The sequence below is a fragment of the Equus quagga genome, chromosome 11 (assembly GCF_021613505.1).
Source record: "Equus quagga isolate Etosha38 chromosome 11, UCLA_HA_Equagga_1.0, whole genome shotgun sequence".
NCBI classification, from domain to species: Eukaryota; Metazoa; Chordata; class Mammalia; order Perissodactyla; family Equidae; genus Equus; species Equus quagga.
The window spans coordinates 25,841,127-25,985,305 of NC_060277.1; the positions used below are offsets into that span (position 1 = coordinate 25,841,127).

The 144,179-nt window shown below is 40.5% G+C and overlaps 1 protein-coding gene and 1 non-coding gene across 2 annotated transcripts; one reads left to right on the forward strand and one right to left on the reverse strand.

Annotated features, from left to right (window-relative positions):
• Nucleotides 1-45,572: 45,572 nt before the first annotated feature.
• SEC63 (SEC63 homolog, protein translocation regulator) lies at nt 45,573-114,300 on the forward strand. The gene is made up of 21 exons (XM_046675569.1): nt 45,573-45,847; nt 72,033-72,132; nt 76,483-76,597; nt 77,991-78,103; nt 83,412-83,473; nt 84,063-84,121; nt 85,390-85,440; nt 86,430-86,538; nt 89,161-89,255; nt 89,356-89,488; nt 90,831-90,923; nt 91,923-92,077; nt 93,354-93,501; nt 96,315-96,397; nt 98,623-98,682; nt 98,879-99,052; nt 102,414-102,572; nt 104,288-104,389; nt 108,044-108,142; nt 112,155-112,259; nt 113,200-114,300. The coding sequence occupies exons 1-21, from the start codon at nt 45,724-45,726 to the stop codon at nt 113,341-113,343; spliced, it is 2,283 nt and encodes a 760-aa protein (XP_046531525.1). The 5' UTR covers nt 45,573-45,723; the 3' UTR covers nt 113,344-114,300.
• LOC124248039 (U6 spliceosomal RNA) lies at nt 68,896-69,002 on the reverse strand. The gene has a single exon (XR_006890921.1). It is a non-coding gene; the product is annotated as a U6 spliceosomal RNA (small nuclear RNA).
• Nucleotides 114,301-144,179: the final 29,879 nt, after the last annotated feature.

A 144,179-nucleotide genomic window follows, 5' to 3' on the forward strand; every position in this document is an offset into this window, starting at 1 on the left:
ACTGCTTTTGCTGTATACCGTAAATTTTGGCATGTTGTATTTTCATTTTCATTTGTCTCCAGGTATTTTTTGATTTCTTCATTGACCCAACTGTTGTTCAATAGCATTTTGTTCAATCTCCACATATTTGTGGCTTTTCTGATTTTCTTCCTGTAGTTGATTTCTAGTTTCATACCGTTGTGGTCAGAAATAATGCTTGGTATTATTTCAGTTTTCTTAAATCTATGTATTAGGTAAATCAGCTACATTTCCTGATCTTGGAGAAGTGGCCTTATGTAAGAGAGGCCTTATGAGGCCCAGCAATGTGCTTCCCTCTTCTCAACAGTTCCAAATGTTCTAGGAGTGTCCCCTTTGTGGGCTACATGTGCCCTTCTGTTGTAGTGGGGTTGCTCTTACTTCAGGTGCCCAGGGAGTCTAGGCTGTCCCCCTGGCCAGCTCGTTGTAAGGCTCAGCTGTGTGCAGCTGCTCTGGTCCCTTTAGTTATTTTATTGGGTGGTGGGATCCCCAGCACAGTTGGCTGCAAAGTTTAATAGCATATTCCTGCTACGGTTTTTCTGTTAAGTGAGCAGGCCCCCAGCATGGCTGGTTACTAGGCTCAGGGGCTCATAATTGCTGTAGACCGCTGGCCTGCAAAGCTGTTGTCAGCTCTCTCAGTAGTGCAGCTGGGGGGGGGGGCAACCCCAGGCATGGCAGCACACAATTGTTTCAGGTGTTGGAAGGTGGGCCAGATCCCCTATGTGGCTGTTTGAGAAGCACAAGTCTGCTGCAGCTGACAAGCCCCACCACGCGCAGGCCCACACACTGTGTCCAGGCAGTCCTGACCTGTGCACATGCCCTGCCCCACTGAAGTGGACCCACTCACTCTGTGCAGAGGCCCCAAACACTCTGCCAATGCAGGCCCACCCCTTGTGCATGCCCTGCCCCACAAAAGTGGACCAGTTGCCCTGTTGCAGAGGTCCCACACACCCTGCCTATGCAGGCCCACAAGCTGCCCAAGGGCTTGCTGGTGGCTAGGGCCCATCCCTAGTGCAGGCTGACTGCCCTGGCTGTGCTGGATTAAATTGGAGCTCTGGAGTCCAGCCCAGTGGCGTAGCAGTTAAGTTGGTGTGTTGCTGTTCAGTGGCCTGGGGTTTGCTGGTTCAGATCCTGGGCACAAACCTCCATGCTGCTCATCAAGCCATGCTGTGGCAGGCATCCCACATATAAAATAGAGGAGATGGGCCCAGATGTTAACTCAGGTCTAATCTTCCTCAGCAAAAAAAGGAGGATTGGTGGCCGATGTTAGCTTAGGGCTAATCTTCCTCAAAACAAACAAACAAACAAATCAATCAATCAATGCTCTGGTGTGTGGGGCAAACCCCTGGGCTAATAGGCCAGGAGAAGAACTCCAGTGACATCTGCCAGTGTCTGTGTCAGCATGCCTGTACTAGGTTACAATAATGGCTGCCGCCAATGTCTTAGTCCCTGAGGAGGTGGTCCCAGATGCCTCCTACCTCCCTGAGATGCACCCGGAGCCTACCAAGTGTGTCTCTTTTCACCAAAGCACTGTGTACCTTTCTTTCTGGTGATTTTGTATTGCTTTCCAAAACAGGTGAATTTGTGCAAAAGCCCTTTAAGAGCAGGCTTTTCTTTCTCTTATGTTTAATAGCTTTTGGGGGGGGGATTCCCCACTGTTGTTAATAGCCAGCAAAGCCAGATATTATGACAGTCATCTTGATTGTGCTGAGTTCAAAAGCTGCTGATTGTGGCATAGCTCTCCCACTCCTCCAAGGAAGGCTTCGTACCTTAACATTGCTCCTGGCCGTGATGCACCACAGCTAGAATGGGCTTTTTACCTCTCCAGAAAGATATTTTTCCTCTTCCTTCTCAAGCAGCACTGTCCCTTGTTGTGGGGGTTCTTTTTATCCAGTTTCTGGTTCTCTCTCAGGGGTAATTGTTCCAAGGGTGGTTGTAAATTTGTTGTGTCCATGGGAGGAGGTGAGTTCAGAGGCTGCTTATGCTGCCATCTTCCCAGCAATCCCCCTGGCTGCTCCTGCCATTAACACAAACACACACACATACACACACACACACCCTTCTGTGTTCAAAGGACAGAGTCAGAGGAGCAGTTCTCTACAAAAAGAAACTCTGAAAAGACAAAATTGGTAGATTACTACTTTAAACCCCTTCCCACTGTCTCCCCTGAAAACACTCTACTTCTGAGTCCTTTGGAGTAGATCTCTATCTGTAACCTTTCCATTCCCATTAATTATATACCTCACTTGTCATTAACACTGACAGGGACCATTGCTCCCTGGTGTCAACTCCATTCTCTCTCACTGATGTCATTTCCATTCCCTCTCTTTCCCATCCACTTTCACCTTACCAGGTTAATATTCTTGGACTATAGTTCTAATCTTATTTGTTCATCTACTCAAAAACCTTTATAAGACTCTAGTCCTATGAATTATGGAGGTGGCCACAGGGCAACAGAATGGACTTTCCAGGTAACTGCCATGGCTGCTAGCTGAATCCATGCCTCAGTGGTTAAAGGAAAACATTAGACCTTTAAACTAGGCTGTCTCCATCACTCAGATGGGAAATGCACTCTATAATTCCAGTTACGGTCAATGTTATATTTATCCAGATTTGTGCTCTGGCTGCTTGGTGTGTTTGCATTGTGACAACAGTTTAAGACAGTCTGCTGTTTGCTCATGGTTGGAAATTGTGCTCTGAGCAGCGTTTGAGGTGGAGCAGTACAGCTTTCTGATTTTCTTTTAATTTCACACCATACCACTTCTGAGAGGCTGAAAAACACTTTAAAATGCCCTTTTCTATTGTCCAGATGGCATCGGTTTTTAAAAAAATCTCCTTGCCTCTCTTTTTCCCGTTAACTGTGATGAGGAAGAAGGAGAGTGGTGGGAAGGAAGATGTCTGTGTCAGAGCCTGCTAGATGCCCCCAATATGCACTCTACATTTCCTCCATTGTTATAGAAGTTTTAGCTGGACACATGACCTCCCAGGATAAAGATGACATTTCCCAGATTCCCTGATAGCTAAGGTGGCCATATGACTGAGTTGTGGCCCATGGACTCACAGAAGTGTCAAATGGCATCTTCTAGAATCTTTGTTTTTAGAGAGAGCTAGTGTAGGCCAATGTAAAAGAGAAATTTCCCTGTGTTTCTCCTTTACTTTCACACTACTACCACGCTTCACTTCACATCTGACACCAGATGTGTGGGTTTCCCACACCTTGAGCAATTCTCAGGTACCAGCCGGGTGTCCTACAACTTAAACAGTTCTGACTCTATCTACCCAGAGATAGCATCAGATCTCCAGGTTGAGGGCTCAGTCCCACAGGACTACCCCTTTCCCCAACTTCATATGCCAATCACCAGTCCCAGGTTGTTACCTGTGCTTCTGACTGACTGGCTATAAATCAGGGTTTCCATGACCCTGTCCTTGGGTTTGACAATTTGCTGGAATAGCTCACAGAACTCAGGGAACCACATATATTGACTGGTTTATTATATAATTAAGGATATGATAAAGGATATAGATGAACAGCCAGATGAAGAGATACATAGGACAAAGTCCTGAAGGATCCTGAGCACAGGAGCTTCTGTCCCCCTGGAGTTGGGGGTCTGTCACCCTCCTGACATGTGAATGTGTTTGCCAACCCAGAAAGTCTCTGAACTGCATACTTTTGGGATTTTTATGAAGGCTTCATCATGTAGGTATGATCAATTGTTAACTCAATCTCCAGCCCCTTTCGGAACCTTCCCAGAGGATGGAGGCTGAGATCGAAAGTTCCAACCTTCTAACCATGGCTTGGTCTTTCTGGTGACCAGCCCCCATCCTGAAGCTATTCAGGAGCCCAACAAGAGTTATCTCATTGGAACAAAAGACACTCTTATCACCCGGGAAATTCCATGGGATTTAGAAGCTGTGTGTCAGGAACTGAGGTCAAAGACCAAATATTAGAACAAAAGATGCTCCTAGTGCTCTTATCACTTGGGAAATTACAAGGGTTTTAGGAGCTCTATGCCAGGAACTGGCAGGCAGAGACCAGTATATGTATTTTCCATAATCTCACTAGGCCTTTATCTTTCTCCCCTCCTTCCATCCTGCTGCTTAGAATATGGCTGTGATGGCAGGAGCTCCATCTTGAAAGAAAGGACGAAGGTCATGCACAGCAAAGCAACAAGCCTGAGTCCTTGCCATGTGGAGCCCCCTACCAGCCCAGGACTACCCAGTCAGATTTTATATGAGGGAGGGTTAAATTTCCATCTTGTTCTTGATCATTCATGATTAAGCCTAATACCAATTGATTCAATATATTTCAGGTGGGACAAATGAGAAGAGGAATTCGGTTTGCACTAAGGGACAAGAAAATGTATTATATTACCCAGGATGGGGGTGATGCGCTGGCTGGCAGGGAGAGGGTGAAAAGCTAGACGTGGGTTTTTGGAGGGTTGGTAGGAGCAATGCCACTTCCTAGAAGTAACCGAGCCCAAGGCTCTTGAAGTCACTTCTTTCTCTGCTGTTGGTCATCAATTACCAGGGCAAATCCCTTGAGTATTCCATGTCCATCTCGGTAAAACAGAATAATGTTCTAGGCTTTTGGTTTCACAAATAAGAAACATCGAACAATTAATAGAGATATAAATATGCATTCTGAGGTAGTTTGAAAATTGAAATGTACTTAAACCTAGTAAAAAGAAGAGCTCCAACTTATTGACAGTCTTCTACGTTTGAAGCACAGTGCTCGTGTTTTACAAACATTATCGCATTGAATCCTAACAACAATCTCACGTGTTAAATATGTTTTAGCTCCATTTTCTGGATGAGAAAAGTGATGCTTAGAGAGAAAGTTTAAGTGTCCTTAGAATCTTTAGTAAGGACAGATTTGTATCACCCCAAAGTCCATACTCCTCAGCAATATTCCCATTAAAGTTGAGAAGAAAATATATTCTATGAACTCAAGATCTTTTTTAATAGCTTCATTTTGAAAATGAGTGTCAGTTGGTGTATCAGTCGGATTTGCCACAGGAAACAGAGTTCACCCCAGATAGTTGGGTGAAGAGACTTGATAAAGGGACCACCTCCAGAGATGTGGACAGGGTTGGGGAAATGAAGAAGGGATTTGGGGGCACTCTGAATCCCGCACCAGCAGGAAGCTGTTATTCCCCCTAGGGCTGAAGGGACAAGAGAGGAAAGAGTGGTACTGAAGCCTGGTGAGAGCTGGAGCATGAAAACGGGCCACCTGAGGGGAGCTGTAGGGTGGAACATCACAGCTACCAACAGAGACATAGCTTCTAAGCAAGGAGGGCGGAAAACAAAGCCTGTCGCCTCTCCCCTTCCACCCTCTCATCTGAAGGAGTCGGTCTCCTTGGGCACAGAGCAGCACTGGGAAGGATGGAGAATAAGTCTGGCAAGCAGAGGAATTCTAACAAGTACACGCCATCTCTGAGCTACAACAGATCTGTAATCTAGCCACCATTCAGACTTTTCTCGAAGATAGACATTTTGGGGAGTTCTTCGAGGGAAAAAGCCTGTAGGATTGAGGGCAGCTCTCAGAGCTCAGGACCTACTCACTTTCTTCCTCTGCTTTGCGAGGATAACTCTGCCGAGTGGAATCTGCGGCACAGCGTAGGCAGTTCTGTCCTTCAGTCCCAGTGTTTTCTTTACCTCCATGTCACCTCGCCAGCCGTCCTTTAGGACAGTCTCAGCTTTTATTGCTGTATTCTTTCATGCCACAGGGAGAAGAAGCACCTGTCAGAATACAGAAGTATGTGATGGCCAGACAAGAAGCTGCTTACTTGGGCCTAGTGTAGTCATTTATTTTTTGAAAATTAATGAGTACCATATCCGTAGGAACCAAAAATTTGCTTCACGCCGCAGTAGACACCTCTTAAATGACAAGCGATGATGGGCCAAGGGCCATGCCACTACTATCAGTTGAGTTTATCTCATATTATTCACAAATTTTCTGTTAAAAGACAGTAAGAGGGGCCGGCCCAGTGGTGCAGTGGTTAACTGGCACATTCCGCTTCGGCAGCCCAGGGTTCGCTGGTTCAGATCCCGGGTGCGGACGTAGCACCACTTGGCAAGCCATGCTGCAGCAGGTGTCCCACATATAAAGTATAGGAAGATGGGCACAGATGTTAGTTCGGGGCCAGGCTTCCTCAGCAAAAGGAGGAGGATTGGCAGCAGATGTTAGCTCAGGGCTAATCTTCCTCAAAAAAAAAAAAAAAAAAAAAGAGGCAGTAAGAGAGGTGCAGGGAATTTGTGAGAAAATATTTGCAGTGAAATGAAGCATAAATAAATTGACAATCTACTGTCTTTTGACTTCTTAAGAAGGAAACATTCCAAAATTTGTGGCTTCCTGTCAGATAATTTTTTACCCTCATTAACCATAAAAAAGATTGTTATCACAAAGAAAAAGAAAAGATAAATTCTGATCGTATAGGCCTCTGGGAAGCACAAGTGATTAAGTGACACTGCTGACCAAGAGTGCAATCTTGTTTTAATGATAAAAAGTCTGAAACAACCTTCAGCAGCCTACACAGCCCAAATCAAGGCTTTTATAAGCAGTTTTGCCACCCTTAGCCAGCCCTGGTGGTCTAGTGGTTAAGATTCGTTGCTCTCACCGCCCAGGTTTGTTACCTGGTCAGAGAACCACACTACCCATCTGGCGGTTGTCGTACTATAGTGGCTGCATGCTGCTATGATGCTGAAGGCTATGCCACCAGTATTTCTAATACCAGCAGGTCACCCAAGGTGGACAGGTTTCCAGAGAGCTTCCAGACTAAGGCAGACTAGGAAGAAGGACCTGGCCACCCACTTCCAAAAAAATTGGCCATGAAAACGCTATGAATAGCAGTGGAGCATCATGTGATACAGCGCCAGAAGGTGAGAGGATGGCGCAAAAGACCAGGCAGGGATTGGCTGTGCTGTGCACAGGGTCTCAAGGAGTTGGAATCAACTCAACGGCACCAATAACAAATTGCCATCTTTGGGCCCCCTGGAAAGTCAAACCAAACCCCTGGGCAAATTATAAAATGGTGCTCTTAGGAATTAGGAAAATAGTGAGTCATTCTACTTTTCAAATATATGGTGATGAAATCACATTATATCTGTTTTTGCAGTTAAGTTTTATTTAAAAGTACTTTTAAAAGCAGTATTTTGGAAAATCGCTTTTCTAACTTCGTGTTCTTTCACCAAGAAGTTTTGTTATATTTTTCTGTTTGTGTTGGTCACTAAAGGACTATTTTATACATAAAAAAAGGAATAATACCAGTTCTGGCTTCAACAGGCAAAACAACAAAACTTAGGAGAAAAATGTATTTCTTTCTTACTGAAAAGATATATTTCAAGTCTTTAAGCTTTCATTTTGGCTTTTGCCATGCCACACAAAAAGAAAATCAAGACCTCTGAAGAGAAAAGTGTTAATATTGATGGGGAATTTCTTTTAGTGAAAGAATGTGTAAGAGGAAGGTGGAATTACTAAGTCAGTATTTTCCAAAAAGCTTTCTGCAGAATTCTAGTCTTGAGAGATGCTACACACGTGTACAGATAGGTACTCTCTTGGAGATTCATAATGTACACTAATATATTAAAGTCTCTGAGAATTACTACGAGAAAGAAATCTGCTTAACATTTGTTTTACTCACCCTTTTTTTTCTTTCCACAAAACTCTATTCATCCACACGTAAGTTATTAAGAAAAAATAAAAGATATGCTTTGGGGAATGCGGCCTCAAGCTGAAGTTCCTAACTACAGTGTAACTCATTGTAAGCATTTTTGTTGTCAAATTGTTCTGAAAATTTTAAGCCGTCCCAGGAAGAGTTTGATTTCAAGAAAGGTTCTCTGGGACCAAGTCTAATCTTGCCCGTATGTCACATGACCAGCATCAGCAAGAATGACGCCTGGGACGCTTGCTTTGTTCTGAGCCTATGAATCATTTCACTTGCCCTGAGTTCCTGAGAAGTTCCTGACCTCCTCTGCCTGAACTTTCCCCTTATCTCTTATTTTTGGCCTCATAAAAATCCCTGAGGGGAAAAACCCCAAACAAAGCACATTCGATACTCCTCTGCTGTTGGCTCCCTTCCTCTGCTTTGATTCACATTTATCCCTTAAATTCTATCTCCTTCCAGCCACCAGACATAATCCCACCAGATTCAGTTTATCCTAAAGCCCCAGTGCTGGATTGTGTCCACTCATTCATCCACTGAAGAAATGTTTCTGGTCCCCTAAGACGAGGCAGGCAGTGTGCCAGGCACTGGGCTCCAGCAGTGACCCGGATGGAGGTGGACCTGACCTCACAGTGCTTTGGATCTAATCACAACGCCAGTGGGGTGCTCTGGTGCCCAGGCCAGAAACCGGGCAGGTCCTGGGTAAGAAAGCCAGGGATTACTAACTATTAAAGATCAGAGAGACTGGAACTTAACTGTACATGGGCAACTCTATTTTATCAAAATTTAAAATTATGTATCCTTTTAAATAGAGTGGTTATTGTTTCTTTGGCTGTTTTAATTTTATATGAAAAACAAAATTGACTATAAAAGCATGACGATTTCCCTTTAGATTAACTGATCTTACAGATAATATAACCTCCCCCAAGTTTACTTGCTGGCTGCATGTTCTAATTTCAGTAAAATAAGCGACGAATAAAAAGTTTCTTCAGGGATGGCATTGAAACTCAAAACTTTTTAAACGCTAGGTGAATGGTAGGTATTCATATATAAAGAGACAAAGCTTTTTTATGAAGAACATTTTTAGGTACAAATTCTTTTGAACTGAGGATTGTGGTTTTTCAAGGTGCCCTTCAGGGTGGGTTTGGGAGGAACCACTGGGCTTGGATAACTTTGGAGAAGAGCGAGATTTCTGAGCATTGGAAATCAGAAAACCTGGCTCCAGACAGACAGTAGTCTCTTTCTCTTCCTTCTTCACAAAGCTCTCTCTTCGTGACTGTGAAATTCTACCAATTCCAGCGTCTCCTCCTACTTCGCACTGATTTAAGGTGAATCGAGCTCCTTTTCCAGAGACAGAGGCCAGCAGCTTTGGGGAAGCTTCATCTATACTCTCCCTCAAGAGGGGGGCTTGGGGGCTGGAGGTGCGGTGCTGCTCGGGGAGGAGAACAGTGTCACTTCCTCACAAAGCGCTGCGGGCAAGACACATTTTACCCAAGATGTCATCAGGAGCGACTCGGGAAATTCACCACAGCTCAGGTTCCTAGCACCCGAACAAACCTTAAAAAGTGGGGGGAGGTCTAGATTAGAGGAAGTGGAGGAGGAAGTGGCTCGGGCTTTCTCCTAGAGACTGTGCCCACCTCTATAAAAGGTGGCCATTGTGCCCCAACGAGCCTTATCCCACAGCAGAGTGGGTCATCCCTGATTCAAAACTGACAACTTGACGGCTTGCCAATCCGCCACTCTAGTTTCACCTGTTTTGATTCTTGAGCTCTTTCTTCTTTAAAATGCACATATCCCTCAGAGGAGTTACAGCTTATCTTAGGAGTTATAGCTTATCAGATAACAGGTGCAAAACTGAATTCCTGATTTTCCATCTCAGTAGATGGGTACCAATGCCCACACAGTTGCTCAAACTAGAAACACATCCTTTCCGCTATGTTCCTTTTGCGGTTCGTTGCCTTTTCTTGTGAAGTTTTCCTCCAACATATATCTCGAGTCCATCTACTTCTCTCCCTTTCCACTGCCACCATCCTGGTCCAAGCCACCCTTGGAGCTCGTGTGTGATGTTCTTCTGTGAGCTCCCTTGGCATCCTATACCACCCACCAGTGCTGTGCGTTGTAATTGCTGTTTACTAGCCTACCTCCTCCCACATGAGCCAGGGGCCTGGTTTGTTGCATCCCACACAGAGTAAATATCCCTTTTAACTTTTGGGACTTCAGGGTCAAGTTGTCAGGTGAGGAGGGAAAGACACCTTCGCATCTAGATGACTTGGAGGGCTAACTATGCAATGTCTGAATCCTTTCACTCCTCATCCTTATTCCTCCAGCTCCCTGCCTTTCTCCAGTGTAGTGCCCATTCACACTTCTAGCAGCAGATGCACAGGAGAAGAGAGACGATAAAAGGGTAAAAATCTTGTGGACTCAGGCAGCCTTCTTTACAAAGAGGGTGCAATCCAATGGCATGTCATATTGATAGAACCGTTAAATAAGCTTGTAGGAGCTCTAAGAATAACCAGAAGACTTGGGGCAAAAATAACACTAAACACTCAATCAGGGACAGTCATAGCTGACAGAAGACCCTTAATGGGCTCAGCTTCTGTTTCCTCATTTATAACCTCGGAGGTTTATCTCATCTCTTGCCTTAGCATAGGTATTTTCAGCCCCTAATGGTCACCTCAAAAGTATTCATTGATGAAAAGTGGCTGTGTCTGCCAAGTGCTGTGGCTTCCCCCGTGGATGGGCGGCAGCGAGCGCTGGTTTCCCGCTGGAGTCGACCACTTCCTCCACCTCAGGAAACCGGCTCTGCTCCTCCTAGCCCCCGAGGATATGACTTTCATATTTTTTTCTTTCCGATATTACTACTTGGAAAATCGTGGTGTTACTCCTGCTTATTAAGTCTTATAAGCATGATTTGACACGTCACATCCCCCAATGAATTTTCTCTTCATAGACTCTGGGCTGTTTGGACAGTTGCAAAAACTAGGCAAGGAGGCTGGAGTGGGCGGGAATGAAGACAATCACCCCCTCCCTTCCCACACACACCATCCAGCCAACGGCAGGGCACTGCTGGAGAAGTAGACGTATGACAGAGAAAAAGTTTAAGAGCAATTATTACTCTGCTGAGAGAATAAAACTGACTTTCCTTAAAACCACTTCCTTGGAGTATCAGGCAAATGTCAAATATCCTTCAACCTCTTGACTTTGAAATGGTTTTATAGGTCTGTGTGACAAGTGACTTCAAAACAAAGGCTTTTGGAGGAGACAGGTCTCTAACTAGCTGCTCTCCTCTCTAAACAGGTTTTATAAGCAGGCAGATGCCCATGGGAGGAGGAGGGGATGAGGAACCAGGGAAATAGTGGAAGAGAAAAGGAGGAGATGGGGAAGGCTAGGAGAGAGGGAGGCACAGAAAAGACACCTGGTGTCTAAGAGTTCGGCTTCCTTTTCCCTTTCATTAGCACAAATGATGGGGCTACCCATGGCTTTCAAATCTACCTCAACACTTCTTGGGAGCTAGTTGTGGCCTGAGGCACAAGCTCACTCTCAAAGGACTCTCAGAGCTCAGAGTAACAGAGGCACAAGTCAGACAGAAAGACACGTGAGCTGTCGTGTGATGTCAACAACAGCTGACCTGTCGTGAGACCTTAGGAAGAAAACCAGTGGGAATCTTGTTTCAGAGCGTGTAGTGCCCAGCTAGCTTCCTGCTAGGTGCTTGGAAACAGATCCACTAACACAATGGAGTGATTTTGTAATCAGTCATAATACCATAAGCCACAGATCCGCAGACTTTGACCCCTCGCAGGTATAACAAGCTCCTTGATTCAGCGGCACATGCTCTCCCTATGGGAGGGGCGTGCTTCTTCTTCTGATTACATATCCAAAGCAGATGTTTTGCTGGAGAACAAAGCGTTATATTCATTAGCAACAATCTTATAAACCAGGTTCTTTTTACTTGCCGGTTAACTAATTGACAGTTAAGAATTTGTATTAATAATAACCTGCAGCCAGGCATTGTTGAATCTGACAGTTTTATTAAAAACGTAAGCAAGCTCTGCAAGCCAGCATGACCGTCAGCCTTTATGCAGGAATCCTGCTCGCCTAGGGTCTTAACTTGCCTGTAAAACAATATCACACTGGCAGGAAATTGTTCTCCCAGGTTGAAATCAGGAGTCGGCCGAGTTCCTTGCTTGGATGATTTTGTGGTTGTTGTTCCCTTTGTGACACATCTGAACAAGGAAGTGATTTTGTCCGTGTTTTCTTAAAATCTTATCAGCATGGTTCACTTGTTCTGGACCAAATTCTCCAGGTAGTGAATTACCTTGACGCTTCCTTTCTGCTTTTCTGTGTCCCTCACCCTCTCGTTAAAAAATTTATTTTATGGAGTATAGAAAGAACGATTTCTCAAGTCGTCAGCAGCCCCACCAAAAGCTGTGTAAGTGATGGAAGAGACGGTGAAATTCAAAATCTAATCACTGCTCTTTCCAGTCTCTGCCTTTGAAATTCTACCCATTTTTCAGGACGCAGCGTAAATACGTCCTCCTCCACGATATCCTCTCTACTTTCCCCCACTGATGGAAATTAAATAGTTCCCTCTTCCACTCACCCAGCACTTGCACCAGACTTCTCTTGCACCCTCCACTCACCTCATCACAACCCCCTTGGGGCCCAATCTGTCTCATTTATACTCTCATCCTCCCTCCCAGGATCCCTTGCCTCCAGCAAATACTTACCAAATATTCGCTAAGTCAGTTTGAATTCACTCTTTATTACTTGCTCTAATCTCAGTCAGCCAGTCTGTAAACACTCTTTTGATCTCTGTTCTTTTTATGACTATCTCTAGTCCTTTGTGGCAGAACCTTTAATACCTCTTGCCCTTCTCCCTGCTTCAGTCTCAGCCTTCTTGAGAGGGATCCAAGACATAAATATGGTCATGAGAGTCCTCTGCTTAAAATCCTTCCACTGTTCTTCATTCATTCATTCCTCAAATATTTACAGAGCACGCAGTGTGCCAGGCACTGTGTTAGGAGCTGGGAATTCAGCAGTGAACAAAACTCTCCAAAATCCTGCCCTTGTGGACTGACCTTCTGGTGGGGAGACAAATAATACATAAGCAGGTAAGTACCTATGATGTCAGAGGGTGATAAGTTCCACAGGGAAAAGAAAACAGGTGAGCAGGGTCTGGAGTGAGGGAAGGAAGGCCAGTGCTGTCCTGGTTGGTCAGGAAAAGCTTCTGTGTGAAGGCAATCTTGAGCAGGGACTGGGGGAAGTGAGGGCATGAACCTGGTGGAAACCTGGAGGAAGAGCTCACCAGGCAGGGGCAACAGCAGTGTGAGGAACGTCCTGTGGTGAGAAGGAGCGCGCCAGTGTGATTGGAACAGGGCAAGGGTAAGAGGCAGGAGGTGGAGGTGCGGGGACCATGTTGGACTCGGTGGCATTACAAGGACTTTGGGTTTTATTCTGAGTGAGACGGAGAGCTTTGAAGGATTTTCAGCAGAGGAGAGTTTTGATCTAACCCCAGTTCGTAAATGGTCCTTCTGGCTACTGTGTTGAGTAGAATGCTGGAGAGGGCTGAGGAAGGACGGAAGGTGGGAGACCAGTTCAGAGGCTGTTGCAGCAATCCAACAGGGGGATGACAGTCACCTGGGCCAAGGTGGACTGTGCAGAAGAGGCTGGACTTGATGGTTTTTGAAGGTAGAGCCAACAAGAGTTGCTATTGGAATGGACGTAAGAGGAGAGAGGGAGAGAGAGAGGAATCAAGGGTGACTGCATGTTTCAAAATATTATTATTTATTTTGAGCAGCTGGAAGAATGGCTTAGGATGAAGGCTATGGACTTTTCGTTCGAGGACTCTATTTGGCCCACCTCTCCAGTGTTGTCACCCTCCTCTCCCTTTCTATATTCTATGCTCCATTCACCCCCAGCCCCTCCGTGTTCCATGCTCATATTCTTTCACACGCCTGAGTCTTTGCTCATAATAATCCCTCCTACTGGGTTGCCAATCTGTGGCCACTTGTCCACCAGGCAAACTCCTATTCCTCCTTCAAGACTTCTAAAATGACACATCCTCTGCGAGGTCTGCTTTCTTTTACAGACACACACACCCGAGCAGGTGCATCCACACACACCTCTCTTTCCTGGGAGCCTTTATAAATGCCTGTCTTGCACTTAGCTCACTGATTTGTTCAGATTTCATGCATCTGGGGCCTCCTGGAAAAAGTGTGCTCCCCAAGGATAGGACTCAACCATATTTATCACTGTAGCCCCACCGCAATAAGTGGAGCATGGTGGGGCTTCAGCAAGTGTTTATTGAATCAGGGAATGCATGGGAACCATGGAGGCACGTGCCTCTTCCTCTAAATATCTCTTCTTCCTCTCCTGCACCTCCACAAAACATTTTTGGCTTTCCTCCCACTCTCTGTAACCACATAAGCATTCGCGCCACCTGGCAGGGCATGTGACGAAGGGACTTGATTGGATAAACACTGACTTGGTTTGGAAACTCAGGAATAAAATTTTATGTGCACCTTAAATATGTTTTAAAATATCAAATGGACTTAACACTGCTTTAATTATCCCCCAAATGAGGCTGTGTTGTAAATAATGCAGCCTCCAAGCTTAGTCCCAGGAAAGCTTTCTCAGAGGTTGTGGAACAGACCCAATTAAATTACTCGAGTTACATAATTTATTGAATCCATTTAAAACAAAGAATGAGAAGCAGGGGGACACAGACAGGGTGAGTTAACACCCTTAGGATAGGGGGCAAACAACGTGGAAGGAAGATTACCATTTTTTTTTTCTGCTGGGAAAGATTCACCTTGAGCTAACATCCATTGCCAATCTTCCTCTTTTTTTTTTCCTCCCCAGAGCCCCAGTGCATAGTTGTATATTCTAGTTGTAAATCCTTCTAATTCTTCTATGTGAGCTGCTTCCACAGCATGGCTCCTGACAGATGGCTGATGTGGTTTCGTGCCCAGGAATTGAACCCAGGTGTGCCAAGTGGTGAGAGTGCCAAACTTTAACCCACTAGGCCATCAGGGGGTTGGAAGATTACCTTTCTCTCTGCTTATGTTGTAGGGAGGAGGACCACAGTTGAGGCTGAACAAGGTGGGGTGGGGTCAGCAGAAAGAAGGTACTTGGAACTCCCCCATGCTTGCTTTGCTGGAAAGACACAGGTCAAGTACACCTGCACAGAGCTGTCACTTGCCAATTCGTTTGCTGGACGGCATGGGTTCTATCTGCATTTCTGGGGCAGAGCATGCATGAGGCTGTAAAGGATGCTCCTGAGATCACTAAAAGGGGGCCAACTCAGGATGACGTAACTATCAGCCTGGAGGTAGTATAATCCATGCTTTATGACATGTCTTTCCATTTCTTTTTGTCTGTAAGTAACCCTCTTGTTGTTCTGTCCTTTTCAACATATATTTTACAGGTTACCAATTTACTTACTACCTGATACTTAGCACATCTTATGAATTCTCTCCGTGTTTCATAGGGCATTCGCTCACTCATCTATACTTAACAGATCCCATGAGTTTTCTCTCTCAGAAACTACTCATCTACTTTCTATCTATGCTGAACCCTTCTTAGGAGTTTCATCCATCTTACGCATTTTTCTTTCTTCTATAGTAGAATTGCATACTCTTAAATAACACAGCCAAGACATACATTACAGTCTGGAAAAGAGAGACTGTAAAATGCCAGTTTAAGTATACCTGTGCCCTAATGCAACGTCTCGGGAGGTAATTATACCTGGTAATTTATGCCTCTCTCCACCCACAGTGCATTCCCTAGATTTGCTTATTGAAGAACATGTTTAAAGACTAAAGAAAAAGGAAAGTCATAAAAACCTCTGGGATCATTAATTATGTAAACTCATGCTAGCTGGTTAGTAATCATAATAGTTAATTGGAAAATTTTGTTTCCAGTACTTTAGTAGCTCAGTATCTTTTTATTTTCCTGCTTAGTCCCTAACGGTCCTAAACTATTTCCAAAATGGTATTGCTCAGCTGAAAGAAGGGAAGTCCAGGGGCAGTAACTTGTTCACTTATTTTAGATTTGCTCTGATATTTTTTATTGTGCAAATTTCTTTTAAAAAATAAACTTAGAGGTTTACTTTGCATCCAATAAGACGTACCCATTTTAAATGTGCAATGCGATGGGTTTTGACAAACGTTTGCACTCATATAAGCACCTCCACAACCAAGACGTAGGACCTTTCCATCATCCCCCCAATTTCTTCATTCCACAGCAGCAATTTGACACAAAAATGAAAAGCCTCTGAGGTATCCATTTGTAAAGGATTTTGCTTTTCTTTAAAGCCCGACTCTTGTCTCTGTGGGCAAATTGATCTCTTTGTAAAACATCACTTAATGGTTTCTGTCCAACAGGCCCAGGGCATGCTTATCCAACACATCATTTTTAGTTATTGGTGTCAGTTAGGAGTACAGGTGCTTTTAATCATTGGTGTCAGCCTTGCCTTCTGCCATCATCTCGAGAAGTGGCCCAACCGCTTTTCCAGTGTTTCTTCTTCCCGCTTCTGGACCCTCAGCCACGGTCAGACAGGGTGTGTGACTGCCCTTTAAATGCACCTCATTCAACACTCAACACAATGCAACCTCTGTGCATTTGCTCACATGAAGCCCCAACCTAGAAAGCTCTTCTCCAGGGACCAGCTCAAGCGCTCCCCCTCTGAGAAGCCTTTCCCTACACACCCAAACTTTTGGAGATCCCATTCTCTGCGGAACGTCTACCGTGCACTGCTCAGCACGCATGGGTAGCATCACCGATTTGTTTTTAATTGCAGTAACATTGGTTTATAACATTATATAAATTTCAGGTGCGCACTGTGAAATATTTCAAAGCATCATTGGTTTAGTGTCTCATGTGTATCTGTCTCCTCCACAGCTGGATAGTAAACTCCTCAAGGGCGCTCCCCTTCACCCCAGTGGGGTCCAGTGCCCAATGAATAGTCACTGCATGACTGAGCCCACGAGATGTTCCCTGGCAGAATATGTTATCTTTGAATAGGTCCCTAAACACGTCTTGATTCACAACAGATAATTGGATATTTATCCCACGCCCTAGTCAACACCCTCAAGGAACACAATGAGGATGTTGGGTCCTGCACTCTGATGTAGAAGCCATTTCACCTGAAGGAAATCTGATGTGTGACAATCCAAACTTACAGAGCATATAAATCATGCATACTTTTTGGAGAGCAGGAAAGGGTTTGCACAAAGGGGCGGCAGTGGTGAGAATAGAGAATACGCGTGATTACATCCCTTACAAAATATTGTTTCACTGTATGGAAAGCAGTCAGCACAGGGATCCTGAGCGCTTGATTCCTTCCTCCTTGGGTCTCCTGTGGGACTTCCCTCCATCATGCATCTTCTTTCTCTCCAGTTCCTTCCAACCTCTCCTTCCTACTGGGTCCTTCCCCTCATGCCATGAACAACTCCAGTTTTCTTTAATTAAAAAGAAAAATATATATATTTCTCTGAGATCCTTGATCTGTAGCTATGACTCTATCTCCCTCTTTCCCTTCTCATCCAACATTCTGAGTCACCTACGTTCTTTGTCTACGCTTTCTCTCTGCCTTTTCACTCTTAAACCTGCTCCTGCCTGGTATCATTGCAGACCACCTACTGATATTGCTCCTGCAAAGACCACTGAAGTCATAACTACCAAGGCAAATGGTCAATCTTCAATACTATCTTTGTTTTATTTGCAGAGCTGATCATTCTTTTCTTCTCCCTTCCAGGTTTTCTTCCAATTCTCCCAAAGCTCTTTCTCAGTCTCTTCCTTGCACACCTTTTTCTTTATATCTTATCCTCCAAAATGTTGCCACTGCTCAAGATTCTGCCCTTGGCCTACTTTCCTTTTTCTTTATGTAATCTCTCTTCCCAATTGCATTTATTCCCAAGCATGAAGTATCACCTGTAAAATGATAACACTGGAATCGGTTTTTCCAGCCCAACCCAGATCTCTCTCCCAAGATTTACATATCTTCCATCACATCTTCAAAGTCAACGTGCCCAAATTCTACCCATGTTGTTTTAATGGCACCACCATCTCCTCAATACCCAAGTCAGAAACTTGGACATCATCCTGACTTCTTTCTCTGCTTTCCTCCTGCCCCTCCTTCATTCAGGTCTCTCTCCAGGTAGAAAAAACATTTTTTCCCCTCAAATTTCCCATATAATCTAGACTGGAGTTGCATTTAACTTGGTGGAGATTGGATCCCAAAGACAGCAAGCACAATGACACTTGAGAGAGTTAAAATTAACCTGAAAGATTTTTGCTTCTGTTTATGAAGTATTAAACGCTACAGGAATTTCCCTTCTACCATAAACAACTAGAAAACCAGACAAGATATTTGAAACAACAGTTTCCAGACATTGGACAACAGACCATACAAGATTATAATTCCTGAGAGAAGGAAAAGAAACAAGGGAAGACTTAGTTCTCTAGCTCATTGTTTGGGGGCAATTTCAAGGCCATAGAGCAAGAAGAAGGAACGTAAATAGAACCTGATGATCTCAGTGAGTAGAAAGAGATTAGAGTTTGAGGAATCTGAGGTATAGGGTACTAGAGTGGAGGGAGGTGCACGGAGAGAGTGTTACCGAAAGTTCAGGCTCTGAACCCGGTGCCAATCTAAATAACAAGAACAGAGACTTGGGTGAAAAGGAAAAACAGCTTTACTTTCTTTACCAGCTAAAGGGAGCTCGCAGCTGGTCAGTGCCTTAGGAACTGCTAGCTCTCTGTTAAGCAATGGATAAAGGGTTTTTAAAGGTTTGCTGCTTGTAGGGAGCGGGGAGCCTGTGACCTTGCTCATCAGCACTTTCCCACCAGCCTTCAGCTGCTTGCAGGGATGGGGAACCTGTGAGATGAGGGAATCCGCAGATGGCTGTCCTTGGTTGTCAGCTTCTCTGGTGGATGGTGGATTCTGGCAACAGGAATCCAAAGAGTTGGGGTCTGGGAACCTTCAGCTTCTTGACATTCTCCGGACATCAGTTTCCCTGTAATAAATTTCAAGGGCCCATGATTAGCCAAAACTTGAGTGGGAGCCCACCATGAGGCCATCTGGGCTTTAGCAATCTGTAACTTCTGTTTGGTGGTAAAGCTCAGGAAGTCAAAATTAAAGAAACAGGTATTTACACATGAGTGTAACTAAAGAGGAGGGGAATGGGGATGAGTGCTTTTGATTTTAACCCCATATATGCTGGGTTTAACGTAAGGGAACTGATATCAGGGCTGGTATTAATTAAAAGCCTATAACAAGAGAACTCCAGAGAGCTACAGAGGAGTCCCTTTGAGTGTTGATCTGAGCATGCGTAAGAGGAAACTTCCCAAAACTTGGGAATAAACCACTATAAAAACAGTAGGATGATCAATGCTCAAAGCTCACACAGGCTGTATTTCCCCAGCCAGAATGGAGAGACTACATGTCAGATAGAGTCCTTGCTCTTGCCATGGGGCTAAATTAGTTCTAGGACAGTGGGTCCTCTGTAGTGCAGTTCTGCTGGAGATGAATTCTTGCAGCTTTTGTCTATCTGAAAAAGTTTTTTAATTGTTTTTGTTTTCTGAAAGATATTTTTGCTGGGTATAGAATTCTAGGCTACCAGTTTTGTTTGTTTGTTTTAGTACTTTGAAGTGTTTTACTGCTAATGAAAAATCTGCTGTCATCTTTATTGTTTCTCTGTATATAATGTGTATTTTTTTCCTTTCCTATTTCTAGGATTTTCTCTTTGTCACTGATTTTCAGCAATTTGATTATGATGTGGCTTGGAGTAGTTTTCTTCACAGTTCTTATGCTCAGAGTTTTTCGAGCTCCTTGGATCTGTGAGTTTGTAGTTTTCAGCAAATTTTGGAAAACTTTCAGCCATCATTTCTCCAAATATTTTCCTGCCCCTTTCCATTTCTTTGGAGGCTCTAATTATGTGTATATCAGGCTGCAAGAAGTTGTCCCACAGATAAATGATGCTCTGGGGTTTTTTGTTATTTATTTTTTTTTGCTGAGGAAGATTCGCCCTGAGCTAACTGTGCCAATCTTCCTCTTTTTGTGTGTGGGGTGCTGCTACAGCATGGCTACTGACAGACAAGCGGTGTGGTATATGCCTGGGAACTGAACCTGGGAAGCTGAAGTGGAGCACACCAAACTTAACCATTAGGCCACAGGGCTGGCCCTCTGTTCATTTTTTTTTTTAAAGATTTTATTTTTCCTTTTTCTCCCCAAAGCCCCCTGGTACATAATTGTATATTTTTAGTTGTGGGTCCTTCTAGTTGTGGCATGTGGGATGCTACCTCAGCATGGCCTGATGAGCAGTGCCATGTCTATGCCCAGGATCTGAACTGGTGAAACCCTGGGCCACCAAAGCAGAGCGCGCAAACTTAACCACTCAGTCATGGGGCCGGCCCCTCTCTCTTCATTTTTTTAAATTTCTTTTTTCTCTCTGTATTTCATTTTGAATATTTTCTTCAATCTCACTAATTTGCAATGTCTAACCTGCCATTACTCTCATTCGGTGTATATTTTATCTCAGATATTATAGCTTTAACTCCTAGATTGGCATCTTTAAAGTATATTTCATGTCTCTACCTTTTTGAACATACGGAAAATACAGTTTTAATATTGTCTTCTAATTTTAACATCTATACTAGTTATGGATTGGTTTCAATTAATTGATTTTTTTTCTTCTCATAATGGGCATATTTTCTTGCTTCTTTGTATACCTGGTAGTGTTTGATTGGATGACAGACACTGTGAATTTTACCTTGTTGGGTGCCGGATACATTTGAATTATAATAAATATTCTTCATCATTGTTCTGAAATGCAGTTAAGTTACTTGGAAATCATTTGATCTCTTTGGGTCTTACATTTAAGATATTTTAGAGTAAATTAGCACAGTATTTTGTCCAGGGCTAATAACCGTTCCCCATCATTGAGGCAAGACACTTCTGAAGACTCTACTAACGCTCCATGAATTATGAAGTTTTCTAGTTTGGCTGGTGGGAACAGACACCATTCTTAGCCCTGTGCAAGTTCCAGGTACTGTTTCCTCTGTTCCTTTTGGATAGTGCTTTCTCCAGTGTTGGGTCATTTTTTACCGCTTGTGCTGATAAATACTCTATTGAATATTTGAAGATGATTTTCTGCAGAACTCTGGGGTTCTCTCTCGGCAGCTCTCTCTTCTGTGACACTCTGTCCTGTGAACTTTAGCTGCTTGGTCTCCCCAGACTCTCAGCTCCATCTCCTCAGTTCAGAGAGTCCAACAGGATCCATCTGAGTTCCACTTTTCTTTGCTGTGGCCTGGAAATGTCTCAAGGCAGAAATCTGGGGCAGTCCTAGGACTCCTCTCATTTGTTTCCTATCTCTTAGAGATCACCGTCCTTCTTTGCCTGATGACCATTGTTTCCGACGTTTAATCAGGTTCATTGTTGTTGTTTCAGGTGGGAGGGTAAATCCAGTCCCCATTACTCTATCATGGCTGAAAGCAGAAGTCTTAAAGGCTCCTCTAGATCTGCCCTGAAAAAGCTTAAAAGAAAGCATTGAAAGGATTAAACTCAAATAACTTAAATGCATGTCAGAACAGAGTCCAAAACTCATTAAGAGCCCAGCAGAATCCAGTGTCCAACAGTGTAAAACTCACAAGGTCTGGCATCTGAGGAAAATGACCAGGCAAACGAAGAAGCAGGAAAACATGACCCACATTCAGGAGGAAAATCAACCCATAGATACAGCTCCAGAAATGACAGAAGTAATGTAACTAGTGGACAAAGAACTTAAAACATCTATTATAAATCATAGAAGTATATTTGAGGATGTGAAGGAAAACATTAGCATGACAAAGAGAGAAATGAAAGATACACATATATATTTTCTTCCTTCTCTCCAAAGCCCCTCTGCATAGTTGTATATCCTACTTGTAAGTCCTTCTGGTTCTTGTATGTGAGCTACCACCACAGCATGGCTCCTGACAGATGAGTGGTATAGTTCTGTGACTGGGAAATGAACCCAGGCTGCTGAACCAGAAAGCATGGAACTTTAACCACTGGCTCAAAACCAGGGCTGGCTCAAAAGATATATATATTTTTAAAAGAACCAGAGACTTGGATTCTGGTATTAATGCTTCCACAGGCTGGCTGTATGACCCTAGAGAATACCTCTTCCCTCTCTGGACTAATGACATCCCTGCTGATATGCTCTTCCTCTCAATCTCTTTTTCATCCCATAAGATCTCCATGCCTCCATTTCTACTTCCCAATCATCTCTCCCCTAGACTCTGGCAAGTCTCCCATCCTAACTACCACCACACCCAATCCTTTTCTCCCACAACATAGCCAGAGAGATTTTTCTAAAATGAAAATGAACCCTGCCTCTCTTCTAGCCTTTCACTGCCCTTAGGATAAAGTGCACAGTCCATATTGCAGACTCAAGCCCCTTCTTGGGCTGGTCCCACCCTGCATGCTCCCTTGAGCTTCTCTGGAAACCATTCTTCTCTCCCTCAAGGCTCCACTCTTACTCTTTCATCTTGGGACTTCCTGGCTGGAACATTTCCCCCAGTGATTTTTCACTCACTGAATTTCTGATTCTTCATTAAGTTTCCAGCTTTAACACCACTTCCTAAGAGAAGGCTTCCCTGACCACCTCTGTCCCTCCCCACGACTCAGATGGTGCTGTTCCTGCTATATGCTCTCACATTTCTCTGATTCAGTGGTCATCGCACTCATCTCACCATATTGTAATTGCTTGTCTCTCCCTGTCCTAACCTCTGTGCCTGTTCCCCGTGGTGTCCCAGCACCTAACCCAGTGTCCGGTTCTAAAAAGAATGAGTGAATGTTTATCCACTGTAATATATTCTAGTTCGGCTCCTTCCATCCCATCCCATCCCCCGTTCTAGGCCGTGCGCCTGTAACCCTGGATTCCTGAAACAGCCTCGGATTAGCCTCCCTGCCCGAGGGCCTCCTTCATTTAATCCATCCTGCTCACAGCAGCAAGGACCACTGTCCTTAAGCATCATTTTGATCATATCACTCCCCTTCTTAGAAGCCTACAATAGCTCCAATTGCCTCTTGAATTAAATTAAAACTCCTAATCACGGGTTTGAAGGGTCTCTACCAATTAGCTGCCTCCCTTCCCCCACACCTAACTGCTGTCATCTTGTCACACGTCCTCCAGCGTGGCTTCCTCTGCTGCCCTGCAGCTCTGCTGCATATCCACCTCCCTCCTAAGCCGCCCTTCTGGCAGTCTCTCCTCCCTTCTTAGCTTTCTCCCCTCCTCTTTCTTTCTCCCCAATCATATCTCTTTCCCTACTTTAAAAATACTGCTCAGTAATGATTTCCTTCATGATCATTTCCTAAACCAACTCCATGTGGCTTCATCCTTTTTATCATAACCTGTTTTCAGGTGTGTAGAGTATTTGTGCTTAGATGTATGTTGTCAGCACCCCACGCCTTGTGGCTTCTGCTAACTTATTTTTGTCACTGTCTGCCCTATTAGGGCCTGGCAATTCCAAGGACAGGGATGATATCTTTTCACCCCTTGTGACTCCCTGTGATCCTCAGGCATGTTCTGTGCCTGAGGTCCTTGCTTACCTTTGCCACAGAGTTGGCGGGGAGACTGGAAAGTGGGAATTCCTAAGGGAGACCTGTTTTCCTCCAGGTTTCCCGGACCAGCCTCCACGCAGTCTGATGGGTGGAGTGCCGGCTGAGCAGTAGAGATTTCATGCTCAGCGTCCCCATCCTGGGGACTCTTAATGTGTTGGTGAGGAAGAGGGACAAAACCAAACATTTCTGAGCGCCCACTCTGTGACAGACTCTGTGTTAGGGGCTTTCCATATGTTTTTTCACATCTGGCCTCCCAACAATCTGACCAATTAGGAATGTTTATTCCTGACTTACAAGTATGTTACGAGTCAGAGAGGTCCATATCATCCGCCTTGTCATGGATACAGGTCTTCCTGGTCCAAAAATCATGCCTCTGTTCTGTCACCACGGAAGACATGTTTCTGCATGACTGGACCTTCTGTCAGAGTGTCCTAAATCTAAACCACACTCAGGACATGTGCTCTGATAATGTGTCCATACAACATATACAATGTCGTGTCTACCACTTTAAGTCTGAAGAAGATGCTCACCAAGCCCACACCACACGGCTCTGCTCGCCCTGCTTGCTTGTCTAGCCCTTGTGAGACAAGACGCTTCCTATAAATGATTATTTTTAAAGTTTTAGTCAAAGATTCCTTTAAGAATTTGATGAGGGGCCAGCCACGTGGCCAAGTGGTTAAGTTTGCGCGCTCTGATTCGTCGGCCGGGGTTTCGCCAGTTCGGATCCTGGGTGCGGACATGGCACCGCTCATCAGGCCATGCTGAGGCAGCGTCCCACATGCCACAACTGGAAGGACCCACAACTAAAACTACACAACTGTGTACCGGGGGGCTTTGGGGAGAAAGAGGAAAAATAAAAATCTTTCAAAAAAACAAAAAAGGATTTGATGAAAGTCATGGACTCTCACCCCAGAAAGAATACATCAACATATGACATTGCTGTACAATATCAGTGTCCACAGACACTCCTCCCCTTACTGCTATCCACAGGTTTATACAGATCCCCGGTTTACAGGGAGAACTACACATTCTTTTTATACCTTTTTTATTTTACAGAATCCGGAACCTATTAAAGGTAAACCTTCAACACTCCAGGTCAATATCACTTACGTACATGTTTCAGATGATGTGCAGCATAACTCTTGAGTTATTTAACAATGCGGAGCCTAGCTTTCAAATGGAGATTTAAGAAAAAAACCTAGGGATTGAAAAGAAGTTAGAGAAGGGAATTTGGGGAAAATAAATTTCCTGCTCCTTCTTTCTGGTTGTGCCCACATTAATTTGCGGTCCCTACTGTTGGTTTTAATCAAAACACCATTATTTCCAGATGGGCTTTCGTCTTGATTATAGATAACACTATCATTCCGTTTCAGCTGAAGTTTTTGAAGCACTGCACCGGGGTCTGCTCTGTTTACAAGGAGAAGCTCATTTTCAAACAGTAAACTCATTTCCTTGGGAAATTCTTCCTTTTGTACTGAGGAGAAAGGGAAAAAAGAAAAAATTGGAGTCTTCTGGGAGGCTCTTTGAGGCTGACGAGCGACGCCTCTCAGTGGAGAGATGGAAGGACTTCTTAGGCCACCTTTACCTGGGACGTGTAGGAGACCAGGCATCCACGCCTTCTGAGTGTCCGTGAACCCCCTAAAGTTGTACACAAAATTTGGGGTGCAAATGTGATTTTTTTCTGAAAAAATGGTCCAGAGCTTTCATCAGGTTCTCAGAGGATTCTTTGCTCATAAAAGGTTAAGGTCCACTGGGTTGGGCCTGTGTTTTCTCAAAGTGTTTGAAGTCAGAAGATGACCTGCAACAGGACCACTGGGGGAGCTGGTTAAAAATTCATATTCTGGGGCCCCACCCCCAGTCTTCTGAATTAGAATCTCTAGGGGGATGGCCTGGGACTCTGAATCTTTAACTACTTCTCTGATTTGGTTATTTGGTGAAATTTCTGAATTAGCTAGGTTTCAAATGTTTAACATCACCTGTTAGAATAAGATCAACAATCACAGTGTAGGGAAGTACTTACATTTACCCAAATAGGCCAGCTCAACTACTTACTAGCTGTGTAACCTTGGCAAACTGTGAATCTCTCTGAGCCTTAGTTCCCTCATCTGCAAATAAGGGGCCACGTAATTTGTCTGTTTTGAGATGATATTGCCTAATACATTGTAGGAGTCCAAGAAATATTATTTACTATTCATAGCTTCTCTTAAACACCAAGTATTCTCCAAACTCTCCAGGTCTAATGTTTCTCTTTTTGAGTGCTTTATGAGGCTTTTTTTCATAAAGGGATTGTCAAAAAATGAAACAAAACAGATTAATCATTTTCTACAATGATCCACTAGCCATGTGTAAAGGGGTTTTGTTATGCCGTCAAATATGCCTGAACTGTAAACTATAAACTGAAATTTTGTCTCAACCTAACAGAAAAATTAGCAACATTTCTATTCTGCAGGTTCTACCATAGTGATTTTAGCAAATGGAAAGCATAAATACCGGAACTGACCAATAAGGACAAAGTCTTCCGTGCTTAATAATCACAGTATTGACAGTGTTTGATTTAATTGAAAATCTACTCACTAGTACATCTTCAGGAGCAAACAGCAAAAAGGAGAAAAAAAGAAATGCCTATTTTTGTAAAACCAGTTGTAAAATCCTGCTTGGTATGAACATGCTCCCTGACCCCACCCCCATGCACACACACTGGCTTGTTTTGAGCAAATTCCTCCCTTCTGGTGATTTTGCAACTCTATTCTACCACAGCTGTATGTTTTCTACGATTGGAAAGGCATTTGCACAAATGTTCATTCTTACATACCAAGGAATATTTACCCTGGTTCGTGATGTAAGCAGAAAATCTGAAGGAAATACGATGCCTAAATAAAAACAGCAAACTCTTCTAATTCATCTTCCCATTTCATTCACTAAAGAATCTAGGAATTTATCTCTGGTGCCTTTTTTGAGGTTAGACATTTATTTTTGTCACTGGTGGAAGACTTGTTTCGAGCATAAGAAATTGTGGTTCTGTGAAGAACTGGTATTCAAGAGGGAGAATGCAGCGGTCTGCTTACCTTAAATTTATCATCTTATTCTTAAATCTATTTATCAAAATTTTCTTGAATAGGATAAGCTCAGGTTTTGTATTCTTTGATTGCCATCTGCTGGTGGTCCTCCATACGAGGAAATAAAAATTCCCAGGAAGACTGCAACAACCTGGTTATTGCTTGATTTAGGTAGCTCTTGCAACCTCTGAAAGAACGATATTTTTAATGCCCACGATGATAGAAGAGAGTCCTGCCAAAGTTTCAGAGAACATGCCCCTTAGAAACATACCTTGTGTAATTGTTTCCTGGGAAGATGGGTGCACAGCTGGCTACTAGGCATCACTCAGAAGGGCCAGTTGCTCACTCTTCTTTAAAAAATAGACTTTACTTTTTAGAGAAAACTTTATTTTTAGGTTCACAGCAAAATTGAATGGAGAGTACAGAGAGATCCCATATATACTCCCTGTCCGCACACATGCACAGCCTTCCCCATTATCAACATCCCCCACCAGAGTGGTACATTTGTTACAATTGATGTACCTACATTGACGCATCATCATCGCCCAAAGTCCATAGTTTACATTGAGGTTCACTCTTTGTGTTGTACATTCCATGGATTTTGACGATTGTATAATGACATGTATCCACCTTTTATAGTATCATACAGAATAGTTCCACTGCTCTAAAAATCCTGTCCTCTGCCTATTCATTGCTCCCTAACCCCACGCAACCACTAATCTTTTTACTGTCTCCATAGTTTTGCCTTTTCCAGAATGTCATATAGTTGGAATCATACAGTATGCAGCCTTTTCAGATTGGCTTCCTTCACTTAGTAATATGCATTTAAGATTCCTCCATGTCTTTTCATGACTTGATAGCTCATTTCTTTTTAGCACTGGATAATATTTCCATTGTCTGGCTGTACCATAGTTTAGCCATTCACCTACTGAAGACATCTTGGATGCTTCCAAGTTTTGACAATTCTGAATAGAGCTGCTATAAACATTCATGTGCGGGTTTTTAGGTGGACGTAAGTTTTCAGCTCATTCGGGTTGTGAGTCTGTGGAATGTGATTGCTGGATGATGTGGTCTGAGTTGCTCGTTTTTAAGAGGATTACCTGGGCAGCACTGGCCGTGGATATCTATAACAAGAGCACTGAACCCCTAGTCCCTGGGTCGATGATGGGCTTCAGGTGTTCAGGAATCCCGCCAAAATCATACACAAACTGTTGTGTAACGTGCATTTTCTGGGGGGATGGTTCATTGTTTTCAACAGATTCCCAAAGATGGCTATTGTTCAGGAAACACAGCTCCCTGGAAACTTTGAAAAGAGTGTAGCTGAGGTGCTCACATGGGAAATATGACAAGTGTGCCTCAGTTCTCTTTGCCACAGGGCATCCATTATTGGAGTTAGAATTAGAAAATAAAGGAAACTAACATTTCTTAAGAACTTAAAACATGCCTGATACTCTCAGACAGCTCCCACATTAAAAAAAAGTAATACTAAAACAATAGCTGGGATTTGCTGAGACTCCACCAAGCTAAATAGTTTAATTTGATTACTGTCTCTCTAATCTCACGTGACCCTCTCACCAGAAAGTATTTCTATTTTATAAAAATGACTTGGGGCTGGCCCGGTGGTGTAGTGGTTAAGTTTGCACATTCCACTTCGGCAGCCAGGGGTCCGTGGGTTCGGATCCTGAGTGCAGACCTAGCACTGCTCCTCAAGCCGCACTGTGGCAGCATCCCACATAAAATAGAGGAAGATTGGCACAGATGTTAGCTCAGGGCCAATCTTCCTCACACACACACACAAGACCGCTAAGAATCAGAAATATTACATCGCCCAAGTTTGTACAGCTAATCATCACAGTGAAATTCAAATGCAAACCTGTGTAGACTCCACTCTCTGATAACAAAGACAAAAAAATAAAATCTCTGTCTTGGATGGCTTCCGTGAAGGGGGACAGAGCTGTACACCATCTGTGGTGAGGAATGGGCCCCTGGTTCATTCTACTGGGGGGACCTGGAGACCCCCAAAGAGGAGGAGAAAATATCTGAGCTCAGTCTTGAAGGGCACCTGGCTAGGCAGAGAAGATGGGGGCAGAGATGGAATTCCAAGTAAGGAAACAGCACGTGCCATGGCACAGAACATGAAAAAGAGCTTGATTGAAAGTTCCAGAGCTGGTGCTATGATGCTTAAGAAGAATGCATCCTTGCCAGCTGTTGGGGCAATAGGACAAAGACAAATCATCTCTGGTATTAAAAAGAAGAAATTTCAAAAGTGAATTCAAAATAGATAAACTGGACTTCATCAAAGTTATAAATGTTTGTGCTTCAAAGGACACCTTCAAAAAAGTGAAAGGACAACCTACAGAATGGGAGAAAATACTTCTAAGTCATATATCTAATATGGAACTTGTCCGCAGTATCTTAAAGAACTTTTACAACTCAGCAAATAAAAGACAAATAAACCAATTTTAAAAATGGCATAGTGGGCCGGCCCAGTGGTGCAGTGGATAAATTTGCACATTCTGCTTTGGTGGCCCTGGGTTCACCAGTTCAGATCCTGGCTGCAGACCTATAAAGTAGAGGAAGATGGGCACAGATGTTAGCTCAGGGCCAGTCTTCCTCAGCAAAAAGAGGAAGATTGGTGGCAGATGTTAGCTCAGGGGTAATCTTCCTCAAAAAAAAAAAAAGGCAAAGGATTTGGATAGATGTGTCTCTAAAGAGGACATATGAATGGCCAATAAGCATATGACAAGATGATCAACATTATTAGTCATTAGGAACATGCAAATCAAAACCACAATTAGATATCACTTCACACTCACTAGGATGGCTAAAATAAAAAAGACAGACAATACAAATGTTGATGAGGATGTGAAGAAATTGTAACGCTCACACATTGCACTTGGGATTGTAAAGGGTGCAGCCACTTTGGAAAACAGTTTGTCAAAATGTTAAACATAGAGTTTAAACTATTTGACCAAGCCCTTCCACCTCTAGGTATATACCCAAGAGAATTAAAAACACACAACCACACAAAAACTATGCACGAGTGCTCACAGCAACATTATTCAGCCGAATGGTAGAAACAACCCAAATGTCTGTCAGCTGATGATTGTATAAACAAAATGTGGAATGCCCCTGTCCTGGAATATTATTCCACCATGAAAAGGAATGAAGTACTGACACGTGCTACAACATGGAGGAAACTTGAAAACACTATCTGAATTGAGAGAAGCCAGTCACAAAAGACCACATTCTATGATTTTATTTATATGAAAAAAAAACAGAATAGGCATATCCATAGAGTCAGAAAATAGATTAATGGTTGCCAAGGCTAAGGGCAATGAGGGAGAATGAGGAGTGACTGCTCCTGGGTACAGGGTTTTTTTGGGCGTTGACGAAGTGTTCTGAAAGTAGATAGTGGTGATGGTTGCACAACTCTGTGAATCTGCTAAAAACCACTGAATTGTACGCTTTAATAGGATGAATTTTATGGTATGTGAAGTATGTCTCAATTAAGCTGTTGTCAAAAAAAAGGGGAAATCATTCCCGAAGCAGAGTTGTCCCATGCTTTACAAAGTGAGGGGAGGGACCTTTGGTGGTGACAACAATAACAATTATAACAGCTAACTTCATTCACTTAGCAAAAATATTTATTGAGCACCTATTACAGTCTAGATGCTGGAGATACGGAGAAACAAGACAGACAAAATCTTTGTCTTTCTGGAGATTCTATTCTAATGGGGGAGGTAGGCAGTGAGCAAATAAGTCAATATGATATCAGAGAGTGCTAAGTGTTACTCAGAAAAATAAAGCAGGGCAGGGGCTAGGAAGGGATGGTGGAGGGAGGCGCTATGTTATATAGAGAGGCCTGGGAAGGCCTGTAGGAGGTGACATTTGCATAAAGACCTGAACAAAGTGAATTTTATGGAGTATTTCTTCTATGCAGGCACTGAGCCAACAGTTTCAAATGCAGCATATTCTTTAATCCCTCCAAAAACCTATGAGGTAGATACTACTCTTATGCCCATTTTAGTGATGAGAAAATTGAAGTAGAGAGAGATGGAGCTGGTATTGAAACCTAGGTGCTGTCCTTCCATAGCACTTTATAACTTTTCAAAGCTCTTTCATACAAATGGAATAATTTATACAGAAGTGCTTTGTGGATGATAAAGTACTATGCAAATGTAAGTAATTATAACTATTTTAATGTAATCTGATTTGACCTCCATGGCATCCCTGTGGGGGAGATAAGGTGTATATTATTGTATCCTTCTGCAGACAAAAACAAACACACAACTGTGAAGTGCAAAGTAAAGTGACTTGCCCAAGGTCACAAAGTTCATTAACAGCATACTCAGAACGAGTACCCATGTTTTTAAAGTTTTGTACTTTTATCTCTTGAGATGATAAATTCTGCTAAGTATTTTTCTTGCCAAGCATATTTATAACTACATTAATTATTAGAGTTAAAAACAGTTTAGGGTTCATAAACAGATCTTTGAATTATCCGTTCTCCTATAGCTTTGATTCCACTCACTCCATAAGCTCCTTCCTTCTCCTCCTCATTTTTTCCCATTCTCTAACTCTCCCAGACACTGCCATACTCGCACACACACACTCCAGGAATTAGGGAAGAGCCATCCAGGCTTCAGTTAACACAGGGAAGAGGTATTTATCCTCTTAACAGAATGAGACCAGATCATCAGTCTTAAGCTAGAGAGTCAGAGGACAATTACTAGGAGAAATATGGATTTCTTAAGGTGACTACACAGGTTTGGAAATCATTCTTCAAGGTGATTAATTGTGCTTGATTTTAGATGCTCTAGGTCAGAGGAAACTACTAATATCCCCCAAAGTAAGACCCATTAAGAACCAATGAGAGCATTTATTTTTCCCTTCATTCACTGGCCACTGAGGGCCAAACCCAGAGGCTGTGAGGTTGTAAGATTTCAGAACACCACCCGCTCTCCCCTGCCATGAACGGTGCCTGAGGGCGAAGAGGCTGGTTAGGGGCCCAGGGATATTTACCTTCATCTTCCCCACCCCCAACACCCACCCCATGTAGAGCTTGGTTCTGAACTTCTTTCCTGAACCTTTGAGTAAATTACTGTGTAAACCTTCTGTAGGGATTGGAAGTAAGGTGGTGCTGAAACTGAGGAGGACCCAGGCCCCTTCCTAGTGGGCATAGGACCTTCACGGCTGGCCAGGAGGGGCCCAGCCCTGGAGGAGGGCAGCAGGGGTGATTTCTATAATGACCCACCCAGAAGAGCAGCTAGAAGCATCCTATGAGGAACAGAACACAGAGGGGCTGAGGGTATGTTATATAGGTAAACATGGCAAAGTCATTCATGTTCAAAAAGAAAAAAACTCAGCAATTGGTTCTCCCTAGATATCGCTTCCCCACCCTGGCTCTCATTCCTGTTCCTTCCCTTCCTCACAGAGCAGTCCAGATGCTGAGCACCTTCACTTGTCTCTGTCTTTCCTTTTCCCTCTAATCCCTACACACTGGCGTTTCCACATCCCAAATACTGTAGTCCCCCTTTATCTGTGGGGGATATGTAACAAGACCCCCAGTGGATGCTTGAAGCCACAGATAGTACAGAACCCTATATACACGATGTTTTTTCCTGTACATACACACCTATGATAAAGTTTAACTCATAAATTGGAGATGGTAAAAGACGAACAACAACAACTAATAATAAAATAGAAGTTATAACAATATACTGTAATAAAAGTTACTGTAGATCTTAGTAACTTCAGCATATGATAGTTTTCCTTAAGTTGAGAACTTTCACCTTTTCTCTTAAAGGAAGCACTTTATGGCTTCTCTTTGGCAAGTCCAAATGGCCAGCACCACTACTTTTGCGCTTTGGGGCCATTATTAAGTAAAATAAGGGTTACTCGAACACGAGCATGGCAATACCGTGACGGTGGATCTGATAACTGAGTCAGCTACTAAGTGCGAACGGGTGGGTAGCATATACAGCATGGAGAGGCTGGACAGATGGACAATTCACGTCCAGTGGGGGATGGCCCACAACGGCACAAAATTTCATCACCCTAATGAGAATGGTGCACAATTTAAAACTTATTAATTGTTTATTTCTGGAATTTTCCATTTAATATCTTTGGACCGTGGTTGACTGTGGGTTACTGAAACTGTGGAAAGTGAAACCGTGGGCTGGGGGAGACGACTGCGTACTCCATTGAAACTGCTCTTGATAAGGTCATCCATCAGTGGCAACCATTTTGCCAAAACTATTAGACCAGCATTTCCCAGGATGTGTTTCTGCAGACCCTTCTCGTGCTCATTCTTTTAAAGGGGGGCAATGGTCAAATAATTTGGTCACATCTTATACCTCATCTTAGAGATTTACATTCCTGTTAACATAGCAAGGATCTTCTGTGTGCTTCAATCCCCTCTTTCTCCTTATTCTCTCTCGCTGCCCGATTCCAGTTTAGGACTCCTTCGTCTGACACCTGCAGGTGGGTCACAGCAGGTATAACACTATGTACGATAGTTAATACGACAGCCCAGAGCTGCTCACTTGTTCTTATATTCATTTATTGGAGATAAACCTCTCTATTTGAAGCATCTGGGGCTGCCCTCGTTGTTAGTGTTGGAACCCATATCTGAAGGCACTGACTGCCTGAGCAAATGAACCTGAAATTAAATTTTTTTCTTTTGCTTTTTTAAAATCCTCCTCATTCCCTGTCCATTATATTCATTATGTAGTCATAGAATTTGCCTATAAAGTCCAGATTCCTTATTCTGAACTTCAAAGCCCTTTGCAAAATTGGCTCCATCAATATCATCTAAATCCTATAACTGAGTGACTTTGCTGGGCCAGAGCTGAGACTCAGATACTCTGGGACAGTGGAGCCTGGTGACCTTCTTCACCTTGTAGCTATCTGCATTCACTGACGTGCATCAGAACTAAGGAGCCCTCTGGGTAAAATCCTTGAACCATAGCCACAGTTGGGATTAAGACGTATACAAACATGTCTGATTGACTGTGGGTTCCAGATGGAAGCCAGGGTTTCCGGGAGAGCGTATTGGTAAGTAAGAGGAATCTAGTGCAGGGAGCAGCCTACCGAGCGGACGCAGAGGCACATCTCTGTCCTGGAGTCGGACTGCCTGGGTTCCAAACTCGCCTCCACTGCTTACCACCTGTGTGACCCTGGCATATTTCTTAATCTCCCTAAGCTTCCTCACGCAGAAAACGAGTGCAGTTCTAGTACCTACTTCGTAGAGCTGTTTGAGGAAGAAATGAGCTGATGTTTGTAAAGTACTCAGCAAATATTCCTGTTATTAAGAATAAGGCTTGAGCATCAAGGAGCCGGTAGTGACAAGTTCTGGACAGAGTAGAAGTCGACCCTGGAACTTCCACTTCACATGTGTGCTCTGGGGAGAAAATGCCAATGTGTGTGAACTGAAGCTTCTGTGATCCTTTGGCTCGAGAATCCTTTTTGTGAACTTCTCCACTGGCTCCAATATCTGCACCCCAACTTCAGAGAAGAGCCTACTGCCATCACCAACTCCCAGACAAACAACACAGTAATTCTAGTGTATATTCTTTTTGCGAGAGTAATGACATGGATTTCAACAATCAGATGCAAAAGCTCTAGCATTTAGGCAGTGGCAACAGTGGTGGCGAGGGCTGGGCAATGGCCTCGCTGGGTTCTGTTATAACCTAAGCCTGCAGGGTTGTAACCTAATTAGCCATGGCAGAGAGCAATGAGCAAGTCCCAAATGGGCACACATGAGAGCTCCCTGGGTTATTTGCACAACTTCTGCATGAGGCTGGATTTTCTGCAGCCTGCCAAGCAGGAATGGAGAGCCAACCAGATTGAATGAATGAACCCACATTTGGTGAAGCCCTAGAGACTTGGGCTACATTTATATAGTTTAAACATATATGATTAATTCTAATTTATTGAGGACCTACTGTTGCCAGGCCCTAGGCCGGGCCCCTTTCATTTGCTAAGCATACACACACAAAGTTATCCCCATTTTACAGATGAATTTAAGCCATTTGCCTAAGGTCACACAGGTGGTAAGTAGTACAGCCAGGTTTTGAATCTTAAGCTGATTTGGAAGCCAAGCTCTTACGTTCTCTGCTACCCTGCTTTCCTCCATCTACCCTCTAGCCATATCGCTCAGTATTGTTGTACACACTCTTTAGTTTAACTTTGATTATCTCAAATCTGTCTCATCAGTTTGGTCTACGGTTCTTTCCATTTTGGTTGCTCAAACGCTGCCTTTTATGATGTTTAATAGGCTTTACAGCGTCCTGCCTCCGTGAGAGTCACAGTCACCATTCCCTTCCCTCTGAGCGTACTTGCCACAGCTGTATGCTCTCACTGCTTTTTCCTATGGACACTAGCTTTGGGGGAAGATCTACGGCTTGCTGCTCAAAGGGTAGTTGGTGGTCTAGCAGCATAAGCATCGCCTGGAGCTTATTAGCAATGTGCAATCACAGACCCCACTGTGGACTTACTGAATCTGAACCTTTATTTTAATAAGATCTCTAGGGGATTCACATGCATAAAGTTTGAGAGGCACTACTCTTTAGCTTAGAGCAGAATCCCTGAAGCCACCAAACTTTGGGGTAGTTCCTGATCCAGTAAAGAGCCTTCAAAAGCTGATAGGCTGCTGGCCTCAGCAGATCTAGAGCCCTCAAGATCACCTGATGAGACCTCACCTGCCCCAAAACTTAAGCCTGCAACACTTAAGCAGGATGTGGGTTTTCACGGCGATGGGAGGTAACTATGATGGGAAGAGACTGTGAAAGGTGCTTCAAGATGAAGTGGGGGTTAACTTATATAAATGATTGTACTCGTTCTAAAATTTGGCAGCCAACTGGAATTATAGGGGCAGGTATGGAGGAAAATTCTGGTATAATTGGTATAGGGAGTGGGCTAGGCACTGGAATTTTTTAAGTTCCCCCAAGTGATTCTTATATACAGCAAAGTCTGAGGACCACAGAAATATAGTTCTGGGGTCTATGTTGGATTCAAAGATGGTTTAAAACAAGGTTTCCCATACTTCTTTGATTTCAAGACTCACTTGGAGTAATTGCTAAAAATACACCAACAAGTCCTCATCCTTAACTCCCTGCGTCAGAATCACCAGTGCCTGGGACCTGTAATTTTAACCGGCACCCAAGGTGCTCTGCTCCCCCTCATAGAGGAGCTTTGGAAAATACTGCTTTCAAAGACCAGTGGACTAGGAGCTCTAAAGCCTTTAGCAGTTGTCTGCTTTTATCATCTTGCTGTTTCTGAAAGGGCACCTGGTCCTCACCCGAGGGGAACTAAATAGTTTCAAAAGCACAGAAAAATAGTCTCAGCATCCTTCTTCAGCTTCCTGAAGGGAAATGCTTTCTTATAAAATGCTCAGGCTCACTACTCTCAAGCCTAGCACAGCTCTTGGCACAGGGTCTCAAATATTTGTCAAATAAATGAGTGAGTGGTTAAATAACTCTGAAAAGGTGCACCAGAGCGGCTGGAGGAAGGAAATATCCAGCAGACTGTCTCCCTTAATTCCTGACTTTTGACTTCCTGCTCATATGCAAATTACATTCACGCACATCCAACCAGTACATTAGACTTTGCTTCAGTAAGCTTGACATACGACAGATAAATTAAGAAGTGATTACTCATTGCCCAGAAGGATTATTTGATTTACAAAAATGATTCACTAGAGCGGTGGTTCCCACGCGAGCAGCACCAGGGAACTTGAGAGAAATGCAGATTCTCAGCCCACCCTGTACTGCCTGAACCAGGAACTCTGCGGGTGGGGCCCAGCAATCTGCATTTTAGCAAGTCTTCCAGGGGATTCTCCTGAAACTAAAGTTTGAGAACTACTGCCCCAGAGTTCTTTAACCGAGAAGCTCCCCACCTGATAATACAAAGAATGTTCAAGAACACACTATCAAAGGGACCTTATCTGTATTCTGTGATCAAGCATCTCTAGGCATCTTCAGAAAGCTTCCAGACTGTAGTTGAATATTTCTTTAGTAAAGCATTTTATATATAAATAAGCATAATTTATTTATATTTAATATGAATAAATGTATAGTGTAAGATAGAAAAATATCACAGCACATTGCACACAGTGGGCGTTAAGTACTGTTTTGTGACACTTTTCTCAGTACTATACTGAGGCTCAATGTAAAATATATTTCTTGTTATGAATAATGGCCAAAAACATTCAAAGAGCACAGCTGTGTGTGGTTCCAGGTTTGGTAGTTCTCATCCATGCAAACACGGAATAATATGTAAATAGGCATAGAGAAGGGCTGATTATAAGGATCAACTCAATAATCCCTAAATGGAAGAACATTCCTCAGGTTCTAAAAAAGCTTTTTATTTCTGTGGTCCTGTCTCGGATTCAAGCAGTGAGCTTGATTCTCAGGTTCGTTGGTTGGTTTTTTCCCCAGAATGTCTGGGTTTTGGTGAGAGGAAATGTAGGCCCTTGGCAGATCATTAAGACTTCTGTGCTAGACTATTGGTTCGTGTGTAATACAGTACCTAACAACTGTTCAAAGTAACTCATTTAGCATTTACCTAATGGGGGATTACACAAAGATCATCCAAATGAGAACAAACAGAGGCTATTTATTCAGAGCTTGCTATAGCAGGATATTCTGCCCCCATCACTTGTGTTTGGCAGAGACTCAAAGCCAGGCAGGAGAGTGGGGAAGCTTTAGCATGGAAAAAAGGGAAGGCTTCAAGTGTGCTCAGACTGTAGGGTGTTGGCTTGGAGGAGCTGGAGGCAAGCTAACCAGGAGCAGAGCATCCTCTGTGATTGGTTTAGGCAGCATATTTGGCTGGTTGATTGTGATTTGGAAATGGGGGCAAAAAACTGGAAAGCTGTCAGTTGACCTGGTTGGTCCTGATGTTCTGGGCCGATTGCTGAAGAGGTTGTGTTTTGGCTTCCTGGATTGGTTGCTGTGAGGGTTACAGGTTAGAATTCTATTGTCATATAGGTCTGGCCATTGTCTCACAACTTATCAAAACAAGGCAATGACTTAACCTGTAGGGCAAGTTTATTCATTTATTTAACACTTATGATGTCTTGCCAACTTGTCCAGTGAATCAGAACTTAAAATGAGGGTTGAATTTAGTCAGTCTGTAGGTCAAAGTTTCCCTCCCTCAATCCGATTAGTTAGTGTTGGCAGGGATGGCTCGTACCAATGTGCTTTTGGTGGACTGGAAATGCTCGCTGATGCTGAAACATCGTGGCTGGTTATCAGCCAGCTCTGTAGTGGAGACTCCGAATTTGCACTAGTCTGAGTGAGCCATGAGAGCTGGGGACCCATAGTGACCATAGCCACTCACCCCTCCGCAGCCCAGCAACAAAGCAGGACGCCAACTCAGCTGCTTGCCCTGGTCCAGGCTGCTTTCACTTGCTTTTGAAGTTACTCAGCCCCAGTCTACTCTGTGGGTGGGTTTGCTGCAACCTCAGCAACTCAGAGATGTCAAGCTTCTAATATTCTTTTTAAATTAAGGGTCTCAGCCAGATTCCAACCGTGGTGCATGAAATAATGGCTCCAGGATCTCACCATTTAACTGCCCAGTTACTATGGACCATTGACATTCTTAGCGGCATCTGCACCCCTTCCAAAGTTTGGGAATCTCCTACCTTATGAGGCAGAATCTTTGTCTCACCATAGAAGATAAAAACACTAAATACTCACTTTCCCAGCCTCCTCAGCAACTAGGGCATGGCTGTGACCCAGGCTCCATCAAACTGGTCACATCTACACGAGCCTTATACTTCCTTTCTAAGCAAATACAAAAATCCTGTAACATACTCTATTTCCCATTATCTGCACCTTCTGATGTTTTATAGTGTTAACCAGGAAAAATGGGGAGAAACAAGACAAAGAAGAAAAAGGGAAAAAGAGTCAGTGAAGCTTGTTTTAAATGGGAGATTTTGACCAGGCTTTTGCTCATGTTTAAGAGAAAATCCAGTTTCAATTAACATGAATTTACCTAGCACCACGGTAGGGGGATAGAATACATAGAAGGTGGCAAGTTTAAAAATAATTATCAATTGATACATCAAAAAGTTCAATATAACTGTATAAATTGAATATTCATTCACTCAACAAATAATTTAATGTCCACCTTCCATATGCTAGAGACTATTCTAGGCACCTGGGATACAACAATAAACAAAACAGGATTCATTTTGTGGAGTTTACATTCTTCTGGGGAAAGAAATTCAATACATAAAGAAAGAAATTAATATAGAATACATCACCTAGTAACAAATGCTCTGAAGAAAAATAAAAGCAAATAAGGAGATAGAAAATGAAGGAGGATGCTACTTTACAACGAGATCAAGAAAGGCCTCTCTTAGGACTGCCCTGGCGGTGCAGCAGTTAAGTGCACAACGTTCCGCTTTGATGGTCCAGGGTTGGCCGGTTCAGATCCCGGGTGCGGACATGGCACCACTTGGCAAGCCATGCTGTGACAGGTGTCCCACATAGAAAGTAGAGGAAGATGGGCATGGATGTTAGCTCAGGGCCAGTCTTCCTCAGCAAAAAGAAGAGGATTGGCAGCAGATGTTAGCTCAGGGCTGATCTTCCTCCAAAGAAAGGCCTCCATGAAGAAGTAATATTTGAGCAAAGACCTGAATGAAGAGAGGGAGGGGACGACAAGGATAGCTGTAGGACCCACAGGGGACAACAGGGACCACAGGGGAAGAATATTCCAGGCAGATGGACTCACTGTGTGCAAAGGCCCTAAGAACAACAAGGAGGCTAGTGTGGCTGGAGTGAGATAATGAGGGGCAGTGGTAGCAACAGACTCAGGTTGGGGGTAGGGTAGATCACTTAGGAGCTTGTAGATCCAAACCCTTGGCTTTCACTCTGAGTGAGATAGGAAGGATTTGGAGGATTTTCAGCAAAGTTACATCATCTTAAATGTGTTAGAAGGATCTCACACACATACGCACACACACGCGTGTGTATGGAAAACTGATGAAATCTGAATAAGGTCTATAGATTGTTCCAATGTCAACTTTCCAATTTTGATATGATATTATAGTTAAATAAGACGTTACCATTGGAGGAGACTGAGTGAAGGGTCCATGGGTTCTCTCTCTACTATTTTTCCTACTTCTTGTGAGTCTATAATTATTTCAAAATAGAAAGTTAAGAGAAGAAGAAGGAAAAAAAATAGGATCCCTGGCTTCTGTGTAGAGAACAGATGTGAAGCGGAACAGAGGTGGAAAGGCAGGATTGGAAGTACAGAGTGAGACAGGGTGTGAAACAGAGGAGCCAGCGAAGTGAGGTATGGAGTCTCAAAGAAGTCTTTTTGGGTACTTAAGTTTTTATTAGATCTTAAGGAGATTTGATTGATATCTAAGACTTGGCACTATATTCTGGGTAAAAAGTAAAGAAGAAAATAGACATAGTGCCCTAGTCCACCCTTTTGTTTCCTGCAGGACCGTACTTAAACCACACTAGTTAAAACCATTTCTTTTTCTCTCTTTTTTAACGCATCCAAAGGAGAGTGCAATGTCTCCCATTCATGTACTCCTCTAACAAAGCTCATTTTAAAGACAATATTGCCCATATGTAGCCTGTAACCTGGAAGCTGGACTTAAAAGTGTGGTTCCCACCCCTGTTATTTCCATTCACAGCCAGACTGGACTTCATGCAATTCTTGCAACATGCTTGAGCTGACTCAACCTGAATTTTGTCTTCAATTGCTATTTAAGTTTCAAGACCTAGCTCAATTGCCACCTCTTCCTTGAAGCCCTGTGATTCTCTCTACCAAAAGAAGTGACTCTTTCCTATGAACTTGCAAATAATTTTATCTGTAAATCTCTTATAGCATTTATCAATTCCTTCCTTGGGTTTTCGTTACTTATTGAAATAGTATGTCCTCCTCATGAGATTGTAGGCAAGTTTCCGAGGGTCAGAGGCCCTATCTTAAATGTTCTTGTACTCCCCACACTGATAAATAGTGTGTGTGAGCTCAAGAAATGTTAAATGTTGAACGACTGAATTTCTTCTTTACAATAATCCGTATTTTTGGAGTTTAGGGGGTACATTCATTTTGGAGTTAGGGTGATATGTTTATGTGGTTTATAGTTACTCCCGTGTGTAGTTGTTACCACTTCCAGGAATACTCTTTCCCCCCCTGCCCCCACCCACGGCAAACTCACCCAGCATCGTAACATGAAAGAATGATACATCTTGATTCATGATATGAATATATCCCACTAGGCCTGGCATGGAAGGGGGAAAGTAAAGGAGGAGAAACATTGAAATACATGCAGTCAGAAGCTACTCTGGAAAATTCTTCCAGTCATTAGATGTTAAAATTGTAAGCAGAGGATTTGGTTCTTATTGAACCCTGTCTAAAAGGAAAATCTGTCTTAGTAGGAATATACTCAGTATGCAGTGTGTCGAATTATAAATGTACTGTGTTTTTAAAAAATTCTGATGGAAAGTATGGAAAATAGAATTTATCAGAATTCTTCTGTTTGCAGAACATAAACCTATAGCAACTACAATTATTCTAATTATTAACTATTTTGTTTAGTAGAATTTATTTTTTAGAGAAGATTTAGCTTCACAGCAAAATGGAGTGGAAGGTACAGAGATTTCTCAGCAACTCCCTGCCCTCACTCATGTTCAGCCTCCTCTATAATCAACATTCCCCACTAGAGTGGTGCTTTTGTTAGAACTGATGAACCTATGTTGACACATCATTATCACCCAAGACTATAGTAAGTATTAACTTTTGTACCTAATTTTATTCTTTTTTTTTTTTGAGGAAGATTAGTCCCGAGCTAACATCTGCTGCCAATCCTCCTCTTTTTGCTGAGGAAGACTGGTCTTGAGCTAACATCTGTGCCCATCTTCTTCTACTTTATATGTGGGACGACTCCCACAGCATGGTTTGCCAAGCGGTGCCATGTCCGCACCCAGGATCCCAACTGGCGAACCCCAGGCCACCAAAGCAGAACATGCAAACTTAACTGCTGCGTCACTGGACTGGCCCCTATATTCTTTTTTCTTAATTAGCCTCCCCCCCACCAATTCTATAAGCTTTAGGACACACAAGTATTTACTTTTCAACAAGATGATTTATATTTTTCCTGAAGTTCTAATCTCTATTGAGATTTTTTTTCTTCTTACTCAAATACATATCTTTGAAATCGCTCATAGTGAACTCTTCTGTTTGTTTGTGGCCACTCTTCCAAGTTATATTTCAATCTAGGTGGGAAATTTCATTAAGCGCTATTTTATGGCTTACTGTGCAATATCAATCATCATTTTTTTTGAGGCAATTCAGATATGTTGATAACGCATAAAATTAATTCATAAAGGAACGGCATGAGTGTGTTGATACATCGTTGTATATGGCTTTAGTACAATAAATTCTCAGCCTTGTAGTCACAAAAGTAGGGATAGCATTAGAGCAATATTGACAAGCCCAGCATACTCTTGAAAAGAGAGGAGCCAAAACACAAACCGGCTCCCGATTCTAAAGGAAAATCACAACCCTCAATTCCTCGTTTAAAATTGTTTTCATGGTTTCAGAGTTGAGCACAATCAAATCCTAATGTCTTTCCAACCCACACCTCCCTTCGTATTCTCTCCAAGTGTAAGCACAGAGTTTCATTGGGTTCTAAGGGCCTTAGCGGGTAGGGAATAAAAGGATTGCAATGGTTTAATACATTTTACCTTGTCGAAGTTCCAACATGTAGGTCATGATTTGAAATTTCAACCGGAATAACGTGGAAGCTTTTTGTAAATCATAAAATTGTTGTACAAATGTTACTTTGTTGATATTACTGTTGTCATTATGATGGGGTCAACTTTTCATCTCTATTAAGCACAAATAACAAAGAATTCATTGATTTGTATCAGAATAGATTTAGCTTTTAATGGAAGAAAATCCTGACTCTGAAACATAGTAATAAGGATTCTAAAATTAAAGATGATTTGCTAGGCTTTGGCAGTGAAGATTGTTGTAGGGTGGTGGGAGGGGAAAAAGGCTGGAAACAATTGCATGTAGCTACTTAATAATTCTTTCCCGTCTTTGAGGTTAATTCCATTAAGCAGGAAATTAAATAGTGTTATGGCTACACAGACGTATTTTGGTATGTATAAATACAAGTCAACACCAGTAATATAAGAATGATTTGCAAGGAAGAAAAGATTCACTCTAAGGAAAAAGCAAATTATTATTAAGAGGAATTTCTAAATAGTCAGGTTTTCTACACTTGAGAGGAAATATCTACCTAGCATTTAAAATGAAATTGATTAAAATATTCGTTTACAGACACATAGAGACAATGCAGAAACGCCTTTTAATGTGTGCTATTAGACAAAGAACAAAATGTGTTTGTAGCTCTGGTTGTACCATATTCACTTACCACTATTAAATATTTCATTAAAATGATCTCTTCAAAGAAACAATCGTGTTAATTTAAAAACATTGCTAATGAATCAGATATTGATTAATTAAAGTTATGATTCAGATTTGCTTTGGAGAATATTTGGGTGATCTGAGTTTATCTATGTTCAGTAATGTTAAGTTCTAGGATCAAATGTGTTTATACTTTTGAAAATAAAGTATCCATTTTCAAATCTTTAATCTGCTTTGGTAAAAAGAAATCATATTTTAGATTGGTCTGGAGTTTAGCAAATAAATGTCATTTGTTCAAAATGTTGTTTCATGGTTCAGTTCTGTTCAAGTCACTTTTATGCATGACTCCAAAGCTGCAGTAAAAAGATTACTCCTGCAGAAAAAAAAGTTAGAAGGGGAATATTTATCATCAATAATTTATATTGCCACAAGGTTATAAAACTGATGTATTATCTTCACACAAATGCTGAGTAAAACATATAATCGGAGTAATAAAATATAACCTGTTCAGCATTATTAAAACCTGAAAGACTTAATAACAAATTCAACATAAACAAAAGGAACTTCAGGATCCTACCCGCTTCATTTGAGCCAATTTTATGATTAATTTGTTTCTGAAGCAAGGCAAATTGTTCTGGGTATATCAGTGTTGGGTGATCACAATGCTCTGTTGATTTCATAGTAACATCCTCTTCCCCTCACTTCTCTGTTTTATCTTTTCCCCTCTAACATAGTCTTTGAAAACTTTATACAGGGAAAAATGAGAAGGGAAATGCAGAGAAAATGATTTTCTGAAATTTCCTTTCAGAATGGGTAGATAGGACATTTGAAAGGGAAGAGAGAATATATGTGAACATAATCTCTTACAAAGGAAAGCAAAACTGGTTACGATAAATACCAGATTTGAGAACATGAAATAAAAGATGACATGCCAGCAGATTTCTCTTCCAAAAATGGAAGGCATATTGAAAGAAACTTAGTAAATAGACTATGAAGTCTTAAAATGAGTTTTAAAAAATGTGTAATATGTGGTATTGTAACTGAGCAAAAAGGGGCTCGTTCTGCTCACTGCAATCTGGTGCCAACCAACTGCAAACAAGCCCATGGTTGAGAAAGGAAAATTTATAGGTTAGCTAGCATAATCAAAAGATGGCAGACTAGTGTCCTAAGGAACCATCTTAAAATCATACGGAATCTTGAGGCAGGTATACAGGGGAAATGGGCAGGGAAGGATGGGGGTTAGGGATGTTGACCCTCTAGTGTGACAAACTTCAAAGCACCACATTATCTCTTTCTTCTGTCATTTGTGATGGGTACCAAAGCAGAATTTTTCTTTCTGGAGGTCATGTTCCTCGGGAACTCAGAGAACAAAGTTGTCTCATCACAGCTAGGAGATATACGTAAGCAACTAGCAGATCATGTATTTCGTAAAAGCAAGAGGTGCTTAATCATCTAGGCTAGTGCAGGCTAGAATGTATTCACAGAAACAAGTGAGTCAGGGTCATAGTTACAATATTGCTTCTTTTCCCTAAGATGGCTTCCCTCATGTTAACTTAAGATCTAGCTGTTACAGTATTTGCTTATTACATAGTTTTTCCTTTGAAAAGCAACTTCACTGTAATTCACTTTAATCCTCACAACCACTCTGTGAGGTGGGTCAGGTGGGCCTTTCTTTAGACGCTGGGACAGGCCCCAGCCAGGGCTGCCCCGGGTCATTCCCACATTAGGTCACCAGCCCTGTCTGCTCCCAGCTCAGCTGACACGGGCCTCCGTGATCTCACAGCGAACGAAAGGGGAAGCTCCCCAGAGCGACTGCTCCCCAAGCCGTGCCTTCTGGAAGGGCAGATTCCTGTCCACATCCTGCGGGGAGTGCTAGCCGCTCTCAGTGAAGTGTTAAGGTGCTCGACCAGGTGGTGGTCAAGGGCACTGGTTTTGTGGCATGAGGGTGATCTGGGTTTGAATCCCCAGACCTTCTCTTACTGTGCATGACTTTAGGCAATCTCGCTGAGCCTCAATTTTCTTACCAATTTTCTTACTCAATTTTCTTACCAAGGGGTTTACTGACGATTAAATGGTATAAAGCAATAAAGGTCTTAGCCTACTGCCTGGCCGAAGAAAATAGTGGTGAACTGGTGGTTATAAACATTAGCTCTGGGTTGGGTAGGTCACCATCTCTTCTGGCTTGGGGAATCTCCATCTGCAAAATGGGCGCAGTCTAGTTAGCAGTCTTTTAATAGGCAACATACTCTGCAAAAAGACCGTACAACAAAACCCCTCACCATCCTCCCCTCCTGCGCCGGCCTGTTCTGAATGACCCTTGTTTCCAAAATGTGGGGGCTGGAGGAACGGATCCAGAACCTAAGGAAACATTATCAACCGGGGAAATTAAAAGGCGAGAGGGCAGGACAAGGTGAGGTACGTATGGGAAAGAGGGGGAGGCAAGAAGGAAGCCTCAGCTTTGCTCCGAAGGGCTGCAACCCCAGTCACCGGCAGGTGCAAGCCCGCGCCCACTCCTCGGCCCAGAAGCCTTCCCTGGGACCCCATAAACCAACCCAGAGGACCCGCAGTGGCAGGCTGGGAAAGGAAGCGGAGGAGGAAGTGGGTGGGACTCTAGGGCTAGAGGCGGGGCCCTGGAGGCCGCTCTGGCGGCGCTCGGGGGGCAGGGCTGTGGAGTACGGGGCGGGGTTAAGGGCGGGACCTCGCAGAGATCCACGGCTGCCCGCGCCACGTCTCCCTTAGCGAGCGTGTTGGAGAGAGGCGGGGGAGGAAAAACCGAGCGGGGCGGGAACTATCTGTTCTCGCGACAGCTGGCGAGGGCAGCGGCGGCGGCGGCGGCGGCGTGTCGGGGAGAGTAGCGTGGGGGCGGGGAGGCGAGGCGGCGGCGGCGTCGGAGCTACGCCACACGGGGTCGGAACGCTGGGAGCCAGAGCGCGGAGCGGGGTCGTGGCGGCGGCGGTGAGAAGAGGGAGGCGGAGGTGGGGGCGCCATGGCGGGGCAGCAGTTCCAGTACGATGACAGCGGGAACACCTTCTTCTACTTCCTCACCTCCTTCGTGGGGCTCATCGTGATCCCGGCCACATACTACCTCTGGCCCCGAGACCAGAATGCCGGTGAGTCCCGCTAGCAGCTGCCCGCCGACCCGCGCAGGCCCCGCTGGCCTCTTCGGGCCGCGCCGCTCCCGCGCGCTCCGGCCCAGCCCAGCGCGCCGCGTCCCGGGTGATACCGCCTGCACGGCCGGGCCTCGCGTCCCGGCGTCCGCCGCTGGCGGGGCCCGGGCTCGCCGTGTTCCCCTCGGTGCCTCTCGGGGCGCTGGTCCACCCCCTTCATTGTCCTCCTCGGGAGTTTCGCTTCGCACCCTCTCCCCATTGTTCTGGACGCTCCTTGCAGCCGCCTCCTGCCCCTTTGTCTTCTCTGCCCCTGGTTTCATTGGGTATTTTTCTTTATGGAGGGAGCAGGATGGAATGGGGAGGATGGCAATGGGGAGGTGAGAGAAGAGTTGGCCGAACGTGCAGGCACAACTCTGAGCCTCCAAGCCCCGGTCCTCGTCCCCCCGCACCCCCGTTTCCCGGTTGCAGCTGTCGTTACAGATGTTTCGGGCACCGTCTGAGCTGGGTGGCATGTTCAGGACTCCGACTGAGCTCACCAGCCGCCCCTCCCCCGTCCCTTCCCCCGGTGCTTTTTCATGTGTTCACTCACGCAGTGGGGGTTGGAGGCAATGCCATTATTCCCCTTAGCAAAAATAGGCTTTTCTCTATTTCCTTTTCTTTGGAGTTTCCTGTTTATGGCGGAAAAAGTGCAAGTATGAAGGATTAAATCTTGTAGGCAGTTCATCTTGTAGCTAGTTGTGAGGTAGCAGGTCCATTTGCTTTTAGTTTTGAGTCTTTTTCACATTAAAAACGTCGGATTAGAACACAGACTAATATAGATTCTTTTCAAGGCGTTTTATGTTTGGGTAATGTTTGGATTCCATTGGCTGCACTCTGTTAGGACATATGGCAGGTGATATTCTTAAAGCTGTGGAGCTGCAAGGCCCTAGTAGGTTGTTTATGGGAGCGTTCACAGTGACTATTACTCGGTTTTGAGTGTTAACGTTTAGGGAAAGCTTTCTGTTTCACAAGAGCTATGCTGACTTGATTAAATATCTTCTCGAGTGTGGTGGAGGTCCAGGTTGTCCAGGTTATATAGTGTACTTTGGGAAAATTATTGAACAGTGAAGCGTTGAATCAGTTCAGAACTTAATGCTGTAAGACTGACTCAGTGCTTTGTACAATTCTTGAGTTAAAAATAATGAAACTGAATTAAATTGAATTTAGGATAAATAGTAAAAAGAGTTCCATCTTTTTGTACATTTGACAAGTTTAAATAGTCATTAGATGCAAAAATCTGCCCATGGTGACTTTTTTTCTCATTCAGTAAATAGTGAAAATTGGATTTTGGACTGTTGTGTCTTTTTCTAAGTGTGTTCAAATTGTCTGGGTTCTTTGGATAGTGGTTGTAATATAAGTGATGAAGTCTTGATACCGTAATGACCTCTCTTATCTGCAAAACTTGGGATACTCTGGTAATTTTATTTCGAGTTAAAAGAGTGCCCTTTTCAGTAAAGTAGTTTATTTTCACTTATCACCCATTCGTGCATGCACTTGGTTGTGTGGAAGATGAAAGGGTGTTGGGAGAGTAGATAGATTTGGTTAGAATGTGTTTTGAGAAGCTGCCTTGATTTCAGAAATTAGTCATTTTGATCTACACTGCGTTTTTTAAATGTGATAGTGTCATGTTTTCGTGGTGGGTTTTGTGTCATAAAATTTGCCTGCTAACTTATATCATAGGCAAGTTATACTTGAGCCCCGCCAGCACATAGTTAGTGGAGGGAATTAATATTGACTATTTATGTCATAGACTTCAGATGTTACTTTATTTAATCTCCTTAAAAATACAATGAAGTAGCTTCTATTATCATCATCTCCACCCTGGCGTGAAGAAACTGGAGTTGAGAGAGCTTTAGTAACTTTCCTGTGTGGTGGAGCCTGGTCTGCTTAGTTTCGGAGACCTCTGTTGTTTCCAGATTGCTAGGTAGAAAGTTGGGTGTTGATATGCCCCTTCTCTGCATCTGGCGCTCTGCTTCATACTTGCCTTAATCAGTAAATATGCACATGTTGGTGTATTTGTTTGATCTTGATCAAAATTGCATTATAAAAATTAAGGTGGATACTTAAATGCTAGTCTAATCATCATGAAAACACCACTTGGACTTTCTTTTTGTGTATCTACCATAATGACTTGAGTTATTTCTTTAGTATTACAGTGGTATTAAAAGAATGTTTTTTATCCTAGTGACTTTTTTCTGAAGCCCACTTGCAACGTCTTGAACATCGAAGAGAAATCGTGAATTAGAGGTTCACCCAAAGCTCTGGAAAAGAAAGTTTTTTCAGATGTTTGCAGCAAAATAGTTTGATGACTTGTACTGACAGGAGGCTACTTGTAATCCTTATCTCATTTAAAAAAAAGTTATATTTTGCTGTTGGAATGTTAATTTATTTGATTATTGGTGCTGTTTTAGACCTCGAGGGCCTGTTAGGGTAGAAACACTGTACCGTCTTTCTAAAATCTGAAAAATTCTGCAGTATGTTTGTCCTCAGGGGATTTGAACAAAGAATGTGGACCTGTAGTAGTATTTTTGAATAACACAGCAGGATATTTTAACGTTTGATTCTGAAGCTTATTTTATTTAGCTTTCTTGTGAAACCATAAGTAGCCAAATACAAAAATATAAGCATCTTGAGTTTGAATTTCAGAGTTATTATGGAAATGTTGACTTTTCAGGGATATCCTCTGTATGAAGGCATGAAAAGACTTTCTTTGCTAGCAATTTTACACCCTTAAGTAAACCTTCAGTTTAAGAAATGGTTAGTTTTTTAAAAAGATGACACATTTGGGGCTTTGAGTTTCAAGGTTGATAGTTGTTTCATTGTTGCTCTTTTGGAATTATTGGGCTCTAGAGTCCATCAGAAAGCATAGTGCCATTTCAGAGATTGTAAAATCTAGAACTTGAAAGATACAAATAGCTTGGTCGTTGGCAAATTTGACGTGTTAATTGAAGTTTCTCTGTTACCCAAAACATTATCAGTGGAATCCTTTTGCCTTGATTTTTGTCTAATCTATTGGGCTAAATGCGCTTATAATTAATACCCCTTTTAGTAGTTGAGGGGTCCTCTTTATCTTAACCCTTACTCTCTTGGTGGTTTGCAAATTGGCTGAATAAGATGACTGACTACTTTTTCAGACCATTATGGACAAAAGCTCTGTATGAGGTAATAACATGGAGGATTTAGATTTTCTTGGAATAGTGATTCTCAATCCTGGCTACACATTAGAATCACTTGGGGAGCTTTTAAAAACACTTAGACCTGTCCCCAGATATTCTGATTTAATTGGTCTGGAGTGGGTGCTTGTGTATTGGTTTTTTAAAAGGTCCCTATGTGATTGTAAGTTGTAGCTAGGTTTGAGAAGTGCTACTAAGAGGAGAACTTCTTAGTAGTGGTCTTTGCTGGAGTTTTCATTTTAGGAGGTGGTGTATTGTGATATGTGCTCTTTGCTAAAAAAAAACAAAGAACAACCCTCTAATGTCTTAGCCTTTTTGTTTTACAAAACTAAGAAGCACTTACTGTAGAATAGTGCTGTAAAGTTCTTGTAGTTGAAAACCGAATATTTTTGTTAAAGCAACTTAAATAGTACGGATTTACAGTGATATTTGATGAAAGAAAATAACTGTTTGTAATTACTAGAATTTCAAATCAAAAGCATGCTTTTATTCTTCCCATAGGTTAAGGATTATAGATCCTTTGATTTGAGATAAAATATAGTAGTACTTTTTCCAAGTTTTTGTTTGTCTTTTGACTCCTTGACCTTACTTTTTCAAAACTTACTTGACCTTACTCCTTGATCTTACTTTTCCAAAACTGCCTGGTTTTGAAGTCTGGATCTGCTGCCTACTAACTCTGTAATCTTAGGGAAAATTATTTAGCTTCTGTGTGTTTTAGTTTACTCATCTGTAAGTAGAGACGGTAGTTACCTGTTTCATAGAATTAAAGTGAGGATTAAACAAATAAATATATGTAAAGTGTTTAGAACAGTGTCTGGCACATAGTGGGGCTGTTAGCTTCTACCAGTTTTGCTGATTATGTAGGCTTTCTGGAACAATTTGATTTAGTAGTTAAGTTTGAGTACTTAACTCAAAAAAATCGTCTGAGTGATTCCCGCCCCCATTATTTGAAAGGATTAATGAAACTTTTAAAAAAAGTTATATTTCTTTGTTCTTTGCTTGCTCCCTCTCAAACAGTGTACAAATGATTCAGCTTTCTGACTTGGGAATGTTAGTGGGAGTCCACTTTTAGTGCTTAGTGTAGAAAGAAAACTCTGAATTTGAAAAGTTAGAAGTTTTGAAGTTCCAACCTAGTCCCTATTTACTTATTTCTAAACTCTCAGCCTCATTTTCTAGGGGTAAGTATAACCTGCTGTATGTACCCAAGAAGTGATTATGAGAAGCAAAACACTAAGTGCATGTAAACATTCTTGAAGAACTAAACCTACTGTAGCAGTTCCTTCATTTCATTTAGCAAATATTTATAGAGTGTTAACTTTGTGCTAGATGCTGCTTTTAGGTGATGGGTGAGATTTTTAAGTGCATATAACTTTTTTCTTAGTAAGTTGCGCATACCCAAGGAGAAAAGCAGAAAGAAACAGAACAAAAATTGCTTGTAGTTCCGTCACCCAAATCACCCACAGGTGACTCAACATTTTGGTGTGTGCAGCCCTTTTTTCCCCAGTAGGGATGACTTTAGATGTAGTCCCTCCTCTTGTGGGGGAAGGCCCCACATCCCTGTCCAGTCTGAGACAGGTAATTGTGATGTGAACATCCCAGCTTTCTGCCATTCATTGAAAGTTTACTAGCCTCAAGGTGGATAGTGCTGAATGCCTGTTAGCACTTTGAGCTAGACTTGTGTATTATCCCAGTTTTATTCATGAGAAAACAGCCCTGGAGGAGGTAACCAACTTGCCTAAAGCCGTGTCCATACTAGGTGGAAGATGGGGTGTTGGATCCAAATCTGTATTATGCCAGAGCTTCTGTTAGCCACTATTCTGTGCTGCCTCCTGTAATTAATATAACATTATACTGAGTGTTAAAGTGGCAAGTGGAAAGTGCTGTTTGAGCACAGAGGAAGGAGTGAATAATTCTGTTTTGGGATTTGGGTGTTTCATGTAAGAGGAGGTGATTTGAGATACGTCTTAAAAGGTAAGTGGGAGAAGTGCATTCCAGATGTAGGGGAAAGCATATGCAAAAGCGTGGAGATGTTCAGTAAATGGCAAGATTTAAGATGATTGGCACTTAGGAGCAAATCAGTTATTTTAGGAAGTTTATACCTTACCCTGTAAGTTACTGGGTAAACAATGGAGGTTTTTAAGTAGGGTAATAACATGCTCAGTTTTGCTTTTGTGGAGCATTGTGTGGAGAATGGTTTGGTGAAAGAGGGTGAGGTGAGAGGTGGTGATATCAGGCTGGGTGGGGGAAAACTAGATGAGGAGGAGTACATTTCAGAGGCTTCTTAGTCCATTAAGATGTCAGAATGTAAGGGAATGGGCAGATGAGAAAGAGATTCTAAGATAGCTTGGGCTATTTATGGAATATAAGTACTGTGGAGGGAATGAGAGAGGGGAGTGCAAATTTTGAATTTTCACTCATTTCTGTCTTTACTTATTTCTCTCCCTCTTAAAAGCTGTTTGGTGATTGGCCTAATAATAACCTATTAACTTTTATCAGTTTTGGAATTGAGTGCAGGGAAAAGATGGAGATGAACATTTTTATTCAAAATGAAATGTTGTCCTTATCTATTGATTTAATTTATCTAGCTGATTTCTAATTATAGTAGAGTTGATTATCTCAGTCTCTTGTTGAGTGGATTTTTTTTAAAGAACTGGGTAGTATCAGTTTTGTGTTCAAAGGAGTATATTTTATGAATGTTCATAATTAATTTAGAGCATATAGTCTTCCTAAGACTTTAGATCTTGAAGGGATATTAGATGTCTGAGAAATTTGAGTCGTTTTAAAATAGTCATTTCCGGGCCCGGCCCCGTGGCCCAGTGGTTAAGTTCTTCACATGCTCTGCTTCGGCAGCCCAGGGTTCCACTGGTTCCGATCCTGGGTGCGGACATGGCACTGCTCATCAGGCCACGTTGAGGCAGCATTCCACATAGCACAACTAGAAGGACCCACAACTAAAATATACAACTATGTACTGGGAGGATTTGTAGAAAAAAGCAGAAAAAAGAAAAAAAAAAGATTGGCACAGTTGTTAGCTCAGGTGCCAATATTTAAAAACAAAAGATTAAAAAAAAAAATAGTCATTTCTTCTGTGTTCTATCCTGACAAAAAGGTATCAGACATGTAGCATATACACACTTAAGTCCTGCACAGAAGCAGCTACCAGCTGGGAACTTGGCAGTATGAATTATAGTACAGCATGTAGGCTTTATGAATGTGACAACAAGCATTGGATTAGTAAATGCGTTATGTACAATTGTTTTTTAAAGGTCATGTTGCATACTTGCTTGATCTGGAGAACCTGAAAAACAAAGACAGGGTTATTTTCATTTTCTCAGATGTTTGTTCCCTTCCTTATACTTTTATTCAGACGTAAAGAAGGTCAAAACAAATAACGTATCCATATTGTACTCAGACTTCCTTTTAAAAAATGTTTCCTATTACCAGACTTTTGATGAGAAATGTTGTTACACCATCTCACCATCACATTGTTTCTTTGAAAGGTGTTGTTCATTCTCTTAAAAAGATGTTACTTATACTTTGGAATTGTGTTTGTGTCAGTGTGTATGAAGGAATTTTCTCATGTAGACTCCAAATCTTTCTGGGTTTAGATTTTTGCCTGTTTAGTTAAATGTTAGTTATTGATTGAGCACATTCATTGTTTGCCTGTACTAGGAGCAGCAGACAATACAAAGATGAATGCAGTGTAAATATAGTGGAGTTTGTAATCTGGGTGGGGTGGGAGGATTAGGATTAGACCCATACACGAATTATTCTATCTAGAGGCCAACAAAGGAAATATAAGAGAAGTGAAAACAAGTGCTGTGGAAGTTAGCTGGATAAAGTATTTGCATGTAGTTGTGGATGACAGTGGAGGGCTAGGAGTCAGGGAAGTCTCTTCAGAGTAGGTCGATTTTGACTGGATTGTTAAAGGATGAGAAAGATTTAATGGGTGGAGTGGTGGGTGAGGGTGGTGGAAAGAAATCCCATGAGCAGAAGTATAGTGGCTGGAAAGCATGGGATGTGTTCAAAGTGCAGATCAGATCAGTTGTAGCGACTTCAGAGACTGAAAAAATGTGAGAAAAGGCCAGAAAAGTTTATTTAAGTCATATGGAGAACATGTATGCCCAGCTGAAGAGTTTTTATATGATTTGGTTGACTGTATGTCATTTTTGGATATTTTAGCAACTGTACTATATGCAAGTTAGTGTAATAACATCTCAAAGAATGAGAAGGAACAGAGATTAAGCAGCAGACAGGAAATACTGTGGATCTGAACAGTGATGGTGGCATTAGGAAGCTAAGATACACACTTGAGATACTACGGAGGTAGAATCTTTTCCTTTTTTTAAAGAATTTGTAGTTTTAGCCATTTTAAATGTACAGTTCAGTAGCATTAATTACATTCACAGTGTTGTGCAACCATCACCACTACCTTTTTCCAAAATTTTTCTTTACCCTAAACAAACTCCAGCTGTTGAGCAGTAACTCCCCTTTCTCCCTTTCCTCCAGCCCCTGGTAAACTCTTATCTACTTTTGGTCTCTAAATTTGCCTATTCTAGCTATTTCATATAAGTGGAGTCATATAGTAATTGCCCTTTTGTGTCTAACTTATTTCATTTAGCGTAATGTTTTCAAGATTCATCCATGTTGTAGCACCATGTATCAGAACTTCCTTCTTTACGAATGGGTGAATAATATTCCATTGTAGGGATGTGTACCACATTTTTAGCTGTTCATCTGTTGATGCACAGTTGGGTTGTTTCCACCATTAGTCTATTGTGTATAATGCTGCAAGGAACACTGGCATACAATATCTGAGTCCTCATTTTCAGTTCTTTTGGTTGTATTCCTAGGACTGGAATTGCTGGGTCATATGGTAGTTCTGTGTTTAGCTTTTTGAGGAACTGCCAGACTTTTTTATAGTGGCGGCACCATTTTACATTCCTACCAGCAATGTATGTGGGTTCCAGTTTCTGCACATCCTCTTCAACACTTATTTTCAGTTTTTAAAAAATTATAGCCATCATAGTAGGTGTGAAGTGGTGTTTCATTATGGTTTTGATTTGCATGTTTCTGATGGCTAATAATGTTCAGCATCTTTCATGTGCTTATTGACCTTTTGTATATCTTTGGAGAAATGTGCATTCAAATCCTTTGCCCATTTTTAAATTGGGTTGTTGATCTTTTTCTTGTTGAGTTGTAGGAGTTCTTCATATATTCTAGATGTGAATCCCTAATTAGATATGTGGTTTGCAGATATTTTCTCCCATTCTGTAGATTGTGTTTTCACTTTCTTGATTATATCCTTCGATGCACAAAAGTTTTTAATTTTGAAGTCCAGTTGAACTGTTTTTTCTCTTATTGCTGTGTTTTGTTGTCATATCTAAGAATCCATTGGCAAATCCATGGACATGAAAATTTACCCCCTTGTTTTCTCTTAAGAGAATTATGTTTTTAGCTCTTATATTTAGGTCTGATTTATTTTGGGTTAATTTTTGTATGTGATGTGAGGTAGAACTCCAACTTCATTCTTTTCCATGTGGAAATCCAGTAGTCCCAGCACTATTTGTTGAAGAGACTGTTCTTTCTCCATTGAATGGACTTGGCACCCTTGTTAAAAATCAGTTGGCTCTAGGTATATGGGTAGAAGCTATTTTTATAGGATATTCAGTAAGTTATCCTTATGAGCATGCTGTAGCAGTGAGGACATCAGAATGTTAGAATTCCTCAAGGCTCAGTCCTTGACTTCTTTTCCATCTGCGCTTACTCCTTTGGTGTAGTCTCATCCTATCTCATGGCTGTAAATATCATCTATATGATGAGGATTCCCAAATTTATATTTCCAGTCTAGAACTCTTTTTTGAACTCCAGACTTGTGTATATATAAGTGCCCAGTCCACGTTTCCATTTGGATATCTGTAGAATCTTAACATACACAAAACTGGTGTGATTTCTGTCTCACCTCTCTTCAACATCTTGACCCGCAGTCTTCTCCGTCTCAGTTAATCACAGCGGCCTCTTCAGCCGTTCAGGCAAGAAGTCTTGGGGTTATTCTCTACTCAATTCTTTATCTCCTACTCTACTTCCAGACTGTTAGCATGTCCTGTTGGCTCTACCTTCAAATTATATCCCGTCTGACCATTTCTCATTACTCCACCATCACTACCATCCTGGTTTATTGCCTGGTTGTCATTAGCCTCTTAACTAGTCTTTGTTTCTACTCTTGCTGTTTGCAGTCTATTTTCAAAATAGTACCAGAGTGATCCTCTTAGATGAGAAGCCAGCAGTTGTCACTCTTCTGCTCAGAACCTTTTAAGGCTCTCCTCTCTCAATCACAATAGGAGCTCAAGTCTTGAGAGTGTTCTGTAAAGACCTTCATGATCTCTTTGATCTTATTAGTACCCTGCCTCTTGCTATTTCCATTCTAGCCACACTAGCCTATCTGCTGTTCTTAGAGCACACGAGGCCCGCTCCTTCCTTCAGACCTTTTACTGTTGCTGCTCTGTTTGCTGAGGCTTTTACTTTAGATAGTAGCCACACTTCTACCGCCCTCATCTCCTTTATGTCCTTGCTCAAATGCCATCTTTTCAGTGATGCCTCTAATACTGGCTGTTGAAGAATGGTGGTGCCATTCATGCAAACTGCTGAAAAGAATTTATAGTCCTATTTCCTTTTTTAGAAAGGAGCTATAAAAATGTTAAAAATTTTAAATGTAGCAATTCCATTTCTGGGACTCTGGTGTAAGGATATAGTTCTAAATACTTACAAGACCAAAGAAAGATACTGTGATATTGTGATTTATAAGTATATATTTAGTCATTCATATGGTCTTTCTCTACAGTTCCTGGCTCACACCTCCCCAAACCCTTGGAATTTCCTAAGTGTTCAAAGTCATAAAGATGTCTTTTGTTATGTGAGTGAGATGACTTTTGGGAGTCAAAAACGTCAGGATTGGGGCCTGTTGCCTGGAGAACGAACCATGTGATTAGAGGGTTGGAACTTTCAGAGAGGGGCTAGAGATTGAGTTCATTTGCCAGTGGCCATTGAGTTAATCAATCACGCCTATGTAATGAAGCCTCCATAAAACCCCAGAGGGACACTTTGGAGAGCTTCTGGATTAGTGAAGACGTGGCGATTTGGGGAGAGTGGCGTGCCCAGAGAGGACATGGAAGTTCCTTGCCCTTTCTCTATACCTTGCCTTACACGTCTCTTCCATTTGGCTCTTCTGAGTTACATCTTTTTATAATAAACTGGTAATCCAGTAAGTAAAATGTTTCTCAGTTGTCTGTGCCACTCTAGCAAATTAATCAACCAAAAGAGGGGGTCAGTGGAACCCCCAGTCTGTAGGTGGTTGGTCAGAAGCACAGGTGATAACCTGGGCTTTCGACTGACATCTGAAGTGGCGTGGCAGTACAGTTTTGTCGAACTGAGCTCTCAACCTGTGGAATTTTATGCCGTCTCTGGTAGACAGTGTCAGAATTGAGTTGAATTCTCTGACAGCCAGCTGGTGTTCTGAGAATTGCTTCTTGGAAGTGAGTGTGGGGGGACCCTTCCCCTCCATGTTGCAAATTGAGTCTCAGAACACCAAAAAATTCAAAACAATTTATGTCTAATTGTAGGATGGTAGGTATATTATGGTGTCCTTATTCATTTGGTTATTAGTAGTAATTAAGTGATGTTTTTAATGAATTTCCAAGCATGGGAGATGTTTAGAGATTAAAAAATTAAAAATTACAGGTAATGTGATCTTAACACAAACTTAAGCTTTTTGTGTTTGTATCTCAATTTGTAAATGGTACATGATAGAGTGCTACCTTAAATTAACTTTTGTATGTCCTGTTCCTTCTCCTGCTCTCTGAGAAACTCTATCACTTGGGCAACTGCTGCATTGGGGAAAAGTAGTAGGTGTCATCAGTATGGTGGAAGTGTCCTTGAGGGCTGTGACTGAGGCAGTCCCACAGCCCTCTAATTGAGGGAAGCTCATTGCCCCTAGAAGTTAGTTGCTGAAGCTTCCTTGTTCACAAAGATCTCTCCCCTAAGTATGTACCTTCAACCTTGCCAAGTCCCCTTTCTTCCTTCCCCTTTCCCAAATACTCTCCTAAAGAGGACTAAAAAGGAAACATTAAATTGCTATTAGTGATTATCATCTGGTTGTTGGAATGGTGAATGTTTTCTTCTTTCTGCTTTATCTATAAGCTGAGTTTTCTGTACGGATTTGTATTAACGTCTAAAAACTAATTTAAACAGTCTCTGGCTAGATTGGCTGTTATCTTGAGCAAGACATTCTATGTACCTCTTATCTCTAGAGGCCTTTTCAGTTCCCTGAACTTTTTTTACTTTGGGGTATGTAGTGTTTAAGGTCCCAGTGGGACATACATCCTTGAAGGTGTTTTAAGTTGTCTTTTCTTTTTAAAAGCTAGCAAGCTAGCATTTCTTTAACAGTACTTGAGTTTTTCTATTTTTGTCTTGTTTTGTCTCTTTTAGAGGTAATTACCCTTTGACCTGGGCTGTGGATTATCACTATAAGCTTAAGGTGAAAAGAAAAACAAGAGAGAGGTAATGGTAGAGGATTGGATGAAGAGTGAAGTAGCTAACAGGGTAGATGTGTTATTGGCAGATGAGATGGCAGGGTAAAAAGGACCCTTTGATAGGATTTTAGGTCATATTTGAGACTATGCTAAGGAGACATAGCATCTTTCTCCAACTCACTTGGAGCATACTATAATTTGTTTAGAATCCTGCACTATCTTGCACCTCTAGTTTGAGAAATGCAACTTGAAATGAATCATTTTACCGTTGAGAATCCCCTTCTTGCCTTAGTAATACCTTCTGGCTTAGAGACAGATGGCTCATAAAAAATTCCTGTGTCCTACAGATATGAAGGATGGATGTTTGCTTTTCTTTTGGACCTGGACACTTCTATAGCAAATGAAACTAAAACAAAAAAAAACTGTCTTGCCACTTTTTCTCCAAAATTTATGTGTTGTTTTGCCTTGTCCCACACTCTTCAGTATTGAAGTCCTTGCAGCAGTTTGATTTGTAGCACTTTTTTTTTGGTCTGTAAACTTCTATTTCACCAGACTTTTTGTTACGGATGTCATCTATTCTGAAGATTGGCCCTGAGCTAACATCTGTTGCCAGTCTCTTTTTTCTTTTCTTCTTCTGCCCCGCAAAGCCCCCCAGTACATAGCTGTATATTCTAGTTGTAGGTCCTTCTAGTTGTGCTATGTGGGACGCTGCCTCAGCGTGGCTTGATGAGCGGTGCCATGTCTGCCCAGGATCTGAACCGGCGAAACCCTGGGCCGCTGAAGTGGAGCGTGCAAACTTAACCACTCGGTCATGGGGCCGGCCGCTAGAGGTCTCACCTGTTCAGTTTGTTTTTAGCTGCTCCTTGTTCTTAAATTTTTTGACTCGGATTTCTTCATGTTACATTTTCTGCTTTGGACATATAATCAGGATAGGTGTGTTAAGTTAATGAGAACAGGGACACAGTATATTTTAGCTGCTTTTGAGAATTGTTTAGGCGATCTAGTTATTCTTTTTAGGGGAAGGCAGTTAAAGTGAATAAGTGCATAGGCCTGTGAATTTACACCTGGGCACAAGTCCCATCTCTGTTCTTTAATGATTATTTGCTATTCCATTGGTACCATCTGTAATTTTGGGCTAGTTACTTAACCTTTCTGAGCTTCATGTTTTTTGTTTGTTTGTTTTTGTTTTTTTAAGTTTACTAATACATATATACATACATACTCCCTGGGTGGTTAGAAGTCTAAATGAGATAATTCATACATTCAACAGATACTTATTAAGCACCTGCTATTTGCCAGGCATTGTGTCAGGCAATGGAATATGGGGGTGAAAAATATAGATGGGATCCCAGTTCTCTTGAAGGTTATATCCTAATGTGGGGGAGATGATTGACATATTACATATAAATAACAAAAAATATCAGATAGTGATAAATACTGTATAGAGAAGTAGAGTATTCAGAGAATGTCTTCCTGAGAATGTTTCTTCAAGCTGAGTGACAAAAGGGACAGCCATTCAAAGATCTGAACTGCGTGGGAAAAGCCTGTTTCAGGCTGGGGCAACAGTTGTGTACAAAAAGCCTTTAAGACAAGGAGGAGTTGGGCATATTCCAGGAAGAGAGAAGAACAAAGTGGCAGGAGGTGGCAGGTGAGGAGGATAATCTGGGATAAAGTCAGAGAGGGAGCTGGAGAGTAGATCATGTCTATAAGCCAGCGTCAGAAGCTTGGATTTTGTTTTAGGTGCAATGGGAAGTTATTGAAGATTTTTAAGCAGAGAAATAACAAGATCTGACTTAATAGTCTCCTGTTTCTTAATGATGTGGAAAAAATTTTTTTAGCCGGCTTGAATATATATCCTTTTAAGGATGAAATCATATCTCCTTAAAGTGTTTAATTTATAAATTTTAGTTACATATTTAAAAATCACATCCTATAAAGTATAGTACTTTAAAAATAAAGTTTTATCCCCCTACATTTCAGCAAACAGTTATTTTCACATTCCTCATGTATTCAACCTCAGTGTCTTTGTGGTCACCAGAGCTATTTTTTGTCATCTAACAGTGTTTCAGAATATGTACATTTCATTTGCATATGTTTGGGATGTAGCACTTTTGGGTTCTGAATATGATACCATCATTGGAAATTTTATTCCAAGCCACAGTGTAGCATTATATAACATTAGGTATTTTGATCATCCTGTAGGTGGGGGTGTGTGTGTGTGTGTGTGTGTGTGTGTGTGTGTGTGTATTTGGTTTTAGTTGAGGTCCATAATAGTTTATAACATTGTGAAATTTCAGTTGTTCTTTATTATTTGTCAGTCACCATATATCATATGATCAGTCAGTGGGCACTTGGGTTGCCTCCACTTCTTGGCTGTTGTGAATAATGCTGCACTAAACATAGGGATGCGTAAATTTCTTTGAATTGTTGATTTCAAGTTCTTTAGATAAGTACCCAGTAGTGGGATAGCTGGGTCATGTGGTATTTCTATTTTTAATTTTTTGAGAAATCTCTATAGTCTTTTCCATAGTGGCTGCACCAGTTTGCATTCCCCCCAGCAGTGTAGGAGGGTTCCCTTGTCTCCATGTTCTCTCCAGCGTTTGTTGTTTCTTGTCTTGGTAATTATAGCCATTCTGACTAGTGTAAGGTGATATTTCATTGTAGTTTTGATTTGCATTTCTCTCATGGTTAGTGATATGAACATCTTTTCGTGTGCCTGTTGGCCATCTGTATGTCTTCTTTGGAAAAATGTCTGTTCATATCCCCTGTCCATTTTTTGATCAGTTTTTTGTTGTCGTTGTTGAGTTGTATGAGTTCTTTATATATTTTGGAGATTAACCCCTTGTTGGATATATGATTTGCAAATATTTTCTCTCAGTTGGTGGTTGTCTTTTCATTTTGTTCCTGGTTTCCTTTGCCTTGCAGAAAGCTTTTTAGTCTGATGAACTCCCATTTGTTTTTTTTCTTTTGTTTCCTATGACTGAGTAGACATGGTATTTGAAAAGATCCTTCTAAGATTGATGTCAGAGAGTGTATTGCCTATGTTTTCTTCTAGGAGTTTTATGGTTTCACATCTTACCTTCAAGTCTTTAATCCATTTTGAGTTAATTTTTTTGTTTGGTGAAAGATAATGGTCTGCTTTCATTCTTTTGCATGTGGCTGTCCAGTTTTCCCAACACCATTTATTGAAGAGACTTTCCTTTCTCCATTGTGCATTCTTAGCTCCTTTGCCAAAGATTAGCTGTCACTACATGTGTGGTTTTATTTCTAGGCTTTCAGTTCTGTTCCGTTGATCCGTGTGCCTGTTTTTATACCAGTACCATGCCGTTTTGATTACTATAGCTTTGTAGTATGTTTTGAAGTCAGGGATTGTGATGCCTCCAGCTTTGTTCTTTTTTTTTAGGATTGCTTTAGCAGTTCGAGGTCTTTTGTTGCCCCATGTGAATTTTAGGATTCTTTGTTCTATTTCTGTGAAGAATGTCATTGGGATTCTGATTGGGATTGCATTGAATCTGTAGATTGCTTTAGGTAGTGTGGACATTTTAACCGTATTTATTCTTCTGATCCATGTGCATGGAATATCTTTCCATTTCTTCATGTCCTCATCCATTTCTTTCAATAATGTCTTATAGTTTTCCTTTTATAGATCTTTCACCTTCTTGGTTAAATTTATTCCTAGATATTTTACTCTCTTTGTTGCAATTGTAAATGGGATTGTATTCTTGAGTTCTTTTTCTGTTAGTTCATTATTAGAGTATAGCAATGCAACTGATTTTTGTAAGTTGACTTTGTACCCTGGAACTTTGCTATAGTTGTTTATTATTTCTAATAGTTTTCCAAAGGATTCTTTAGGATTTTCTATATGTAAAATCATGTCGTCTGCAAACAGCGAGAGTTTCACTTCTTCCTTGCCTATTTGGATTCCTTTTATTTCTTTTTCTTACCTAATTGCTCTGGCCAAAACCTCTAGTACTTTGTTGAATAAGAGTGGTGAGAGTGGGCACCCTTTTCTTGTTCCTGTCTCAGAGGGATGGCTTTCAGTTTTTCCCTATCGAGGATAATGTTGGTTGTGGGTTTGTCATATATGTAGCCTTTATTATGTTGAGGTATTTTCCTTCCATACCCATTTTATTGAGAGTTTTTATCATAAATGGATGTTGGATCTTGTCAAATGCTTCCTCAGCATCTGTTGAGATGATCGTGTATTTTTTATTCCTCATTTTGTTAATGTGGTGGATCACATTGATTGATTTGCGGATGTTGAACCATCCCTGCATCCCTGGTGCAAGTGAGTTTTCCCACTTGATCATGGTATATGGTCCTTTTAATGTATTGCTGTATTCAGTTTACCAATATTTTGTTGAGGATTTTTGCATCTGTGTTCGTTAGTGATATATTGGCCTGTAATTTTCCTTCTTTGTGTTGTCCTTGTCTGGCTTTGGTATCAGGATGATGTTGGCCCTGTAGAACGTATTAGGAAGTATTTCGTCATCTTCAGTTTTTTGAAATCGTTTCAGAAGGTGTTAAGCCTTTTTTGAATGTTTGGTAGAGTTCTCCAGAGAAGCCATCTGGTCCTGGACTTTTATTTTTTGGGAGGTTTTTTGTTATTGTTTTTGTTTTTGAGGAAGATTAGCCCTGAGCTAACTGCTGCCAATCCTCCTCTTTTGGCTGAGGAAGACAGGCCCTGAGCTAACATCTGTGCCCATCGTCCTCTATATGTGGGACACCTGCCACAGCATGCCTTGACAAGCAGTGCGTAGGTCCACATCTGGGATCCGAACCAGTGAACTCAGGGCCACTGAAGCGGAATGTGCACATTTAACCACTGGGCCACCAGGCTGGCCACAGGAGGTTTTTGATTACTGTTTCAATCTGTTTACTTGTGATTGGTGTATTCAGATTCTCTGTTTCTTCTTGGTTCAGTTTTGGGAGGTTGTAGGAGTCTAAGAATTTATCCATTTCTTCTAGCTTGTTCAATTTGTTGGCATATGGTTTTTCATAGTATTCTCTTATAATCTTTTGTGTTTCTGCAGTATCTGTTGTAATTTCTACTTTCATTTCTAATTTTATTTATTTGAGCCATCTCTTTTTTTCTTAGTGTGTCTGGCTAAGTGTGTGTCAGTTTTGTTTATCTTCTCAAATAACCAGCTCATAGCTTTATTGATCCTTTCTGTTGTTTGTTTCGTCTCTATTTCATTTATTTCTACTCTGATTTTTATTATTTCCCTCCTTCCGCTGACTTTGGGCTTGCTTTGTTCTTCCTCTAATTCTGTTATGTGTAGTTTAAGAATACTTACTGAGATTTTTCTTGTTCGTTAAGGTGGGCCTGTATTGCTATAAAATTCCCTCTTAGGACCACTTTGTTGCCTCCCGTATGAGTTGGTATGGTGCATTTTCATTCTCATTTGTCTCCAGATATTTTTTGATTTCTCCTTTAATTTCTTCATTGATCCATTGGTTCTTCAGTAGCATGTTGTTTAGTTGCCACATCTTTGTCCCTTTCCCAGCTTTTTTCTTGCAGTTGATTTCTAGTTTCATAGCATTATGGTCAGAAAAGATGCTTGATAGGATTTCAGTCTTCTTAAATTTATCGAGACTTGCCTTGTTTCCCAACATATGATGTAGCCTTGAGAATGTTCTCTGTGCACTTGAGAAGGATGTGTATTCTGCTGTTTTTGGATAGAGTGTTCTCTGTATATCTGTTAAGTCCATCTGGTCTAGTTTTTTGTTTAAATCCACTATTTCCTTGTTGACTTTCTGTCTGGATCATCTATCCATTTATGTAAGTGGGGTGTTAAGTTCCCTAACTAGTATTGTGCTGTTAATATCTCCTTTTAGATTTGTTAATAGTTGCTTTATGTACTTTGGTGCTCCTGTGTTGAGTGTGTATATCTTTATAAGTGTTATGTCTTCTTGGTGGAGTGTCCCTTTTATCGTTATATACTATCCCTCTTTGTCTCTCATTACCTGTTTTGTCTTGAAGTCTAGTTTGATATACGTATGACAACACCTGCTCTTTTGTTTGCCTTTAGCTTGGAGGATTGTTTTCCATCCCTTCACTCTGAGCCTGTTTTTTTTTTTTTTGAGGAAGATTAGCCCTGAGCTAACTGCTGCCAAACCTCCCCTTTTTGCTGAGGAAGACTGGCCCTGAACTAACATCCATGCCCATCTCACTCTACTTTATATGTGGGATGCCTACCACAGCATGGTGTGCCAAGCAGTGCTGTGTCCGCACCTCTGATCTGAACTGGCCAACCCTGGGCCACCGAAGTGGAATGTGCGCACTTAACTGCTGCGCCACTGGGCCGGCCCGAGCCTCTGTTTGTCTTTAGAGCTGAGATGTGTTTCCTGAGGCAGCATATTGTTGGGTCTTGTCTTTTGATCAATCCCTCCACTGTGTCTTTCGATTGGAGAGTTCAATACCTTTGCATTTAGAGTGCTTATTGATAGATGAGGGCTTAATGCTGCTATCTTATTGCTTGTTTTCTCGTTCGTCTGCCTTTCCCTTGTTTCTCATCCTGTGTATTTTGGATTACCAGTTCAGTTTGGTAGTTCTCTGTGGTAGTTTTCTTGGTTTTCTCTTTATTGTTTGTGTTTCTGTTCTGATTATTTGTTTAGTGGTTACCATGAGGTTTGTATAAAAAGTCTCGTAGATGCAATAGTCCATTTTCTGATAGCCTATTTCCTTAGACTAAGCCAATTCCGTCTCTTTCCTGTTCCCGTTCTAAGTTATTGTCACAACTTATTCCATCTTGTATTGTGAGTTTGTGGTTAAAATGATGAGATTATATTTATTTTTGATGTTTTTCTTCCCTTTATCTTTAATGTTGCTAACCTGTTTTTTGTTTGCTAACCTGTTGTGAGAGGGAGCTGCAATTTTCTGATTTTTGTTTACCTGTGTATCTCTTTGCTCAAGGCTTTGTAACCCCCCACCCCCCTTTTTAAAATCAGGTGTGAGGGTCTTCTTGAGCATTTCTTGTAGGGGGGTGTCTTGTGGCGATGAACTCTATCACTGGCTAGAGTATTCTTGGCTGAAAGTTTCTGTCCTTCAGAATTTTGAATATATCATTCCACTCTCTCCTAGCCTCTAAGGTTTGAGAAATCCCCTGAAAGCCTGATAGGGATTCCTTTGTAAGTTATTTTCTTCTGCCTTGCTGCCCTTAATATTTTCTCTTTGTCATTGACTTTTGCCAGCTTTACTACTATATGCCTTGGAGAAAGTCTTTTAACATTGATATAAATCAGAGTTCCAGTAGCCTCTTTCGCATGTATTTCCAGCATCTTTCCCAGATTTGGAAGTCCTCAGCTGCTGTTTCTTTGAACAAGCTTTCTGCTCCGTTCTCCTCCGTTTCTCCCTCTGGAATACCTATAATCCTTATGTTACATTTCCCAATTGAATGGGATATTTCTCAGAGAATTTCTTCATTTCTTTTTAGTGTTAGTTTTCTCTTCTTCTCCATCTTCATGCATTTCTATATTTCTGTCCTCTAAGCTGCTAATTCTGTCCTCCATAATATCAGCTCTGTTATTCAAGGATTCCGGATTTTTCCTTATGTCATCTATTGTGTTTTTTATCTCCAACATTTCTAATTGGTTTTTCTTTATAGTTTCAATTTATTTTGTGAAGAACTTCCTGATTTCTTTGAGCTATCTGTATTTTCTTGTAAGTTGTTGAGTTTTTTTATGATAACCATTTTGCATTTGCCGTCATTTAGATTATAATTTCTGTGCCTTCAGGATTGATTTCTAGGTATTTGTCGTTTTCCTTCTGGTCTGGAGTATTAATAAATTTTTTGTACTGTTTTATGGGGTGGATTTGTGCCTCAGCATAGTGATAGTGTCTGGTTGCCAGCTTCCACCTGCTGCCACTGGGTGGGAGTCAGGAGCTGTGTATTCTGAGCCTGCCACTGTCCCTGCCTCACTCTCGCACAGCTGCTGCTTTTCTATCATATGTGCAGGTGCTCTAGCCAGTGGTACGAGCTGGAGCACTGGATGGAAGGAGGGTCGGCTTCTTTCACCTGTGTGATCCCAGGGTCTTGTTGCTTTGCCCTTGCTGTCTGCTCTCCAGGGGTGCTGGCTTGATGAAGACACTGCTGTGCTGGCTTAGCGACCTCTGTGATGGACTTTCCTATGGGCTTTGAGGGAACTTGGAGAGTTGAAGGTGTTCCTGCCAAGGGCCCCTCCTCCCTCTCCCAATCCCCATTCTCTCAGAGCCACGCACAGTCCTGGGGTCGCTGCTGTTTGGGAGGGAGAGGAGATCCCCTGACCTCCTTTCACTTCCTTCTGGGGTCCAGCACTTCCACCTTCAGACATGGCTGCATAGGTCTCTCAGATGTCTTTTGTGTTGTTTGAATGTGCTCTGTTGGCATATGAATGTCCTTTTCATTGTATCTTAGAGGAGGGAGTTTAAGGGAAGTGCTTGCTTTGCCATTATGCTGATGTCACTCCCAAACTGTCTCTCTTTTGATTTCTTTTTAGTCTTAGTTTTCTCTTCTCCATCTGATGCGTTTCTGTATTTTTGTTCTCTAAATTTCTAATTCTGTCCTCTATAGTATCAGCTTTGTTATTTAAGGTTTCCAGGCTTTTCTTTATCTCATTCATTGTTTTTCATCTCCAGCATTTCTGAGTGCTTTCTTTTAGTAGTTTCAGTCTCTTTTGTGAAGAATTTGCTCTGTTGATTGATTTTATTTCTGATTTCATTAAACTGTCTTCCTGAGTTTTCTTGTAACTCGTTGAGTTTTTTATGATAGCTATTTTGAATTCTCTGTCATTTAGCTTGTAAATTTCTGCACCTTCAGGGTTGATTTCTGGGTCCTTGTCATTTTCCTTCTAGTTTAGAGTGTTAATTACCTCTTTATACTATTTGATAGAGTGGATTTGTGCCTTTGCATAGTGCTAGCATTTTACTTTTCATTTTTATTTTTTTTTGGGGAAAGTGTACCCTGAGCTAACAAGTGTTGCCAGTCTTCCTCTGTTTTTTCTTCCTCCCCAAAGCCCCAGTACATAGTTGTATGTTCTAGTTGTCATTCCTTCTAGTTCTACTCTGTGAGGCACCACCACAGCATGGTGACTGACAGATGAGTGATGTGCTTCCATTCTTGGGAACTGAACCTGGGCCACCGAAGTGGAGTGCACCGAATTTAACCACTAGGCCATCAGGGCTGGCTCTAGAAATAAGTTTTAATATTTAGAGTTTTAACTTTTTTTGAACATATGGGATATTTACAAGTTGCTTATAAGTAAAAGCGTAACTGATATTTTATTCTCATTTTATTAATTCGTTAATTTCTAATATTTATTTTTGCCCTAATAACATCAAAACAAATGTAGCATCAGAAATTTTAACTTGTAAAACCTTATAAATGTTAAACTTGAGTATAATAAACTTAGTGATACTTTTTGGTGATATATGCCAAAGCGTTTAGAGGTGAAGTGTCTTCATGTCTGCAACTTACTCTAAAGTAGTTCAGATAAAAAGGAAGGGGAGGAAAAGAGGGAACTGGAGATACAGCCAAGAGTTGCAAAATGTTAACAATTGGTTAATTTACATGAAGGGTATTGTTCATGATCTTCCAATTTCTCTGAAGGCTTGAAAATTTTCAAAATAAGTTGGGAAAAACTTAGTCATGGAATAAAAAAACTTATTTTAAGAGGTGTCGGTATTATAAGAAATGAGTTTCCAGGATAAAAATATATTACATTAGGATAAAATTATTGGGGGGAAGTAGAATGAAGGGCTTGTGCATGAATTTGTGTAAATGGATGATGTTGGATATGAAATTGCTATGGTCTTTAGATTTCGTTGGTACATTTAAAAGTGAAAAAAATCCTTTTATTTTAAAATTTCAACTTTATGTCAGAAGTGACATTTTACAACTCTACAAACCGATGATGCAAAATTTTTGATGCCAAATTAGAAATCTACATGAAGGTACATGATTTTAAAAAATTCTTTTGTGGTAAGCATGCAAACAGGTTTGAAGGCTTCAGATCTGGCTAACATTCTTTCAGCTCTTTGGGTTCTAGGAATATGGTGCTAAGACTTCACTCAGTTATACTACAACTGGCGGATCATCCTGGCATGCACAGATGGATGTGACTCTTTTAGCAAAGGCGTTGTACAGCTTATGAAACAACCGTAATAACCTTCCCCCAAACCTAGACTTACTCCCACAGACATGTAAACTTTATGTCCAGCTCCTGAGAGCAGTCATAATATGTTGTTGTGTTGCTTTTAAAATCACAGAATTGTTTTATGACCTTGTAATTTCCCTTTCTATAAATGTGGGTAATTTCTTTGAAAACTGTACCATAAGGGGCTGGCCTGGTGGTGCAGCAGTTAAATTTCCACCCTCCATGTCAGCAGCCTGGGGTTCGCAAGTTCAGATCCCCCGGGCAGACCTACACACTGCTTGTCAAGCCATGCTGTGGCAGGCATCCCATATATAAAGTAGAGGAAGATGAGCATGGATGTTAGCTCAGCACCAGTCTTCCTCAGCAAAAAGAGGAGAATTGGTGGCAGATGTTAGCTCAGGGCTAGTCTTTCTCAAAAAACCCCCACAAGAACCAAAAAAGCTGTATCATAAGTTAATGATAATGCTAACATAAATTTACTGGTCATGAAACTGGTAATTCTATAAACTAGAAGTTTATAAATGAGGTTTTTTTTTTTTTTAACTCTTCTAAGTGTCTTATAATAAAAAACTATCTAGAAGGACTTTACTTGTGATGGTTACTTTGACTGGAAGTCATTCATATATCGTTTTGGAATGCGTACTATGAATATTTTGTTATGCTGGAAATCTCAATGCCACTGTTACTGTGTAAACCATAATCTGAAGGATTTACTGATTAACTTAAATGTTCTAAAAAGTTATGATTTAATTTTTGGATTGGCAGAGTGAAGCTTACAAGATGCCTGTGCACATTGTGCAAGACTGTTGGGGCTGAAAACCGTGTGTACTTTCTCTAGGTCAGGGACCCTGGGAGAATGTTATTCCTTTGAATAGATCAAGCTCTCTGGTTAGTAAAGAGACTTCAGCAATGTCCTTATAATCTTATCAAATGTTTCCGTGGTTTTCTACTTGAAAATGGGGACTGTGGAGGCTTAATTTAATGAAGTACACATTAAAAAATCACCAGTGGTGTTTTTCAAAAGTGTCCATAATTCAAGTGTGAAATCAGAAAGTTAACATTGCTTCCATTTCATTCTCAGACTCCATTGAAGTTTTGTCACTTGTCTCAATGATGTTCCTTATAGCAAAAAAATTCAGTTCAGAATCATACATCACATTTAGTTGACATGTTTCTTTTTTTTCCCCTTTGCTTCATGAATTTGCTTGTCATCTTTGCACAGGAGCCATGCTAATCTTCTCTGTATTGTTCCACTTCTAGTATATGTGCTGCAGAAGCCAGCACAGTTGACACGTTTCTTCAGTCTCCTTCACTCTGGAACAGTTTGTCAGTTTTTCCTTGACTTTAAAGATTACAGGCCATTCATTTTATAGAATGAACCTAATTTGGGTTGTTTGGTGTTGTTGTTTCATGATTAGATTCAGGTTATGTATCTTAGACAGGAATTTCACAAAACTAATTCTTTGTTCTTCTCATAGTATTCTGGCAGATGGTATATGATTGCAGTTTGTCCCATTGCTGGTGATGTTCACTGATCACCTGATTAAGATGGTGTCTGCCAGGTTTTCTGTGTTAGTTTCCTATTGCTGCTGTAACAGATTATCACAACCTTAGTGGCTTAATACAACACAAATTTATTCTCATTTAGTTCTGGAGGCCAGAAGTCTAAAATCAGTTTTACTGGGCTAGTTGTGGTTTTGGCAAGGTTGGTTCTTTCTGGAGGCTCTAGAGTAGAATTTCTTTCCTTGTTTTTTCCAGCTTCTAGAGGCAGCCTGCATTCCTTGGCTTGTGGCCTCTCCCTCCATCTTCAAAGGACATCGTTCCACTCTCTGCTCCCGTTGTCACATCACCTTTGTCTTTTGACCCTCATTCTTATAAGGACCCCTGTGGTTTTATTGGGCCAACCCAAATAATGTAGGATAATCACCTCATTTCGAGATCTTTAATCACATCTGTGACATTCCTTTTGCCATGTAAGATAATATATTCCCTGCTTCTGAGTATTAGGATGTGGACGTCTTGGGGGGCAATTATTCAGCCTACCACACTTCACTATAGTCATTCTTTTCCCTTTTTTAATATTTTGTGGGAAGATACTTGGATCCCTGGTTCATGGTAGTAGAGAATTGTATTTAGAAGCCAAGATCTGGGTGCTAGGTGTGCTTACTGCTATTGAGATGTCACTGCTTCTAGGCTCGCTCAATAAAGTTAGGAAATATGTATGTACGTATATAGATCTACATCTGTATTTCTATATTAAAAGATATTAGTTTATACCAATGCCTTCAATTCCAGTCCAACACCACAGGGTTCATTCTTGTTTTCTGTCTTTTCATATGTTATTCCCTGCTCTGACAGTGAAGAACTGACTCCATTTATCCTTAATATATTAATTTATTTGATCACTCCTCCTGCATTTTACCAGTCTCCTTTTCTGCCATCACCCCTTCTGCTACCTATATCCCTCTTCATCACACCTTTATCTGATCTCTCCTGCCACAATCTCTCCCACGTGGCTGCTTTCCTCAAAACGTGGTAGTAACAGGGTAGTTGGACTTCTTACATGGAGGCTTTGGATCATTCTTTTATATGTAAACTTATTTTACTTATCTGGCATCTCATTTAAGGACTGTGGTTTTGCAGTTTTTTAATATTATGAAAAAATTGATGTTTAGTATTCTCCAGCTTGACGCAGTTTAGATGATCTCAGTTTTGTTGGCAACATCCAAAGCATGATAGTTAGGAGCCAGTCAAATATTTTTTTAAAAAGCGTGATAATTAGGGGCTGGCCCCGTGGCCGAGTGGTTAAGTTCGCGCGCTCCGCTGCAGGCGGCCCAGTGTTTCGAGGGTTCGAATCCTGGGCGCGGACATGGCACTGCTCGTCAGACCACGCTGAGGCAGCGTCCCACATGCCACAACTAGAGGAACCCACAACGAAGAATACACAACTATGTACTGGGGGGCTTTGGGGAGAAAAAGGAAAAAATAAAATCTTTAAAAAAAAAAAAAAAAAAAAGTGTGATAATTAGCAGCCTCCTTCTCTCCATCATGTCTAATCAGGATGTTGACCTTGGCCATGTCAGGGTCATAGAGCTTCTTCACAGTCTGTTAGGTCTGGTGCTTGTTGTTCTTGACCTGCCTAATGAACACAAGTGTGTTGTCTTCTTCATGGCTGACTCAGTGTTCAGGGGGAACTTGATGATGGCATAGTGCTCAAGCTTGTTGCTTATCTAAGGATATTTGGGCTGCCTTTGGAGTGCCTAGGGCCAACCAGAAGGTGGATAACTTGTGGATGTTTTTTTTTTTTTTCCGCCTCTGGACACCTTTTAGCACTGCCTTCTTGGCCTTCTAAGCCTTTGTTTTGGCTTTGGCTTTAGGAGGGGCAGGATCTTCTGTCTTTGCTTTCTGCATGCTGTCTTCATGAAAAGGTGGATTTTTATTTTAAAACTTACTTAAAAGAATTTTTCTAACTTGGGAGAGTTATTCAAGTGATTGTGGTGAGTTTTAGTAAAACCAGACATGATATTTTGGCTTTGGTTTAATTCCTTTTTAATCGATTTGCAGGTTTTTCCTGGGGACTAAAAAGTAATACTTTTTGTTGTAACTCTTAGAGGAACTTGTTTTAACTTCTTACGTGTTTGGGTGATTTTTCTAATTTAACATAATTATTTTTATGTTGGAAGAGTGTCATTTCTGTTTAGTTTCTTTAATAAACCACATTTCAGCTGCTTTACACCTTTTTTTCTTCTCCCCAAAGCCCCCCACTACATAGTTGTATATTCTGCTTGTAGGTCCTTCTAGTTGAGCTATATGGGACACCACCTCAGCATGGCTTGATGAGCAGCGCTAGGTCCACGCCCAGGATCCAAACCACTGAAACTCTGGGCTGCCAAAGCAGAGCACGTGAACTTAACCACTCAGCCACAGGGCTGGCTCCAGCTATTTTATACTTTTTGTTTCTTCTATAGCAGAAGGGAAAAGAGGAGAGAATTTCTCAGAAATTACTGATTATATGAGTGAATATTTTGGGTTCAAGTCAGTTTTTGCATTTTTCAACCAGAAGTTGTTTAAGTCTCACTTGGAAAATGGTTGCCTGGTAGTTGAATAAAATTTTCCATATAGATCGTTTTTTCTTAGTGGCAGAAAATTTAACTTATGTTCTGAATTTTTCTTAAAGGTTATTTAAGTAGGCAGTACTTTAACGTTCCAGTAGAATAACTAGCATGGTAATGAAGGTTAATATGATTTTAACTCTGGTTTTGTCATCACTGTGAAAAACGATTAACTTATCACCTTATTTTTCTTTTTTGACAGAGCAAATTCGATTAAAGAATATCAGAAAAGTATATGGAAGATGTATGTGGTATCGTTTGCGGTTATTAAAACCCCAGCCAAATATTATTCCTACAGTAAAGTAAGTAATTGGTTTCAATAAAAAAACATACTTAGTGCTTAATCTTTGTTAGATAGCATGTAAAATAGAGCTAGAACAATGAATAAAATCTGTCTGTAAAGAAATTATAGCCTTAGTAGGGATAAGATGTGATTAGTAAATTCAAGAGCTGTCTGAACAGAGAGATTTAGAAGCTCAAAGGAGAGAGTGCACTTCTGACTCAGGGGAGGAAGGGAAAAAGAGAAGTCAAATGTTGAAGGAAGACCTTGTGCGTCTTATGTCAAGATTTAAATTTTGTCTTAAAGAGTATGGGGGAATGTTTAAAAGATTATCAGGAGCAGGGAGGTGACATGGCCAAGTTTGCGTTTCATGATGATAGAGTTTATTGAGCACCTACTGTAGGCCAGGTGCTGTGCTAGGGCTTTGTTTGTTATCTCATTAGTTTTATATTAACTTCAAGGTAGATGTTTTTGCTTTTTCTCAGATGAGAAAACTGAGACTAAGAAGATGAGGTGACTTGACCAAGGTCTTGCAGCTAGAATAGGTGGAGCGGGGACCTAGTCACCTTTCTTTTGGCAGGCCCATCTGCTTAAACAAGCCATTAGCGTGTTTAGTTAGAGTGGGCCCATTTGATTTTGTGAGGCTCTGGGGTACAGGTTTAGGGCCTGAGCTTTAGACCTTCATTCTAAGTCATCCGTTTGGAGGTAATAGATGAAACTAATATGTGAAAGAGTTGCCCTCATTGCAGGACTGTATCTTGCGAATTACCTACGTCTGTCTCTCCAGTAGAAAGAAGGAGAAGACCTGGAACAGAACGTTAGTAAAAGTAGCGCCAGTTATTCTTTAATCTTGTTTTAAATGATATTGATAGTTTTCAACATGTCTGTGTAATTTCAGGGAGTTTAAATAGTTTTCTTTGTAAGGTTTGACTTTCCCTGGTAGGTGTCACTTTTGAAGGTCTCTCTGACTTTTCCTTTGAGAGGGAGGGAAATCTTAGCTTTGGTGTTGAGTTCTTCAATGATGTGAAACTAAAAAGCAAAATTAGTATATATAAGAGTAGTTTCATGTTCACTGTCTATTCTTTGCTATTGCTTCTCATTTTAAATTAAACTTTTATGAGGCAGCAAGGCAAATATTTTTGGCCTCTCAATATTGTTTTTTTTGGGCTTTGGTCAACACTTTGTGCGTATCTGAACCTCAGTTTACAAGGAAGAAGCCCCAACTCTGTGAAGTTCTCTTTGGTGATTAGCAAGCCGATTTACTTAAATGGAAGTACAGATTAAGGGATGCATTAGGAAGAATTTAAATAGATACTGGTAACAATTTTAGATAAGGTCAGAAACCATCAGAACCTTTTTACTACTTAACCCTGAAGCATTCTTGCAAAATTAAGCAGTCAAATTAAGCAGTCATTGTGTAGTACTCTAATTTCTGGAAGTTGCTTCCAAAATGACTTTTAAAATGTCCTTAAAGAAGAAACTTCACAAGATAATTATTGAAGCTATACGTAGGGAAAATGCTTAAATTTTCAGAGGAACCAAACATGCTTTTAAAAAATTGGACATGGAGCGTGTTGTAATCCATTATGTTTCCACCTTTGCTTTGGCTCTCAGGAAATTAGAGCATGGTTTTATTGGTTGTGGTAATTTTCATCAGCCTGGGGGTTCTGTCATGGGCCTCTTTCCTCCTGCCTTCATTCTTTGGCTTAAAAGCCAGATGCTATGTATAAAGCATCTATCATGTGGTGTAGCATATCCTAGGTGTTTTCTTCCCTTTCCCTTCTACTCTTGTTTGCTTTTAAATCTTGCTTTAGTGGTTTTCAATTTCACTATTATCTTTGTTTTCTGAGCTTTTGGGGGAGTTGGCAGAACAAAATGTGGAGTTACTAATTTGTGTGGGAGTCAAGTGTATTTTCAAGTGTTCTTTAGCATGTTGAGGGTATTAGCAAACTTTGGGTTCGAGTTTAAAATTACTATTTTAAATTATTCATTCAATAGGTAGTTATTGTGTGCCTACTATGTATGTGTCAGCTATTATACTAGGTGCTGATATGCTGTAATTAACAAATAGACGTAGTTCAGCAACTTAGTCTTGAGGGATATTGGTGAGTAAACAAGTCATGAGAATAAGGTTTAGTAAGGGAGGTGCCATGAAAGAGCTGAGGAAGGGCTCTTAACTCTGCCCGGAGACAGAGAAGGCTTCCCTAAGTAAGTGAGGTCTGAGCTGAGATTTGGGTCAGAGTTACTAATAACAGCCAGTAGCTAATGTGAATTGAATATTTACTATCTGTGAGGCACCTTGTTAGGTGCTTTACATACCTAATCTTGTTTAATTCTCAAACCCACCCTAAAAGTTGGAAGCTGAATTGTAAAAAGCCAAGCAGCTTGCCAAGATCTCTCAGTTAATAGGTGGTGAAGCTGGGATTTGACCTCAGGTAGTTTTGTTACAGAGCTTATATTCTTTACCTCTCCCTAAATAGCCAGGTAAAGTGGGAGTGTTCCAGGTAGGGCTCCCTCTTTGTCCTTGGGCATGTAGATAGTATGGAAAGCAGCTTGCAGTATTCTGCTCTTAATAAGGTTTAGAGCATTATTTTGGCCAGATGGAAAGAAATTTGCATCTGAGTGCCAGCTGTGTTTAAGCTACTCTGGGGTTAGTCAAAACTGAATAAGATCCTATCTACGTGTTCAAGGAGCTTGCAGCGAGTCAGAGGAGGAAAGTCATGGTTTGTCCTTTATATAACCAGTCTCCCCATTGATCATCTTGACAAGAGTTAAGTATTGCTTCTTGCATGGTGGATAATTTGAGGTGAATCTTGAAGGATGAATAGAGTTTGGATAGGCAGAGATGGGGAATGGGAATTCTAGGTAGAAAGATCCAAGAGAGCAAAAGCATGATGATGGGCAAAGCTTAGGGAACTTTGGGAGATAGGGATTTATTTTGTTGGAAAAATCAGGAATGATTAAAGGTAAGCAGGTGGGTTGGAACTGGATCCTAGAGGCTCATTCCAAATAAACATGTTTAATTTAGGTTTCTACCAAGCAAACTTAAACACATGAAATGTTTTCTTTCTGTCTTTGAAACAGGTCAGTTGAATATTGTTTGATTAGGCCTCCTATGATTCATTTTAAATGTCTTTGTTTAACAGTTCCTGCTCAGTGTAACAAATTGTGATACAGAGGGTCTTAAAAAATAAAAATTACACAATTTCATCATTTTACAGATAGCCACTATTAAGATGTTACCTTCTATATTTTTATCTATAATAAACTTTTATTTACAAAAAATAGGATTATATTATACACACAACTTTGAAAGCTGTTTTTTCTTTTTTAATTTAACAATACAAGGCAGATAATCTTCCACAGCAAATAATATTTTTGGTGGCTGAATAGTATTTCACTGTATGGATGTACTGGTATTTGTCCAGTAGTCTATTGATGGACGTTGGGGGGTGTGTGTGTTTTCTGCTATTATTTATATCTGTAACCACCCTTTTACACTTTATATATACTTAATTCTAGTTTATTTCCTTCTAAATTTCTGGAAGTGGAGTAGATTGATAATTAAAAGGGTCTGTACTTTAGGGCTTTTGGTACCTTATTGCCAGATAGGCCTTCAGAATGTAGTGTATGAGAGTTCTTTTTTTCTTTAGCTCTCCAATACTGGTAACGTCGATGTTTTGAATATTTTTAGTAAACAGGACATAGTGGAGAGAAGAAATTAGTTTTTTTCCAAACTATATGTTCTTTTGTATCTTTTTAACCTATTACGCACATTTTTCTGTATCTATATTGGCTAAAAAGTGTTTCATTGTGTGGCTGTTTCTTGGTTTATTTATTAAGTCTCCTGTAAAATGGTTTATTTTACTAGTTTCCTGTAAATGGACATTTAGGTTGTCTCCCAGGTTTGACTATTATAAACAAGGCGTATTTATTCATCTTTGCACGGTTGACTCATTATTTTTCAGAGTTTATCCTACTAAAAGTGTAATTGCAAGGTCAAGAGCAATTCTTTTTCACATTAAATGATTTACTGAATACTTAGTATTAATGTATTTTGATTTAATGTAGTGGGTCCAGTCAGTTAGTAAATCGAATTAACTTCTGTACTTAAAATTCTGTGACTAGTAACTGAAAGAATATTGCATGCAGGGCATTGCACTAGATTCTAGAGAATTCAAAGGTGAAAATGACACTGTCCTTGCTAACAGGAGTTTACAACCCAGTGCTTATAGAGTTTGTCAGTAGCCTGGTGATAATGGGACCACTTTAGGTTATTTTATGCCTTGATCTTGCCATAATGTCTTTAGAATCTTAAGGAAAACCACATAGATGTATTTATTTATACTTCTCTTATGTTTTTCCTAAACAGGAAGATAGTTCTGCTTGCAGGATGGGCATTGTTCTTATTCCTTGTATACAAAGTTTCCAAAACAGACCGAGAATATCAAGAATACAATCCTTATGAAGTATTAAATTTGGATCCTGTAAGTAGTCTTTTTATTTAATGCACATTAGTTTAATGATCCCATGAAAATACTATAGATCCACATGCTAAAAAAAACTGGGCCATGCCTAAAGAAATCAGACTTTGGTCAATTAAACTTTTTACTAAAATAACATCTAATCCATTATTTAATGCACGTATGTTTTTTAAGCTACAGATGTTGATTTCCATCCTATTATTGGTTTGTAATTGCTAAAATATAAGAATATTTGAAGATGAGATGAAAGGTAGTATATTTTTAAAAGGCATGTATAAGAGTAGTTTAATGCAAAGTTAAAACCAGGAGCTTCATTTGTTAGTTGGACGATAAAAATCTTATGACCCTGTGTTAGTTGACACTAAGGCTCTATGTTAAGTCTTTATGTCTTATAAAGAACTGATGTCATTGTCATAGAAATTCAGGTTAACCTTGGGTATGCCCCTTAGAAGATGATCTATTGATTGAACTTGATTGATGAGTCCCAATAGAAAATTTGTCTTTTAGGTATAACAGTGGAAAGTTGGAACTGAAATGAATGCTAGAGATCATCTAGTCTTTTTTTCTGATGGAGAAAATGAGTCCTAGAAAATTTGTGTCTTATCTCTGGTCCCATAAGTTCTTAGTAGCCAACCTGAATCTAAGTACTCTTTCCATTTTTTTACCCAAACTGTTTTCCTTTACCTCTAGTCTCTGCTCAGTAGATGACTTGATCCAGAGATTCATTTAATACAGGGTGAGGAGTTCTAGTTTTGTGCTTTGTAGAAGAAAAGTTTGCATATCCTCTGATTTTTCTTATTGTGGTGATCATGATCATCAAGAGAGATTTTCTAAGATTAAAAGGTTTGGGGGCAATTTAATGCCATAAAAAATCAATATGAAAAATTTATTAATAGAAATTGAGTCTACTTGGGAAATAACTAAGGTAAACTTATTAAGTGTTTACTTAAAATATTCACAAGCAAATGAAACCAGATATTCTTCAGATTATTTCTTAGGAAATTAACCTTTGATTTGAAGGTTTGCCAGCCAAACTTAATTTACTGTGATCATTGTTTGATATTTAAATATCACTACTTTTGTATTTTACTTAAATACAGCATTATATAGTTTCACTCTCATATCATTGGTGCCTAGGGTACTGCATGGCACATAGTAGGTACTCAATAAAATAAATACATTGGACAAAATAAGTATATTTTTATTTTAAGAATATATGGGGTGAAATTTATGGAGATTTCAAACACATAGGAAATATATAGGACAAACATAGAGGAAGAAAACTTCATTTTCGCCTTCTGGAAATATTGACTAGTTCATAGTTTTAGGTTCACAATATGATTATGCTTTTACGGCATTGTGCTTATTTTTACTGAAACAAAGCTTTTCCTTTTAGGGGGCAACAGTAGCAGAAATTAAGAAACAGTATCGTTTGCTGTCACTTAAATATCATCCAGATAAAGGAGGCGATGAAGTTATGTTCATGAGAATAGCAAAAGCTTATGCAGCGTAAGTATCATAGGACCCATTACACATTTTTAAGAGTGGTATATGAGGCGGGGTCGGTGAGCCGAGGAGTCGAAAGAAAGATTTCTTTAGACTCTTAAGATCTGGCAGTAGTGCTCTTTTATTTAGAGAATAGTATAGAATAGCATGGGGACAGGACCCATGGGCAGTCAGAGCTTCTGCTGCCGCCTCTTCTGCTGCCCCCGCTGGCATGGGGACAGAGCCCATGGGCAGGCAGAGCCGCTGCTGCTGTCCCCGCTGGCATGGGGACAGGACCCATGGGCAAGCAGAGCTGGTGTGTGGGGACAGGACCCACGGGCAGTCAGAGCTCCTGCTGCTGCCGCTTCTGCTGCCCCTGCTGGCATGGGGACAGAGCCCATGGGCAGGCAGAGCTGGTGCGTGGGGACAGGACCCACGGGCAGTCAGAGCTCCTGCTGCTGCCCTGAGTTGAGGGTTAGGGCTAAATTTAAGGCATAGGTATGTGAGTTATCTCTTTACAAGACAAAGAATATGTAAAAAAGTTAAAATGGTATCAGTGCCCGTATGGTCTGGCCGTTTGGCGGTCCCACAACTTTTAGATAAGAATCAAACCGGATTGAGTAAATGGCAGAAGTCACCGCTTGAATTTTATCCTCGGCTAAAGACAAAGGAGGATTCGTGGCGGGGGGTGGGGGGGGGGTGGGGGGGGGTGGGGTGGGGGTGGGGGGGAGGGTCAGTTACATGAGGTTGCCAGACAGTAACCAACTTAAGTTCTTGCCTCTGGCATTGATTAAGAGCTTCTAGAGATAAGACCATCCCCCCTTCTTCCTGGCACAGAGAGGGAGGCATCTTCACAGATAGAGGTTTCCCTTAGAAATGTAAATGTTTCCCAACAAAGGGGCAAACAAATTCCACTCCTTGGAGCCTGAATCTCATCTGTAGTTTTAAAACTAACCAGCCTAAAAATTCTCATCATAAGCCATTTTAAAATTAAGCAGCCTAAAAATCCTCATCAGTATAGACAGTTTTCTATTTGAATAAAATAGTAAACAAAATAGTTGTCATACACTTTTGTTAAATGCTCACCTCATGTTGAGTGTCTTTTACGGGAGCTACCTAGCAACCCTAAAGTGGTAATTTAACTAAACCTTACTTTTAAGTAACTTAGAGTAATGCTTTTGTAATGTGAAGTGGTTAAATTAAGTAGTAAGTGATATGTTAATCAAGCTATTTTCTAAGCATCCTGATTAGAAGAGGATATGCTTACACCTTGTTTTCCTTTGTAGGCTTTTTATTAGGCTGGATCTTTTTCTCTTGTTTTGGCAATGTAGCTTGTCTCATTTTTAAACTGTTTAAAGACCAGTTTAATCTTTGGGAAACAGGATAGGGTGTGTACAATTAAAAGTCGTTATTCTTACAGGAGATAAAAGAAAGCTGGGTTCTTCAGGACTCATGATAGGTATATCTCCACACAGCTCTTTTTTTTTTTTTTTGAGGAAGATGAGCCCTGAGCTAATATCTGCTGCCAATCCTCCTGTTTTTTGCTGAGGAAAACTGGCCCAGAGCTAACATCCGTGCCCATCTTCCTCTACTTTATATGTGGACGCCTACCACAGCATGGCTTGCCAAGTGGTGCCATGTTCACACCTGGGATCCAAACCAGTGAACCCCGGGCCGCTGAAACATAACGTGGGAACTTAACTGCTGCGCCACCAGACTGGCCCGCCCCCCCACAGCCCTTATGTTGAATTAAGAATAGATATAGATAAGATATCTAGTGCTTTAAGGACTCGGTGATGTATAATTTTGTGAGCTAATTTTAAAAATAGAAGTAAATAATAAGATACTCAGATATAATAGCAAACTGTGAAAGTGGCACGTGAATGACAGAAGTTTGGGAAATATTGTCTTACTCATTTTTGTGCTTAATAAAAGTATATTGACTGTCTCCTCTCCCCCCTTTCCACGGATTGCTGGTTATCTGTGTGAATATGATTCTGTGATAAAGCAGTGTGTTCAGGAGCTTCTGAAGCCTGTACTACATTTTCTCTTCTGCATGGCAGATGTCCTCCAAATTGCTATCTTTCAGTTGGTGTCTCCTTCCCTCTTTTTACTGTGTATCTCCTTCGAGCATTTATTCTCGTTGCACAAGTATTGCAGTGCCTTAGTTGCTGTCTTCAGGTAATTTAAGAACTGAGGATTTCCAGAGGAAGTCAGATAGCCAAAATTATTTAACTAGTAGTTCCAAGTTCATGATTTTGTTCTCAGGTTACTGAAAATCTGAGTATGATGTATTGTAACTATTTCAAAAAGTACAGAATAATAATATATGGCCTTTGGTTTTAACTCAGTTACACGATCAAGATACAGAAATTTTGTCTGTGAAACATCTTAAGTAGTTGATGATTTTATCAGACAAATGCAGAAGTAAAATCATTTTGGGACCCGGAACTTTGAGATCTTGTACCTTGTACAGGTATACCTACGTTAGATCAAGGTGTGCAGTTTACTAAATATAAGTTCTAAGTGATTGAATTAAAGCTCCCGTCTTACGTGTAACTCCAGCAGCCTAAGTATAACTCAAGTAGCTTTTGGAGTGCCGTTACAGGTTTTGATCCTCAAAATTTTTTAGAATTTTCTTTGGTTATTCAGGATATTTCCTCTCCCTTATTTGCCCATTATAACAAACTAGCTAGGTCATTCCTATTTCTTCATAGCAGGTTCTAACCTAAAGGGGAGGTATGGTTTTTTTTTTTTTTTTTTTTTAAAGATTTCATTTTTTTCCTTTTTCTCCCCAAAGCCACCCGGTACATAGTTGTATATTCTTCGTTGTGGGTCCTTCTAGTTGTGGCATGTGGGATGCTGCCTCAGCGTGGTTTGATGAGCAGTGCCATGTCCGCGCCCAGGATTCGAACCAATGAAACACTGGGCCGCTTGCAGTGGAGCACGCGAACTTAAGCACTCAGCCACGGGGCCAGCCCCGAGGTATGGTTATTTTTGAGAAGTTAGACCAGCTGTTGAATACTCTGGTTCATTCTTCTGGATATAGTTGGGATTTGGCTTTTGGATGTAAAACCTCTCTTTAAGCTACTTTCTAATAAATGGGCAGCATAGATATTACCTTAAAGCTATTTTAATTTTTTAAAACGTGTGTTTTGGGGCTGGCCCTGTGGCCGAGTGGTTAAGTTTGCACGCCTCCGATTTGGTGGCCCAGGGTTTCACTGCTTTAGATCCTGGGCGCGGACATGGCACTGCTCACCAGGCCATGCTGAGGTGGCGTCCCATATGCCACAATGAGAATATACAACTATGTACTGGGGGGGCGCTTTGGGGAGAAGAGAAAAAAAAGATTGGCAAGAGATGTTAGCTCAGGTGCCAGCCTTAAAAAACAAACACACACGTGTGTTTTTATGTGTTCCTACACATGACATGTAAATTAGTTCTACATAGCCAGCTTAGGGGCACTCATAGATAATTTAGTGAAAGCATTCTCTAGGTCAGGATTTATTCTCTGGGGTCCCTGAAATTATATACAGAATTTGTTTATTTATAAATGTGCATTTTTTTCCATGGCAAAAGGGGCATAGATTTCGTTAGATCTGTGACACAACCTCCCACCTCCAAAGTTAAGGGATATAACCACGTTTAGGGCACTTTATACTCATTGAATTTTTAAAAATTCTGTTAGCATCACTGGTTTTGTTGAAGCTTGTTACAGATGAATTAGACTAAAATCACGTAATTCTTTAAGTACTGTAAGTCTCAGTAATGGTGTTAGACGGAAGCACTGAGTAGCAAAAAATAGTTGCTTTTTCACTGACCTTTTAAAAAGGCGATGATTCCTTTAATTTGATTGAGTATCCAGCATGGTGCCTGTCACACAGCAGTTGTACAAGTGGTTTAATTAATGAGTTAATAGACTTGTAATCAGGTGTGTGTTTGCAGGTTGAAAAATCGAGTGCTTCTGTGATGTGAGCCTTACTTTATTTTGCAAAATCTGAAGGTGTTGTATAGCAAACAGAGCAGTTTCTCAGAAAGGCAGAAGAGGGCAGAGATCATTATTTTGGGGGAAGGAATCTGATTAGAAGACTTAACTATTGAGAGGAAACTATAGCTAAAGCTCTGGGTGGAGTAGATCAATTGTCCAGGGAAACTGGGACAAAACTTTTTTGAGAAACATCCTTCCGTTGGCAGAAAAGAATCTTGGCCCCACTTGTTCTGAACTTGCAGCCTCTTTAATAATGCTTTTCATTGGTTTCTGTATTTTACTGTTGCCTTAGGTCAAATAGTGTAAGTGGAGTTACAGTTAAATAAGGACTAAAGACATCAAGGTACTGGTTTTCATAAATGACCAAATCTAAATTTTAAAATATTTTCAAATCATTGAGAAGATTTGCTGTTTTGTAAAGGTACTTCTGTATTCTCTCTCTCAACATGGAGCTTTGTTAAATACGAACTACATTGTATTTTAAGTGCATCTGTTCTGGGAAATAGAAATATGGCTAAAATTGGATTTGGACATAAACAGAATCTTTTGCCAATTGGTCTGCAAGAATGCCTTTGTTATTATATTATTGGTCATTCTTTTGTGTGTCTGCCTTGTCTCCTTAACAACATTGTAAAGTTTTTGAAGGAATTAAAATTTTCTTTTAATGTTTTTTTAACAGCTATACTGGGATCTGGAATAAAATCACTCTCTCTCTTTTTCTTGAGCCATTGCCCAGTTCAGGGGTTATATTTATATTTAGGTGTTTAAAAAGTCTCTCTGTCACTTTCTTATTGCCTGGTTAGGAAGCTGTTGCTTTAGCAGATATTTCCATAGTCCTGCTGGCAGTTGGCTTAGGAGAAAATTGGGATCTTAGCACAATGCAAATGACCTTTTCCATGGCAATGGAGTTTTACAGATGTTCACTTTTTTCTTTGAGAATGTGGTAATGTGCCAGTTTTGAAGGAGTGATTATTAGTTATATATTGTTTATATTTAAAAATAAGTATATATCATTATTAAAGTATAAACATGCTCATTGAAGAAATTTTAGAAAATATATGCGCATATAAGAAAGAAAAGTCACCTGTGATCCCTGACTTTTCAGAAGATGTAGTAGTGTTTAAAGTTTCATCTGGCTTGAACTAGCTAAACTTGAGAACCAGGAATTTGTATCAAGTCTCAATAGTTAGCATTTTGTGTTAATGTAGAGTTCCTTACTCTTCTTGAGTCTCTGAAATTAATCTCTTTAAGAAGTGAGTTGGCTGGTTAGTGGAGTTTATATATACAAGTTCTTATTGTTAGATATGGCTTTCTAATTGTGCAACTTTGTTCTTTTGATGCTAGTTTAACTGATGAAGAATCTCGGAAAAATTGGGAAGAGTTTGGAAATCCAGATGGGCCTCAAGGTGTGGTAAATGATGAGTAAAAAATACTGACGATATGATATATATTATGAAAATGTTAACTAGGTTGAAAAGAATATTTTAATTTTCTTAGTTTATGAATAGGAAAATTATAACCACAGAAGTTAAACAGATATGTGAGTTCCCTTTAATTTTTACTTTATTTTTCTTTCTAGAGACTAGTTTGAAAGGTAGAACTTAGATTGATTTAATGAGAAGAGTAGTCACGGTCATTCATTATTTCCTGTTATCCTATTTTCCAAAAATTGGGTGGAAAAAAAATCTGTTTTTCTTTATTGACTTTAAACATTTTCTTGTCTTTTCATAGAGTTTACATAAACTGGGGACATATGAAAGAATTTAGATTTTCTAGGAAGAAGGAATTCATATACTTAGAGGTTTTATTTTTCCCCTCTGGAAAAATTTAAAGTTTCAGATATAACCCGTATCCATTAACTTTTGTGTAATGAGGATGGATATAATAAGAGAATCTTTCTTAAAGCTTTTTTTGGGGAGTTGGAGATGGAATTTTGGGATATAAATAAATAAAATTGCAAGTGGAGACTCTTCAGAAATATTCTTTCTATTTTAGCCACAAGCTTTGGAATTGCCCTGCCAGCCTGGATAGTTGACCAGAAAAATTCAATTTTGGTGAGTGCATTTAAAGGAGATGGATTATAATATATTTGACATATCTTGGTAATATAAAGAGAGATTTTACAAAGAAAGTACTGGGATACTGTTTTTAATTTAGCTCTGTATTGTGAAGACTGTTTCTACATAATGGAGAAAGGACTTGGTTCCCATTATTAGATTGCTGGTTTGGGGCAGTGTGTTCTAAATCTAATTTTAAAACCTTAGAATTGTGGTAATTTCTTTTCTTTTGGAGGCAGTTTCAGATCGGGTCCTAGCCTTGGTTTGAGGAACTACTATTTTTTTTATAGTATTTACATTTATCCTAAGTAGTGCTCAGAATTTAAATTATCCTAATTTTCACATTTACCCAGCCTAGATTAATGTATGCTAAATTAATGATATATATATTCCATATGGTTCTTCAAGAGGCAGTAGGGTATCAGACTTTAATCACTGATAGATGCTGCAACTCTAAAAGCATCAGGAATTACCTTAACCTATTATTCAGGAGTAGATGCTTCCCTCTTCAACTTTCTTGAAAATAATTATTTAGGAGCTATCTTTGAAGCAATAAAAATATCCATATAGTCTAATTTGTTTTGAAATGGCTATTTGATGTTATTTTATGGCAGATTAACATGCATTGTCTTCAAAGGTATATAGTTGCTGTATAGAAGGTTGTTTATAATACTTAGGGTTACTCTGGCAATACTAGAGAAGAAAAAGATAGTTAGCTACCAGATTTGGGATCAAGCAGTAGGGGAAAAATCTGAGACCAATAGACAGAAATTACTTGCAGACAGAACATTATGAAGTTCCTCCTTGATCTTTAGGCAAAGAAACCCAGGGTTCTATCAGTCATTTCCAAGGCACCAACTGCTTGCCAAGGTGTGGATATATAAGTACCTGACTGGAAGGGAAATACGTATAAAGCTGTTTTGCTAGCGTTATCTATAGAGCAAATTAAAAGGTAATTTATTATAGTGGATAAGAGCATACGCTCTAGAGCTTGAATGGCTGGATGCCAGTCCTAGCTCTGCTGCCTACTAGCTGTGTGATCTAGCCAGCCATGTAACCCATATATGCTGCAGGTTCCCTATCTGCAAAAGGAAAATAATAATGGTACCTTTTTCACACAGTTTAAAAATAAGGATTAAACAAAATAATACATGAGAAGTGCTTTTAATAGTGCCTCCCACATGTAAGCCTCAAAATAAGTCTTCATAGAAGTTATAGTTTACCTGACGAAGGCCACCACTTTTTTTTCGTCTTTTCAATTCTAGGTTTTACTTGTATATGGATTGGCGTTCATGGTTATCCTTCCAGTTGTTGTGGTAAGTTCTAGCTCTTTTCATTAATATTTTTTTGGAAAGAGAATTGGTGGCATGCTTTGGAGAGTCTCCTTATAAGATTGTAATTTGTATTAGAATATAATCCATTGATCCTTGAATTTTAAGAGTCTTAGCTTCAACATACTTTGTCTTCTAAAGGTGACATCACTTATGTATGTTAAAATATATCTCCCTCCAATCCAAAATTTACGCACAACTGAGATAATACGGATGGGTTTAGAGTTTAGAATGAAAATCTTCCTTCACTACCTCCCTCAACTCCATTTCTGTGTCAGAGATAATCACTGCTCAATTTGGTCTTTTCCCTTTCAAATATTTTTCTATGCATTAAGTATACATGCACACTTTTAAAAAATGTGATCTTGCTGTATGTATTGTTCTGTGACATTTTTGCTTCATAAATTAGGGGTACAGCATAGAGAGCAACCTCATTTTTAAAAACAGCTGCGTAGGACCCTAATAGGGAGATTCCATGAAGTTTATGATTTTACTGTTATTGCTCTTGTAACTGGTGGTGGTCTTTCTGATTTTATAGTTCCTCTGAGTCCCACACTGAGGCTAATCGTTAGCTTGTCTTGCCTTCTTCATAGTATTGTTGTGAGGATCCGATTGTATGGAGTAATGTGAGTGAAAGTAGTGTATCAGCTGTAAAATTGCTCTTATACTTACTTATCAAATATTTGTTGAAGACATGATATCTGTCAGGAACTAGCTTGTTGCTTATAGCAATTGATTGTTTCATTCCTATTTTGTCATCAAACAATTTCTAGCTGAAACTTAAATGTTTTAAGCATATGTATGTAGTGAGCTAGGTTGGTGATTAGAGGTCAAGCAGTATAAATTTTTGCTATATAAATCATTTGAAATATGTAACAAAGGCATTTGTTCTAAAGCTCAAGTATTTTTATTGGTTTATGAACGTTCGGAAAATTTGATGCTTTATTTCTTCTTTAATTTTATTTGTGTTTTAGGGTTCTTGGTGGTATCGCTCAATACGCTATAGCGGAGACCAGATTCTAATACGCACAACACAGATTTATACATATTTTGTTTATAAAACCCGAAATATGGATATGAAACGTAAGTAAATTTAAGTAATTGTGATATTAGATTATTTACTGAGTCACTTATGTGGAGTTGATATATATTCAATTGCAGAAATTCCATTTTACATATAGATACTCAGTTCATATCACTAAAGCTGGAAGAAAATGCTAACGCCCTTTATCACATTTCTTGATATGTATTCCTATTATTCCCATTTACTCAGGGGTGTGTGTGTGTGTATATTATTCGTTTTAGAAATTTTATGGTAAAGCTTCATGTGGACTAATTTTATAATACTACTAGCTAACATGTTTTGAGTATTTGTGTGTGCCAGCATTGCTGGGACTATGCATGTATTAACTCATTTAACCTTTGCTATACCTCCATAAGTAAGGCTGTTGTTAAGCACATTTTGTAGATGAGGACACTGAGCCCAAGGATACATGATAAGTATAAATCCAGGATGCAACCCAGGCAATCTGATTCCCGAGTCCTAAACCAGTACATTATGCTCTATCAATCGTAGTAAAATAAGTAGAGGTCTTGGGTATGTTGAAGGAAAACTGCTAGAATATTTCATTCCTGCAGTCTTATTTCAGAATTTCTGTTTGAAATGCTTTGTAGACTTTTTTTTTAAAAGATTGGCACCTGAGCTAACAACTATTGCCAATCTTTCTCTCTCTCTCTTTTTCTTTTTCTCCCCGAATCTCCCCAGTACCTAGTTGTATATTTTAGTTGTGGGTCCTTCTGGCTGTGGCATCTGGGACACCCCCTCACATGGCCTGATGAGTGGTGCCATGTCCGCGCCCAGGATCCAAATTGGTGAAACCTTGGGCTGCTGAAGCAGAGCACATGAACTTAACCACTGAGCCACGGGGCCAGCCCCCAGAATTTCTTATTAAAAAAAAAAAGTACCATCCTAAATACTTCTTCTTTCTTTCTTCTTCTTCTCCTTTTTTTTTTTCTTTTTTGCTAAGGAAGATTTGCCCTGAGCTAACATCTGTTGCCAGTCTTCTTCTTCTTCTTTTTTTTACTTGAAGAAGATTAGCCGTGAGCTAACATCTGTGCCAGTCTTCCTCTACTTTGTATATGGGTCGCCACCACAGCATGACTCTGCGCCTGGGATCTGAACCTGGGCTGCCGAAGTGGAGCCTGCTGAACTTAACCACCATGCCACAGGGCTGGCTCCCTAAATAGTTTCTTTGATCCTATAAAGTTAACATTGTAACTTTTATCTCTGGAATATATAGAGTTGCCTTTCAGAATCACTGCTCTGCAAAAATCATAAACATCCTCTTTCCTCTTCTTAAGAAAAAAAAAAGAGGCTTAAATTTTAAATTGTGCTTAACTGGAGACTGCATTTTTGTTCCAAAACCTGAATGAAGTTTTCTGTGTTTTGGATTTTCCAGTTTTACTAACTATCTTAGTAATGAGAAAGAGACTCCTCAGGATCATATGACTGTGTGAACAGATCTTACATTTCTGAGGAATGAGCAGCTCCTTTATTGCTGTGGAATGAATGGATGTTACTTTCCCTTATGCACACATGTCACTCTTCCTTGTGCTAGATTAAAATATTAATATAGAAACTCCCTTATGAAAATGTTTCATGTTTATAATCTGTTTTAATGTGCTTTTTTTTACATCAGTGATCTTGATTTCTGTTTCATTTCCGAGGGTGATACTTAGCCTCACACAATTAATTCCATCAGAAAAGCATTATGTTCCTGGTGGGTTTGGTTATATATCTTTGATTACTTTAGCATTGCCACCATTTACATAACTGTCTAGGAACAGTTGTTTTCATGAAAATGTTTGAGGGTAGTATTGGTGGTAGCTCTAACATATTACTGTGCTTACTGTGTGTCACCCACATATGAAGAAACGAAGGCCTATAGAGAGGTGAAAAATATTGTCCTAGGCCCTTTAGCTAGGAATTGGAAACTCCAGGATCTGTGCACTTAACCTCTGTACTGTCCTGCTCTTGGTGGTACATGGCGTGTATTTTCTGCTGTAAGGTGTGATTGATGACTATCATGCCAGTCATTAAAGAGCTTGTATAGGCTAACGAGAATAATGCTAATATAGGTGGCTGCAAATCATGTGTACTTCAAGGAACACTACTCTCATAAAACCATCCAGGGTTCCATAATTAAAACTTCTCTAAATTACAGAGTATTTTAGTTTACTCAAGGCTCTGAAAAGTCAGAAGTGAAGAAACTTAAAACTCTTTTTAACTCATTATTTCTCAGCCTTATTTAACCACAGACCCCTCCCCTTTTTTCACATTACCATTTACTAACATCGCATGGAATACTTAATACTCTCTTGAAGTTTTCTATGGAACACATGCTTAGATCTAGAAACAGATGCTATTTGAAGTGATTTTAATGCATCCACTTGCTTTGGGGCCCTTAATTTGATGCATATTTCTATTCACTTGTGATAGGTAATATTGCACAACATTTAAAAAAGAAATGTTTATTTTTTTATGGGAGAAGTTAATACTTGTAGTAGTGGGATTAAGATGATTTTTAGCATTGTGCATGACTGGAAAACGGCCTCAGTCTAGGATTAATGAGGGATTATAGGAGGGGAAATTAATAGGAAGAGCACATTTATTTATTTACCTTCATATTTTTTTTGTTTTCCTAGGTCTTATCATGGTTTTGGCTGGAGCCTCTGAATTTGATCCTCAGTATAATAAAGATGCCACAAGCAAACCGACAGATAATATTCTAATACCTCAGGTTAGGCCTGTCTCCCAAATTCCTTGATAAAGTATTTAAGTATTAACGTTAAATGCTTTTTAAGTATATATTTTTTGAATAAGTATTTTATTTACTCTAGCTGATTAGAGAAATTGGCAGCATTAATTTAAAGAAGAATGAGCCTCCGCTTACCTGCCCATATAGCCTGAAGGCCAGAGTTCTTTTGCTGTCTCATCTGGCCAGAATGAAAATTCCTGAGACCCTTGAAGAAGGTATTTGTGATTCTAATATCTGCAGGGTTTTAGTCTGCAAAAACAATGGATTTAACTAGAGCTCATGATGCAGTGTTTCTGTTGCTGTTGGTTTTTGCTCAATCATATAATTGCGCAAGGGCCTTTTAAAAAGAAATCTATATACTACGTAATTACTTCACAAATACTTTGAAGTTCTGAGTCAGGTGTTTTGGCAAATGTTAAAATTTGATGTTTCAAGGTGAGGGAATACTCTATGAGAAATGTTTAGTCAATTGCTGATATACAGGAGTTCCTAATGACTTTTTTATAAAAGGGCTTTTGTAAGCTCTTTGTGGGGAGAAAAAATAGATTTCACAACAAATATTTCAGTCAACCCCTGCACCACCACCACCACCCTCCAGCAGTGGTTACCAGTAAAGTGTCTATTTAGTCTTTATCTTAAGTTTTATAAGTGCTTGAAGCCATCTGTTCTACTTAAAGGAAAAGCAATAGATTGGGACAGCGGTGTTTCCAGGGATGTTAGGAATTTGAGCATCATCTCTTCTTCACTTGCATGATTTCAACTGAAGTATTAAAAGAAGGTTATTATCCTTAGGGAATAAATGTTCTTTCTTAATGAAACTTCCTTGTCCCCTGTCTTTTAAGCCAATAATTCAATCAAACTCCTCTGGAAACAAGGCCAGTTGATGCTTAGTGGTTGGTGATAGGATAGGATGCTTCTGTTGGAATGAATGAAAGAGCACTATTTAGGCATTATTATTGGAGTTGTAAGTTAGCTGGTAATTCTGTTCCCAGAGTTCTGTACAGATAGGAAATTATCTCCGTTTTTGCCAATTATATAAGAAACAGGGGACAAATATTTTCTTAGGTTGAGTACCACCTCCAATGGATGATCTTAATGGTTAACTATTATATGAAATATAAATGAAAGAGTCTCTTTGCCGCCCCCCGTGTTTAGTTGACAGGTATTCTTAGTCTGTGGACTTATCCATAATTATACTTTAGAAACTTAGGTGCACAAGAATAAAATTCTTAAAGTTCTTAATTGTAGTAATATTGGGATGAAGTTTAAGATTGACTATTTCCAAAGAAAAAGGTGGGAAGTTAACTTATAAAACCCAACACCATGATGTTAAAAATTTGCCTATGAAACATCTAATCTGAGCTAGGGTTTTCTGGCTGATTTTTGACGTAGTGCTGCTGAGGAGAAACTATTGTGTTCAACCTGTAAAAATTCTGAGTTTGTGCAAAATATTTGTGGGACAACTTCAATTTAGTATTAGTTTTGGACTACAGATGATAAAGATGTTTTAACTATAAAAGTAAAATGATTTGTTTCAGGTTTGTTATTGTTTTTCAGATCAGCAATTTATGCTAAAAAAATGCCCTTCTCTACTTCAAGAAATGGTTAATGTGATCTGCCAACTAATAATAATGGCCCGGAGCCGTGAAGGTGCGGAGGAAATATAATTAATTATGTTGTACTTTTTCTTGCAAGCATATGCAGCTTACACTTTATAGTTTTATAAATTGAATCAGCTTTCCCAATTTTGTTCATGGTTTTCTTATTTCTTTCCTATATTTTCCATTAGGTAAAGTCTTTATCACAACTCATTATATTTTTGAATTTAATTTTTTTATCTATTGTTATTGTTTACAAAGATTTACTATATCCTTTTCCTTCCTCTGAATGTTTTTAGAGTTAAGTTATTCTGTATTTAAACAACAAGTTTGAAATAATTCTTTAAGTGATATGACGGTGATTCAAAATTCACCTGACATGTTTTTTGCATGAAGGGAAAAAAGAACGAGGGAGTTTGTGGTCAGTAATGGAAAGGGAGACTTAAGTCTTAAGAAGGAAGTTGGTGATCGTGGTTTGTTGTTATGGATGCTGTCAGTTCTTGGCATAGTGTCAGTACAGTCTCGATACTGATAATGTCTGATAATTTACTGGTTTTGGAGGTAATGCAAAGAATTTTCCTATTAAATCAATGGTGGTTATTGGATAATGTGCGTTTGATGAAGTTTGTATATTTTTTATGTCTTGTCCAGTAACTTTTGAAGGAACATCAACACCATCATCTTAAAATTTGCGCGGCTGGCCCAGTGGTGTAGTGGTTAAGTTCTCACACTCCACTTTGGCCCAGGGTTCATGGGTTTGGATCCAGTCGTGGACCTGCACACTGCTCAGTCAAGCCGTGCCTGGCAGCATCCCACATGCACAATAAAGGAGGATTGGCACAGATGTTAGCTCAACAGTTATCTTCCTCAAGCAAAAAGAAGAAGATTGGCAACAGATGTTAGCTCAGGGCCAATCCTCCTCACCAAAAAAAAAATAAAAATTGAGGTGTTAAGGATGTTCACGTGACTCTTGTTTTTGTGATGAATTGTATACTCTTGATCATATAAAAAGTCCAGCCCTGTTTCTCCTTTTGCTCCTCTTCTTTCTAAGAAAGGGAGTTTCGTGCTCCAACTTTGGCATCCCTAGAAAACTGCATGAAGCTTTCCCAGATGGCTGTGCAAGGCCTGCAGCAGTTCAAGTCCCCCCTCCTGCAGCTCCCTCACATTGAAGAGGACAATCTTAGGAGGGTCTCGAACCATAAAAAGGTGATTCTCAGCTATTTTAACATGTTGAAGCAGTTTGTCATGTCATTTAAAGGTAGCATGAATGAAAAGTTTTTGGAATTGGGTGCGATGAATTTCTTAGATTAGAATGACTTAAACCTTCTGTACTGTCCCCCAGGTGGCTCTGCTGACATTTTCTGGGTTAGGTAGCTGTGGTATAATATTTGACTGCTCTAAGCCGTTTTACTACTTTGGGATTTGGTGCATTTTAATAGTTAGCACTTTGTTCCTTGTATTATGTTACCAACGATAAATGTACTCAGTAAAAATGCACTGTATATTTTCCAGTCATTTCATTCATGGCTTATTGGTTGAGTATGAACAAAGAAAAAATTAAGCATTCAAAAAATAAGTAGGTCAAATAAAGATGAAAATATAATCTGTAGTAAAGACATGATATTGAATCTTAAGATATAGCAAAAATATGTATAAATGAAAAACTTGAGGAAATAATAGAAAAAACGGAATGAAACAGTAATTTTGGTAGGAGATTTTCAACATTACTTTGTAGACATGGGCAAAGTGGGCAGAAGGTCGACATTGGATTTGATAGTATATTAAGGTAGAATTAATGTGTATTAAAAATTTACATCAGTTCTCTGTCCTTTCAAGTAATTGGGTTACTCTTATAAATTTGATCACATTTTAAGTCATAATTAAAAACTTAAGAATTCAGAAGCAGGCATTTCACATGCCTCATGATCTAATCCGTGTCTGTCAAAGTAAACAATAATAGCTCGCACCAAACACCTGGAAATTAAAGAACGCTCTCCGGAGTATCCATTTAGCCAAGATCGATATTACTGCAGCGGCAGTTATATTTAAAAAACAACAAAAATGAAAAAATTGCATAGTAAAACCTTAAGGATGCAGCTATACCTATAGATAAATTTATCCTCTTAAAGGTTGTTATTAAAATTGAAAATAAGGATCAGCAAACTGAACACATCAGATGGCAGTAGTTCTTGTTTGGATCAAGATTCTATATGAATGTTACAGTTTTTTTCCTCTAACTTTATTTTTTCTGATTTTAGAAAATAACTCTGTAATAACTTTGTAATTGAAAAAACCCTAAATTTACATTTCCTTAGAGAAAAAGGTCATGAAATGCAATAAAGTTATATTTTCTGCTTTGAAATAAATACAATCTTAACATTTTTCTAAAACTTATTTGATTTTGTTTTAGTAAACTTGCTAATAATTTTTATGAAAAGATTCATGACTTTGGGATTTATTTTCTTTCTCTTTTTAAATTCAGTACAAAATTAAGACTATCCACGATTTGGTGAGTTTAAAAGAATCAGATCGTCACAATCTACTGCATTTTCTTGAAGATGAGAAATATGAAGAGGTTATGGCTGTCCTTGGGAGTTTCCCATATGTGACTATGGACATAAAGTCACAAGGTAAGTGGGAGGTTTCCCTTTTGAGCATTGCTTCTCTTTTGATACATTGGCTCTCATTTGTTTGGCTCAAGGTTCTCAAAACTCTTCATTTAATAATGTAACTTGTAATTACACTTTGCAGAACTGTAGTTTATCTGTCAGATTTGTTAAGATGTAAAATGGTGTATATTTAATTTTTGAGAACACTGGTAGAGTCCTACTTTTATTATCCTTATGATGCGGTTGAATTTGAGGACTGCTCTGTAGTTCAGCTTTCAGGAATATCTTAACTTTGTAAGGAATGAAACAGATTTCCAGATGTAATGAAAGATATTTGAAATATATCTATTGTTAGTGTGAAAGAAATAGCTGCTTAGTTCTACAATTAATTTTTTAAAAACCCAACTTATTTATGTTAATTAAGCCTTGAGAATTACCATGTTCTGTGCCACATTTCATGTGGTTTTTCTTGACTTACCTCTTTAATGTCTGCTTGGAATGAAAAAATAGAGATTATTTTTCTAATAGCTGAGTAGTAGTACCTTAGAATGGTGGCAGAATTAGAGATTATCTGTTCCATTCCTTCCTTGTGGTATTGTTCTGAGGTTGGACATTTGCTCAGTTACTGTTGTGAGAATATTCTTGTCGGACCAAGAATATAAGGATGCATTAGGAGTGTTTTCCTTCTTTAAAGGGCTTGTAGTCTAATTGAGGAAGTAAGAAACAAACATAGAAATAAAAACAAGAAAACGTAGGCTGTGTGTTAAGTGAATGACACAGACATTGTGCCATTTATTCATTCAACAAATACTGAGTGCCACTAATTCTTCCTGGTGCTAGGGAAGCACTGGGGAGTAAGACAGAGCCCCTGCCGTGTTGAGTTTGCATTCTAACTGGAACTGAGAAGAGATAAATGACTCCCAAAGACTAGGGTGTTTGAGAAAGGAAAGTAAATTGCGATCTGGTTTCAATTTGCCTGGAGTGTAGAATACACGTAGTGAAAACTGGGATTACTTTGTTGGGGAGTTGGGATTTCCCTGTGGGTCCATGAGTTTTCTAACATTAAAAACAATCTGAAAGTTTCATTTAGGACCATACTGATTTAATCCAGAAACTGTTCAAATAAAAATCTAGTTTGGGACTCAAGAGATACTCTTTGATAGAGTCAAGAGTTGTAAAAAGTACATGCTGCTTAGAAAAATGAATGTCAGAGAGATTTTCTTATTAGAAGTAAAGAGTATTCAGTCTCACTGGGAAATAAAATTATGATGTGTTCTGTTCCATAGCATCCCGTATAGACAATTTGTTATTTTAAATTTTTACAGTGTTATTGAAATGTGTAATATGAGTAGTGTAGTTAATGGAGGGAGAGTAGAAGAATTTAGAAGCAGGGAAGGGGCATCTGCATGATCCAGTACTGGGGATGGTGAGTCTGTTTCCCCACGTTAGAGGCTGTGCAGAATTTCCGATAGGCTTTTTCTTCACTTTAAGGAGTCAAACGGCAGGTAGACATTGTTATAGCTGTTAATTCACGTGCATTGCTCACACACATAGAACTTTGCAGTGTTGCTGAATATGTAGCCCACGTTTAATTTGAGATAATGGAGACTTCCAGGTTGAAGAAAGGCTATTGTACCCTCTCTTGATGCCCGGCTGTTGGACCTTACAGCCAGTGATGGAGGAGATAAGAGTTAAAGGCTGCTGGAAGCCATAATTTTCCAACTGGTGGTGTGTTAGTGCAGGCCAGGACAAAGTGTGGTAGCGTAAATCTGTGTAAAATGAACATAGCAAACTAGAAAAACCTGTAGGCAGAAGTACATAGTGAAGAATACTCTTACAGATAACATATGTAGGAAAAAGTGAATTCTATCTACATTTGAATAGGAGATATATTTCATAAGTTAATTTTATTTAATTTTTAATGTTTATTTAAGATTATATTTATTATTAGACTTTTGGAGATGTGTGACAAATGTGGTCTTAAAAAATTAAGCAATTATAAAAACATTGCAAGGGGCCGGCCCAGTGGTGTAGTGGTTAAGTTCGCACGGTCGGCTTTGGTGGCCCGGGATTCGCTGGTTCGGATCCCAGTGCTTGTCAAACCATGCTGTGGCAGGCGTCCCACATAGAAAGTAGAGGAAGATGGGCGTGAATGTTAGCTCAGTCTTCCTCAGCAAAAAGAGGAGAATTGGCGGCAGATGTTAGCTCAGGGCTAATCTTCCTCCAAAAAAAAAAAGAAAAATTGCAAAAAGTATTAAGGTGCTTTTTAATATAATCAATATTTTCAAGTTCTTGCCTTAAAAAAACAAATCTGTTTAATGTGGCTTAGAATACTAGTTTTAGTTATTTTATTCTGACAGGCATTGATCATACAGGTAAAGTCTTGTGAATATAAGGTGTGCACAATTTAATAGAGTGACAGAACCCTGTTTTTATATCATTGTGAGAGAAAGCTAAGATATGGTAGTCCTCACATTATACTTTGTCTTAAAAGACCTAGGCTTGAAACCTGGCATTGCCAGTATAGCCATTATGTGACCTCGGGCGTTTTACTTTATTTCTGAACCTCAGTTTCTTCTTTAAAGTGGAAATAGTAATAATGCTTTATAGAGCTATTTTAAGTATTAATTGAGAACATGGTTGAAGGCATCTACTGGAGAGCCTTATATGAGTAGACAGTCAATAAATTATTTTTTACTGGGTAAGTTTAAAATATAGTATGTTTGAAAGACTGAAGTACCAGATTGATTTTGGTAAGCTAAGTTTTGCTGTTTGTGGTGTCATAGATCTCGAGTTTTATTTTTTAGTCTGTTTTTTTTCCTTTCATTTTATAGTATTGGATGATGAAGACAGCAACAACATCACAGTAGGATCTCTAGTTACAGTGTTGGTTAAATTGACAAGGCAAACAATGGCAGTAAGTAAGCTTTTTTTATGCGTTGAGTTATGTGTTAAGGTTTTTATATTTATTTTCTCATTTTAAGTCATACAGTCTCAAAGTCAAAACTTGTAGCAAAATTTAATTTTGCAAGTTCTGTTAGCTGTTTTGAAATTTTACTTTTTCACATAAGTTTTCACATACACAAACTTGGAAAATAGATGAATTCTTCGTGTGATGATTTATTAATTCCCTGTAAAACATTATAATAAGATAATATGGGTATAGTTTTTAAAATGTAAAGTGCTATACAGAGGTTAATAATTGGCTATTGTTGAGACTTTCATCACCTACTCCTTTTTAGTCAATTCTTTAGAGAATTTACCTCCTTTTTTTAATTTAAAAAATTACAATGAAAGTAACTTTTTTCTAATTATGTGAAAAATTCTTGCTGTCTGGGAAGAAATTCAGGCAATGCAGAAAAGTATAGGAAGGAGTTAAAATTACCTAAAATCCTACCACTCTGAGATTATCAATTTTGAAGTTCATCCCTTTAGTTGTGCTAATGCATGAATACCTGTAGTGTTAAATGATGTTTTTGCACGGATCCCTTCTCTCACTCACCTCTCTCAGGAATCCCCTTTCAGCCCCAGACGATCAGAATTCTGTCTTAAGTATATCCCTTCATATCTTTCTCCATGCTCCTATTTTACTGTCTCATCCTTTACAGTGCTTATACGTATATACATAGGTACTGGTATTTTTCTCATTCTTTTTCATTTAATCTGATCATATTGCATATGTTTCCTGCATCTTGTTCTTTTGATTCTCTATTACATATTTATATTACCTCCCAAGTCAACTCTCCATCCCCAGCTACTATAGTTGTAACTCATTGTTTTTAATAAACTATATGGAATTTCAACTCAGTTTATCACCTAGTGGTAGATTTTAGCCTATTCTACTCTGGGATCTATAAGCATCTGCAGGAAACATGCTGCATTTAACCCCGATGTCTAAAATCTCTGGTAGGAAAAGCATGTTTTGTGGTGGGATATATCAAATCAAAGATGTTGGTTTTATGGTAGCAAGTGGTAAGGAAACATTTGTGTCACAGGCTCTGGATGCGGAGGTCCTCCTGGGAGAAGAAGAAACTCTAAGCCAGTGGCCAGGATTGGGTTTAGAATCCTAATTCACACTACCCACATTCTTGGGAATTCCCAGCTTGAGCAATGAGCAAAAAATTGGCCTTGTGCTGTTGACACTTCTGAGGTAATCGGTAGAAGGAAAAGCAGGTCTACCCTGGAGGAAGGGGAAGAATCAAGTATTTATCTTCCAATTCTTGTATGAACTGTACCTCAGAGTAATTAAGTGTTACAACCCAGCTAATAAATGAAGAAATGAAGCAGATGATAGACTAGGAGTTGGCAGTCTTTTTCTACAAAGGTCCAGTTAGTATATTAGGGTTTACAGTCCATAGAGTCTCTGTATGTAACTGCTGAACTCACAAGTGGACATGATTGTGTTCCAGTGCAACGTTGTTTAAAAAGCAGGCAACGGGCCATAGTTACTGACCCCTGAATTAGACTAACAGTTTAGAGCCTTTGTCATTGTTTTTACTTGTTAGCTTTAATAATTCCAGGCAGTTTCTTAAACACATTATCATTTGGTGTCATCTTCTAGTATCAATTCTTACTGGAATTTAAATCCTAAATTTATAGCTTCCGTGCTGATTCTAATGGATTATGTAGTGGGTGGATATGTCTTTAGGCTTTTCTTGGTGTTCCACTTGTTAGTTACAGATCCAGTGAGCAATATCACTGACAATAATGAATAAACTGATATTCTTGTGAAGTTTTAATGTTTGATAAAACATTATGCAATGTATTCGGATTCTCATGACATTAAAATAGTCATATCTGATTACTTTTAGAATAAAAGTGAAAATTTATGAAATATTTTTGACTTTATAATGAGTTTACTTGTCATTGCATTTGTAAATTTAAGTAGACTGTATTTTTCAAAGTATGTTCAAGACAGATGTGAGATATTGGATAACGTAACTTCTGAAGTATCATTTAGTAATTGCTGAATTTGCACACACTCATCATTTAGTAATTGCTAAAAGTCTCTTGTCCTCCCCCCCACCCCAATTGTTACCAGTTAAAAAACTTACTGGTGATATATTTTGGGAGATTGCTTTGTTTATCTGAAAGATAAGTATAGATTGATAGATTTTGTATTTTTCTTCTTGCTGTCTCTAGGAAGTATTTGAAAAGGAGCAGTCCATCTGTGCTGCAGAGGAACAGCCAGCAGAAGATGGGGTAAAAACTTGAGTTTTCTTAGCTATCTTTCCTGGTGAAAGAAATGTTTTGTTTAGTTCTCTAATAGATATTGATTTATATTGCCGTGGGAGAGTAATTCAGTTTATGAAAACATTTAGTTTAGCAATTTTACTATGACTCCCAAGTGAAACTATTGCTCTGACTTCTGAAAGTGTATGTGTGTTGTGATTTACAGCAGGGTGATACTAACAAGAACAGGACAAAAGGAGGATGGCAACAGAAGAGTAAAGGACCCAAGAAAACTGCTAAATCAAAAAAAAAGAAACCTTTAAAAAAAAAACCTACACCTGTGCCCTTATCACAATCAAAGCAACAAAAACAAAAGCAAGCAAATGGAGTTGTTGGGAGTGTAAGTTTATTATTGTTATTATCATTATCTTTATTGAGGTAAAACATACACTAAAATGTTCAAATCCTATTTGTACAGCGCCTGAAGTTTGACCATATATATGTACCTATGATACCAAGATCAAGATATAAAACCTTACTAGCACCCTAGAAAGCTCCTTGTGTCCCTTTTCAGTTAGTCACCCCTCCATCCACCTCCACACGCTCCCCTCCATTCTGACTGGTATTACCATAGATTAGTTTTGCCTATTCTTAAACTTCCTATAAGTGGAATTATTTTTGACTGCTTTCATTCAGCAACATTTCCGTGACGTTCATCTGTATTCATCTTTGAATAGCAGCAGTCCATTCTTTTGTGTGTGTATGTGGTATTCCATTGTATAAATACACCACAGTTTATCTGTCTGTTCTGTGGCTGGTGGAAATTTGGGTTGTTCCTAGTTTTTGCCTATTATGAATAAGGATGCTATGCTTATTCTTGTACTTGTCATTTTGTGGACATTGATTTTTCTTGGGTATGTACTATGTACCTAGCAGTGGAGTTGCTGGGTCATAAAATAGGTGTATGTTTAACTTGCTGAAAGAGCCCAATTTCCAAAGTTGTACCATTTTATGCTCCTATCAGCAAAATATGAGTCCAGTTGTTCCACATCCTTACCAATACCAGTTTTACCAGTCTTTTTTATTTTAGCCTGTGTGGTGGATCTCTGTGTATCTGTATGGATCTAAGTGGTATCTCTGTATGTGATTTTTATTTGTGTTTACATGATGGCTAATGATACTGAGCACCTTTTCATATGCTTACTGGCCATTTGGATATCCTGTTTTTCTACTGGTGGTTTGTCTTCCTGTGGATTTGTAGGATTCGTTTTATATTCTGGATATGAGTCCTTTTTTATTTTCTTAATGATTGCTTTTGATGGCTCTTAATTTTAATGAAGTCTATTTCATCAGTCTTTTATGATTAGCGCTTTTGTGTCCTGTTTAAGATATGTCTGCCTATCCCAAGGTTACAGGGACATGGAGGTATTTTTTGTTTTCTTTTAGAAGTGTTATTTTACTTCTTATGTTTAGCTCGATGATACATCTTGAATTTTTGTGAATAGTGTGAGATAGAGATTGCAGACCACTTATTCTAGAACTGTTTTTTGAAGAGGTCATCCTTTCCTTTCTGAGTTGCAGTGGTGATTTGTTGTAAAACAAGTGACTAACTGTGTATGTGCACATCTGTTTATGGACTCTGTCGTTTGTTCCGTTGACTGTCTATCCTTGTGCCAGTACCACACTGTCTTAACTATTGTGGCTTTACATTAAGTCTTGAAATATGGTAGTTTAGGTTCTCAAACTCTTATTTTCCTTCTTCAAAATTGTCTTGACTATTTCCAGCTAAATTTTTAGAGTAAGCTTGACAATTTCCACCAAAAAAAGCTGCCAGCATTTAGATTGGTGCTGCATTGAATCTGTGGTTCAACATGGGGGAAATTCACTTGTTAACAATATTGAATCTTTTTATTCATAGCCATGGTTTATCTTTATTAATTTGGACCTTCCTTAATTTTTCTCAGCAGTGTTTTGTAATTTCCAGTGGCAGAGGTATGACACATCTTTCATTGTATTTAATCCTATGTATTTGATGCTTTCTGGCGCTATTGCAAATAGCTTTAAAAAAATCCATTCTTCAGTGTTATTGCTGGTATATAAAAGTATAGTTGCTTTCTAAATATTGACTGCATATCAAGGAGTCTTGATGAATTGACAATAATTCTAACCATTTGTAGATCTTTTGAAAAGATTTTCTACGTACGAGAGCATACCATTTGGGAATAAAGATAGTTTTGTTTTTCTTTTTTTCTTTTTAATATTTAGGCTCTTTCTTCCTTTCTACCTTACTGTGCTGCCTAGAACTTTAAGTATAATTTTGATTAGCAGTAAAGATGATGGTCACCCTTGTCCTCTTGTTGATCTCAGGGAGAAAGCAGACGTTATTTTACTACTTTCTATGATGTTAGCTGTAGGGTTTTTGTAGATATTCCTTATCAGGTGAAGGAAGTGTTTCTTTCTCTTCTCAGTTTGCTGAAAATTTTTATCATGAGCAGGTACTGAATTTTATTAAATGCTTTTTCTGTATCTGTTGAGGTGATTGTGTAATTTTTCTCCTTTCTGTTAATGTGGTGAATCGTATTGATATATTTAAAATTTTCAAACTGTCCTGCATTCCTGGAACAAATGTCATTTGGTCATAACATAGGCTCTTTTTTTAATATTTATCTGGATTTAATAATACTTTGTTTAGGATTCCTGCATCTGTATTTACAACAAAATTGTGGCTTGTCATTCTCGTTTCTTGTAATGTCAGGTTTTGTATCAGGTTTATGCTGGCCTCAGTAAACAGGTTAGGAAATGCCCTCTTTTTCCTGGAAGAGTTTATGTAAGATTGGATTTGTTTCATTCGTATTGGGAAGAATTATCTAGAGAATCCATCTGGGCTTGGAGTTTTTAAAAAGGGTTTAGTTATGGTGTCCATTTCTTTAACGTATTCTACTTTTTTTCTTATATCTATTTTAGTAAATTGTGTTTTTCAAGAAATTTGTCCATTTCCTCTGAGTTATCAAGTTTATTGACAAAGTTATTTATAATACCCTTTATTTTAGCATCTTTTGGATCTCTAGTTATGTCTCTTTTATTCCTTTTATTGGTAATTTGTATTCTGTCTCTTTTTTTCGTCTGTTAGTCTTGCCTAATGAAATTTATCAGTTTCATTAATCTTTTCAAAGAACCAACTTTTGGTTTTGTTTGGGTTTCCCTTTTGTATAGCTGCTTTCTCTTTAATTAATTTCTGGTCTGTATTATTTACTTCAACTCTCTTTACATTTAATTTGCTGTTCTTTTTCTTGCTTCTTAAAATGGACTAGTAAGTATTTTGTCTGGGATATTGTCTTTCCTTACTGCATTATTACTCTGTCAGTTGTAGAAGGTAATATTAAATTCTCAAAGCAGTACTTTTCTATAAACTCCCCATTTCCCCTCGTCGAAAAAAATATATAGTATAATTGATGTTTTTGAAGACGAGTAGCTTAGCCATTTTGGTACTATACTTTGCAAATAAAAATAAAATATTTTTATTTTACAAACTGTGAAGAGTGAAGCAACTAACAACAGACAGATAAACCAAATGTTAGTCTTCAGTGTGACTCCCACATATTTATAAATAAGAATGTTTATAATTCTCTAAAATTCTGTATGAATAGTGAAATTGTAATCTTGAGCCACATTAATTATAAAGCAATAAGTTAGCTTCTGGAACTCAGAACGATATATTCACTGAGATGTTCAGAACTTTTGTGGTTGCTTTTTCCTTTTAGGAAGCTGCAGTAAAGGAAGATGAAGAAGAAGTTTCTGACAAAGGCAGTGATTCTGAAGAAGAAGAAACCAACAGAGACTCCCAAAGTGAAAAAGACGATGGTAGTGACAGAGACTCTGATAGAGAGCAAGATGAAAAACAAAACAAAGACGATGAAGCAGTAAGATGTATAGGTTTAAGTAACTGGAATTAACCACTGGTGATAGTTTTGGTTTTTGTTGTTTTTTGTCATTTACTTGCTTGTTTGCTTGTCTTAAACAATACCAGTATATTTTATAATCTTACATTACTTTGTAAGAGTATTTTTGAGGGGTGGTGGTCAGAATTATAAAGAAAAATTGGTTCCAACAAGGATTGGAAGTCCTTGTTTTCTATAATTGTCACTTCGTAGGTGGAGTAGGACCTCGGTCTGAGGTGAAGTCAGTTTGGTGTCGGGGCAGATGAGTAAGGAAAGTTGGTGGGTCTCCCACAAGTTCCAGGGAATGTTTAGGAGAAAGAAACGTTACTGTGGACTAATGTCGAGAGGTTGTTAAGGGAAAAGCCAACATTTACAGAATGCAACCTTGTTTTAAGAGGTATATAAGTCACTAAGGAAAGGGGGGGGTCTCTACGGAATTTCTTAAGATTGTGAGGGGATAGAGAGTAGAGAAGAAATCTCATGACGTAGCATTAAATTGCATGTGATTTAAGGGGGGGCTGTAGGAAAGAATGTTTGGGGGACAGATAGTGGTCCTTAGAGGCTCGCTGCACGTGAGCTGTAGACTGTCAGCCGTTTCCTGGATGGCTGTGCTCTTTTTGGCTGGGCCATTGATCTGAAAGTAACTCTTGTGGTTTAGGAGAGAAAAAGAGGTCCCCTGAATAGCCTCTGAGGCAAAGGCAGAGGCCAAAAAGAGGAGAAGGTAAAGGGCATGGGATGAAGGTATGAGGAAGTCGTGGACCTGCCCTTGGGAGTGGTGAGAACAAAATAAGGATGACTGTTTTTAGCAGTTTCTGGCCCTTGACTGTTTTTGTACTTTAGGAATTAAATTGATTGCCAGGAAATTAAAACCTATCAAAGAAATTGTTTCCCCTAGCCTTGCTTTGAAAAAGAGTTGGCATACTCCTTTCTGAGTATATTACAGTTAGTAGAGGTGACTCAGGGTTTTGACAGACTATTTTCTTCAGATAACCAAAAATACGTTCATTCAAGAATACAAGAGATAATTATACAAATAACAAATAATTATTATCTGTCACACTGCAAGCAGTGTGTTAGGTAACGAGAATGCAAAACCAAACGTGAAACAGTTTCTGCCCTTGAATGGTAGTAGGTTAGTAGGGAAGGCAGACTTGTAACTAAACATTATAGTACAAGAGAGATTCTGCACCTTTTGCAAAAGATGCAGTGATAGCATGAAGGAGGGAGGGATCAGCTCAGTCCTGAGGTGGAGGGAGTTTGTGGTTCTCAGGAGCACACACTTAGGCTTTAGCTGCTCCTGAAGAAGAATGAGTAGGAGTTTACCAGGTAGAGAAAGGGGAAAAGATTTCCAAACAGGGATTAGGAGGAGTGAAATAGCTTGGTGAATTCAGAGAAGTCTTGATAGTTTGAAATGACTAGAATGAAAAGTGCAAGGAAGAAAGCAGTGACAGGAGACTGGAGAGAGGGGCCCAGGTCAGATCGTGTACAGCTGTGTAACTCATGCTAAAGGACTTAGATTTGATTTATGAAAAGAAGCACTGTATGTTTTGAGCAGGAAAATGATTAGATTTGTGGGACTGAACTCAGTAGTAGTAGTTAGCATTGTTAGAAATAATTACCGGAAGAAGATGGAAACTCCTCAGAACGATCGAAAATATACTTGATTTCAACTGAATATTTAATTTTTACTTTGCTAGGAGTGGCAAGAATTACAGCAAAGTATACAGCGAAAGGAGAGAGCTCTCCTGGAAACCAAATCAAAGATAACACATCCTGTTTATAGTCTTTACTTTCCTGAGGTGAGTTATACACAGCCTAGTGTTTCCTTATTCCATTCACTTTCTCTTCAGATATTGCTCAGTTGCCTTTTATCCTTCTATAGTGTGTACTGGCTCAGATGTGCTAAATGTGGTCTGTTCTTGATGAGCCCACATTTTGAAGGATATATTTCAACATGAATTATGTTTAGTGAATGTGTTGCTTAAAAGGAGGATTGTTAACTTTTTAACTATTTCTGTGGTTTCCTGTGCTTCTGTCTTTTCTGTGCCCAGAGTACTGAGGCTCGTGCTTGGTGATGGTTTCTCGTTAGCAGTTCAGGCAGTCTTAATTCAGACGGAACTTACACAGACTGCCTGTGACTACATGGCAGTTGTGAATCTCTCACTTCTATCAAGTTTTAAATAGGATGAAAAAGTTCTTAAACTTTCCCCATGGATTTTCTCTGGGAGTCCTATATTGGCCGCTTGTAGCCACTGGTCTTGCTCTGGCCGCAGTCATTGCCCAGTCCATGGGAATAAGCAAGCCCGTGGTGATGGGACCAGCTAAGTTCAGTAAGAGCTGAGTGTGGCTGAGCCCCATACTCAGGACAGGTCATTGCAGTGCTGTCTGTTCCCTTGTCCGTCCTTACTTTGTGCTTGTGGCCTGCTCAGCTTTTGATCTTGATCGGCTGTGTTGTTTGTCTTTCACATGAATTTTGGATTTGCTTGACATTTTGCTTTTGTGGATGAATTTGTCTGTGGCTGGAGGTCAAGAACTGGTTGCCTCTTAGTTCAGGGAAGATGTTTCACAGACTGCCTCACAGTTTTGCAGCAGAACCTTCTGCTCACCACTCATGTTTGGCACTTGATTTCGTGTATAAATCTGCTTTATGCTCTAGTGTCAATCCAGAGTTGCTGGGGGCTGCTGAAGGCAAATTCCTAAGTAATTTGGCTTTCCTAATAATAAATGAGTGGTTCTGCACAGGCTGTTGTTTTGACTTGGAAAGAAGTCAGCCTAGGATTCCATCTTAATGTGCACGCGGGTCTTCTGGCATGTCCTGAGCTCTAGCCCATCTGTTAGGGGCATTTTGCCCATTGCAGTGGTGGTCTGCCAATGCCAAGGCTCCTGAAATCAAGCGAATAAATTCCACTCATTGATTGGTTTTAAAAGTGCCATGGGATGCTCTAAGCTGCATAATTTGTGCCCTTGTAGCAGTTTCATTTTAGACCATGCTTAGTTAATAGGGAAGACGTTCATTCACTCCCTCAGAATATTTTAGCAGTGAAAATGCCTTTTTCTGATTTAATCTGCATCTGCATAGTAAACATCTCAAAGTACCACTTATCAGATAAAATTTATTTAGGATTTTCCTAACATCTACCTTTCTACCTTCCCATGTACCTACCTAAGTACCCTAACTACCACACTACCCACTTAAATTAGAGTTTTATGTTAATAATTGACTTATATGTTATTGAAACTCATTTATTATATGTAATATGTTAAGAATGGTTGGGAATCTCAGACAACAGGAAAAAATTTTTTTAAGTACTAGTAGCTCATGGTAGAACATCTTTTCCGTTTTCACCATGTGCATCAGAGTCTAGGCACAGGTGTAATGCCATGGATTGATATTAACTAGCTTCTCAATAAATATTCTTGATTTCAGATAGCCTGGGAGAAGGGAGGGAAAGGCATTCTCCAAGTGGAAAAGTAAAGATGGAATGCACGTCCTTGAACATATCCCTGTGCTGCTTAAGTTACATGCATGTATATTACAGACAGTAAAATGTCAGAACCACTTCAACAGTAGAGGTGTTTACCTCATTTTGTTAATAATCATAACAACCAGTTATTGCACTCTCTGTGCTAGGCATTCTAATGTATGTTTTACTTATATTATCTCAGTTTGTCTTTACAACACAGCCTGAGATAGGCACTCATCATTTAACAGAGAAGAAAAGCGAGGTTTAGAGAAGTGAACTAATCCAGGTCTGTGTGGCTTTAAAACAGGCATCAGCAAACTGCAGCCTGCAGATAAGTGTGCCGCCCTGCAAGCTCTTGTGAATGAAGTTCTGTTGGAACACAGCCACGCTCACTCTCTTTGTGCTGCAGGGGCGGAGTTGAGTAGTTGCAGGAGAGGCTCCATGGCCCACAGAGTGCGGGTGTTAATACTCCCCTTTGACTTCATTATGTTCTCACCCACTTTGTGTGTGCAAAACACATGTAGACAAGCATCAGTATACACATGTACCTATTGTGGAGTCCTAACCCTTGGGTTAAGCAGAAGTTGGGTGAATCACATGCTGGTGATTTATTTGTTCTGTTTATTAATGTTGGAGTGCATTGTAGTTTAAGGCATTTAAATAAAAGAGCTTTTAATTGAACTTAGTGTAGCATTATTAGAAAGATAATAAACCAAATTTTAATGTCTTATGGCTAAAATAAAATAGAAAGTGCAAGTGATTTTGGCTTAAAAACACGTTTTCCCTACGAAACTGGTTTCAGTAAAAAGTTATTTTCTAATCTTCTTTTTGATAATAAGGATTTTAGAATAGTCTAGTGTTGTTTTGGTTAAGCGAATATTTAGAATATTCTAAAATTTATTTTTAGCCCCAAAACGTTTTTCCTGAAGCCATTTTAGGAAGATATCTTCCCTACCCAGTTCTGAAACAGTGCATCCTAAGCAGATGACTAAACAGTTACAGACATGGCCTGAAATACGTACAGCGATGGCCGCCGAGCACGCTGAGGTTGCTGCTTCCAGACTGCTTGGTCTTCTGAGTGTTTTTTAAATAGTTTTCCTTCTCCTGTTAGTTCTTCCTGCTGTCATTGTACATTCTGGTGGCAGTTTCTTTACCCAGCTCTTTTTTTTTCCTGTTCCTAATCTTTTATGAAGTACAACTAAAAATGCTGAGCTTATTAAAATCATGTGCAGTGAAAGGTATAAACAGGCTCTTAGAATCTGAGATGCTCTCTTATGAGTAATGTGTTTTAATGTATTGATTTCTGATTTGGTTTCCCATGTCCCTTCCACTCCTACTTTTCGGCTTTTGCTTATTACTAGCTAAGATTGCTTAAGATTTGCTAGATGTTATTGTAATAGTTTACGCTGTTTCTTTTTTAGAATATCTTTTGTCGTTTAAAGTTAATTAGAGGTTTTTTGAGGGGAGGGAGAAGATTAGCCCTGAGCTAACTGCTGCCAATCCTCCTCTTTTTGCTGAGGAAAACTGGCCCTGAGCTAACATCTGTGCCCATCTTCCTCTACTTTATATGTGGGATGCCTACTACAGGATGGCGTGCCAAGCGGTGCCATGTCCGCACCTGGGACCTGAACTGGCGAACCCCAGGGCGCCAAAGCAGGTTGAGTGCACTTAAGCGCTTCCCCCGCCCCGGGCCGGCCCTGAATCAGAGGTTTTTAATGCAGAGGCCCATCAGTAAGGTTTAAGGGGCCATTTGAAACCCTGAAATTACATACAGAATTCTTTTGGAGAGAAGATCTACAAATGGTTAAGAGTAGTTTATTCATTCACCAAATACTTATTGAACATCTGTTTTGTACCAGGCATTGTGTCTATGCTGGGGATACAACAATGAAGAAAATAAGGACAGCGCCTCTAAAATGAGACAAGGCAAAACTGTGTATTTCTCTAGTTATTTCTGATTATTTATACTCTTCCTTTTTTTCTTTGCAGGAAAAACAAGAATGGTGGTGGCTTTATATTGCAGATAGGAAGGAACAGACATTAATATCTATGCCATACCATGTGTGTACACTAAAAGATACGGAAGAGGTAGTTATCCAACAACATTGTTTCAGTTTTTACAAATAGACAGCCTCTTGTCATCATACTGCTTCATAAAATCCTTTTTAGAAATCAGTTTATTGTATTTGGCTTATTGCATTTTATTTGTTACAACACATTTTGTAACTGTTCTCTAATGTCTTTTGGGGGAAGCTCAGAAATTTATAAAGCATTGAATTATTAAAGGTAGGCAGCTTGGTCAGTCTTTTACAGACTTATTCTCAACTTACTTTTGGGAGCCTTCACTGTTAGTGTCTAAGAATATATGCTTCTCCTCTCCAGAATTTAATTATGTTTTATAAAAATTTGTGATTTTTATCCTCATTGGATAGTGCCAAGGTAAATACCTTTTGTCTTAAAAAAATGTTAAGAACTAGCGATTAGATTTCTAGAGTGGAGTTTTTGATTCCATAGCGTTGTTCACTGTTAATGACATCACTCCTGTACATTGTGATGGGCGTGTTTTACCCTTGGGAACTCCTGTTTTCTTCTTAATTCTTTGTTACTTTTCTAGGAAGAAGGTTCTGTCTGCCTGGACTTGGTGGACAAGAGCAAGGCTTCTGAATTTCAAGATAGTTCCATGATGTTGATTTTTTAATCCAAAAAGTTCCTTTTTCCCCCTTTGTAACCAAGTAGTAAATGTATGAAGTAGTTTATTGTTGTCTGTTTCACACTTAGTGCCAACTTAAGCATATTTGTTTGACAGAGCAATTTTATTTCTATTTTTTAATTAAAATTTTATCTATTTTTGAGTAGATAATACATTCACCTAGTTAATATTTCAGAAGATATGGAAAAGTGCACACATTGAAACATCTTGTGTCTCTTTCAGTCACTCATTCCCCTTCATCAGCTTTTTATGTATCCTTCATGTGGTGTTATATGTAAATTCAAGCAAATGCCCATGTGTATTTTCCTCAGTTTTATGCAAAAAGTAGCATACACCATGTTCTGCACCTTAGTTTTTCTCTCTGTGATATAACTTGGAATTTGTTCCATGTTAGTACAGAAAAAGCTTCCTCATTTTTACAGCTGCATGATATTCTTTTGTGTGGATGTTTATTTAGCACTCTGCTATTTAAATGGACTTATAAGTTGTTTCTTGTCTTTTGCTGCAGTGAATAACCTCATATGTCATTTTGCACTTGTGCAAACATCTATAGGATAAATTCATAGAGGTAGAATTAATGAATTAGAGGCCCTGTACATTGGTAATTTTGATAGATACTGCTGGATATTTGTTTCTCCCTAGGGAGAAGGAATGTTTAAGTGTGCCCATTGCCTCTCAGTGTGTCAGACATTTTGAATGTCATTGCTAATCAGAAAGGTGAAAAATGGCATCTCAGTGTTATTTTTTCCCTCTGATCTTTTATTTTAAAAAGTTCCAAACCTATAAAAATGTTGCAGGCACAGTATCATGAGCCCCCCATAGACCCTTCATCTGCACCATATATTAACATTTTGCCGTATGTTTTATATCTTTCTCTGTGTGTGTACACACAAAATACTTACACAAATATGTATATTCCCCCCCATCCACTTGAGGTACTTGTAGACATCGTGACATTATATCCCTAAATATTTGAACATGTATCTCCTAAGAACAAAGACCTTCTATATAAGCTCAAAATAATTATTATATTCAGGAAATTTAATATTGATATGGTATAAGATTTCCTGAGTATAATATTCAAATTTCCTCCGGTATTCCACTGATGTCAGTTACAGCCAGAATACAATCAAGGATCGTGTGTTGCATTTTGTTGTCATTCCTCTTTATTCTAGAACACTTCCTTGGCCTTTCTCTTTTTAAATTTTTCATGCCATTGACACTTTTGAAAAGTCCAAGCAAGGTATTTTGTAGAATATCCCTTAATTTGAATTTGTCTCATTGGTTACTCGTGATTATATTCATTTTAAATATTTTTGGCAAAAATACTGCATAGGTGATGTAATCTTCTCGAGTGCGTCACATCAGGGGCACATTATATCAGTTTGCCCCACATTGGTGATTTTATGGTTGATCATTTGGTTAAGGCTTTTCTCATTATAAAAGGTATTTTTCCCTCTAATCTCTGGGGTGGTAACTAGGGTCCTGTGTGACTATCCTGTTCTCAAAGAACAGGATTCTTTTACCCGCTCATTTTAGCATACATTGATGATTCTTGCCTGAATCAGTTTTTACTATGCTAGTTGTATTCAGTGTATTTTTAATTTTATTTTTCTCTTAAGAGTGAAACGGAACATCTTTCAGTGTGTTTGAATCTTTTCTATTTTTGTGTCTGTTTGTGACCATTGTTCATTTTAGTTGGGTTATTGGTCTTTTAAACTGGTTTTGGCAATTTCTTTTTTTAATATTATGAAATAAGCCCTTTGTGATATTTGTTGCAAATGTTTGTTGCCAAACTGAAATTAATTTAAAAAAAAAGATTCTCCCATGATTTTTCTCTGGTGTTCTTGTTTTAATGACATCTTTTAATATATAATCTTGCTTATAAAATCTGGATTTTGGAGATTGGAAGGCAGAACATCCAAGATACCTTCTTAAAAATTCTTTCTTTGTCCAAATGGAGTTGGAATTTCTAAGAGTGTGTAATTTGTATTTGAAGTTTATGATTTGATAGGAAATAAAATATCTTCTTGACCTTTTAAGGCTTTGGACATTTGTAAAGGAAATACTTCTGTGTTTCTCCTTTGCTCTCATACAACTACCATTCTCACAACACTTCTGGCATGAGAAGTGTGGGTTTTTCCCCACTCGAAGCAATTCTCTGTGACACCAGCTGAGTGTTCTACAGTTTAACTTAATGCTGACACTGTCTACTTGGAGATAGTGTCAGATCCCACAGGTTAAGGGCTCAGTCCCACAAGACTCCCACCCCCCGCTCCTCCCACTTCAGAGGCCAATTGCAAGTCCCAGGTTGTCACCTATACTTCTGACCAACTGGCTATAAATGGGGGGTTTCTTTGACCCGCTCCTTGGGTTTGCCAGTTTGCTAGAATGGCTCACAGAACTGAGGGAGACATGTTGACTGGTTTATTGTCAAGAATATGATACAGGGTATAGATGAACTTAGAGATGGAAGAGAGATATTGGGCATGTAGGAGGGGGCATGGAGCTTCCATGCTCTTTCTGAGCATTCCACTCTCGTAGCACCTCCATGTGTTCACTAACTCAAGAAGCTCCCCTAACCCTTACTTTGTGGGTGTTTGTAGCGGCTTTGTCATGTAGACGTGATTGATCCTTGACTCAATTTTTAGCTGCTCTCCTGAGAATGAGGGGTAGGGCTGAAAGTACCAAGCTTCTGATCAAGGCTTGGTCTTTCTGGTGAGCAGCCCTCATCTAGGAGCCCACTGAGAGTCTCCTCATTAGAACAAAGCGCATTTCTATCACCCATGAAATTCCAAGGGATTTACAAGCTCGGCATCAGGAACCAGTGGTCAGAGACCAAACATTAGAACCAAAGATGCTCCTCATGCTCTTATCACTTGGGAAATTACAGGAGTTTGAGGAACTGTGTGCCAGGAGCTGGGGGCAGAGACCGATATATATATTTTCTATTATCTCACAGCATTTATCCTAGAAATAAGAAAATTGGCAAGAATTATCTCCTGTCTGGTGAAGTCTATTTTATCAATTCCAGCATTTCATTTATTTTACTTTTATACTCTACTTCATTTCTTCAAGTTGTCAAGGTGATGGTCAACACAGAACTTGCTTGCTTTAATTATGCTTTTTTGAATTGTGGAGCTACAAATTAATCCCATCAGTTCTGCCTGATTTGGTTTCTTTTTTGTATAGTATATATAATATACGACATACACGTCATATATGTATTTGTTACTATTGGTAGAACTCTTGTAACGTTTGTTAGGACTTCCTGTGTCATCTGAGTAAATTCCTAGCTATTAAATAGTCTGGTCTAGGAATTTGGGGAGTGGGCTTTTGTTTCTTCCACTCCTCAAAATACAGATGTTAAGTGCTGATTTTATCTTCTAGGTAGAACTGAAGTTTCCTGCACCAGGCAAGCCCGGAAATTATCAGTATACAGTGTTTCTGAGATCAGACTCCTATATGGGCTTGGATCAGATTAAACCATTGAAGGTAAGAGTAGTGACTCTTCAGTAAATATAGTTGTCTATTTGAATAAGTGCTTAAATATACCGAGGAAGCATTTCTAGTTTAGAAATGTAGAATAATAGAGGGGAAAAGAGGTCATCTCATACTTTATATATGATACACTTGATGGACTGCTTTTTCAATAATAAACTTAAGTTGTTGAATTAAAGGAGTGTAACAATTTAGAAACTTGACTATAAATTACTTAAGTGATACGTTTTAATGTGCTATAATATACTATAACTCTACGGGGCCTCACAAATGGGTTCTGTTTTCTTTAGAAAAGCACGTATGTTTTCCCATGATTCAAATGAGTGTTTATTAAGTTCTGAAACATTTCTTTTTTTTATCATTTTAGAGTGTACATTTTGTATAAGTATCATTTGAAGCACACTCCCATCAGTGTTTACCATTTCACTTGAGGTTTTTATAAAAGGCATTCTATTCTATTAGTGAGATTGTGGTAAAGTATTGTTGCACTGTGTATTGGAGTCCCAAAATAAAAGGAGACAGTAAGGCGCACCTTTTTTCCCACAAGGGTGCCATTATTTTTTTCCCATTGGCTATAGAATTTTACTTTATGAATCTGGAGGCTGCAAAGTACTTCTTTGAAAGTCACACGTTAGTTTTTCAGCTGCAGACTTGTTAAGACATTACTCAGTGTTCTTACTCAACAATCACAATTATTAATCTTACATGCCACAGAATAAATAGTATAACTTACTGTAAAATCAAAATATCAAACTGTATTAGAAATATAACTAAATTTACGTGTTAGTAGATTTACCTTTTATTTCTGTTGTGAATGTCAATTCTAAATGAATGTGTTAAATTTAGAGTTACCATTGTAAAATCTGTTTATCAGGTATTTCTTTCGTTATTCCTCCAAAAATTTCTGATGTCTACATTTAATTCTTCTTTATAGTTGGAGGTTCATGAGGCCAAGCCTGTGCCCGAAAATCACCCGCAGTGGGATACAGCAGTCGAGGGGGATGAGGACCAGGAGGACAGCGAGGGCTTTGAGGACAGCTTTGAGGAAGAGGAAGAAGAGGAGGAAGATGATGACTAAGCAGTACTATGAATGGACCACAGTATTTGCACATATTTGCAAATTTTTGCTGTTTAGGAAGTGTATAATAAACCAGAAACAGTGCAGAACCGATGTTGACGGGAGGTGTTAGTTCCTTACTAGAAATGGGTGCATTAATGTAACTAGGCAGTGGTGGTGCCTTGGTACAGTCCGGAAGATGCTTAAGGCTTGGTAAAGCCTTTCAAGAATGGGATGGTGCATTTATTTCATCTGCAAATGATAATAAATCCTTTGTTACAACTGTCCAGAAGTGTGGGCTATGTATTATCTGATCAGTTTATGGTCCCAGTAAAAGTAAAGGTACATGAAAAGCAACCTTAAATGAGCAAGTTTTCTCTGTTTAGCTTTAGTTTTAGTAAACATTAAAGTATGATAAACACCACAAATATGTTTTAAGTAACATCTGCTCAAGTGTTTCTCTCTGGATAAGATCTGTCATTCATTCATTGACATTTTGCAGTGACACAAGACTATTTATAACAGCTCCATTCATAGCTTTAAACAAACCTTTTATTTTTACCTATCTTGGTCATAAGTTGGCATTCTTTCACATTCCACATAATATAGAGGGCTACATTTTGGGATTTTCCTTTTCTTAATTACCCAGAATTATCACACAGATTATAAAAATGGCTTTTAATGGCTTAAAACATTTTTAAGCCTCTATTTTAGCAGATCAATGCAGGATCTAATTCTTTTTATAAGCTATAGGTCTAAAAATGATTGTGGGACCATATGTTCTCTAATGTTGGTGACTTATGTTATTAAACCTTTTTTAAAAGGTTCACTATAAAAGCTGAAATACGTTCTTAGCTTTTAATCTACCTGACTCTATCAGAAGCCTTTTAAGGAAAAAAATATATAACATGCAAAGGAGGCATTTTTTTGTATTCATTTTGGACTCCTGTCAATAAAATAGAAGTTTGACTCATTTTACATTTGTGATGGTGTCTCTCTTTTTACTCCCAGAGAAAGGATATAATAGGATAATTTCATTCTTTTACTTTTCAACTAAAAATTTAATACTATTATATACATTATTGCTGAAGTGACTGCCATTTCTGTATACTATCAAAAAACCCATGAGTGGGAGGAACTTCCCCCTCACACAGTGCAACCCGGAAGGATAGTGCTTATAAAGAAGAGAAATGTATCCATGATGAATCACAGAGGTAAGATGAGTATTTTTATTACTAGATATGGGGGAAGCATAAGTCTGTAATATAGGACTGATTGTAATAATCCTCTCCTACCAAAATCTTCATAGGCCAAAGTACTGTTGGAATACTAACCTGTGACCTTGTTTACTTAAAAGGTTGCCACTTTCCATGCAGAATCACAACTAGTATTTTATTCCTGCAGTAGTTGGAAATAAAATTTGAAAATTACCAAAAACATGAATTTTTTTGGTTCTAAATTTAGGATGTAATATTTCCCATAATATGGTCAAAAGCAGCTTTTTCATTGGAACCTTGGTCACCTGTTTTTCTTTTTAAAGGTGTTAGTGAGACCCTTCCTTGGCAAGCAGGAGTGCCAGTGATGTGTTTTGTTTTACAAATAGAGGATGGGTCTCAAGCCAGGTTTTGGTGGGAAGCTCCAGTGTCAGGTGAGGCAGCTGCTGTCACCTGTGTGTGGTGGAAGGGAGGGAGCCAGCCTCCGGCATCCAGTGAAAGCAGAGGTCAGAGAAAACCCCATGTGACATGAAGGCAAGGAAAGTGAGCAAACGAAACAATGTGTAGGATGTACATGTCCCGGTTTTCTTGAAGGATACTTTTTAAGAAAAATATTTCTATCCTAGTGGCTATTTTGTCTTAGAGAGGCTTTATAAGTTCATTGAAACAACTGGCTTCTTTCTGCTTTTAAAACTTTGGAGAGGATTTCACAACTCACTAACTCACCACAGTGCTTAAAAAAAACACTATCACCTTGACATTAGAAAACCCCGCTCGTCTGTTTCCTTTGCCCTTTGTGTGACGTCCATGTACTCACCCCACCAAATAACACATTTTCCTCTGATGAGTCCTCAGGTAGACTCCATGTGGTGGAAGATCTGAGCCTTCGGTTTATGATTCTCGTCTCTCCTGCGAGTCTCTGAGGTCTGCATCCCTCCTTCCTTTGTCTTGATTGGGATTTAACAACTAATTTAACCTGGTTTGCACTTAATCTAATGGAAACTGAGCATATTTGCAGTTTGGTTCCTATCAAGAAACAGTGACATTTTTGTCACCAGAATAGATGAAAATATTCAGTGGGTTGTATACAGAGTAAAACTGATTATGAAATTGTTACTTAAATTGTGCAGTATTTTTCTCTCTCTCAATTGGTGAAGTACCTAAAACGAAAGATACTCTTCCATGAGGAGACCACAATGGAAAGCCTAGCAGTTAGAAATTTTAGTGTTACAGAACTTGATTGAGGCCCCACGGGGTTTTCCATGTGCATATCTCAATCTCAAAGTCAGATGTTCCTGTCCTTTTTAAAATTTTTTTAAATTTTCATGAATATTTTTAAAAAATAAAGGGTCACATTGAATAAGGGTTCTCTCTGAGGATTGTAAAGAACGATGCTCTGTTCTGTTTCTCCCCGCTTGCACTGAGTGGTGGAGAAGGACAGGCCGGCTGGCTGTACTGTTCCACTGTGGTGGGAAGCACGGGCCCTGGGTGGAAGCAGGGGGACTGGAAGCCAAAGGACTGATGAGGAGAAGTGGAGGGAGCACGCTGAGGAATGTAATGAGGCTCTCTGAGCAGATTATTTTTGACCACAACGTTCATGCAGTCATTTGGGTCAGTCAATCAAAACCAGAAACTGGAGTGTTCTTTAGCGACAATTCTTATTTCAAATGTTATTTGACACTTTACATATTTTTTGAGGGGTTGTTTATCATTCATCACATATTTACTGAGTTTCTGTGTGCCTGGGTCTATGATTGGATCCTGGGGCTATAAAAATCAAAGAATCTATGTTCTTAAAGATTCACTGGTATTAGGGCAGGCAGATGTATGGCAATCCATTTTAATCCATTTTCATTGGCTGGTGGCCATTGTTTGGAGTGTTTCTTTTTTTTTTTTAAGTCCACTGTAGGCAGAGGAATTTTTTTTAGGTGCTAGCTCTTTGTTGGCTTTTTAAAAAAATAGGCAAGTTCTCATTCTTTATTTTTAAGTGTTTCTTTAAAGCATTTTTATCCCCAAATATCCTTACTCCATGAAATCCCCTATTTAGTCTGCCTTAAAGTGAAACAGCTATCAGTGAACCATAATGTGACATTTTACCAGCTGTGTAGTGATTAGTCCAAATATGTCTTAATTAGCATCAAGCATCTTCACACATTTAAACTTGATGCTAGGGCTGTTTTGCAAAACTTAAAAGCTGTGATCTTGTACATTTTTCTGTAACCTGACCTAAAACTCCAAATATAGCAATCATTGGCATGCTGTTGGGCCGTGGTTTCAGGTGGGGGTGTGTACATCCCAAGGGTATGCAGATGATCAATCCATTGGGAAAATATTAAGATGGTTATTTGTATTTAATCTCATCCTTTTAAATTTATATTTTTGTGTGTTTTATAATGTACATAATGTACAACTGTACACTTCTATAATTTATAAATAAATAATACATTTATTGGTGCATTATATATTTTCTCCTGATTTCAATGCATGATGAAAACATTTGGATATGCTGCTTTGAGATTTTGATAGGGTGACATTTAAGCTAAAATGAAAGTTTGGACCTTGGCACTCACCATTTGAGTTTGCAAGGTGATGTTACTCTGCTGGAGTCGAAAGGTTAGCACTCACTGTCCAGCCCTACTGAAGCCCCCAGGACAAAGTGATACTTTCTGAGACGGACCTGAGTAAGCTTGGTGATGGGGTTAGTAGATAAGGGGAGAGTTCTAAGCAGCTATTGTCCAAGGAATGGAAGTGGGGTGGGTGAGGGCAGAAGTGCTAGGGGCGACTTGCTGGGACCTCCAGCAAAGGCTATGGCTATTAGTGGTCCCTGCAATCAGTGGCTGCTACATATTGAAGGTGAGTGTGGAAAGGGCTGTCCACTCTCTTTTCAGCACTGAATGGTTCAGCATTAACCTGTCAGGCTGGGTATGCAAAGGGAGCTGTGTTCCTGCCTTTCTGAGCACCTGAGCTTTACACTTTAAGTTAATCTGGATCACGGCAGCAATGGGTAGCACAGGTGTGAGCAGATTCCATGAAGGGCAACTTCGAACTATTTTCCTGTGGTTTCCAAGCCTTGTTCCGGTAGAGGGCGATAGGGCTATAATTTTCTTTAGCCAACAGTGGGTTAGCTTATGGGACTATAAACCAAAATTAAAGATGTTCTTTGTAATGTATTTCTATCTCCACCTTCTAGGATTGCCTCCTTCCCCTTTAGTCTTTTTTATTCCTATCTAACCTTTGTCTTTTCTTACGTTTATCCTTTAATACGTTAAATTTGCTTCTCGATTTTCTGGCTGAAGACAGTAAGTCCCTTTGCAACAAACTCCAGAAGACAATCTGTATTTATTCGTTGTGCTAGCATTGTATTAGATTAGTTTGAGAGAGGTGGAAAGTCAGGACAAAGAAATCCTTTTATTCTACAAAATATAAATTTTTTGGATGGTTAGTGTCAAGAAATGTGAAGGGTCTGAGATGTCTCCTCTGTGTGCAAGCGAGCAAGTGAACCTGCCGCAGTGTCACAGATGCTGGCAGAAGACAGGAGACGCCCAGATCAGAGGCACTGCGGGCTGCAAAACCTTCCTGTTCCCCGTCTGCTCCTCTCACCCCCCAAGTTCCATGGGGGTGATGCTGAGTAGCCCAGGTGGATGCTGCACATGCAGTGTGTGTGTCACAGCTGAGGAATTTCAAGCTCAGGAAACCAAATCTTTTAAAGGGTGTGCAAGCAGGCTGTCCAAGAGGGAGATACTCTCTCTGCCAAGGCTGTTCCCTATACAAACATAAAAAGATCGTCTGGAACAAAAACTGTGTGCCTCTTCTCACAAGATGTGCAGAAACATGAGATATCCGTGGAAAACTCCCAAAAGTTGGAACTAAAAATATAGAGTCCCTCTATTTTCAAAGGGAACGAGTTCTATTTAGTGAAAATTAGGACCAGTGAGGTCATCTTCCTTGAGAATAATGTGCATTTAAACCTTTTGCCAATGTTTTATCTTATTGTCAAATATAGTTTTATGTTACCACTGAAGATTGTTCACTCAACCTGTGCACCAACTAAAAAATATCCAGAATTTTTCAAGTTGAACCCAGTCCAGGGTGACAATGGAAGTGTCTAAAAAATGAATGCTATATCTAATGTATGTTGTAACCGTAGAAGATTTTGATTATTGCCTTCTGCACCTCTCCCCAAAACCTCAATCCAAGACCTGTCTCCCCACCAACCACCGAAAAGAAACAAGCCCCACACTCTTCCCAACAATGTTTGCTTCCAAGTGAGTCTGAGTGTTTGTAGAATAGCTGCCGTTTCCTCAGTGGTTTCCTTTTTCCTAAGATGCTGCCCAAGCCCAAGGAGTCGTTGGAATCATTGAGAAACCTCTGAAATATTCTTCTGAGCAGTCCTGCTGGCACCTGATCATCCTCTGAGGGAAGGTTCATTTTTGTTGTGACTGTGAAAATGCACTTAGGAATGATGCAGAGGAATAGAGAGGGTAATCAACTTTGTGATAGATACTTTGATCAAAAATTAGGCATGTGTCTAAAATTCAATGAAAGACTTAAAACACCGTGATATTTAAACTGCATCTGAGGATTCCCTGGGAGACATCCAATAATACTACTGGGATAACTACAGTCTCCCTCATTTATATGCATTCGTCTGCATCTATATCTTTGTGAAATCAGTCTACCTACTTTATAATCACATCCAAAGTTTCTCCAGCTTTTTTATTTCTTGATTCTCTGCTGCATTCTTGGGACTCTAGTCACTGGCTATGCTGTACGTCACCTTTCAAATTTCTCCAAAAGCCTACAATTCCTCTTCTTGACATAACACATATGAGAGAGAGAGAAAAGCGGGGGACCAGGAGAGGTGCCCCAAGTTGAAGGGAGGCAAGGCACCCCTTCCAAGGGTCATGGAGTTAGAGCTCTCTTCACAGCTGACTCCTGGTTCAGAACTCTGCAGAAGATTAACTATCTTCTTCCCACGATCCCAAGGGGATTTTGCCCCTCCTACCCCACCCCTGCTCACCAAACACTGATCTGGGCCTATTATCATGGAAATTATAAGGATTAATGTGATTTTCAGCAAAGTGCTTTTGAGACTTGGAGATGAGACTGTAGTGTTATGATTCACAGCATTATTTCTTGATACACTGAAAACCCCCACATCCTTCAAGTCTGCTGACTTAATGACAGGGTGTCTCGCTAAATGTCAGGAGTGACACTTCAGGAGCAGCACATTTCAAATGGGAGTTTAGGTTCCATAATACTGAAACTGAGTTTTGAATAGAATTGTGAATGTTTCAGTGAGTTAAAAAGAATAATTTTTAGAGCAAGAAAAAAAAAATCTTACAAAAAAAAAACCTTCCTCCATCTCAGTATGAATTGTAAAGTTTTCTTTGCATTTGGTACTAGGATACTTATAATCTGATTGAACCAAGTCCTTGCCCCTCAACCCCTCCACAGCCTAATAGAAGCAGAGCTGGAATGTAGGGATGGAAACAAAATCCCTGGACTGTAGTCTTGGAGCTTCCTCCACGGGGTGGCATTACGGTGGGAGGTTAACGACAGCATGTGTGTAAGTGCTGAGACCTTGCAAGGTGCCCTCTCTGCAGCTCTGATTTGAAGTAATTTGCACTCCCAGTTGTACCTGCAGAGGGCCAGGCACTGAAGTTAGGGAGAGAGAGAGAGAAATGAAGGCCCAGAGAAGAGATGTGACTTGTCACAGCTGGGGACAGGAGCTGGGACCCAGGTCCCTTCCCCCAGAAGGTGCGACGTTGTATCCCACAGCTCATATGTATTTCCTTGCACCACACTGCTTCCGACAGCAGAGCTACAACAGGAAGCCCCAGCACTGAGGTTCCTCTCAGGGCAGCTGCTGCTGTGGGTCCTGGAGCTTGAGGCTGCAGGGAGGGGCAGAGAACGAAGCCGACAGTAGACTATTGTCTACTGTTCTAGGCGCTTGCAGTACGAAGAGAACAAAACGGAAAAACAGATAAAGTTCCCTGCCATACATTCTAGAAGGGGGAAAAGAGAATGAACAGTAAACATAATAGATAAATAATTAGCATATTTGAAGGTGATAAGCGTGACAGAAAAAAGAAAGAGCAGAGAAAGATAAGGCAGGAGGAGAGCAAGTTTCAATTTTCCGTGGTCAAGAAGGATCTCATCTCAAAGCTGACACTGGGGCCAAGGCTTGAAGGAGTGAAGAAGTTAGCCATGGAGGTATCTGAGGAAGAGTGTTCAGTACAGAGGGCAAAGCTAACACACAGGCTGGAAGACAGGAGCGGCCTGGCACGGGAGGAGAACCTGAAGGAGGCCCGTGGCTGGAGCCGAGTGAGTGAGTGAGGGGGCAGCAGCGGGAGACGAGCTTAGAGAGAGAACGGAAAGGGCAGCAGGCAGGGCCTGTAGTCCTTGTAAGGACTTTGGCTTCTACTCTGAGTGAAGTGGGAGCCACTGCAGGGTTTTGAGCAGAGGAGTGACGGGATCTGCCTTATGTCTTAAAAGGATCCCTCTGGCTGTTGGGTTGAAAAAAAAAGACTAGGAGAGAGTAGTTGAGGCAGGAAGACCAATTAGAAGGTTATTGCAGAAATTTCCCTGAAATTTTTACATATGGTGTAAGACAATGGATGCTAATCCGTTGTCTGTACGGAGGCTCCGATGGAGTGGCAGCCGTGGAGGTGGGGTGCAGTGTTTGGATTTGGAATGTGCACGTTTTGAAAATAAGCCCAGCAGGAGTTCCTCATGAATTGGATGTGCCATTATGAGAGAGAGAAGTAAGGATTCTTCTAAGGTTTTGTGCCTCAGCAACTAGAAGGACGGAGTTGCCATCAGCTGAGAAGGTAAAGGTAAGGTGTGGAACAGACTGCAGGGAAAGATGAGAAGTTCTGTCTTGGATATGTGAGTTTGAGATTCTTCAAATGGAAAAGCTAGGTAGGCAGCTGGATGTAGGAATCTGGAGTGTGAGAACAAGGTCCTGCTAGAAATAGAAATTTGGAGTTAAATGGCGTTTACATGCTGACTGAGATCACCAAGGAAATGAGTGGAGATTGGGCTGAGTGCTGAGGGGGATTAACATCATCAGGCTGGGGCAAGGAGGAGGAAATGGTGGAGAAGACAGAAGGAGCACACAGTGGGGAAGGCAGGCAATCAAGAGTGTGGTGCCCCGAAGACACTGTGTCAAGGAGAAGTGGTATCAGCAGCGTCAACTGCTGCTGAGAAGGCAAGTGAGATAAGGACTCAGAACTGGCCATTAGATTTAGCTAAGAGGAAGGGTTGCCGATCTTCATACGAACAGTTTCAGTGGAACAATTGGAGACAAGAACCCCATTCCAAACGGGCCTGAAAGAGAAGGCCCACAGCCTTCTCTTATGACAGCGTAGTGTTGGGACAAGAGCAGACAAAGAGGCCAATGATGCAGAATGGAAACCCAGAAACAGACCCACACATGTGGATAGACTCACACACTTCATACGTGTGACAAGTTGGGGGAACAGTGGGGAAAAGGAAGGCATTTTCAAAATATGGTGCTGGGACAACGGGATATCCATTTGGGAAAAAAAAGTGATGTATGGCTCCCATCTCCTGCCTTATATAATAATTAATTCCAGGTGGCTTGTAAGTCCAAATTTGAAAAGCAAAACAATAAAAGCTTTTAGAATATAATATAGGAGAATATGTTCATGACATTAGGGTAGGATACAAAGAGCTTGTCTAAAAAGAAAAAAAATTGAGAAATTCAATTACATCCAAATGGAGGACTTCTGTTCTTCAAAAGACACAATAAAGAAATGAAGAAGGCAAGCGCCAGAGTGGGAGAAGATATTTGCCAGACACGTAATTGACAAAGGACTTACATCCACGCGAAACAAAACACTGCTACAAATTGGTAAGAAAAAACAAAACAAAACGGACAACTCAATAGGAAAGTGAGCCATAGGCTTAAAAAGGCACTTCATGTCTGAGACCGGGTTCTTCAGAAGCAGACCCTGAGAGGGAGTTTGTGGTACAAGATGTTCGTTAAGAATTGAGAAGTTTATTGCGAATAAAATGAGGGAAGAAGCAGGACTGGGCAGAGAAAGGAGTCGAACTTCGATGTAGGCCTAGCCAAGCCTGGGCCAACCTGGCAGGGGGCTCAGAAGTGAACAGTGCTCATTACCGTGTCCCATGTCAGGCTGGGACCTCAGTGTCCTTATGCCGTTTAGTCCCACCTTGCTCAGACATCGCTTGGGCTCCCTAGCAAGAGTGTGATCTTGAACAAGGTGGTTTTCTGCAGTTGAGACAGACTCTGAAGGAGCTGCTGGCTGAGACTGTCTGCTGACCACACTCCCTGACGCTTGGCAACAAGTCCTTCCTCGAAAGAGGATCTGAGTGCCATGTCTCCATGTCTGCTACTCTTCACAAAACACTATATCCTCAGGGCCAAAAAAAAAAAATACATGAGAAGATGTTCAAGCTCTTTATCCATCAGGGAAATCAAACTAAAACCACAATGAGATATCACGACAAGCTCACCAGAATAGCAGAAGTTGAAGAGATGGACAACACCAAGGGGTGTTGAGGACACATAGCAACTGGAAAACTCATATACGCCTGGTAAGAGTGTAAATTTGTAGATTACTTTGAAAAACAATTTTCCATTAGTTACTAAAGTTGAAGTTATGCATAGGCAGTGACCTAGCAATTACACTTCTAGGTATTTACTCAACAGAAATGCTTGCACATAGGCACCAAAGGACATGGGCAAGAATGTTCATAGAAGCTATATTCATAACAGCCCCAAACTAGAAACAACCCAAGTGCTGATTTGTAATAGAATGGATAAGTAAATGGTTCTCTGCTTATGTAACAGTTGCGGTAGGCAGCGTCCAAGATGGTCCCCGATGATCCCTGCATCCTGGTACTCACACCCTGGGTGGTCCCCTCCCACATTGGACCAGGGTTGGTCTGTATGATCAACAGCACACAGCAGCAGTGACGCTGTGCCCCTTCTGAGATTAGGTCATAAAAGACACTGTGGCTTCCATCTTGGGAGCTGTCTCACTCATGTTTTTTCTCTTGGACTATTTGCTCTGGGGAATCTGTGTCACGTGGAGCCCTATGGAGAGGCCCACGTGGTGAGGAACTAGTCTCCTGTCTATAGCCGTGTGAGCGAGTTTGGAAGTGGATCCTCCAGCCTTGCTTATGTTGTCAGAGATTACAGCCTCAGGCAACAGCTTAACTGCAGCTACATGAGAGACCCTAAGCCAGACCACCTAGCTAAGTCACAAATGATTCCTGACTCTCAGAACATAGGTGATACGATAGATGTTAGTGTTAAACTGCTAAGTCTTGCGTAATTTGTTACATAGCAAGAGATAACTAACACAACGGGATTCTATAAAGTAATAAAAACAAATGAGATGCAGTTACATATGTCAACAGGGGTGAATTTTACCAGCATGATATTGAGTGAAAGAAACGAGCCACAGAAGACATTTTTTGTTATCCTATTATGTAAAGTTCAAAAAGCAGGTAAAATTCAAGTACAGTGTTTAGAGAGGCACACCCTGCTAGTAACACAGTGAAGTAAACCAAGGAAGGGATTACTGCAAAAGTCAGGCTGGTGGTTACCTTTGGGGGCAGATAGGGGTAGGAAGAGGGAGGGGGCATGAGGAAGGCTTCTGTGCTCCTTCTTGCTGGGAAAGATTCGCCCTGAGCTAACCTCTGTGGCCAATCTTCCTGTTTGTTTGTTTGTTTCCCTCCCCAAAGCTCCAGTGCATAGTTGTGTATTCTAGTTGTAAGTCCTTCTAGTTCTTCTGTGTGAGCTGCTGCCACAGCATGGCTGCTGACTGACCAGCGGTGTGGTTCCACCCCTCAGAACCGAACCTGGGCTGCCGAAGTGGTGAGAGCGGCAAACCGTAACCACTAGGCCATCAGGGCTGGCTCTAAGGTGCTCTCTCTTGACGTGGGTGGTGGTAGCAGGGGGATTTGTTTTGGATAAATCATTAAGCTGTAGGCTTCTGTTTTTAGCCCCCCCATCCTTTTTGTATATGTGTTATATTTCACAACAAAAATATGAACAAAGAGAATGAAAGGAGAGAACGGGAGATAGAGAGCGTGCACGACTCTTTAGAGGAATGCTGTTGCAAAGAGGACCAAAGAAACTAGGTAGCAGCTGGAAGAGAATGGAAATCAAGATCTTTTTTTAAGATGAGAGAAATAACACTATGTTTCATGTAGAAGGATATCATCCACTGGAGAGGAAAAACTGACAAGGCAGGAGAGAGAGCTATTGCTGGAGTCTAGTTCTGGAGCAGGTGAGAGGGGTGGGTCTGGACTGAGCAGGGTACCAGGCTCTGCAGATACTGAATTCGTCAGAGTTCTCCAGAGAAACAGAACCAATAGGCTATTTCTATAGCTATATATCCTATTAATAAACCTATATCCAGAGATATATAGAGAATCTATCCATCTATCTATCAAGAGAGGTAGATATTTTAAGTAACTGGTTCACACGATTCTGGAGGCTAGCAAGTCCAAACTCTCCAGAGGGCACAGTGGACTTGGAGACCCAGGGAAGAGGTTGCAGTCAGGAGTCTGAAGGCAATCTGGAAGCAGAATTCCCTCTTCCTTGGTGGAAGTCAGTCTTTTTCCTTTTGAGGCCTTCACCTGATTGGACAAGACCCACCCCCATTATGGAGGGTAATCTGCTTTACTCAGAGTTTACTGATTTCAATGTTAATCTCATCTAAAAGATACCTTCATGGCAACATCCAAACCAGTGTTTGACTAAATCCCAGAGTACCTTGGCCCAGCCAAACTGACACATAAAATTAACCATCACGAAGACTTTGACAGTGCCTGCGAAGTTGACTTGCTTGGGGCAGAGGGGGAGGGCGAGAGACACCTCTTGCCCTTGGTTTTCACCCAGAACACCTGGCACTTCATTCTTCTGTTGGTCCAGAGAACGTCCCCACAGCATTGTGGGGGAGAGAGAGAAGATGGAATAATTGTGTGAATAACGTAAAAGACCCAAGACCTTGATCTTTTTATTTTGAGTTAGCAGCAAGAACCTGAGAATATTGATTCTGAGTGAGGAAGGGGTCTACGTACATTCTTCCTACAGTTTGGCAAGTTTTATATTTGAAAAGATGGAATTCCCCTATCACACGTACTCGAGGTGGTCTTCCCGGTGGGCCAGAAAAGCCTTAAGCTACCTAACGCCTGCAGAAGAGATGGGCAAGATGCTGCCGCGGGCAGTGGGGATCTTCCCTGGGGACATTCAACCAGCGGCTCAGTCCTACTACCAGAGAGATGCTTTGGGGGAGTCACAGCTGTGATTCCTCTGTCCGTGAAGACACTCAAAGAGGTCGCTTTCTTCCTCCCTGTCCCGGGTAGCATGAGCTCCCCTGGGACTCCCGCCCCCGCAGCGCCGTTCTGGGTCTCGGGTGCCCAGATTCACTGCGGGACGGGAGAAGCGGGTGAGCCGCGTGTCCGCCGGGGGCCGCCAGGGGGCGCGAGGGGGCCGAGGAGGGCCCGGCCGGGCCTGCGGGGCGCTGGGATGTCCCGCGCCTCTTCCTGGAGCCCGCGCCCGACCGGCTGGCTGGAGCGCTGCTGCGGTCCCCCGCCCCGCCGGCGACCCTCGGCCCCGGGCCAGGCCCCGGCGCTCCCGAGCTCAGGGCGGCCTCGGGCATCCGCGCTTCCCCGACCCCGAGTCCCGACCATGTCCCCTTTGCCCAGCCTCGGGGCCGAGCTGCTTCTCTTCGGACCCCAGACGCAAGGGAGTCCCTGCCGCTTCAGGTGTCGGTCTCTCGAGCGGACAGGGTTGGCGCCCTCCCTCCTAAGGGGCTCCCCCCCGCGGCCCCCGGCTCTAGCCAGCTGACCCCCACGTGGGGGAGAAGGACGGCTGGGTCCTCGCCTCAGTGGGTGACCAGTGAGCCTAGAGCAGGGGGAAATACAGCCTAGCCCTCGATCAGTTTAATCATCGCTCCACATCCCACCCCAGCTGTCTGGGCACTTGCTTTGGGGCCAGGAACAGGGTTGCCAGATTAGGACACACAAAAAAGGATGCTTGGGACCAGCCCGTTGGCACAGCCTTAAGTTCCCACGTTCCGCTTCGGTGGCCTAGGGTTCGCCGGTTCAGATCCTGGGTGCAGACATGGCACCACTTGGCAAGCCATGCTGTAGCAGGAGTCCCACATATAAAGTAGAAGAAGATGGGCATGGATGTTAGCTCAGGGCCAGTCTTCCTCAGCAAGAAGAGGAGGATTAGCAGTGGATGTTAGCTCAGGGCTAATCTTCTTCGAAATAAATAAATAAATAAAATAAGGTACATAAAAAAAAAAGATGCGCATGTAAATTTGAATGTCAGATAAACAGCAAATTGTTTTTTAGTATAAGTGTGTTCTGTGCAATATTTGGGAATACTTATATTTCAAAAAATTATATGTATGTATATATAATATATATGTGTATGTATATGCATTATATATATATATATATATTTCTTGTTTATCTGAAATTAAAATTTGACTGAGTGTCCTGTATTTTTTCTGGCAACTCTAGCCAGGAATGAATTTCTGTAGAGGGAGGAGGGGAAATGTGTGGGAATAAAAGAATCTGTGAAACTCTCACTATGAAAAATATTTGTTTCTGTTTGGTCTTTTGAATATCTTTCCATCTAGACATTTTAAATCTCATTTATAAAAACCCAGCCAGTTAAAAAAAAATCCTACTTCTCTGTTTTTTTCAGTTAAACTCAAACACAACCTTGCCCGTGACTTTTTTCCCCCAAGCCGTCAGCTTTCTTAACAGACTTTGAAAAGAAGCAACTGATCATTTTCATCACGGCATTCAGCTGAAGCTGCTATCCTTTATGTCTGTGGAAGCTTTCCTTTTGAGGAACTCGATATTTTTATAGTAATTTATTTTTATGGGAAAATCTATATTTTGCTATTTAGGCAGGCAGGTTTGCTTTCTGACTGGAGTCCAAGCTGAACAGGAGCTTTGCTGTGGGGCAGAAATACAGAAGTCATGATATCACCTATATCATTCTGAACACGGCCTGTGGGAGCTTCCTGGGGACCTCACTTCTGGGTAACCATTTCACATCTGCTATCCTACCGGGGACACACACACACACATGTGCACAGTCTGTGTGTCCTTTACTGTTAGATTTGGGGTTCAGGGACTCAATCCCCTTATAGTATTCCTAGTAACACTGTTTGGTCCTTGTTGAGCTCATTTCTCTCACTGCGCTGTGGAATCCCATTAAAAATATGACTGACTCAGATGTAGATGCTCCCCCTTGGTCCGGACCTGCTTCGCTTTGGAGGAGAGGAAGCCAAGTGTCTCAGTTTGCTGGGGCTGCTGTAACAAATACCACAGACGGGGCGGCTTAGCCAGAAGAAATTTATTGTCTCACTCTTCTGAGGCTAGACATCCAAAATCAAGGTGTCGGCAGGGTTGGTTCCTTCTGAGGGCTGTGAGGAAAGGATCTGTTCCAGGATCTCTCCTTGGCTTGTAGACGACATCTTCTCCCTGTGTCTCTTCACATTGTCTTCTCTCTAGGCACGTCTGTCTCTGTGTCCAATTTTCTCCCTTTTATAAGGACACAAGTCATATTGGATTAGAGCCACTAATGACTCACTCTAACCTGATTACCTCCGTGAAGACCCTATCTCAAATAATGTCATGTCCTGAGGTACTAGGATTTCAACATATCTTTTTTAAGGGGACACAGTTCAACCCAGAACACAAAGGAAACCCTGATGAGTGAAGGTACAATTCATTGGTAGCTGAGAGGTGACTCTTCAAGGGGTGCCATCAGCTCCTCAATAGATGGGGCCTTGGCTGCCAGGCTGGGGCTTTGGTCAGGAAGCTTCTAGGACCCGGGAAGCGGTAGCTTCAGGGGAAAGCTTGCTGTTCCTGTTGAACACCTAAGCTCTGTCTGAGGGGCCCGCTGAACTCCTGGTAGGAGAGGTGCTTTCCTCTCCACAGTGAGCCTTTCCATGATGGAGATGTTCCCCCAGGGAGGGGCCTTCTTTTCCCCAAGGCAGAAGCCCACTTGTCTCCTCTCACCACAGAGGAGAGCAGAACCTTGAGCAGAGCGTTCTCCACAGATTTGTCTAATATGTGTGGCACCTGAGTTCACTGGGGAGCTGGGAATTGGTCCAGGAAAGAAAAACAAGGGCCAGGCATTTGAGGATTTGAGGTAAAAATTTAATAACACGTGTAGTAAATGTTCATAGTAATTCGGGTCTCATAAAACCCTGCCTTCCCACACCGTATCCCCTTACTAGGACAATAAAACTCTAATGCAACTCTGTGTTCTGTCATACATAGTTGAGATCTGAGGAGTCAAAAAAATATTCTTGCCTATTTCCTTCTAGGGGAGCATAGTCACTGAAGAGTTTCATATTCAGACTTTGGTCACCTTATCATTGTCATAAAATTGTAATATTCTAATCAGTAACAGGAAATCATACAAGCAAGGGAGGAACATCCCAGTTCCTCCATTGGTTCGTGGGGAAAAAAAAATCCAGTCACTCATTCTGTAATTTCTAGAGAACCACCACCTTTCCAGTAGCTGCTAGGTCCAATGTGAAAACAGGCCAACAGCACGTGCCATCTCCCGCCTTTCCCCGTCCCCCTGGGAGGGTCTCCAGGCTCCAGCAATGAGAACTTAGTAGTCAGGGCTGTCACCTCCTGCTGCATCAGGACCATCTTTTGACCCCCAAGCCTAATTTCAGATGTGTCCTTTTTGCGAAGGTGAGATCCTTTGTGTCACTACTTTGGGGATGTGATTCTTTAGTCTCCCTAAAATACATAGTGTGTTGGAAGTGCAAAATTTGGCATGTGAACAAATGGGATGGAGAATGGGCTGCAGGGAGTCAACTGCCTGCTGTGGCCGTCAGTGCAATCTGGGGCTCTGGAGGTATTTGTTTCGGAAATGAAGTGGATTCTGTCCTTAAAAATAAAACTTGGCAAAGTGAGGAAGTCTTGATCTGGTTGGAAGCTGCTGGAGCAGCGAGGGGCTCACCACCTTTCTGCCCACCTTTGAGGACATTTGAGGCTTGTGGCCGCTAATCAGTACCTGCAAATCATTTCAGTCATCAGCTGCTTGATACATCATGAGCACATTAATAATTTTTTCTCAATATGTTTAAGGTAAAAAGAACTTGCAGAACAATATTTAATTTAATCACGTGTGCACACGGGCACCAACAGCCTTTTTCCCGCCGTCCGCCCTTGGTATCCTTCTACGACATGTATTCTATCACTCTTTTGTGAGTCAACCCTGCTCCAGAAGACCCACTCACCCTCTCACAGCCAGCATGTGCTTTTTTTCTGTCAGTCTCTTCATTTCCTTTCCTCCACCTTACGCACCTTCCCATCTGTTTCCCATCATTTAATGATTCTGTGTCATGGTTTACATTTTATTTTCGATTTCCCTCTGTCTACCATCTTACATCTAGCTTTTCTTTAGCAAACGCATACTCATTTCATTCCGATACCATATCCTTGATAGTTTCCCCTACTCAGTTTGCTATTATTTTTTTATTTGACTTTTTTGGTTTTTGTGGTTGTGGTTGCTTTGGCTTTTTTCTCTCTCTCGGGGTAGAGAAACCAGGGCATAGGTGCCAAAGGTGGTCCAGAGGACATTGCCAGCAGCCCTGTGCCCTGAGCCCTGGTGCCACACCTGCCAATCTCTTCATTAGCGGTCTCTCTGATTCTTGTGAAGGCAGGGTGTGGTTACGTCCCCTTTCCGCCCACTCTAGCCTGTTTCAGGAAGTTTGGGTGGGTGATCCCCATGTAGCAACGTGTTCAGCCTCCTTATTCCCCAAAGTTGAATGTGCCTATGGGTGTACAGCTCTTCTACAATCCCTTACCGTGGGGCCCGTGGGGATAACAGCACAGAAGTCACTAGCATGGTCGGTGGGCAGAGCAGCCAGGTTGATGAAGTTGATGAGTGACAGAAGTGTATTCATGTGGGGAGGTTTGTTTTCCTGTGTTACTGTGAAGAAGGCAATTCTCTGTGATTTGGAATATCAGGAGGTCAAAGGGCATGCCACTGAAAGTTTTAAGATGGCTGCAAAACAGTTTGCTATAAGTTTGGTAAAGCAAATTCCAGATTGTTTTTTAAAAAAGTTTTGGATTGATGACCTTCTAGAGGGGTACTAGAATGATATTTCTGACTTCTCCTGCCTTCCCCAGGGAATGTAATATGCTTTCTCCTCTGGCTTCCTGCAAGATTTCCTCTTCATCTTTTATTTTAAGGAATTTGAAAATGATATATTTAAGTGCGATATTTTTGTTTGTTTGTTTTTATTTTCTACTTGATGTTTCTGAGCTTCTTGGATCTGTGGTTTGGTATCTCTCATGAGTTTTGGAAAAGTCTCAGCCATTAGTTCTTCCAATATTTCTTCTGCTCCATTATGTCTCTCTTCTCCTCCTGGTGTTTCAAATGCATATATATTAAACTATTTGATATTGTCTCACTTTAAATATACAAACATAGATACAGGGGCCGGCCTGGTGGCACAGCGGTTAAGTGCACACATTCCACTTCAGCAGCCTGGGGTTTGCCCGTTCGGATCGCAGGTGTGGATATGGCACCACTTGCCAAGCCATGCTGTGGTAGGCATCCCACATATAAAGCAGAGGAAGATGGGCATGGATGTTAGCTCAGGGCCAGTGTTCCTCAGCAAAAAGAGGATTGGCAGCAGATGTTAGCTCAGGGCTAATCTTCCTCAAAAAAAACAAAAATGAAAACAAAACCAAGAAAAAAAAACCCATAGATACATTATGAGTAAAAGGGTGAAAAGTAAAAACCATGCAAAAACTAAAGAAAGCTGGAGTAGCTATATCGATGTCTGAAATATGTAAATATCTGAAAAGGTAGACTTCAGAATAAGGAATATTATCAAGGATAAATAGTGACATTACATAAGGATAAAAGGATCAATTGTCCAAGAAGACATGACAATCTTAAATATGTACATACCTAACATCAGTGCTTAAAAAGACATGAAGCAAAAACTGCTAGAACTGGAAGGAGAAAGAGATAAGTCCACAATTATAGACAGAGGCTTCAATGGTTGATAGAAAAAGTAGACAAAATCAGTAAAGGCATAGAAGATCTGAATAATATTATTAGCCAACTTGACTTAATTGACATTTATAGAATACCCAACAGCAGAAGACGCATTCTTTTCAATTTCACACAGAATATTTACCAAGATAGACCATATGCTGGCCCATAAAGAAAGCCTTAACACACTTTAAAAATCAGAAATCTCTTCCCAGCAACTGAATCTGAAGCCTTTAGGCAAGAGTGGCTTTCTGGGGCACGTGCCCTGCTGTTGGGTGGTGGTGTTGCCCAGAGAACTTGCAGGGTGCCCCTGATGTGTCCAGGGGTGGACGGCAGGTGGAAAGTTAAAAAAAAAAAGAAAAGAAAATTTCACAAAGCATGTTTTTGGAACATAATGAAATTAAACTAGAAATCAATAACAAGATATCTGGAAAATCCCCAAATATTCAGATATTAAACAACACGCTTCTATATAAGCCATGGGCCAAAAAGAAAGCCTCAAGGCAAATTTGAAAATACTTTGAAAAACATAAAAATGAAAATGCATTATATCTAATCTGTGGGTTGCAGCTAAAGCAGTGCTTAGAGGAAAATTTATAGTATTAAAATGCTTATATTAGAAAAGAAGTCATGTCTTCAATCAATAATCTAAGCTTCTACTCTAAAAAACTAGGAAAAGAAGAGCAATTAAACCCAAAGCAAGCAGAAGGAAAAAATAATAAAGACCTTAAATTAATGAAATAAAAAAGAAAGAAAGAAAAACCATCCTACCACCCCCTAGCAGAGTCTTAAGTCCCTATGTACATCAGTAGATGCAAAGAGAGATATGTGGAGGTGGAGGAATTCATTCAATTACACAGGTCAGACTTGTGAGTGTTAGCTCTTTCACATCCAGGACCTCTGTAAAAACTAGAGGTTATGAATATTTTAAAAAATACTATGAAGCCTGACCCAGTGGCATAGCGGTTAAGTTCACATGTTCCACTTTGGCAGCCTCATGGGTTCGGATTCTGAGCATGGACCTACACATTGCTCGCTAAACCATGCTGTGGCAGCATCCCACATACAAAAAATAGAAGAAGATTGGCACAGATGTTACCTTAGCAACAATATTCCTCAAACAAAAAGAGGAAGATTGGCAGCAGATGTTAGCTCAGGGCCAATCCTCCTCATCAAAAAAACCCCCCATACTATAAACTATCTATGTCATTTTAAAAGCTAAAATCTGTTGAGTGCTTATGCCATTCAGGTGTTGTAAGCACTTTATTAGTTTATGTAATCCTTACAAGTAATATGTTTTTACTCCCATTTTACGCATGTGGAAACCGAAGCACGCAGAGGTTAAGTAATCTGCCAAATGTTACTTACCTAATAAGTGACAGAGAAAAGATTTGCATCCTGACACTCTGCCCTTGGAGCTCAGATGTAAAACAGTGTTTTTTCTGGTGACTTTGGCCATGAGTCCATGATGGAAGGGGCTGTATTTGTTTCCTCCATGCCTAGCATGGTGTCTGGCATACAATAGCTCTGGATAAGTGTTAGTTGGCTGATTTACAATTTGAGACCATTTTAGAATAAAAATGAAAAGAATTGGGGCCAGCCCCGTGGCCGAGTGGTTAAGTTCACGCACTCTGCGTTGGCGGCCCAGGGTTTTGCTGGTTCGGATCATGGATGCAGACATGGCACCACTCTTTAGGACATGCTAAGGGGGCATCCCACATGCCATAACTAGAAGGACCTACAACTAGAATATACAACTATGTACTGGGGGGACTTGGGGAGGAAAAAGAAAAAAAGAAAAGAATCTTGCCCTATTGGGAAGGTGATGACTACAACTCTGCACTTGAAACTATTTATAAATTACTGATGTTGGTCAATATGGATGGCCCTTCACTTTATATCATAGGATGTGATATAATGGGTGATGGGAGGGAGATGGTGTTTGGGGGTTGAACAGATAGATGGGGACTGATGTTTCTCTGACAACATCACAAGAGTCAGAGAAGAGAGCAAAGAATTCAATGTCTTGAATCATGTCCATTCCATGAGTTAACCGTCATTGTTCCCACTCCTCAGGGCCCAGAAAGAGATTAGGTGACTCACCCAAGACTGCTCTGCCAACGTGAAGTGGGTGAGGGGGGGGGTCCCCCAGAGTAGGCTGCCACCCCACTCACCCTCTTTCCGCAATGTATTGCAGTGGAGGAGCTGAGGCTCAGCCGGCTCCCGCCCTCACTGCCTTCAGGTCTTAAGGTGCATCTACCTCCAGGAGATTTTCCTCCTACTCTACTGTTAATGAAAATCCCCTCCCCCTCCCGACAATCCTGACACTCTCCATCCTCCTTTCCTGCTTAAACTTTTCTCCTTAGCCCTCAACACCATTTAACATGGGCAATGTACATTGTCCTATTTATTTTGCTTTTTTACCTATTTATTTTGTTTTTTGTCTGTCTTCCTACAGTAGAAAGTAAGCTCCACGAGGGTACGGAATTTGGTCTGCTTCTTAAGCTGAGCCTAGGACAGAAGGCATTTGTCAGGTATTTGTTGAATGAATGAATGGGTAAAGATTTACGGTCATTTCAGCCATCATGAGTTAGTAGAAGGACATTCAGAAGTCAGGAATCTGTGAGCATCTGATACGGTAGGTAGCTCAAAAGGTGCCATATTAATTATAAAATTCCTGTCTATGGTAGGTGTGCACTAGCACAAAGTGGGTCACATTATTTATCCCAAACCAGGACCCAGTAATAAATATGACACAGTCTCTGTTTTCAAGGAACTCTCTCCCACTCATTCAGAGTTCATTGATCTCTGAATTTATTGAGCGCTTACTATGTGGCAGGTGCTGTTCTAGCCTCTACATGGTACATTATCTACATCAAATCTCTCCAAGAAAAAATTCTAATATCCAACTAAAGAGCAATTGTTAAGTGTTTTCATTAAGAATGTGTAGGAACATGGAAATGTTTTATTATGAGCAAAAAAGCAGTCAAATTAGACTTAAATTTTTAAAAGTTATGTCTACAATGTTTATTTTAATTTGCAATTGAATTTTTTTACACGTTTTTTAAAATCACAACTCTCCTTAGGTAAAAAAAATATCACGTTCATAGTATTTGTGAGCTCCTCCGCTCTCAGTGGTAGAAGATCAATGATTTTCTTCTTTTCCATTTTTCACTATCTTTAAATTTCTTAATGAGCATGCTTAAAATTTTTTATTTACTACTTTTTTAAAATCAAAGTTGTCTAACTATCTGATCTAAAAAGGCAAATAATTCTATAAGATTTATATAAAAAATAGTTGTCCCCTCTTCCCTTGTCCACACTCTCCAATGACAACCAGTGTGTTAGCTGGTTCTTCTGGCATTTGGCTTTAAATTTCTAACTAACTTGCATATATTGCCATTTCTTGATTATTTTTATTTTAGACATAGTCTGTTGATTTCCTACTTTGGAAGAATGAGAGTTTAGCTTGAAAACCTCATCCTACCTTTCCTTCCTCCATCTTCCCAATAAAGTTATAGCATAATTTTTGGTGAAATCAATACTTCCTGTTAACATTGTTTTGAAAATGTATCAATTATTTTGAATTGAGCCATATCATGTACTATGGTTATATTTTCCTTCTTTTCTTTCATTCTCTCTCTCTTTTTTTAAAGTTAGTAATTTTCTCTCTCTCTTTATTTTTTGCTTGATCTTCCAAGTACCTTTCACAAATTTATCCCAAAATCACCCACCAACCAGCTCTGTAACACCTTTATTATGTCCTAGATTTATTTTTTCCCCTGGAGACATCCCTCCAGGATGGGCAACTGTCTAGGTCCATTGCATCTCTGTCATTCTGGAATTTCCCCTCACCTTTCTTCTGGAATGAATTGCTCCTATCAACTGCACTGTGACGAGCTGTCCATCTTCAGACACTCCTGAACTAAACCTTAGAGGACACAGGGGAAGAATTGAAGATGAGCCGGAACCTGACATCATGTTTCCTTTCACCCCTGGTTTTTGTTGCCTGGGGAGAAAGGAAGGCTGAGTGGTCACCTCTGGGACTCTAGAAGGCCACAAGCTCTGCCCAGGTGATGGTGAACCAGTGCTAACCCTGCCCTGTTACTTGTGGGGAGAAACTTAAGGAGTCTCCTGCTGCCCTCTTAATGTTGGTGATGTTATTCTGGAACGTGTTGGGTTATGATACCAATTGGAATAGGATTTAAGCCAATCAACTCGCCCTAGCACTGTGCTATGCCACTGTCGGGAGCCAGCAGCAACTTGAGAGATAGTGTAATCACAGCTCTCCTAGGCAGTGTTCTGGCACCCTAGGGCAGTCAGGGCCCCTGATACAGAGTTAATCTACATCAAGAAATGCTTAGGAAAAATACCCTTCCAGAACTGAAAGACCCCTCGCTCAAAAATCCCTGAAGGATGGGCTATCATAGTGTCTGGTTTCAAACAGATAAAGAGCCACAGGCTATCAGTAGCTTTTGGGGGGACCCAGTGGTAAACCTGATAAATATTATAAAGGAAGAGAAAATGCCAGGAAAAGCACTTGACATTATGGAGGAGAGTGGGACCAAAACCCTGAATTCATGGAGTGTGGGTGGGAGCACATGAGGTCTACTAACTTCTGGGCATCTGGGGTTGGGGACCACAATGCTCTGAAAATGGGTACTCAGAACTCATGATTGGCAATCTAACCCCTAAACACCCCAAGACGCCCACTTCTATAGGGCTACTCCCCTGTTCAGGGTATACATGTTTCATAAGCCCAGGTGGAAGCAGGCGGGCACAGTTCTCAGACCATCATGATGCTTCCTAATGGTCTACTATTGCGTCTCAAAGCAGAACCCACAAAATGGGCTCTGATAATGGGTAAAAAATGGTTGTCTGCTCCCCACTCTACCTCCTGGATATGTGAGACATGTATGGATATTTGATGGCTCCCTAAGAGATGGGAGTGGGGAGGAAGATCAAGAATAGGAGTCAAGAACCCATGATAAGCTTCAGGACAGTGTTTAAATATACAATTCCCAGTGTATGGAGGACTGAAGGCCATATGAGAGTTTGGAAATATATCACTGTAAGAATGATGGCTTTTAGAACTTCAGTACTCCAAAACTTCATGGCCTTAGATCAAATCCCAGCTGAAAAGGGAGGAGTATGTGATATTGTCAGGGAAGAATGTGGCATTTATATGTCAGACAACTTCACCAATATATAGGATTTAGCAAGACATGCATATAAGGAAATGGCTAAATTTAGGCAGATTCTTAGTGAGCCCTGGGATATGTGGTCCTGGTTCTTCTCCTTTTTTTGAGAAAGTGGGAGCTTATGTAATGCAATGTGTATTATGCTTTGTTTTATATGAATTGGTTGTATTAGAATATTGAGTAACAGATACCTGAATGAGGAGTCCCCACACCTGTCTGGGAATCAAAGGTATTATTGGGAGCGCTACTCCCGTCCCTGACTGAGGAGGTGTGTGATGATGGATGCCGTGGCCAGGGTGCTGCCTGGGAGGTCCGGAGGCAGTGAGGGTACCCCACGTTGTTGGTAAGCACTGAGTTGGAAAGTCCATAGGTCTTATGATGTGGTTAGTTAGAGATTCAGTAACTAGAAATTGGCTTTTAGGTCCGTGGTACCCAAAGTGGAGTTTTATCAGTTAGGATGTTGGTGATGTGGCCTCTGGGTGGGTGAGGGATAACGCTCTGAGAGTAAGGAGAGATTGCTCCTCTGACCTGCAGGATTGGTCCCTGTGTCAGCTCCAGACCCAACTGTACGTCTTCACAGCACTTCCCCTACTAAAGTGTTTTCAAGTGAGAGAGCAATAATATTCCAATTAACATAATTTTCCAGAACAGGATGCTTTCTTAGCACGGTGTATAAATTTGTTTTAAGAAATTCATTCCATGCTTCTAAAATACATCTTAAAGCAGAGGAACAAAATTGCTGCCATCAAAACTTCCTTCAGATTATTCACGTCAGTAAAACAGCAGACTAGGAAGCTCTAAACCCTTATTTCCCCAAGAAGACATCAAAATACAACCAAAGACTAGCTGAAATAAACTTTTAGGAGGGGGAAGCCTGGAGGGACATGTGTCTCACATCTGTGGACCTCTTAAGGGGCATCCACCTGCCAAGCATTTCCTATGCTGATCCTCCGAATTCCTTCTATTCTCCTTCTTTTAGCTTTTTCTCGACTGTCTTGGACGTTTCTTTGACAAATATCTTCTAATCTTTCTATTAAATTTTCCATCTATGCTCTCACATTTTTAATTCCAAAGGTCTCTCTTTTATCCTTTTAATGTCCTTTTTTTTTTTATAGCAACCCATTCTCATGTTATTGATGCAATTTATTATATTATGTCTTCCAGGACATTAATCATAATTTTTAAAGTGTTTTTTCCCTCCTTGAATTTTGTCTGTTTTCTCCAGATTCCTTTTTCTTTCTGTTTGTTGGTTTTGGTCTCTGACTTTCATGCCAGAGGCTCAAATTTAGGGAGGCCCTTACAATGTGACGAGAAGCTCTGTGAATGGGCGGGCTTGTCATGGGTGGGTGTCACTGGAGGGAGATCTTGCTGGGCTGTCCCATGTGAACGCCTTCTGTCAGTGTGTGTAGATCTTTCCTCCGGGGCTGGTCAGTTTCCCCAGAGGAATCATCTGATGTCCTGTCTCGGGGTATAAGCCTGGCTGCTACCAGTCTGGCAGCTGCTGGGGGCGGGCGCTGTGGGTCTTGCCCTTAAGGGTGTGGACTTTCTCTGAATCCTGTTTCAGGGCAGCATCTCTGCCCTCCGCTGTGTCTGCATTCTTGGGAACAGAGTGAACTTTGTTCGGTCAGGGTTGAGGGGCCACCGGCAGCAGCTTGAGGGTAGGGAGGGGGTCTACTCTTCTTGTTCTTAGCTCCCCCTCACTTCCACTTTGGGAGATTCCTGAGGCCTCCAGTTGCAGAGCCTTTCTGGGCCCCCTGGGGTGAACTGAGTGCTTCCTGGGACCCCCACTTCAGCATAAAGGGTCAGATTTCTTGGGTCCTCCAGGTCAGTTCCCTCTTGTCCATCTGCTTTGCAGCTTCTATGATTTTGTTGCTTTTATCCCTCTCTCCTTCTGTTTCTAATGGTGTATTTATAGCATTTAGATTCCCTATTCCTTGTTATGGCACCTAATGTACATACAGGCCAGGCGCTATTCTAACAGCTTGACATTATATCTATACTCATTTAATCCTCACAACAGTATAACTATCCCCATTTTACAGATGAGAAGCTTAAGCACAGAGGGGTTGGGTTTCTTGACCAAGATCACAGATGTGGTCAAGCCAGAATCCCTGCTCTGAGCCACTGACCTTCACATAACACATGTACGTTTCTTGTTAAATTTTCTTTTTCGTTTTAGATTTTGCTATTCACATCTCTTTAGTGTTCATATGAATATGACTGTGGGCTGGACCCCTTTCCACAAACTGGGGGAAGCCAGGCGTCCCTCTCTGGAGAGTTCCCCAAACTCTCTGGGTTTTGTGCTTAGTCCAAAGAGGTCATTCCTGGTCTCAGACACTGGAAGGTCAGTAGAGAGCCCATTCCAAGATGGTGCTGCCATGTCCTGTTGCTGCTGAAAGCAGGCAGGCCCTGAGTCCCCACAGCATCCCCTAAACCCCAGGCCATATGGCGCCTGCTCACCAGCTCCTTCAGGTCCCACCTCGCCGTTTTCGCCCCCCACATGGTTCAAGAGGACAGAATGGATCCTCCCACCAATTCCTTTCAGGCAGGGCCTGGCTCTTAACTCCCACTCCACAAAACACACACACACACACACACACACACACACAGTGTGTGTGCACCTGAGGGGTGAAGCACACAGGCAGATAAGATAATCCCAGAAGTCCACAACACTTCTCTCAAAGCGTGAGGTATTCAGTCTTAAATAACCCATCTTGAGAGTACCAATTCTAGTCAAGTCTTCCTGTCCGGAAGATTCCTCCCCTTTATTAAAAGACACAATACAGCTAAATATACACCCAACTTACATGGCTGTAGTCCCTTGTTAGCTGGCTGCCTTTCTGCCCCCTTCAATTCCAGATTTTCACATCCCAGGGAAGTCCAGAGTCCTCCCCACACGGCTGCCTACTTCCCCAGACTTAACAGATTCTGAATCCCTTTAGTCTTGGCCCCCGGCTTCCCCGTGCTGTCTTGGTTTCACCTGCATCGACCCAGGATGCAAAACTCAGCGTCTTCACCAGTTGCTATAAGAAATTCAACCACATCAAGCACTTCACAATTTCTGTGGTTTTTCCTGAAAATGGGTGTCTGTGAGCGTGATGGGGATGCAGGTCACATGCGCAGCACACAGCTTCCTGCCGTCCCCTCTCCCTGCACTCTTCTCTTTTTCTCCAAGATCGCCCCCTCCCCACCTTCAACTAGTCAGTCTCTTCTTGCTGATTTTGATTCCCTAGCACCCATTCCTCTTCCCTTTTGCTAAGTAACAGTGCCACAATTGCAATTACTCAGGTATCCATCCCTCCCAGGCAGCTCCTGTGCCTCGAGGAAAGCAGAGCACCTCCACCTTCACACCCAGTTCAAAGGTGGACTTAAGCCAAGCAGCATATCCTGGTGGCAGTCATTTGTTCAGGGATGGGGCATGGCCCAATTCCAGCCAATGAAATGAGAGGGATGTTGGCAAGAATCTTCCTTGCTCCTCTACGGAAGCTACCTGGAGAAGCTCTCCCTTGTGCTGGATGTGGGTGGGGAACTATGTGATCTGGAAGCAACTGGCAGCCATGTTGTGGCCATGAGGGAAGCCAGACATAGGAAGATTCAGACCAGGTCTTTGAAGACATCATTCAGTTGTTGGATCATCCTTACTTAAAGTTTGCTGAATTCACTCCCAAGCTCTTTATTTAGTTTATTTATTTATTTTTGTGTATGAGGAAGATTGGCCCTGAGTTAACATCTGTTGCCAATCTTCCTCTTTTTGCTTGAGGAAGCTTGTCACTGAGCTAACATGCCTACCAATTTTCCTCTATTTTATGTGGGACGCCACCACAGCGTGGCTTGACGAGTGGTACTAGGTCTGTGTCCCAGATTCGAACCCACAAACCCTGGACCGCTGAAGCAGAGCACATGAACTTAACCACTGCACCACTGGGCCGGCCACAGTGCTCTTTATTTTTAAACCAGTTTGAGTTGTTTTTACTGTTACTTGCAAACTTACTACCCTCTTCCTTCCTCTGGGCCCCAGACCCAGTTTTTTTTTATTTCAACTTCTACCCCAAGTGGGCTTATCAAAGACATGGTCCACACTAAAGCTGGTTGTCCTTAAGAGGAATTCATTAGCAAGTTGGTTTTTATTCCCTAACCAGCTGCTTTTTTATTAAAGAGAATGAAGAATTTCAGACTGCATCATCTGCATTCAGATTCAGGTTTTTTCCCAAGGACAATGGTTGTATTCTTGGAGATCTTCCCTCAAATAAAGTGAGATGGAGTCTCAGGTGATCAAAGACTTTATTCCATAAACTGAAACTGCAGGCAACCCCCAAATGGCTATTTTCTAAGTGACATTTTAAAAAATGTAGAGTCTCTCTTAGCTGGACCCCCTGCTATGTTCCTCCTCTGTTACACATGTGCATGCACACACACACACACATCTTTCTATAGACGTTGGGCCTAGAAGCAGTAACTGTTATCAGCTGAAATTGTGTATACTCTCTACTTTATTTGAAGTCTTTCTGTCTCTTTCGAGCACGCATACATGTCTGGCTGACACTTATGTTCTCCAATTCCAGGAGTTTCTAGCACTCCAAGGCTCTTTTTTTCACATTTAACTTGGGAGAAATATTTTAGGAGGAAAAGGGAAACCTAGTTAATAACCAAAAGTGCTTGGAGATCACCTGTGTGAATTTTGAATAAAAGTGTGTTCGTTTCAAGCAAACATGGCTCAAAGCAGAAGTGATCCCAAGGAGAGAATATTTTAACAGCATAAAGAAGGAGAGAGAGAGGAAAGAGAAGCCATCCTTTCAATGTTAACAAATTAGGATTTTTTTTTTTCTGACGACAAATATCTAAAGTCAATCACTTTTTCAGGGAAAAGGAATCAGCTCTAAAAGCCTGTGCTCATATTGATTAAGATTAGGTCATGTTCTTTAAGCCCTAGTTTCTTTTCTTTATTTAGCGATAATTATTTGTTGATTTTCTCCCGCAGACCAGTCACTGCGTTACATGCTGGGGATACAGAGGAGAGCGAGATTGGTCCCAGCCATCTTGAAATTTACAGCCTAGTGACGGAAGAAAAAGTCCCTGCTCTTGTCCCCCCTCAGCTCTCCGGGCTGTCAGCACATGCCCTCACTGTACAGACCCTGTTACCAGACACTGCCCCTGGGACGAGGGTCTCTGGGCTTGCTACCACCAGAACTGCCAGACCCTGAGACAAATATTTCCACTAAGTCAATCCCTGAATATCAGCCAAGGCCACAGGCCCAGAGCCACAAAGAGAGGAGGTGTCACCTGAAAGGAACCATGTTTTAAGCCCAGGAGACTGAATGAGTCACTCTTTCCTTGGATGGGAGTGATTTTCACTTCATTCGATCACCTTTCCTCCTTCCCAACCTCCTGTGTCTTTAGCACATGGCTTTACTAAAATAAGACTGAGTATCGTCAGCTCTGAGAGGACCCCACAGACTGTGGGAGCCTTCGGGTAGGGAAGGGAAGGGAGTCTGTCCCTGATATTGTATTGGCTGTGCTGAGGACCCTACGTGGGCTCAAATATGAGAGGTGCTGGTGAAGATCAGGGTGAGGCCAGAGGATGACTTGAGCGAGTTGGGGGCCATCTTTAAGACTGAAGCACTGGTTAAGGCCAGGGCTGAGTGTAGCCCACAACCACCTGGCAAAGGTTTTATTTTTATTTTGTTGATGAAAAAGAAATTTGAGACTTAAGATTTATGAGAATTATAAGCAAATATGTTTGCAGATGTGATAACGAAAAATTGTTACTAATCAATCAAGTCATTCATACAACTTTTTATTATCACAAAAAAGTAGGTCTTCCTTTGTAGAAATATTAAAAACATAGATTAAAAAGATTAAAATTACTCATAATTCTATCACCAAGGGATCATTACTTTTAACATATCTCCAGTATTTTGAAATAAGATCCTGTTCTGCATATTATTTTGTAAGCTGCAATTTTTTAGCAACTATGTATTGAGAACAGTCTTTTCATGCCATTCCATGGTTTTCTACGGCATCATTTTTGGTAGTTACATTGTATGTTCTACCATGTGGACACATGATAGATTTACTTAAGTAATGTCTTTGTATTGGACATTGAGTTGTTTCCTGCTTATCTTCACTATGAAGAACAGGTTTGCTTTTAATCTGGAAAGATCCCTGCTTGTGTGGTTTAAACTAAGAGCTGGCCCCATGAAGGGCTTTGAGTTGAAGCAGTGATGGGGTAGGGGAGCCAAGGGGCCTGGCATCTACTCTTTATTCTGCCTCTCTTATCTAACTAATCAGCTTAACCATTTGCTGCCTCGATTTCTCCTTTGGCAAAATGGCGATCATAAGCCTCATACCCTCCATGACCCTGAAACTTCTCAAATTTTCAGGAACACTTAAGGAAAAGTCTCTGTTGAATGATGAGGAAGCAAAGTCGTGGGGCCACTTGAGTGTGGGAGACTGGTTCTCTTTGTTACTTTAAGGATGAAATCCTGGCTTTTAAAACTTCCCTGTTTCTTCTCTATGCTCTCTCCCCGCTACCTCTACCCGAAAAGAGAGTGCTTGTTGCCCCTTACTAGTCATGACTATGGCCACAACCACAGTGAGTTCTCCTCGAACCCAGCATTGGTCTGTTCCAGCCTAGCAGGTAAAGCAATTCATCGCACTATAAAATATCAGAACCATAGGGACCACAGAGATGATCCAGTCTGCTGTCCCCAGCCCCCACGTTATAGAAGGACAGTGATTTCACCACTGTCATGGGGTTAATGACAGAGCTAGAACAAGGGGCAGTGTCACGAAGCCATGCAGCTGAATGATTAATTATTGTGTCTTTGGGGACAGACTGCTGGGGTCAATCTGGTATCCAACACTTCTGAGCTGTGTGACCTTGGGCAAGTTATTTAACATCCCTGAGTCTCGGTTTCCTTATCTGTAAAATGGGGATGGTACTCATAACACTTACTTCACAGGGTCGTTGAAAATGAGATGACATGAAAAGGGATTGCACATTGTATTTCCCTAGTAAATGTTAGCTACTATTATGAGAACAAGGGTTGTTTGTGCAGAAGCCCTGACTCCTCTGTTCAGGACACAGCCCTCCCGACCTGACGCGTGTGCTGGAACCACAACTCTTTACCAGCAGCTGCTGGAGGGATTACTCTTCAGATAGAGACTGCTTTAAGTAGGTTTGCATTTGGGATGCCCCCAAATTAACCTGCTCCCTCTGGCTACCTCTCGCTAACCACCAACCCAGTAGCATTGTGTGGAAAGAGTGGAGCGTGCTACCTGTGGTCTGAGACAGAAATGTAACCACAGCACCAAAGAAAATCAACAACGTGGCACAGCCTAAGCATCCTGATAGTGGTCCAGGAATGTACAAGATAG

Excerpts from the sequence above, each read along its gene's own strand:
- SEC63 (XM_046675569.1), top strand. The coding sequence starts at position 45,724 with ATGGCGGGGCAGCAGTTCCAGTACGATGACAGCGGGAACACCTTCTTC. Across the intron at positions 76,598-77,990 it reads AAGTATTAAATTTGGATCCT|GGGGCAACAGTAGCAGAAAT; the intron begins GTAAGTAGTCTT and ends TTTTCCTTTTAG. Across the intron at positions 85,441-86,429 it reads TTATCCTTCCAGTTGTTGTG|GGTTCTTGGTGGTATCGCTC; the intron begins GTAAGTTCTAGC and ends TTTGTGTTTTAG.